The sequence below is a fragment of the Chenopodium quinoa genome, unplaced genomic scaffold, assembly GCF_001683475.1.
Source record: "Chenopodium quinoa cultivar QQ74 unplaced genomic scaffold, ASM168347v1, whole genome shotgun sequence".
NCBI classification, from domain to species: Eukaryota; Viridiplantae; Streptophyta; class Magnoliopsida; order Caryophyllales; family Amaranthaceae; genus Chenopodium; species Chenopodium quinoa.
Window position 1 is genome coordinate 597,185 of NW_018743812.1, and position 121,896 is coordinate 719,080.

The 121,896-nt window shown below is 36.2% G+C and overlaps 13 protein-coding genes and 2 long non-coding RNA genes across 61 annotated transcripts; 7 read left to right on the forward strand and 8 right to left on the reverse strand.

Annotated features, from left to right (window-relative positions):
* The first annotated feature begins 2,889 nt into the window (after positions 1–2,889).
* LOC110685400 lies at positions 2,890–5,523 on the forward strand. The gene has a single exon (XM_021861931.1). It carries the CDS (start codon positions 2,890–2,892, stop codon positions 5,521–5,523), a length of 2,634 nt encoding a protein of 877 aa, XP_021717623.1.
* Positions 5,524–13,186: 7,663 nt separating this feature from the next.
* Positions 13,187–16,218, forward strand: LOC110685347 (F-box/LRR-repeat protein At1g06630-like). The gene is made up of 4 exons (XM_021861859.1): positions 13,187–13,744; positions 14,238–15,234; positions 15,332–15,487; positions 15,586–16,218. Exons 1-4 carry the CDS (start codon positions 13,713–13,715, stop codon positions 15,925–15,927), a joined length of 1,527 nt encoding a protein of 508 aa, XP_021717551.1. The 5' UTR covers positions 13,187–13,712; the 3' UTR covers positions 15,928–16,218.
* Positions 16,219–17,997: 1,779 nt separating this feature from the next.
* On the reverse strand, positions 17,998–19,133 carry LOC110685401. Its single transcript, XM_021861932.1, has 3 exons — positions 18,690–19,133; positions 18,462–18,584; positions 17,998–18,375 (listed from the first exon to the last, which is right to left on the reverse strand). The coding sequence occupies exons 1-3, from the start codon at positions 19,131–19,133 to the stop codon at positions 17,998–18,000; spliced, it is 945 nt and encodes a 314-aa protein (XP_021717624.1).
* Positions 19,134–21,017: 1,884 nt separating this feature from the next.
* On the reverse strand, positions 21,018–25,786 carry LOC110685348 (probable 3-beta-hydroxysteroid-Delta(8),Delta(7)-isomerase). 9 transcript variants are annotated; one of them, XR_002503992.1, is made up of 6 exons: positions 25,497–25,786; positions 25,279–25,388; positions 23,539–24,117; positions 23,349–23,457; positions 22,429–22,491; positions 21,019–21,124 (listed from the first exon to the last, which is right to left on the reverse strand). XR_002503992.1 is itself a non-coding variant. In XM_021861861.1 (5 exons), the coding sequence occupies exons 3-5, from the start codon at positions 24,088–24,090 to the stop codon at positions 22,446–22,448; spliced, it is 294 nt and encodes a 97-aa protein (XP_021717553.1). In that variant the 5' UTR covers positions 24,091–24,117; positions 25,279–25,388; positions 25,497–25,785; the 3' UTR covers positions 21,225–22,445. The 9 variants fall into 9 exon arrangements, 3 of the variants coding, with proteins under 3 accessions (XP_021717552.1, XP_021717553.1, XP_021717554.1); XR_002503991.1 differs by having other exon boundaries at positions 21,102–21,115; XR_002503993.1 differs by lacking the exon at positions 21,019–21,124 and having other exon boundaries at positions 21,225–22,491; positions 23,539–23,621; positions 23,952–24,117; positions 25,497–25,785.
* An 11,035-nt stretch (positions 25,787–36,821) lies between these two features.
* LOC110685349 (F-box/LRR-repeat protein At1g06630-like) lies at positions 36,822–39,909 on the forward strand. 2 transcript variants are annotated; one of them, XM_021861865.1, is made up of 4 exons: positions 36,822–37,441; positions 37,935–38,925; positions 39,026–39,181; positions 39,280–39,909. In XM_021861865.1, the coding sequence occupies exons 1-4, from the start codon at positions 37,410–37,412 to the stop codon at positions 39,601–39,603; spliced, it is 1,503 nt and encodes a 500-aa protein (XP_021717557.1). In that variant the 5' UTR covers positions 36,822–37,409; the 3' UTR covers positions 39,604–39,909. The 2 variants fall into 2 exon arrangements, with proteins under 2 accessions (XP_021717557.1, XP_021717556.1); XM_021861864.1 differs by having other exon boundaries at positions 36,824–37,441; positions 37,935–38,931.
* Positions 39,910–41,659: 1,750 nt separating this feature from the next.
* LOC110685402 lies at positions 41,660–42,795 on the reverse strand. The gene is made up of 3 exons (XM_021861934.1): positions 42,352–42,795; positions 42,128–42,271; positions 41,660–42,037 (listed from the first exon to the last, which is right to left on the reverse strand). The coding sequence occupies exons 1-3, from the start codon at positions 42,793–42,795 to the stop codon at positions 41,660–41,662; spliced, it is 966 nt and encodes a 321-aa protein (XP_021717626.1).
* Positions 42,796–44,680: 1,885 nt separating this feature from the next.
* Positions 44,681–49,477, reverse strand: LOC110685350. Of its 5 annotated transcripts, none has more exons than XR_002503996.1 (7): positions 49,188–49,477; positions 48,970–49,079; positions 48,809–48,839; positions 47,230–48,718; positions 47,040–47,148; positions 46,120–46,182; positions 44,681–44,806 (listed from the first exon to the last, which is right to left on the reverse strand). It is a non-coding gene; the product is annotated as an uncharacterized LOC110685350 (long non-coding RNA). The 5 variants fall into 5 exon arrangements; XR_002503998.1 differs by having other exon boundaries at positions 47,643–48,718; positions 49,188–49,476; XR_002503997.1 differs by having other exon boundaries at positions 47,040–47,312; positions 47,643–48,718; positions 49,188–49,476.
* Positions 49,478–52,806: 3,329 nt separating this feature from the next.
* On the forward strand, positions 52,807–55,832 carry LOC110685351 (F-box/LRR-repeat protein At1g06630-like). Of its 3 annotated transcripts, none has more exons than XM_021861869.1 (4): positions 52,807–53,376; positions 53,870–54,899; positions 54,985–55,116; positions 55,215–55,832. In XM_021861869.1, the coding sequence occupies exons 1-4, from the start codon at positions 53,345–53,347 to the stop codon at positions 55,536–55,538; spliced, it is 1,518 nt and encodes a 505-aa protein (XP_021717561.1). In that variant the 5' UTR covers positions 52,807–53,344; the 3' UTR covers positions 55,539–55,832. The 3 variants fall into 3 exon arrangements, with proteins under 3 accessions (XP_021717561.1, XP_021717559.1, XP_021717558.1); XM_021861867.1 differs by having other exon boundaries at positions 52,808–53,376; positions 53,870–54,860; positions 54,961–55,116; XM_021861866.1 differs by having other exon boundaries at positions 52,808–53,376; positions 53,870–54,866; positions 54,961–55,116; positions 55,215–55,831.
* A 1,784-nt stretch (positions 55,833–57,616) lies between these two features.
* LOC110685403 lies at positions 57,617–58,752 on the reverse strand. Its single transcript, XM_021861935.1, has 3 exons — positions 58,309–58,752; positions 58,085–58,228; positions 57,617–57,994 (listed from the first exon to the last, which is right to left on the reverse strand). The coding sequence occupies exons 1-3, from the start codon at positions 58,750–58,752 to the stop codon at positions 57,617–57,619; spliced, it is 966 nt and encodes a 321-aa protein (XP_021717627.1).
* A 5,990-nt stretch (positions 58,753–64,742) lies between these two features.
* Positions 64,743–67,883, forward strand: LOC110685352 (F-box/LRR-repeat protein At1g06630-like). Its single transcript, XM_021861870.1, has 4 exons — positions 64,743–65,388; positions 65,882–66,878; positions 66,976–67,131; positions 67,230–67,883. Exons 1-4 carry the CDS (start codon positions 65,357–65,359, stop codon positions 67,551–67,553), a joined length of 1,509 nt encoding a protein of 502 aa, XP_021717562.1. The 5' UTR covers positions 64,743–65,356; the 3' UTR covers positions 67,554–67,883.
* Positions 67,884–69,630: 1,747 nt separating this feature from the next.
* LOC110685404 lies at positions 69,631–70,766 on the reverse strand. Its single transcript, XM_021861936.1, has 3 exons — positions 70,323–70,766; positions 70,099–70,242; positions 69,631–70,008 (listed from the first exon to the last, which is right to left on the reverse strand). Exons 1-3 carry the CDS (start codon positions 70,764–70,766, stop codon positions 69,631–69,633), a joined length of 966 nt encoding a protein of 321 aa, XP_021717628.1.
* Positions 70,767–72,587: 1,821 nt separating this feature from the next.
* Positions 72,588–77,460, reverse strand: LOC110685353. 6 transcript variants are annotated; one of them, XR_002504003.1, is made up of 7 exons: positions 77,153–77,460; positions 76,935–77,044; positions 76,774–76,804; positions 75,608–76,683; positions 75,005–75,113; positions 74,085–74,147; positions 72,588–72,771 (listed from the first exon to the last, which is right to left on the reverse strand). It is a non-coding gene; the product is annotated as an uncharacterized LOC110685353 (long non-coding RNA). The 6 variants fall into 6 exon arrangements; XR_002504002.1 differs by having other exon boundaries at positions 75,005–75,277; XR_002504001.1 differs by having other exon boundaries at positions 75,195–76,683.
* Positions 77,461–78,834: 1,374 nt separating this feature from the next.
* Positions 78,835–82,784, reverse strand: LOC110685405. Its single transcript, XM_021861937.1, has 5 exons — positions 82,688–82,784; positions 80,437–82,384; positions 80,208–80,351; positions 79,172–80,062; positions 78,835–79,098 (listed from the first exon to the last, which is right to left on the reverse strand). Exons 2-5 carry the CDS (start codon positions 82,381–82,383, stop codon positions 78,835–78,837), a joined length of 3,246 nt encoding a protein of 1,081 aa, XP_021717629.1. The 5' UTR covers position 82,384; positions 82,688–82,784.
* A 10,563-nt stretch (positions 82,785–93,347) lies between these two features.
* On the forward strand, positions 93,348–99,378 carry LOC110685354 (probable translation initiation factor eIF-2B subunit gamma). 26 transcript variants are annotated; one of them, XR_002504019.1, is made up of 9 exons: positions 93,350–94,878; positions 94,991–95,033; positions 95,401–96,712; positions 96,969–97,042; positions 97,184–97,280; positions 97,375–97,470; positions 97,615–97,692; positions 98,245–98,933; positions 99,023–99,378. XR_002504019.1 is itself a non-coding variant. In XM_021861871.1 (7 exons), the coding sequence occupies exons 3-6, from the start codon at positions 97,215–97,217 to the stop codon at positions 98,014–98,016; spliced, it is 348 nt and encodes a 115-aa protein (XP_021717563.1). In that variant the 5' UTR covers positions 95,203–95,220; positions 96,969–97,042; positions 97,184–97,214; the 3' UTR covers positions 98,017–98,933; positions 99,023–99,378. The 26 variants fall into 26 exon arrangements, 2 of the variants coding, with proteins under 2 accessions (XP_021717563.1, XP_021717564.1); XR_002504015.1 differs by having other exon boundaries at positions 94,303–95,033; positions 95,401–95,464; positions 96,613–96,712; XR_002504018.1 differs by having other exon boundaries at positions 94,304–95,033; positions 95,401–95,464; positions 96,628–96,712.
* Positions 99,379–114,528: 15,150 nt separating this feature from the next.
* On the forward strand, positions 114,529–118,878 carry LOC110685355. 2 transcript variants are annotated; one of them, XM_021861875.1, is made up of 5 exons: positions 114,529–115,122; positions 115,310–116,143; positions 116,225–116,356; positions 116,438–116,491; positions 118,516–118,878. In XM_021861875.1, exons 2-5 carry the CDS (start codon positions 115,310–115,312, stop codon positions 118,648–118,650), a joined length of 1,155 nt encoding a protein of 384 aa, XP_021717567.1. In that variant the 5' UTR covers positions 114,529–115,122; the 3' UTR covers positions 118,651–118,878. The 2 variants fall into 2 exon arrangements, with proteins under 2 accessions (XP_021717567.1, XP_021717568.1); XM_021861876.1 differs by lacking the exon at positions 114,529–115,122 and having other exon boundaries at positions 115,129–116,143.
* The last annotated feature ends 3,018 nt before the right edge of the window (positions 118,879–121,896 follow it).

Below are 121,896 nucleotides of genomic sequence, written 5' to 3' on the forward strand. Positions count from 1 at the left end.
CGTGTTGTAGGTTTCACATACTCTTACATACTATTACTACTTACCTATAAACCGACTATATATATAACCCATGCTAGGATGGCTAAGTTACTAACCTTAAACAAGTAAATGACTAACCTACCCACCTATTTGCCCACCACCTAAGCCACCAGAACCATCTCATCGTTGAATCCACCACTGTCCAGCCACCATCACCACCGCCTACCCGTAACCGCCCTCTACACACCTTAAACCACCCCTTTTTGCCCTAACACCACCCCACCTACTCCAACTCACGAAAACTACCCTACACCCACCTCTCAAGCTACCCAACCATAAAGGTCTCCAGCCACACAAACCTACCCTAAATCCACCATACCAACCCATACTAAAGCCAATCCAACCCAACCTAAAGCCAAACCAACCACCACACAAACCCATCCTAAAACCACCACACAAATCCACTTTCAAACAAAACCAACCACCTCCTGCTGTCCCGACCACCCAACACCACCATAAATACCACCTTCTCAACCGCATCTTGCCGCTAATTTTGATGAGGTTCGAGGGAAGTGGGGCGGGTTAACGGGGAAGGGGAGGGGCTGCCCGGGAATAAGTGAGGGGAAAGGGCTGCTTTTGGGTATGAGTTAGGGCCTGTTCTGATTTATTGAACTGAGCTGAACTTAACTGAACTAAACTAAACTGAATTGTTTGGAGCTGAACAGAACTGAACTGAATAGAGCTGAAATGAATATTTTATGAGAGAAGGAAATTAGGAACTGAAGTGAACTAAACTGATTGGAGCTGAACTGAAATTAAGCTGAAGAGAACAGGCTCTTAGTAATATATTTGGGGATAGGTTAGTAATTTAGGGGATTAGAAGGGAGGGGAAGGATAGAGGAGAGAAAATAGAGAAGTGATGAATAAAGAGGAAAATGTGGCATACTTTCTTTACAAACGGAAAATGGTTTTCCTTCATTAAAAAGTAACTTTCCACCTATGGAAAAATTGTTTTCCACCCTTTAACAAAACAAACAAAGGAAAAGGAAAAATGAAGGAAAATCATATTCTAGCAAAAACAAACGAAGCCTAAATCACTCTCCTCTTTTTTCATCTTTAATTCTCAATACTCCCTTGCCCCCTTCAATTCTCTTTCCCCTCGATCTATGAACCAACCCCGTGCCCTCTTAAATCTTGAATACTCTTACATATCCCACTGATATGTCGTGTTTTGTGTATGTTATTTGGCTTATTTTTAGTTAGTTTTGTTAGTTTAGTTGAGTTTTTGAGTCCGTTTTGGCGTATTTTGGTTTAGTTTTGATAATTCGATGCTTTTATGGGTAGTTTTGTCGTTTTTGATGTTTTTCAGGAATAATGAAGCTAATTTGGATCCATTACGAAGCCATGAAGTTAAGCCAAGGCCCATGAAGCTTGATGATTGAAGAAAAGGCAAAATAGGGAATTTTAGAGCTAGGCACGGCCGTGCCTACTCTTAGGCACGTCCGTGCCTCCAAGCCATATGCAGCACCCTTTGTTTCGACCCTAGGCACGTCCATGCCTAGCAGGAGGGCACGTCCGTGCCCATCAGAGCAGCCAGGCACGTCCGTGCCCAGCATCAGGCACGTCCGTGCCTGGAAGACAGAAGCTGCAACAATTATGCTACGTACAGAGGCACGTCCGTGCCTATGGAGAGGCACGTCCGTGCCTCCTGGGATTCTTGTGCGCCAAGGCTTGGCCGATTTTCTTATCTTTTTAGGTTTATATAAATACTTTTTAGCCTTGTTTTCTGGGGGAATCATTAAGTTTATATTATTTTTCAATTCCTATTATTAAGAACGAGTTCCCCATTATTTTTCTAAATTTTTGTAATTCAAGATTCAAGATTCAAGCTTTCTACTTTCAATTCTATTCAAGATTTGGTATTTATTATTCATCCTTTGTTATTTAATTATGTTTTCATTATTTATTATTGTTTTTGTTTCTTTAATCATGTGTGAGTAGATTCTTTAATTCAAGGTCTAGTGCAGCCCTATTATTATTGATGCATGAAATAAATCTTTAAATTCTTTAATGACTTTAACAATTGAATTGCTAAATTGATTGTGATTATGCCAATGCTAGGTTAGACGTAACTATAGTATTGCGATTATTCCATTGTTTTTATCACAGCGAGAGTTGGGTATAAACGGATTTGAGTAAATTAATTTAGGGTTTGATTCATATCACGAGAGTAGTTATGTTTGATAATTGGGAAGTCAGAGTAATGTGTTTAATGTCTTTAATATGCAAGATACCATGAGAATAGGATTGAATTGTATGTTAGGGAAGCCATTGATACTCGAGAGAGATCCTTGGTATTAATTAGGGTTTACTTTTCCCCGTTCGATTGAAATCGTATGTTAAGGGTAGAATTACAATTGCATCGATAATAATTGTGGTGAAACTAGATCTTGGATGTTTTAAGTACTTGATTTAATCATCTCATTTAGTTTATTTTCGAATTCTTCTCATACTTAGTTCCTTAGATAATTGATTATAATTGATTCTTGCTTAGTAGAAATTCGAGTCTATTTAATTATTTTTGAACCTTAGTCTCTTGGGATCCGACCCTTACTTGCCAGTCTACATTAGTATTGGTCTGTTAGGTTATTTTTGATAGGTACGCGACACGCCTACCAATTTTGGCGCCGTTGCCGGGGACTAACGGTTTCATTAGAATTATTTGTGATTCATCTTTACTAAGTTTATTTCGTTGCTTCGGCTATTTTACCTTGTGTTTTTGATGCCTTTCTCTAGTTTTTCTTATGCATGCCCACACGTAGCTCAGGTTCAGAAGATCTTGAACCATTTGATTCTAAGATCGAGGCAACTATAAGAAGAAGGAGAACAAGGAACAGACGCAGGAGAAACATGGTAGACCAACCAACGAAATCCCTCTTGGAGTACGGTATTCTTGATACGACTACCGGAGTCCTTTCAAGCATCATAAGACCACCAGTCACGGCTCAGCACTTCGAGCTCAAGCCACAGTTCATACAGTTCATCTCCAATGATTCATTCGCAGGGCTACCACATGATTGCCCCGTAAGTCATATAGATAGCTTTTTGGAGAAATGTGATACTATGAAGTTGAACGGTGTTACAGATGATGCAATCAGACTACGCCTTTTCCCCTTCTCACTTCGAGACAGGGCAAAGGAGTGGTTAAGAGATGAAGGCACTGGCTCGTTCGATACATGGGACAAGTTAGTGAAAGCCTTCCTAGTGAAGTTTTTAGGGAATGAGAAGACTGCAAGATTGAGGAATGAGCTACAAACTTTTAGGCAGTCAGATGATGAGTCTCTCTATGAGGCTTGGAGGAGATTTAAAAGATTGCAGAGACAATGCCCTCACCATGGCATTCCAGATTGGATTTTGATGCAGACCTTTTACAATGGCATGACTCACGAGTTCCGTATTTACATAAATGCTGCGTCAGGAGGTTCTCTCTTGACAAAGAACCCCACTGAAACTAGGGAGCTCATAGAGAAGATGGCTGCCAATGATAACTATCATCCTGGAGGCCGAAACACTGTGAAAAAGGGAGGTAAACTTGATGTTGATGCTTTAACTATGCTAACTAGTTCTGTGCAGGCACTAACAAGCAGGTTTGATAAGTTCCAAGCAGGAACTTCTAACACCCCACAGGAGTTATGTCAGTTATGTCATGTGCAGGGTCATGTTGCTCCAGATTGCCCACAGATTTCGCAGAATGCGGAAGAGATGTCAATCGAGCAAGCCAATGCTTTCTACTCCTCTAACCCAAAGAGGCCTTATGACCCTTATTCCAACACCTACAATGAAGGATGGAAACACCATCCCAACTTTTCCTACAAAAACTCCCAAGCGCAACAAAACCCTCCACCACCACCTCAACCCAATACCTACAACCAACCACCACCAGGCTTCCAACAGAAACCACCCAATGCCCAACAACCTATGCAACCACAACCTCAGAAATCAAGCCTAGAGGTGACCTTAGAGAGCTTCATAACCGCAACAAACAGTGCCATCCAACATCAAAATAGCTCTATCCAACAGTTACAGGCCCAGAGTAAACTTATGGAGAATCAAATAAGCCAATTGGCCAACCAATTTAACCAAGCTTTAAAGACTCCAGGAACCTTCCCGGGCCAGACAGAACAACCTCAAAGAGCCCAAATGAATTTTGTAGCCCTGAGGAGTGGAAGGCAGTTGGACGATCTTCCTACCATGGAGCCATCAAGGGAGGTTAATGAAGAAGCAGAGGCAAGTGAGAAGGAAGTAGAAGATGCTAGGGTTGAGGAGGCATCAAAGGAAACACCACTAAAGCCACTTGCTCCATATGTGCCCAAGATTCCTTTTCCTCAAAGGTTAGCACAAGCTAAACTTGAGAAAAAGTTCAGTAAGTTCCTCGATACTCTTAAAAAGCTTCATATTAATATTCCATTCCTAGATGCCATATCTGAGATACCTTCTTATGCAAAATTTCTAAAAGATATGTTATCTAACAAGAGGAAATTAGAAGAGAATACTACTGTTGCTTTGAATGCAGAGTGTAGTGCTATTTTGCAGAACACTCTCCCTAAGAAATTAGGAGATCCAGGTAGCTATTCAATTCCAGTGAAGCTCGGAGATATTGAGATCAATAGGGCACTATGTGATCTAGGTGCAAGTGTGAGTCTTATGCCGCTGTCCATATGCAAGAAGCTACAGCTGGGTGAGCTTAAACCCACACGAATATCTCTACAACTTGCAGACAGGTCAGTGAAGTTTCCTTTGGGTGTACTTGAGGATGTACCCCTCAGAGTAGGTAAGTTTTTCATTCCATGTGATTTTGTTGTGATGGAGATGGAAGAAGATGTGAATGCTCCGATCATACTTGGTAGACCTTTCCTAGCTACTGCAGGTGCAATCATAGACATGAAGAAAGGTAAGATCACTTTTGAAGTAGGTGATGAAAAGTTGGAATACTCACTTTTGAATGTCAAGGGTGCTCCCTCTACGGGAGACACTATTTATCAGATAAGCCAACTTTCGCAACAGGTGAACCGTCTATCGACTCTTCAAGATCAAGCGAAGGTTCAGAAAGAACAATGCAATGCTATCTTCCTGAGAAGAGATGAACTATTCCCGAAGCAAATTGTTGAGAAGGTGTGCATCAAGGAGCCTAGAAAGGACGTAAAGAGCAAGGATGTTCAAGGCTCCAAATATGTAGCTCCACCGGCCAATGATGAACCGATGCCCTCCTCGCAACGGTTATCAAAAGCCGTGCTTGATGGGCATAACTCTATGTTCGATTGTGGTACCTGTTTGAGAATCGATGCTACTAACCCCCCGTTTGATAGGTGTGTGTTTGACAGGAATTTCGTGAAAGGGAAGGATAAAGTTCCACCCGATGGCATGTTTGGCTATGTGAAGGTGAATTCGGTTATAAGGCAAGTGAATAAGCCGATGAAGGAGTCGCTTGGAGGAATTCATGAACAACATCGCGGTCCTCCTTCTCCGTGTAATGATCCCGGTTGAGCCAACAAGGGAGGTCGAGCTAAAGACCTTTTAAACAAGCGCTAAATGGGAGGCAACCCATTCTCGAGTTTTTACTCTTATTTCGTTAATTTTTCTTCATTATTTTCATTATTTTTTTTCTTGATTTTTTTTTTTTTTTTTTTTTTTTGATTTGATTCTTGTGTCTAGTTTTTGATTTGTTTGTGGTCCTTTTTATATAGGTGAAAAGTAAGCAAAAAGAAGAAGAAACAAGGAGGAAAAGCGCCAAAAGGAAGGAAAAAGGAGAAAAATCAATTTCTGCAGAGGCATCTGAGGCAAAAAGTTTGGGAGTTAAATTTTTAGAGAGGCACGTCCGTGCCTTAGGTTTTCCGTATTTTTTTTATTTATTTTCAAAAAAAAAAAAAATAATAATAATAATAATAATAATAATAATAATAATAAATAATAATAATAATAATAATAATAATAATAATAATAATAATAATAATAATAATAATAATAATAATAATAATAATAATAATAATAATAAAATCTGCAGAGGCACGTCCGTGCCTCTGAGGCAGAGAGTCAAGGAGTGCAATTTCGTGCCTCCCCAATAATAAGGCACGTCCATCATGTCGTGCTAAGCATGGGTGACTTGAGGAGGGATGTTAGTGACACGCAGAGGGCGGTCACGAACCTATCGATGTCCCATGATAGCATGGCGACGACTTTTGGAGACCTGCGAGATCAGCTCGCCGCCTTCCAGGCCGAGTTCTATGACATCGGGGGCATGATGCGACAGCACTTTCAGGGCGGTCCTAGCACCGACCCGAGGTATGGCTTTCCCCCCACCCCTCTTGATCAGTAGGTTGTTTCCCCTTCCCCTTGTTCATTTAACACTGTTATATGCATACATTGAGGACAATGTATGATTTAGCTTGGGGGAGGATTTGCTTTTCACCTTGTATATATTAGATTTATTTCAGTTTTTGGGTAGTTTATTTCTTTCTAGTGTCGAATAATATGCCATTGCATGACTATGCTTCTATGATTATAATCACATATGTGTGCTTTTTGAACAAAAAAAAAAAAAAAAAAAAAAAAAAAAGAAAAAAAAAAAAGAAAAAAAAAAAAGAGTTTTTGAAAACCCATTCATTGATGTGCTTGGATTTGAGCTGGGTTGTGGCCAGGATGGTCTCCCCGCTCTACTTATGTGAATAGTTTGTGTACCCGGTGAGAGTCTTGAGCCTTATTTGACTGATTTCACTCTACCTCAGTCATGTTTCTTCTTGTGTGATTAGATTGTCCTTCATATAATCGAATTCTTGGTCTTGCTTTTTGACTATTTGAGACTTTATGATGCATGTCGCGAAAAGATGATTGAAATTTCCTTGTAGAAATTAGAGCCTCCACATTTTAGGCCTTCATGTTTTTTCTTTTTTTTTTATTTATTTTTATTTTACATTCACCCGTAGGTTGAACCAATTTGAGCCATATTAACCCCTTCTTGATACCCTACATTTAAAGCTTTAGAGCTATTTTTCTAGGTTTATTTTGAAGGTGTTTTACATTTGTTAAGCCCTATGAGTGTGAATGATGTTGGTTAAAAAAAAAACAAAAAAAAAAAAAGAAAACAAAGAGAAAAGAAGGGAGATTATGAGAAAAGAAAAAGGAAAAAAAAAAAGGAAGAAAAGAAATATGGTCTTAAAGGCCCTTTGAAAAAAATCGAGAAGTCTTCCATTTTATTTTTATTTAATCCCTTCCTCTTTGTGTGAAAAAAAAAAGGGGAAGGAAAGAATAAAGGGCTATGTTTATAATTGTATGGAGTTGGAGGAAATAAGGTTGGATTGAACCCGACATTTGAATGTGTAGTGGGATTAGGATTTATTTTATTTTGAGCACCACATTCCCAAAATACGTCGTCTAACCCTTATTTACCGAGCTTACCTAATATGGATTTCATGATTTTCGTGTTTGCATCAATCACTAAAAGTGGAGAAAGTCACATTGCAAGCCTAAAGAGGTCGGTTGTGTGAAGTTGATATGCATGCTATGCTTAGGTTGAGTGGCTTCATTTTTCACCCCGAAAACACATGAGCGTTATTATTTTTATTTTTCACAACTAAAGTGAGAACTATTCATGTTTGTGTGAGTAGGTATGGGGAGATGTGTGGTAAGATTGGTTGTCAAGTCCAAGTATATGAGATGAATGGTGGTTTTTATGCATGTTGACTCTTGATTTCGTTTTTTTTTATCGTGGTTTTGAACTTGATGGCACATTGTGATTGTTTGAGGAGTTGTCATTCTCCTCCCTTGTGATTCATGGTTAAATGCTTGAGGACAAGCATTAGTTTAGCTTGGGGGAGTTTGATATGTCGTGTTTTGTGTATTTTATTTGGCTTATTTTTAGTTAGTTTTGTTAGTTTAGTTGAGTTTTTGAGTCTGTTTTGGCGTATTTTGGTTTAGTTTTGATAATCCAATGCTTTTATGGGTAGTTTTGTCGTTTTTGATGTTTTTCAGGAATAATGAAGCTAATTTGGATCCATTACGAAGCCATGAAGTTAAGCCAAGGCCCATGAAGCTTGATGATTGAAGAAAAGGCAAAATAGGGAATTTTAGAGCTAGGCACGGCCGTGCCTACTCTGAGGCACGTCCGTGCCTCCAAGCCATATGCAGCACCCTTTATTTCGACCCTAGGCACGTCCGTGCCCAGCATCAGGCACGTCCGTGCCTGGAAGACAGAAGCTGCAACAATTATGCTACGTACAGAGGCACGTCCGTGCCTATGGAGAGGCACGTCCGTGCCTCCTGGGATTCTTGTGCGCCAAGGCTTGGCTGATTTTCTTATCTTTTTAGGTTTATATAAATACTTTTTAGCCTTGTTTTCTGGGGGAATCATTAAGTTTATATTATTTTTCAATTCCTATTATTAAGAACGAGTTCCCCATTATTTTTCTAAATTTTTGTAATTCAAGATTCAAGATTCAAGCTTTCTACTTTCAATTCTATTCAAGATTTGGTATTTATTATTCATCCTTTGTTATTTAATTATGTTTTCATTATTTATTATTGTTTTTGTTTCTTTAATCATGTGTGAGTAGATTCTTTAATTCAAGGTCTAGTGTAGCCCTATTATTATTGATGCATGAATTAAATCTTTAAATTCTTTAATGACTTTAACAATTGAATTGCTAAATTGATTGTGATTATGCCAATGCTAGGTTAGACGTAACTATAGTATTGCGATTATTCCATTGTTTTTATCACAGCGAGAGTTGGGTATAAACGGATTTGAGTAAATTAATTTAGGGTTTGATTCATATCACGAGAGTAGTTATGTTTGATAATTGGGAAGTCAGAGTAATGTGTTTAATGTCTTTAATATGCAAGATACCATGAGAATAGGATTGATTGTATGTTAGGGAAGCCATCACTAGTAGAATAAACTAAATTGGAAGCGGTTCAAACCCCCTAATTGGAAGCGGTTTTGAACCGCTTCGGTTTGGGGGGCTTCCCATAGCAACTTTAAATGGGAAGCGGTTCAAACCGCTTCCAATTTGAGGGAATGGGAAGTGGTTTGATGCCTGAACCGCTTCCCATTATAGCTCTAAAAAAAAAAAAAAATTTCACCAAAACCTTTCTTCAACCCAACGAACAGGGCGTCCAGGCTAATAGAACGAAGGAAAATTGATAAAAAAAAAAAATAAATATAAAACATAAGTATGAAAATATATACTACGTTACGTATTTCCATTAATTAGTTGTAATATTACATTTATAATTCGTCCAAAAAATTACATTTATAATTCAGAAAAAAAATTACATAAGTATGAAAATATATACTACGTATTTCCACCACCACGCATCTGCAATTCAGCCACCACCACGCATCTGAAGCCACCACCCATCTAATGCCACCTACGCATCTGACATAGAATTGAAACAAATCTCAACAAATTTACTCATTATGCAAAAAAATTGAAGCAGAATTGAAACAAATTCATTAACCCATCAACTAATTTACGAACCCTAACCAAATTTCAACTCAAAAATTGCAAATAAACCATAAATTGAACCGATTCAAGGCAATCAAACATAAAATTTGATCAAGATAAATTTTGAAAAAAGAATTAAACTAGATCTGAATTCTTACTGAAATTGCGTTGTGCGGTGTTGTTGTTGTTGGCGTGGCGTTGTTGCTCGGTGGGTTGCTCGGTGGGTTGCTCGGTGGGTTGCTCGGTGAGTTGCTCGCTGTTGCTCGGTGGTTGTTGCTCGCTGGTGCCCGGTGATGTTGCTCGGTGTTGCTGTGTTGATTGGGTGCAGTGGTTGTCGGTGGTTGTCGTGGCCAAAGGAGATGGAGAGAGGAGAAGGAGATGGAGAGAGAGGAGAGAGCAGAGAGCAGAGATAAGGGGATGGAGAGAGATGAAAGGCGTGAGAAATTAGGGGAATGAGGACACAGAAGATTAAGGCATGAATTTATTATTAGTAGCCCGATTTTATTTGGCAAATGGGGAGCGGTTCATGTTCAAATCGCTTCTAATTATAATATTTGGGAGCGGTTCACCCATAACCGCTTCCCATTTGTATTTTTTTTTTTAATTTTTTTAAAATTGGTTTTTGGAAGCGGAATTCAATAACCGCTTCCAATTTGTGGCTTCCAATTTAGTTTATTCTACTAATTGATACTCGAAAGAGATCCTTGGTATTAATTAGGGTTTACTTTTCCCCGTTCGATTGAAATCGTATGTTAAGGGTAGAATTACAATTGCATCGATAATAATTGTGGTGAAACTAGATCTTGGATGTTTTAAGTACTTGATTTAATCATCTCATTTAGTTTATTTTCGAATTCTTCTCATACTTAGTTCCTTAGATAATTGATTATAATTGATTCTTGCTTAGTAGAAATTCGAGTCTATTTAATTATTTTTGAACCTTAGTCTCTTGGGATCCGACCCTTACTTGCCAGTCTACATTAGTATTGGTCTGTTAGGTTATTTTTTATAGGTACGCGACACGCCTACCACCCACAAAACTCTTTTTTTTTTTTTTTTTTTTTTTTTTTGAAAAGGTAAGAAAAAAGAAAGAACATTAGGAGACCCTCCTCATGAGGGGAACTCCTAATGCGTCGGATACAAGAATAGGAAATAAACTAGAGTTATTGCAAGGTATAATGTCCATACTATCACTAACTAAAAGACCAATATTAGCTATTCAGTCAGTTGCTCGATTTGCTTCACGATATACGTGTCGAATGCTCCAACTGTCGAAGTTGTTGAGAATAAGACGCATGTCTGCAATGATATGATCAATCTGCCACAGGGCCGCCTATAAACCTTTAACTGAGTTAATAACCATGACATTGTCGCCTTCAATATATGGATGTTTTTTATGCCTTGTTCCATCGCAAGCAGGATGCCCCTGTGGAGAGAAAATGCTTCAGTTATGAAAGCTTTAGTGTTGCCGAGGTTGAACGTGCATGCGCATTGAAGATTGCCGATGCTGTCTCGAATGATGATACTCGCTGCTGCTGAATTATATTGAAACGAGCCGTCGAAGTTTAGTTTGGAATAATTGGTAGGTGGGGCCTATAAAACTCAATTGCCATTAACTATGTAGCAAACATCTTGCCACCGCTTTGTCGTGTATACTCGACTTATCATCTTTATTTGATATTCGAATTATCAACTACTCATTCCGTCCCATAATGTATTTTCCATTGTGAAATTTTCACAAGAATTAAGGAATTTGAAAAATGTATGATTTGCAATTTTTATTTTACATTTGTAATTGAATTTTTTTGGAAAGTACACAAATAAGAAAAATATTATGGGACGGGGGAGTATTAATTTATTAGTTGAACCTTGGTTATTATCTTCTCATAAAAAATTGAGTTTGGTATTTTGGTGAATGCAATATGATATTATGGGGTATGCTTACCCGACATTTGAGTAATATGATGGAGAGAACCAGAGAAATACAAGGTTGACATTGACAAAATACACGATATATTTCTGCTTATTTTCTTCTTTTTTTTTTTTTGCTCCATTGATGCATCAAATCGTTAGATTGTATTATATGGGTGAATTGTCATCAAATCGTCACTATTTAATGAATTCTACTTCAAATGTATTAGGAAGATTTGTAAACTTATTGTAGGAATGTAGGCAACCAAGATGGACAATCCAGGAACATAGCATGGGTGGTGCGTCCTCCAATCCAGTCCTTAGGTGTGACAACTTTACTTACTATATTTCTAATTTAAATTTATTTATTAGTTATGATCTGTGTATGTAGTAATTTGTTTATCAAAAAGATTATGTTATGGGTTTGTTTAATTTGATTGACTTTTGAATCTGGGTTTTCGAAGAATTTTGAGGTTATTTTTTGAATTCATGTACTCTATTATGTTTGGTTTATTGTTAATTTAGGACAGTTTTACGTACAACGGCTAAATAAAATGGTCGCCACTATACTAAATAAAATCACAGCCGTTAATTTGTATTTGGCAATCAGGCTGTTCGTTGAGATGACTTGGTAGTTTTATAAATAAAAAAAAAAAAAAAAAAAAAAAAACTTTGACCAAAAAAAAAAAAAAATCCCCCCAATTTTTTTCAGTTTCCTTCTCTTCTGATGTACCGTACTTCGTAGTCTGCTATTCTTTTCTCTCTCTCTTTCACCCCTTCTCCTTTGCAAATCCTTCTTCAATTGATTGTTATGTTCATCTAATTATATGAAATCGAGTTTTGATCCCTTCTTCTCTTCCTTAGGTTGAATTTAGGGTTTTCTTTTTTCCCAAAAAAAAAAAAATTAAAGGAGAAGGAACTGAAAACAAACGTGGGGGGATTTCTTAATTTTTCTTGGTTAATTTTTTTTTGTTGTTTTTTGTTTTTTTTTTTTTTTTTTTTTGGTAAAATTACAAAGTCATCTGATCGAAGGGCCATAATTAATCAGATACAAATGAACGGCTGAGATTTCATCAATTGCAGTGGCTACCATTTTGTTGTAGCCATTCAAAAGTCTTCCATCTAATTTAAGGCTTGCCTTGAATAATTAAAGTTTGGATTTTATGTTATGGGTTTGTTTGGTTTTGATTGAATTTTAAATCTGGGTTTTGGAAGAATTTCTCATATTAATAAAAATTAGAGTAACCATTAAAACCTAGGGTCTGTGTTCGTCATTCCCTTCCAATTCACAAAAAACAATTCGAATAACACCATACATACAAAACCAATATTTTCATGAACAACAAAAACAAATTATCAAAAAAGCGCAGTTGATAATCAATATCATCAAAACCCTAAACCCTAACTAAACCCGCCAAAAAAAAAAAAAAAAAAAATTACAATTTTCTCAAGAAAACAACTCGAATACATAAGAAACGAAAGCACCTTGCAATATTACTGAGAATCGGGTTGAAATTATGAAGAATTGCCTTCGTCTTCCTTAGCCAAACTGGAGAACGCTTCTAGAATAGGGAATCAAGTTCAATAAGAGAAAATAGCACCCTTTCCCATGCCATGTTAGCTAAGTAATAATGTGTTTATGTCAGTTAACCAAGGTCTAACTCACCTTGAGTTAATTGATGTTAATTATCACCGGAAAGTAAAAGTTAGGTCCTTAATTGTGAAAAAAAAAGTGAAAGGTCCTTAACGGTGAAAATGTGAAAAGTGAGGTTCTCCTTTTATGCTTAACTTATATTGTTTCATTTATTTTGATATTATTTGCAGATTTAAAATTTGTGTTTATGATATGTTCTGTCCATTTTAACCATTTATATTAGACATAAGTGATATAAGTGATTGAAACTACCCATTGAGAAACGTTGTAAACTTGTAACCCATATAAATCACATTATTAACAATTTAGCACGGTCACACGTTTTAATATTTTTAAAAATAAAAACTCAAGCATGATTTTACTGGAAAACAAAGCACTAAGTAAGGGGAAAAAAAAGAAAAAAAAATACACGGATTAACAAAAAAGAAAGAAAAAAAAAAAAAAATACGTAGTACATAATCCAGAAAAAAGATTCTTTCAAAAAAAAAAAAAATCCAGAAAAAAGAAGAAATTGATATGCAAGGAGGCAAGGACTGCGACTATAATTTTGATCCTGATGCAAACATCGTCCCTCTCTTAGTCTCTCCCTCCTTATCCTTCCTTATTTATTCCCTCCACAAAAACTGTATTTCAAATTCCAGAATTGCCAAGATCTCCAATCCAGGGACATGGGTGCTACCTCCTCCAATCCAGTCCGTAGGTTTGTTCTATATTTCTAATTTAATTCTATTTATTTATTAGTTATGATCTATGTATCAAAGAGATCATGTTATGGTTTTAATTTTGATCGAATTTTAAATCTGGGTTTTCTGGGTTTACTTTTTCTTCTGTGTTTGGTTTATTGTTAATTTAGGGCTTGCCTTGATTGAATTCTCTTGAATAAAAATTTAATGGTTGGTTTTTGGAAGTAAAGGCGAAAACTTGATCATCTGACTCTAAAGACTTGTTTTTTATTGCTAAAGTTTGGATTTTATGAAATAATTCAAACTGTTCCAATTGCGATTGTTATTTTGTTTCTACTTTGTTTGCAATTTGTTTTTCATTGTTTTGGTAATCCGTAATATAAAATTCCCCTATTTACCCAAAAAACAATATTGTTACTACATGAGATTCGGTTCTCTTGGTGAATTAGGTAACACTGGTTTCAATTTCAAACCCATTGATTATTTTCTGATATATTTTTCCTCCTTCAGGTGTAAGTTATTAGACTTGGAGGAGCGTAGGCCCATTAAACGACTCAAAAAAGGGGATTCTGCTCATGGTAATGGTATACTGTTAGAAGATAGAATCAGCAGTTTACCTGATGCTCTACTAGGAGACATACTCTCATTCCTTCCTACTAAGGATGCTGTTGTTACCAGTGTATTGTCTAGGCGATGGAGGCGTGTTTTCACCTGGGTAACACGACTCCATTTTGACGACTCACCTATATCTCTTTGTGTGGACCGTCCTTGTATGCCTGATTCTTTCCCCAATTTCAAGAGATTTGTTGATAACTTATTGCAACTGTGTCACTCTCACAACATTACCACTTTTAGACTTCACTTTGGCAGGGATGATCTAAGCCCTTACAAATTTGGAAGGTGTAAAAAAGGTTGTTTACCTCAGTTAAACCCTATGCATCTTAATACTTGGATGTGTTTTCCATTAACCCGTGGGGTTAAAGAACTTGACATTCGTGCTCGCGTTAGGGAACCCGGTAAGCTGCCTTCGGCCCTCTTTGGTTGTCCAACACTCGAGGTGTTAAAGATCAATGTGAATCTTCATCTTGAAGTTCCTCTGTCTTTCTGTTTGCCAAACTTGAAAGAGTTCAATCTCACTTTACCCGTCATTCCTGATGGTGACTTCGCGACTAGGCTAGTTTCAAGCTGTCCATCCCTTGAACACTTGACTCTGGATGGTTACTGGAATCCTTTGAAACCCATTATTATATCTTCACCATCACTTCGTAGATTATCTGTATGTACTCATAGTTTGGGTAGTAGTTACCTAAGGACCGAGGTTGTACTTGATGTTACTAATGTGGAGTATCTAATGTATGACGACGTTTCTGCATCTCACTACTGCATTGGAGATCTGAATGCTCTTGTTGAAGCTGAAATCAACCAAAGTGTTCCTGAGGATACGCTTAACCTTCTTTGGCGGTTGTCTAATGTTCGTCGTTTGTTTCTGATGGAATCATGTGTAGTGGTTTGTCCTTTGATCACCTTCAACCTTTTGTTTGTGCTTCAGAAATACTACTGTACTTTATCAATAGAGTTGACTGATTTGCTCTTTTTTGATCTAGGCTCTGCATCTTTGTGAATCAGAGCAGCTTAAGCTGCCTGTCTTTCGTAATCTGAGTCATTTGAAGCTTGGTTGTTCTGCCTTTATTAGTTGGTATACATTGTTGATGGAGCTGCTTAATTGTGCGCCTTTTCTAGAAACACTTAGTTTACCGGAGGTTAGTGTGATGTCTTCTATTCCAGATAATTTAAAGTGACTTTTTAACTATTCCTGTGAATGTTGTTGATATACGACTTTATCCTCTTATATTTTCAGGGAATCGTATTTGATGATGGTGAGGACGATGAACAGTATATGGAGATGTCTGGGCAAGAGTGTAAGTCTTGGAGTTGTACTCCCATAATCCCGTCTTGTTTGGCGAGTAATCTCAAAAGAATCTCAGTACACGATTACAAGCTGACAGAATGGGAACTGGAAGTGGTTAAATATTTTCTGAGAAGCTCATTAGTTTTGGAGGAATTGGATGTAGCTTTGGAATGTTGGAAGTCAGAGACTGAAAGGATATCACTCAACGAGACATTACAGAAGCTACCAAGAGCCTCAAAGACTTGTTCAATAAAAGTCCGTAGAGGGGACTATTGTATGGGCACTCTGTAGTAGGTTGAATAACCAATTTGGCAGTGCCTCGTACGTTTCTCCGTGTGTTCTGTACTAAGTTATAAAGACATGACTGATAGTAGAGGTGGGCAACGTGCCGTGCTGGGCCGCCGCGGGCCGTGCCTCGCCGTGCCTGGTGGTGGCCCGTGTCGTGCCGTGCCGGGCCACCATTTAGCACACCCCAGCCCACGGCACGGCACGGCCAACATGCCTGGCGTGCCGTGCCGGGCACCGGGCCGCCTGTAATTTGTTTAATTTTTTTTGAACAACTTTTAAAATGGATATACTATTTAAATAATTTTATTAATTTATATTTATGTTTTTTATATTATTATTGTTCTTTTTATTATTATTATTATTATTATTATTATTAGGAAAAATTGCAAGGAAGGTCCTTTAAAAAAAAAAAAGTGGCACAGAAGGCCCTTTTATGGTGTTTTAGTTGTGAGGAGGGTCCTTTGATCAAACTCCGGCGTTGACCTTTATATTCCGGCCATAAAATGCCACATGCCGGTCACGTGACCTCTTAAATGATTTTGTTTTTTCTTTTTTTCCCTTTCCCTCTTCTTCCTCGATTTCCCCTTTCCCCTACAATTTCCCTCCCTTATTAACCCTAATTTGAGAAGAAAACTTCAATTCTTAACCCAGAAACTACAATTGAAGGCCAATTGAAGGCATTTAACGCGAGTCGAACAAGGGTAAGGTGGCAATCCCACATCAATTTCAAGTTTACTTTTGGAAATTGAAATTTTTCTTTGTTTGTTGTTCATTGTAGTTGCGCAATTAATAAAGAGGTGTAACTGACATGGTTAATTGGCAGAAGGATGTGATAAATGTGTTGTTGGCTGAGAAACACAGGATGGCCACCGACCAAAATGTCCTAAAGGCAAGAGTGACATGTTTGGAGCATGAGAACAGAAGACTGATTGAGCAAGTTCAGCAAATGCCTAGACATCCAATTGCAAACAGGGTCGGTGATGGTGTGATTAGTAATGATCAGTTGTTCATCTTGCTAGTGTTGTGTGCAATTGTATCAGTGTTGGCTAGTACATTAGTTGTGAAACTGTTTGGTTAAAGGTTGTATTAGTTGTTTAGGCATGTTGTTCTTAGTTGGAAATTTGTAATGAACCAATTTGGTTGTTCTTAGTTGGAAATTTGTAATGAACCATATTATTATCAATGAGAAATGAAATGAACACATATTTGGAACTAAAATGCTTCAATATTCTTGTTTAATTCATTCCAGAGCATTCAAAATACAACACATAAGTTCCAAAAGGCTACCCAAGTTCCAAAATGCTGTTAACATGTCCATACATAAACATAAAAGTCACATACACATAAGTGACATACAAAACATGAAAGCTAATTTAAGCTAGCACAACTAAGACTTAGAAGTTGATCCCTGCAGTATCCTACTCATTGAGGTGGTCTTCTGCTTCCTGGGCTTAGCAACAGGGACCTTTTCTTTGCCCTTTGCTTGACTTGATGCAGCTGGAGTACCTGTTGGCTGGGAAGGCTGTGTTGATGCCTGAGACAGAGGTGGACCTTGAGACAGTGACTGTAATTGTGGCTGCTGTGAGGGGTCGGTTGCTGCAGTAGATGTTTGTGCTGTTGAGGTTGCTACCCCTTTTTGCTTCCTAGGCCTACCACCTTTGTTTTCAGCAGGTGGTGGTTTTAGAGGCCTAAAACTTTTCCTGGCATTGTGCTCTTTACCACCACATCTGGCACATGTGTTTGGCTTCCTTGCTCTCTTCATATTCTTACCTGTTCCCTCTCCCTGTGCTTTCTTCCTTTTCTTTTTAGAGGGTCTACCTGGCATGGCTCTGTAAACAGGGGCTGAGGCTGAGGCCTATCAGAATCACCCCATTGGTTATGTCCTGGCATTGCATGAAATGCTGGAGCATATGTAGCAGCATAAGTGGCAATGTGATAGGCTGGGTGTATAAAATCTTCATAGTTGAGTCTTCTTTTGGCTATGCAAGCTAAGGCATGCCAACATGGGATACCCATCAAAGTCCACCTATAGCAGCCACAAGTCTTGTTTTCAAGATTAACAACAAATGTCTCTTATTCATCATCCACCTCAAATTCATGCAAATCTGCTTGAATTATTCTCATGTTCCAAATCTGTTTCTGCCCTCTCTCAATCACCTTCACAACTGATGGCATGATTAAACCTTCAAAATCTTTCAAGCCTTCTCTCTTAGCACAACTTCTCTTCATGACATATCTTCTGATCCACTCCATTAAAGACAAGATTGGCTTTGTCCTAGCTTCCCGAAGGACATTGTTGAAACTTTCACAGCAGTTGTTTAGCAGCATCCCTAACTTTGCCCTATGACTAAAGCCATGTCTAGACCAGTGACAAACTGGTATCTCAGAAAGATATTGAAAAGCATCCTCACTCAACTTCCTAATCTCTTGCATAGGTTTGTCAAATTGATGCTGAATGGAAAAAAAACTGATCATAAGTACATGTATAAAGTTTGAGCTTTAAATTCAAGTGGAGGAAACAAACTAGTAAGACATACACACCTTAGTAGAACTCCTTGCAACCTTCCGGAAGCTCTCTTTGTATATCTGGCCTGGGAATTCGAGCTTAAAGTTTGCCCAAATATGTCAGCAACAAAACCTTGTTTTTGCATTTCGGATAACTGTGTTGAAAGCATCAAGCAGGCCCTGCAATTATTGGCACAGTGCAATGTTAATAATTGGCACAGAACAATCCTCACTCAATTTCATGAAAGCATTGAAGTTACCTTTTGTCTGTCACTCATGAAGGTAACTGGATCTTCATGCTCATGCACCCAAGTCACTGATGCAGCAACAGAGCGTATGTCATTGACCAGCAACTCAAGAAACCAAGTCCAGGTTTCTGAGCTCTCTGTTTCTACAACAGCCGAAGCAACTGGGAAAATATTGTTGTTACCATGTTTAGCAATAGCAGTAAGCAAAATCCCAGGCCAAGGTCCATTTAGATGACAGTCATCCACACCTAAAATGGGCCTGCAACTAGCCATGAATCCCTCTTTACATGGTTGCAAGCAAATGTACATCCTCTGGAAAATTGGTGGAGGGTTGTCTATGTTTTGTAGCTTCACAACTGCAGTGCTACCTGGATTGTACCTCCTGATTGCTTCAACATAATCCCATACTCTCTTGTACTCCTCTGCTGCATTCCCATGAATCATTTGCAATGCCATTTTTTTTGCATAATAACACTTGTAATACCCAAGTTCTACACCTAATTTTCTTCTCACTCTCTTCATGAAAGCACTCATTTTATATGTGGGGTCATCCCTCCAATCCTCCAAATACCTCTCAGGCCAGATACTCACTAGTAACATGTGTATTTACATGCTAATGCCCACATTTATGTTCCAGCATAAGACTTTTAATTTGAAAAGTCTCCTCATCTTTCAATTTCTTAGCATGTATCCTAAACAAACACTTCCTTCTAGTTGGACAATGACATGCAAAAATTTTTCCAAAGACAAAATTACATGCACACCTTTTAGCACAGTACACAGTTATCCTCTTACTCTTGTTGTGCAAAAGCATGTAACTGTATCCATTCTCTATTGCATGGTGTCTTAATGCCTTTCTAAACACCTTATGTGAAGCAAATTTCAACCCAGCAGTAAGGTTAATCTTACTCTTGAAGTCAACATCAGGGTTAAAAACAGGGTACCTAACTTCTTCATCATCTGAACCAGCTTGACTATCCAACTCATCCTGACTATCATTCAAGTCATCATCATCTTCAACTTGTACTTCACCTTGGTCATCACCTCTATGACTGTTCTGCTGCCTAGTATGAATACTCACCAAACTTCTATTCACATCTTCAGTTATCTCCTCATCAACATTGGCAGCAAACAGGTCATCATCACTTTCATCTTCAAAATAAAGATCACTCAAAACCACATCATCATCCTCATCCCCATCACAGTGAATAGCAGGATTCTCTTCACCTACTTCTGGAATGGAGTCAAGAGAAACAACTGGTTGTTGAGTGTATTTCAGGACCAGCTTCCTTTTTTTTTTGTTCTGGGTTGAAGAAGGGCTGGGTTGAGAGGCAGCAGTTGCATTTATGTTCAAGACAGGGATGGAGGAAGAAATGGGAATGGGTGGGCTTATATTTCCAGATCTAGGGTTCCTGCATTCATTAGCATGTGCTCCCTCCTTTAATCCACTCTTTTTCTGTCCTATGTCATCACTTTGAGCTGACTGTGACTCACCCCCAACAGATACCCTTTCCTTATCCGATGATGTGGCAACTGAGTCAGCAGACATATAACTACCTAATGATGTGGTCCCCCCTCAGATTCTGTATCAGTATAGAATCCCACACCTGGACCATACATAACCCTCCTGGTTAGAAATTTAGGCACATGTATCAAAAAAAGATGATACCACCCATCTTTCTCAGGTGTGATATCATTATCATCTTTCAACCTCTCCCTCCATGTGAGTGAATAACACTAGGCGAAAATACATAAAACGCACTGGTTCAAACCCCCCCCCCCCTATAGCACCGGTTTTGAACCGGTCTGGATTTGGGGGGTGCTAAAACCCCAAACATTTCGCACCGGTTTAAAATCGGTGCGAAATCTGCCTTTTTGCAGAACCGGTGCAAAAAAACCTAACTTTAGGCACCGATTTTTGACCAGAACCGGTGCCTAAAGTACTGCGCGCCTTAAACATTAAACACTTTAGGCACCTATTCTTACTGTGAACCGGTGCAAAAAACCTTTTTTTTTTTTTGGCTATTAATTAATTATATTAATACTAATAATAACCTGCACATCCTGCATTAATTCTACCATCAATGTATATTATAGTAACAATAATAATAATAATAATAATAATAATTATTATTATTATTATTATTATTATTATTATTATTATTATAATATTATTAATAATACTAATAATAATAATAAAAATTTCTAAATTGAAATAATAACAATACATAGATATTAATTAATAATCACAAATGCAATACAATAAAGTGCCATATATTTACAACTCCTTGTAAAAAAAAAAAAAGTGTCTCATGTACAAACAATACTAATTATTAATGTAGTTAACAATTTTAAATTAAAGTAAATGTGAAGAAAGACGCCAACATGTTTCGAACTTCATTAAGTTCTTTGCTCGTCAATGGACCTCCTTTCTGTACCTTGCAAAACTTGGATAAACAAACATTAGGTTAGAATTGTTAAAAATGGAACATATTAAAATATTTGGCTCAATAAAGAACAAGTCTGGGCTTGAATTGTTAAAAAATGACCCAAGATGAAGCCAACTATCGCAAGCCAAATCGAAGCAATGTTCCTGCCAAACTGTTTTCTAGACATCTAAACAGTATCATATAATTATCAACGTTTTTCATTTTCAGATAGCTTGGAAGCATGACAGACCAACTAAGATAGCAAGATGAGTAATTCTGGAGTTGAAGAACCAAATAAGGCCAGAATGTCAAATAAACCTAAATATACAAGGATGGTGATATGACAAAAATTATTGCCAGGACTAATATTTCAATAGGGCAGTGTAGCTAATGTGATATAGTGAAATTCATAAGTGTAGTAAAGCAAAGAAATGGATATACAGAATAAACGAATAAGCAGAGACTTTAGGAAAGTTTTAAAAATTGATCGGAATCGGATAAGATTAAAAAATCATATCGCACCTACAATCCCAGACCTCCAAATGGCTAGACTTCCTAACTACAGGCTAAAAACAAAGTAAAATCCACTCAGCAATTTTCTGATTCTTTTCAATCTCCTTGATCACTACTATATATGTATAATCTGCTTTCTTTCCTTCTCTACTATAATTTATTCTCAAATTACTCCCCAAGCTACCTCATAACAGAATTCTATTGTCATTTTCTATAATGCTCCACCCCTGGGTTAGTCTATTACATTATGTTAAATAATACCTTAATCAATTTCTGTTTTTAAACGAAGAAATTCTAATATTCATCTCCTGGAGCTAACTACTCACCCAAACAAAAATCACAAAATACTTCTATCACAAATAAACGCAGCTTTATAGAAGTTAGCTAACAAATGGGAGCCAAAGGAGGGAGGGATTTAAAAATAATAACCAATTAATAGAAAGAAACAAAAAATTAAAGAGGAAAAATGAATTGAAGGATTAAAGCTAAGGGAAGACAACTACAAAGCAGTGAAATTTAAACACTGTCACAAGCACTAAACTAATTGCAGTTTCAACAAGTCACACAACTACAGTGTCTTCCAATCAGAATGGCAACAAAAAAATCAGAAATTGAAGGATACAATTGAAAAAAGATTAAAGTGCAAGAAAAAAAGAAAAAAAATCTCGTAATAGAAAATTATACAACAATAAAATCACTGAAAGTTAAAGCAATACATGTTACATTAATAAAATGACTGTAAGAGACTCTCTGCACTTATGAAGTAATGTATGCTTAAAGGGTGTGTATCACAACTGATAGAATAGTACCTTGTCTGCAGATCCGGCTATAACTGAACTTTCATCCTGTGGAACAATCTTAATGCTGGTAACCTGCAAAAAAATGCAATGAAGTGTAAATAGTTTAACATTTACTAGTCCATATGGCTTTTGCATTGCAAAACCACGCATAAGAAAGACCTTTGAATGACCACTTAGTGTAGATACAATCTGTCCAGAAGGTCGATCAAAGACAACAGCATTTGTATCAGTCCCTCCGGACGCAATGATATCCTATAAAAGCATGGATATATAAAAGCATGGTTTGAACAACGGCACTTCGTGCCCTGCTCCTCTTACAGTCGCAAATGTTAGCCCCTCGACCTAGGTTTCTGGTCAAATTAACACCTCTAACTACCATACGACTATACCATTAAGAATTACTCAGTAGCAAAGCTCAGTCTAGTTGGTTCATTGCATTATTCGAATCAAGTTCATCGCGACTAGGAATCTATCAAAGTTAAAATTACTAAGAATGCATGTGTTCATATTTCCCTATCCTTTCCTCTGCCTTGAGCTCCTCAAAGAAGGATCCAACCTACAAAGTTGGACTAGAATGGGTTTTGTTTTTTTTTAGGGAGCCACAATAACGGGTAATATTAAATTGAATTTTTGTCCATTTGTCCCATCATACCATCAAGAAAATACGACATATATCGTGCTAAGACTAACTTCATCCATTTGATACGCTCATTTTAAATTAGCCTACATTATATAATATTTAACTAATTGATGAAACTAGCATGTGCCCGTGCTAATGCATGAGTTTTTAAGTTAGTTATAGTGAAAGTCTGTTTAAAAACACGGCATTAATAATAGACAATAATAAAACTATCCGCTCCATACGACCACACCCACAGAAGTATACTACGTAGCAGATAGAAGATAAATGTTGCTTAATTGTTACTTACGCAGCTAATAGGTTGGTTGGACCAAATACGAAGATTGAAATTGCTTCAAGAGCTATTGTTGTTGAATCAAGAGACAAATATCTGGAATCACCCTTGCTGTACTCTTTCCCTATAAAATCAAAAATATTAGCAAATCGAAAAGAAAAAAAAAGGTAATGTAGTCGAATTATAGTGAAGTGAGAATAATCACCCTTTAAACTAACTGAAGGAGTTGAATTAATTGATATGAGCAAGAGAATTACATAATTCGGCGAAAATGGATCCAGTCTTGTCCTTGTAGAATTACAGACATGTTGTTACTTGTTAGATCAATCAACAATAACAACTACTATATCCATTCGTTTATGTTACGGAGTTTTTACTATGTTTCACATTCGATTGTTTCCTTTTTACACTTGTTCCCCTTATTAGATAACAAAACAAATAACCCATCAACAAAGATTAAATCATTTGAAGTAATTACTATATATTGAAGGAGTAAATCAATAACAAGAAGTAGAACCTTAATCCCAATGATAGTCGGCTATATGAACCAAAATTTTATCTAAGGAGGCGTGATGCTAGAATATAAACAGAGTAAATCGAGTAGAAAAAAAATAATACCTGAGAGAATCCATGTGAAGCAGAAAACAGCAATTGAAGCAGCAGCAAAAATACCCAAAATGGTTTTTGCAGAGTAAAGATTAGGGATAAAATCTGACGCATTAAAATCTTTTGGAAAATTAGGAAGATGAACCTCCATTCTTCTTTCTGTTCTTCCCCAAATGATCTTAAATAATTAAAAGAAAGAGAAGTTTGACTTGAGATTTGTATGACAGTACATACAAGTTTTAGATTAATATATATACAATCATGAATCATGGACAAGTAATGTAAGAATTAAAAGCAAGATTATATACAGTAATATAGTTACAAAATAAATGCATGTAGTTAATTGGTCGCTGTCACACTCTAAGTTCAGGGCCGCCTTAAACTTATCAGGGACCCTGAGCTAATGGAGTTGTATAACCTCGCCAGTCACCAGTCTCACCACCCTGGTTTTAACCGGGAGAAATTTTGAAGTCGAGCTAATCCTTAGCTTCCTACTAGTAGATTTTAAACATGCTCCTCATCAGCCTCATATATGTGGGAATTCTCTGTATGCAAGCGAAGGAAAAGATGTACTCCGTATGACAGTAACTACAGGAGGATTACTTGATACACAAAATTAACTGTCAACTCTCCATGAGGCAAGAAAGTAATAGAAGAAATCGAAAACTTGCTGTAATGCACAGAAACAGATCATGTCGCATTTTCTTAAGATTAAAAATTAGTTTAGGGCCAAGGAGAACACATTATCAATACAGATCAAACTCCGTTAAAACAACAATGCTTTGCAGAACATCCGAACATATATAGTCTAAACCTAGTCCGCCTATCTATAACATTCTCCGCTCTCTACTAAGTCCAAACCTTCTCATCAAAAAACAGATAATGTAATATTACCATCAACTTCATTTGAATTTTCTCCTGATTATACCATCAGATTAACACAACTTTCTCCTGCAGGCAGTCCACTTATACGGAATTTTAGTGGTATTAGCGTGGAGAGCCTTCCCATTCTGCACGTCTGGCCTATTGTAGTATTTTTCAGCATACTTTTCGGTACATGGATCATACCCGGATAACTTTCTCAAAATCTGACAGGAATCAAAGAAAAAATTCATTGATGAAACACAATTTTCAGACATATTCTGGTATAAGTATAACAGTGTAAGACTCAAACTTACATGATGTGGACGGCGAGGCAACTTCATGCTCCTGTGGATTGAAACAGCAGCAGAGCCATCAGAGTTATTACACGGTGGTGCATAGATGTTGTATTGATCGATATTTCCAAATTCTTTATCATGGTTCATCAGGCAAACTAAAGGTAAAACCATCATCTTACCTCGAAGCTGGTTCAATGGAGGTGAGAAAGCTCAGAATCGGTGGAGGTGTAGCCGTGACAAGGAGGCCGTTAGGGTAAAGATGTAGCCGTGCGCGCTTCAATGACAAACCCTATATTACCACAACCCTAAAATTACTAAATTGAACAGAAAATCAACGACAAACCCTAGATTGCGAAAGAAAATCAATGAATTCGCACAACCACAAGAAAAATCTTACCTCGAAGTGAGTTCAATGGAGGCCAGAGCTGGTTCAATGGAGGTGCTGCTTCAATGGAGTGAGAAAGCGCGTAAACCAATTCAATGGAGAAAGAGCGAGCTGCTTCAATAGAGTGCAGAAGGAGATGCGAAAACACAGGGAGATGCGAAAACGGAGAGGGAAAGCTGGGAGGAAGAGCAGGAGATGCGAAAATGGGAGGGAAAGAGAAGAGCAGAACGAAGAGGGAAAGCAGGGGGAAAAAGAAAAAAGAAGAAAGAAAGCCTTAAACCGTTTTTATTTTTTTTAACATTTCGCACCGGTTTCGGTTAGAACCGGTGCCAAATCGCTCTTCTCCCTTTTTTTCGTTTGTAATTCGCACCGGTGCGAAAAGTCATTTAGCTTATCCCGCCCATTTCTTTTGCCACCGGTTTTCAAGAACCGGTGCAAAAGGTGCGGTGCCTAATTCATTTTTTCTACTAGTGTATAAGTTGTACCCGTGCTTCCTAAACCATAACTCACCCATTTCAGTGTACCCTAATTCCTTCTTAACCCAGTCCACAAATTCAAAGTAACACACTTCCTCGACATTAGGGTGCAAAGACGGACCATAAAACTCACTATCACCATACTCATCAGTTGTTTTCCCCTTTCTAGTCACAAAACTACCACCATAATATAGTCTTATGTTAATTGGCTTCGACATTTTCAACACTTCAATTGGGCAATTAAACCTGAACAACCAATCACATAAATTAGCATCTAAGTACCAAATTAAACACAATCAACAAAGCAAATCTAGGGTTGCGCATTTTATGCAAAAAACACAACAGAAGGAAACAAATTCAACACAGTAACAACATCCAACCACTAAGTACACATATTTAATTAGGTAATTAACCCTAATTGTTTGTCTTTTTCCCAACATTGAGTATTTTAATACGCAATTTGTAAAAACAAAATTAAAATTTTGGGAAGAACGTACCTGAGCCTAGTTACGCGCTTGAATGAAAAGATGTTGGATTTGCTTTTCCCTTTTGACTTGCTTTTCCGTTATGGGTTGCTCTTCACCATTTTTACAGAAAAAATTAGCAATTTTGGAAAAAAAAATAAATAAAATTCACTACTTTGAAAGAGACAGAACACCAACAGAATTAAGACTTATCAAAGAGAAAGAACACCTAGTTAATCTCCTGCCAGATTGCAATTCACCATTAATTCGCCATTAATGGTGGTAGCTACTAGTCATGTCAAGATGTTTAATGGAAATAAGGGAGGGAAATTGTAGGGGAAAGGGGAAATCGAGGAAGAAGAGGGAAAAGGAAAAAAAGAAAAAAAAATAAAAATTCATTTAAGAGGTCACGTGACCGGCACGTGACATTTTATGGCCGGAATATCAAGGTCAACGCCGGAATTTGGTCAAAGGACCCTCTTCACAACCAAAACGCCATAAGGACCTTTTGTGCCACCTTTTTTTTTAAAAGGACCTTTCTCACAAGGTCGACCACTTAAAAGGACCTTCCATGCAATTTTTGCTTATTATTATATTTATTTTATTTTATGGCCGTGCCTGGCGTGCCATGCTAACGGGCCAAACTACCGTGCTGCCCGCGGGTTCGTGCCGTGCTCGTGCCGGATTCTTGAAATTGTGTTCACGGCACGGCCCACGGCCTACTTATCGGTCATCGTGTTGTGCTGTGCCGCTGGAAGGCTCGTGTCGGGCTGGGCCAATCTCTTGCTGGGCCCGTGCCGCCCGTGGGCCGGCACGGCCCATTCCCACCTCTAACTGATAGTATGGCCGTATGAATAAGCTAATACTTGTATTTATTAGTGCTCTTTTCATTGTGTTCTGTACTAAGTTATAAAGACGGTGACCTTATATTTGGGCACTCTAATGGTTTGAACAAGCAGATTATTGGCAGTGCTTTCTGTAGACAGTGTATGACTTTGTTATGTTATGGAAGGCCAATCTCCTCAAGGTGTTACAGCAAATGTTGTGCTTTTTTCTTTGCTTTACTGTCCACCAAACTACCATCTTCTTTATATCGCAACCCATTCACTATCGTATGTATCTATATATACAATCTTATGATATACGAGTAGGACTATAGGTGGAATTCGATCTTACTAAGTTAGTTGACATCTACATTGAAATAGATATCATGATTGGGCTTTAGGTACAGGCCAAGACGCTATATCTTTTGACTTTAGCCCCAACTATATTTTACTTTCTGCTTAATATGTCATACAAATGTCAAGAAATCGAAAAGGTAAGGGGGTTGGCGATCAGGTACTTGTTTTACATTTTTTTTTTTTAACTTCACTCGTTCCAGACAAACACCTGAAATTTTAGAATGTTCCATGGAAGGAACACCTGAAATTTTAGAATCTCCTCCGAAACATTCTAAAATTTCAGGCGTTTCCCCCCATAACATTCTAACATTTCAGGCGTTTCCCCCCTTGAACGCCTAAAATTTTAGAATGTTCCAAGGGTGAATCTAAATTTAAGGCGCCTTCTATGATTACGAAATTAAAAAAAAAAAAAAAAAAACCGACAAAAATTCAGAGCATTCACCGACTCCGTATGCTCCGACGACCTTTCCAGTGGCCTCGTAGCTTCTTAAACTCGTCCATTTACCGTTTGCGCTAATTGGTGAAGAGTAAAGCAATTTTTTTTAAAAAAAAGATATGACGTGGTGGTTGTTCGTAGGTGATGGTTGTTTGGTGGTTGGTGGGGTAACAAGTTAGATAGTGGTTAAAGAAAATGAAAGTGAAGGTGAAATAGGGTAAATTTTATAAGGGGGCATGTTTGTAAAGTCATGTTAAAATACGGGCGTTACCCGGTAAAAACCGGACGTGGTTTAGCAATTCACGTATTCAGTTATTAGCATGTAAGGCTAGTTGATTGTATTAATTTGTTTGACTAATCAATTATATTAGTTGCTTGTTTAAAAGTGTTTGGTAAATAACTAATAATAAAAAGATGTTTATTTTATAACATTAATACTAAGGACATCTATAATAATATTATTAAAACACAAAGGGACAACGTGGTAATGCCATGTGTCACCGTTGCATCAATATGATTTGGCGACATGTCATTGCTATGTGTCACCCTTACATGTCACTCTATGTATCATCACTCTAAAAAAAATTCATATGTGTAACCTTCGTATTTAATTTTCTCTAGAATGTAACTTCTAAGTAATTACACAATAAATTACAATTTAATTTGTAATGGTTGTTGATTCCATAAATGATACGAGTAATTTGCTAGATGAAAAACCAGTTAACCAGTTAAGCAATTACACAGATTAATATTTACATGTATACTACTACATCTCTCTTTCAATTCCCATATATTTTTTCCCATTTTTTGAATTTATTTTAAATTTAAGATATTGTTTTCAAAATATTATTTTAAATTTAAAGTAATTTTTTAATTTTGTATTTAAACAAAACTCGGGGCATCGCCCGAGCCACAAACTAGTTTAATCTAATATATAAACGGAGAAGTCAGTTTTAAGGAGAAAACTCCAAAAGCCTAATCTTGCACTTACATTCATTCCCTCCCCAATCCATTCAAAACACTCAACCCCTCCCCAAGAACATCTAATCTATAACATTCATTCCGCATGATTTGTATCTTTCTCTATACAATGATTTTATTGGAAAACAAAAATCCAACTTCCTACAAAATTCACTGCTACATCACAAGAAAACAAAAATAAAAAAGCTATGTTAGAATTCGTGATTCTGAGGGAAGGAGGAAGAAAGAAAGTAGGAGAAATGATGAAGAAGATTGGCATAGTTGAAGAGCTTTAGAGCTCGTGAGAGATGAGAGGATAAGATGAGACTACATTTTATTATTGTTGTTGTCTTATGAAAATAGTACAAGCTTGGAGTATTTATATATACAAGCTAATTGTTAGAATGATGTCTACTACAAGAGGGGGGTGAATTGTAGTCTTTAAAAATTTATGAACTTTATGCGGAAATTAAACTAAGTATAAAGAGAGAGAACACACGAGATGGCTTTTCTAATTATTTCACTATGCAAAAACTCATTTACAACTGTGAATATTCAGCCTGCACTTAAGTTCCTCTAGGAACTCAAGTATCCCAACTACGGTCCCTCAACCGTAGCTTCTCACTCTCTGTGATTCGACTCTGAATCACTTATACTTTGTGATAGACTCACTCAAGCCTCACAAATACAACTCTCACAAACCCCAATCCCAATTACAAATGTAATTACAAGATTTTCTAATACACTTGAGAAGATTAAGGCAGGAAGGAACTCATCACTCTTTTATATTAAAACGTGAAAGCTCTGAAACTCTATGAACTGAATGTTTTCGTTGTTGCTCCACACCAAAATCAGAGTACGTTGCAAGTCTTTTATAGTGAGATGGAAAGTCTCAACCTTGTTCCCCACTCTTCCCATGTTCCACATTCACTTCAACTTGGAAGTTGTTGAACGTTGATCAGAGAGTGGGAAGTAAGGTTTCCCTGACTTTTCTCTCAAGGCTTTCAACGTGATTCCTTAATATTAGGCAACCAATTTTACTTGGTCAAAAATCAGTTAAAGATATTTATTAAAAAGATAATTATTATTAAAAAGATATTTAAAAAGATAAAACTTTTAAATAATAATTTAATTTAAAAAATAATAAACTTATCTTTTAAATTAAAGATTTATTTATCTTTTATTTATTTGCAAAATATATCTTTTCAAAACTGGTTTTATTCTATCCTTATTTCAAGGACTTTAAAACTGATTTGAAAACTTACGTTGAAATCATTTTCTGATTAAAACATTAAGTTCCTTCTGGAACACTAAGTTCATTATAAGTTCCTTCACACACTTAAATTCTTTTGTGCTTACATAGAATCCTAAGTACTGGAGTTTGCTTGTTTTTCTTGAAAGCTTGCATATCAACGTCAAGACTTCCAATCCCTTTGTTCCTACTCCGGAACATGTAGCTTGTACCTGAATCTTTTGTTCTACCAAGACTTAACACACATCATTAGTCAAAGTTTGTTTTGTTATGTCAATCATCAAAATACTAAGGGAGTCAACTCAACACTAATGCTAATAACAAACTTCCTAAATTTAAAGAAACAAACATAAACTAACTAAATCAATGTGACTAAACCATAAACTCCAACAAGCTATGTGCAGCACTCTGCATGTAGAAACTAAAAAAGGAAATGTAAGAAATTAAGCATTAATTACACCAATTTACTCGTACTTTTGTCAAAAATTCTCAAACTTGTATGATTTTAGGAAGTGCATTTAATGTTTATACCCAAAAAATCTACTTCCTCCATTTCTTTATAGTTGCAACACACAATTTGTCACGTTATTTATGAAAAGTGGACCTCACATAATATAATACACTTAATATGGGGTTAATATGTTTTTAGGAGTATAATCAAGTGGGCCATGTGTTTTAATTAAAGGTAATAGTACAATTTTCACCATAAAAACCTTCCTTTTATGGTGTGTTGCAGCTATTGTGACATTTCCATTTTAAGAAAGTGTTGCAATTATAAAGAAGGAGGAAGTATATAATTAAGAAAATATAGGATGAATGAGGGTTAAGCAAACCCCCAATACTCTCCTCTCACATATGCCATGTCAAATGTCATGTCATCTCAACTCAAAAGACAATCATTAGTCACGCAAAATCAAGCAACAACAATGAGTAAATAATCTAATCTTCAATCAATATAGAAAACATAATTAAAGTACTAGTAGTAAATTTCAATCAACATAAACGTCGATTAATATCGCTGTAAATTAAAGTTGACAAAATTAACTTAATATATATTCACACATTATATTTATTAAAAAAAATGCAAAATGTGAGTTAAGTATAAAGATGGGGACTAATTTTTAGATTTTTCACCTTTTGGGACCTCAATGTTTTTTTTTTTCACCGTATGGGACCTAGAGTTAACAATCCGGTCAACTAACTACACTTTAACCCACCAGAGTAAAAACATAGGTCCTTTCCATTAATTACTTGCCAAATTTCCAAAAAAAAACATAGGTCCTTATAAATCTGAAACGGATAAAAATAAATGAAGGGACTAAGTTTCTAATTAAGGGACTATGTTTTTTATATGGCACGATACTCTCTACTCGTGACATGCTCAATTCTTTATTTATATCATTAGGCCTGCGTGTTGTAGGTTTCACATACTCTTACATACTATTACTACTTACCTATAAACCGACTATATATATAACCCATGCTAGGATGGCTAAGTTACTAACCTTAAACAAGTAAATGACTAACCTACCCACCTATTTGCCCACCACCTAAGCCACCAGAACCATCTCATCGTTGAATCCACCACTGTCCAGCCACCATCACCACCGCCTACCCGTAACCGCCCTCTACACACCTTAAACCACCCCTTTTTGCCCTAACACCACCCCACCTACTCCAACTCACAAAAACCACCCTACACCCACCTCTCAAGCTACCCAACCATAAAGGTCTCCAGCCACACAAACCTACCCTAAATCCACCATACCAACCCATACTAAAGCCAATCCAACCCAACCTAAAGCCAAACCAACCACCACACAAACCCATCCTAAAACCACCACACAAATCCACTTTCAAACAAACCAACCACCTCCTGCTGTCCCGACCACCCAACACCACCATAAATACCACCTTCTCAACCGCATCTTGCCGCTAATTTTGATGAGGTTCGAGGGAAGTGGGGCGGGTTAACGGGGAAGGGGAGGGGCTGCCCGGGAATAAGTGAGGGGAAAGGGCTGCTTTTGGGTATGAGTTAGGGCCTGTTCTGATTTATTGAACTGAGCTGAACTTAACTGAACTAAACTAAACTGAATTGTTTGGAGCTGAACAGAACTGAACTGAATAGAGCTGAAATGAATATTTTATGAGAGAAGGAAATTAGGAACTGAAGTGAACTAAACTGATTGGAGCTGAACTGAAATTAAGCTTAAGAGAACAGGCCCTTAGTAATATATTTGGGGATAGGTTAGTAATTTAGGGGATTAGAAGGGAGGGGAAGGATAGAGGAGAGAAAATAGAGAAGTGATGAATAAAGAGGAAAATGTGGCATACTTTCTTTACAAAAGGAAAATGGTTTTCCTTCATTAAAAAGTAACTTTCCACCCATGGAAAAATTGTTTTCCACCCTTTAACAAAACAAACAAAGGAAAAGGAAAAATGAAGGAAAATCATATTCTAGCAAAAACAAACGAAGCCTAAATCACTCTCCTCTTTTTTCATCTTTAATTCTCAATACTCCCTTGCCCTCTTCAATTCTCTTTCCCCTCGATCTATGAACCAACCCCGTGCCCTCTTAAATCTTGAATACTCTTACATATCCCACTGATATGTCGTGTTTTGTGTATGTTATTTGGCTTATTTTTAGTTAGTTTTGTTAGTTTAGTTGAGTTTTTGAGTCCGTTTTGGCGTATTTTGGTTTAGTTTTGATAATCCGATGCTTTTATGGGTAGTTTTGTCGTTTTTGATGTTTTTCAAGAATAATGAAGCTAATTTGGATCCATTACGAAGCCATGAAGTTAAGCCAAGGCCCATGAAGCTTGATGATTGAAGAAAAGGCAAAATAGGGAATTTTAGAGCTAGGCACGGCCGTGCCTACTCTGAGGCACGTCCGTGCCTCCAAGCCATATGCAGCACCCTTTGTTTCGACCCTAGGCACGTCCGTGCCTAGCAGGAGGGCACGTCCGTGCCCATCAGAGCAGCCAGGCACGTCCGTGCCTCTTGGGATTCTTGTGCGCCAAGGCTTGGCCGATTTTCTTATCTTTTTAGGTTTATATAAATACTTTTTAGCCTTGTTTTCTGGGGGAATCATTAAGTTTATATTATTTTTCAATTCCTATTATTAAGAACGAGTTCCCCATTATTTTTCTAAATTTTTGTAATTCAAGATTCAAGATTCAAACTTTCTACTTTCAATTCTATTCAAGATTTGGTATTTATTATTCATCCTTTGTTATTTAATTATGTTTTCATTATTTATTATTGTTTTTGTTTCTTTAATCATGTGTGAGTAGATTCTTTAATTCAAGGTCTAGTGTAGCCCTATTATTATTGATGCATGAATTAAATCTTTAAATTCTTTAATGACTTTAACAATTGAATTGCTAAATTGATTGTGATTATGCCAATGCTAGGTTAGACGTAACTATAGTATTGCGATTATTCCATTGTTTTTATCACAGCGAGAGTTGGGTATAAACGGATTTGAGTAAATTAATTTAGGGTTTGATTCATATCACGAGAGTAGTTATGTTTGATAATTGAGAAGTCAGAGTAATGTGTTTAATGTCTTTAATATGCAAGATACCATGAGAATAGGATTGATTGTATGTTAGGGAAGCCATTGATACTCGAGAGAGATCCTTGGTATTAATTAGGGTTTACTTTTCCCCGTTCGATTGAAATCGTATGTTAAGGGTAGAATTACAATTGCATCGATAATAATTGTGGCGAAACTAGATCTTGGATGTTTTAAGTACTTGATTTAATCATCTCATTTAGTTTATTTTCGAATTCTTCTCATACTTAGTTCCTTAGATAATTGATTATAATTGATTCTTGCTTAGTAGAAATTCGAGTCTATTTAATTATTTTTGAACTTTAGTCTCTTGGGATCCGACCCTTACTTGCCAGTCTACATTAGTATTGGTCTGTTAGGTTATTTTTTATAGGTACGCGACACGCCTACCACCCACAAAACTCTTTTTTTTTTTTTTTGAAAAGGTAAGAAAAAAGAAAGAACATTAGGAGACCCTCCTCATGAGGGGAACTCCTAATGCGTCGGATACAAGAATAGGAAATAAACTAGAGTTATTGCAAGGTATAATGTCCATACTATCACTAACTAAAAGACCAACATTAGCTATTCAGTCAGTTGCTCGATTTGCTTCACGATATACGTGTCGAATGCTCCAACTGTTGAAGTTGTTGAGAATAAGACGCATGTCTGCAATGATATGATCAATCTGCCGCAGGGCCGCCTATAAACCTTTAACTGAGTTAATAACCATGACATTGTCGCCTTCAATATATGGATGTTTTTGATGCCTTGTTCCATCGCAAGCAGGATGCCCTTGTGGAGAGCAAATGCTTCAGTTATGAAAGCTTTAGTGTTGCCGAGGTTGAACGTGCATGCGCATTGAAGATTGCCGATGCTATCTCGAATGATGATACTCGCTGCTGCTGAATTATGTTGAAACGAGCCGTCGAAGTTTAGTTTGGAATAATTGGTAGGTGGGGCCTATAAAACTCAATTGCCATTAACTATGTAGCAAACATCTTGCCACCGCTTTGTCGTGTATACTCGACTTATCATCTTTATTTGATATTCGAATTATCAACTACTCATTCCGTCCCATAATGTATTTTCCATTGTGAAATTTTCACAAGAATTAAAGAATTTGAAAAATGTATGATTTGCAATTATTATTTTACATTTGTAATTGAATTTTTTTGGAAAGTACACAAATAAGAAAAATATTATGGGACGGGGGAGTATTAATTTATTAGTTGAACCTTGGTTATTATCTTCTCATAAAAAATTGAGTTTGGTATTTTGGTGAATGCAAATATGATATTATGGGGTATGCTTACCCGACATTTGAGTAATATGATGGAGAGAACCAGAGAAATACAAGGTTGACATTGACAAAATACACGATATATTTCTGCTTATTTTCTTCTTTTTTTTTTTTGCTCCATTGATGCATCAAATCGTTAGATTGTATTATATGGGTGAATTGTCATCAAATCGTCACTATTTAATGAATTCTACTTCAAATATATTAGGAAGATTTGTAAACTTATTGTAGGAATGTAGGCAACCAAGATGGACAATCCAGGAACATAGCATGGGTGGTGCGTCCTCCAATCCAGTCCTTAGGTGTGACAACTTTACTTACTATATTTCTAATTTAAATTTATTTATTAGTTATGATCTGTGTATGCAGTAATTTGTTTATCAAAAAGATTATGTTATGGGTTTGTTTAATTTGATCGACTTTTGAATCTGGGTTTTCGAAGAATTTTGAGGTTATTTTTTGAATTCATGTACTCTATTATGTTTGATTTATTGTTAATTTAGGACAGTTTTACGTACAATGGCTACAATAAAATGGTAGCCACTATACTAAATAAAATCACAACAGTTAATTTGTATTTGGCAATCAGGCTGTTCGTTGAGATGACTTGGTAGTTTTATAAAAAAAAAAATAAAAAAAAAAAAACAACTTTGACCAAAAAAAAAAAAAAATCCCCCCAATTTTCTTCAGTTTCCTTCTCTTCTGATGTACCGTACTTCGTAGTCTGCTATTCTTTTCTCTCTCTCTTTCACCCCTTCTCCTTTGCAAATCCTTCTTCAATTGATTGTTATGTTCATCTAATTATATGAAATCGAGTTTTGATCCCTTCTTCTCTTTCTTAGGTTAAATTTAGGGTTTTCTTTTTTCCCAAAAAAAAAAAATTAAAGGAGAAGGAACTGAAAACAAACGTGGGGGGATTTCTTAATTTTTCTTGGTTAATTTTTTTTTGTTGTTTTTTGTTTTTTTTTTTTTTTTTTGGTAAAATTACAAAGTCATCTGATCGAAGGGCCATAATTAATCAGATACAAATGAACGGCTGAGATTTCATCAATTGGAGTGGCTACCATTTTGTTGTCGCCATTCAAAAGTCTTCCATCTAATTTAAGGCTTGCCTTGAATAATTAAAGTTTGGATTTTATGTTATGGGTTTGTTTGGTTTTGATTGAATTTTAAATCTGGGTTTTGGAAGAATTTCTCATATTAATAAAAATTAGAGTAACCATTAAAACCTAGGGTCTGTGTTCGTCATTCCCTTCCAATTCACAAAAAACAATTCGAATAACACCATACATACAAAACCAATATTTTCATGAACAACAAAAACAAATTATCAAAAAAGCGCAGTTGATAATCAATATCATCAAAACCCTAAACCCTAACTAAACCCGCCAAAAAAAAAAAATTACAATTTTCTCAAGAAAACAACTCGAATACATAAGAAACGAAAGCACCTTGCAAAATTACTGAGAATCGGGTTGAAATTATGAAGAATTGCCTTCGCTTCCTTAGCCAAACTGGAGGAACGCTTCTAGAATAGGGAATCAAGTTCAATAAGAGAAAATAGCACCCTTTCCCATGCCATGTTAGCTAAGTAATAATGTGTTTATGTCAGTTAACCAAGGTCTAACTCACCTTGAGTTAATTGATGTTAATTATCACCGGAAAGTAAATGTTAGGTCCTTAATTGTGAAAAAAAAAGTGAAAGGTCCTTAACGGTGAAAATGTTAAAAGTGAGGTTCTTCTTTTATGCTTAACTTATATTGTTTCATTTATTTTGATATTATTTGCAGATTTAAAATTTGTGTTTATGATATGTTCTGTCCATTTTAACCATTTATATTAGACATAAGTGATATAAGTGATTGAAACTACCCATTGAGAAACGTTGTAAACTTGTAACCCATATAAATCACATTATTAACAATTTAGCACGGTCACACGTTTTAATATTTTTAAAAATAAAAACTCAAGCATGATTTTACTGGAAAACAAAGCACTAAGTAAGGGGAAAAAAAAGAAAAAAAAATACACGGATTAACAAAAAAGAAAGAAAAAAATAAAAAAATAAAAAAATACGTAGTACATAATCCAGAAAAAAGATTCTTTCAAAAAAAAAAAAAAATCCAGAAAAAAGAAGAAATTGATATGCAAGGAGGCAAGGACTGCGACTATAATTTTGATCCTGATGCAAACATCGTCCCTCTCTTAGTCTCTCCCTCCTTATCCTTCCTTATTTATTCCCTCCACAAAAACTGTATTTCAAATTCCAGAATTGCCAAGATCTCCAATCCAGGGACATGGGTGCTACCTCCTCCAATCCAGTCCGTAGGTTTGTTCTATATTTCTAATTTAATTCTATTTATTTATTAGTTATGATCTATGTATCAAAGAGATCATGTTATGGTTTTAATTTTGATCGAATTTTAAATCTGGGTTTTCTGGGTTTACTTTTTCTTCTGTGTTTGGTTTATTGTTAATTTAGGGCTTGCCTTGATTGAATTCTCTTGAATAAAAATTTAATGGTTGGTTTTTGGAAGTAAAGGCGAAAACTTGATCATCTGACTCTAAAGACTTGTTTTTTATTGCTAAAGTTTGGATTTTATGAAATAATTCAAACTGTTCCAATTGCGATTGTTATTTTGTTTCTACTTTGTTTGCAATTTGTTTTTCATTGTTTTGGTAATCCGTAATATAAAATTCCCCTATTTACCCAAAAAACAATATTGTTACTACATGAGATTCGGTTCTCTTGGTGAATTAGGTAACACTGGTTTCAATTTCAAACCCATTGATTATTTTCTGATATATTTTTCCTCCTTCAGGTGTAAGTTATTAGACTTGGAGGAGCGTAGGCCCATTAAACGACTCAAAAAAGGGGATTCTGCTCATGGTAATGGTATACTGTTAGAAGATAGAATCAGCAGTTTACCTGATGCTCTACTAGGAGACATACTCTCATTCCTTCCTACTAAGGATGCTGTTGTTACCAGTGTATTGTCTAGGCGATGGAGGCGTGTTTTCACCTGGGTAACACGACTCCATTTTGACGACTCACCTATATCTCTTTGTGTGGACCGTCCTTGTATGCCTGATTCTTTCCCCAATTTCAAGAGATTTGTTGATAACTTATTGCAACTGTGTCACTCTCACAACATTACCACTTTTAGACTTCACTTTGGCAGGGATGATCTAAGCCCTTACAAATTTAGAAGGTGTAAACAAGGTTGTTTACCTCAGTTAAACCCTATGCATCTTAATACTTGGATGTGTTTTCCATTAACCCGTGGGGTTAAAGAACTTGACATTCGTGCTCGCGTTAGGGAACCCGGTAAGCTGCCTTCGGCCCTCTTTGGTTGTCCAACACTCGAGGTGTTAAAGATCGATGTGAATCTTCATCTTGAAGTTCCTCTGTCTTTCTGTTTGCCAAACTTGAAAGAGTTCAATCTCACTTTACCCGTCATTCCTGATGGTGACTTCGCGACTAGGCTAGTTTCAAGCTGTCCATCCCTTGAACACTTGACTCTGGATGGTTACTGGAATCCTTTGAAACCCATTATTATATCTTCACCATCACTTCGTAGATTATCTGTAATGACTAATTGTTTTGGTAGTAGTTACCTAAGGACCGAGGTTGTACTTGATGTTACTAATGTGGAGTATCTAATGTATGACGACGTTTCTGCATCTCACTACTGCATTGGAGATCTGAATGCTCTTGTTGAAGCTGAAATCAACCAAAGTGTTCCTGAGGATACGCTTAACCTTCTTTGGCGGTTGTCTAATGTTCGTCGTTTGATTCTGATGAGAGAATGTGTAATGGTTTGTCCTTTGATCACCTTCAACCTTTTGTTTGTGCTTCAGAAATACTACTGTACTTTATCAAAAGAGTTGACTGATTTGCTCTTTGATCTAGGCTCTGCATTGTTGTGAATCAGAGCAGCTTAAGCTGCCTGTCTTTCGTAATCTGAATCATTTGAAGCTTGGTTGTCCTTTCTTTATTAGTTGGTATACATTGTTGATGGAGCTGCTTAATTGTGCGCCTTTTCTAGAAACACTTAGTTTACTGGAGGTTAGTGTGATGTCTTCTATTCCAGATAATTTAAAGTGACTTTTTAACTATTCTTGTGAATGTTGTTGATATACGACTTTATCCTCTTATATTTTCAGGGAATCGTATTTGATGATGGTGAGGACGATGAACAATATATGGAGATGTCTGGGCAAGAGTGTAAGTCTTGGAGTTGTACTCCCATAATCCCGTCTTGTTTGGCGAGTAATCTCAAAAGAATCTCAGTACACGATTACAAGCTGACAGAATGGGAACTGGAAGTGGTTAAATATTTTCTGAGAAGCTCATTAGTTTTGGAGGAATTGGATGTAGCTTTGGAATGTTGGAAGTCAGAGACTGAAAGGATATCACTCAACGAGACATTACAGAAGCTACCAAGAGCCTCAAAGACTTGTTCAATAAAAGTCCGTAGAGGGGACTGATTGTATGGGCACTCTGTAGTAGGTTGAATAACCAATTTGGCAGTGCCTCGTACGTTTCTCCGTGTGTTCTGTACTAAGTTATAAAGACATGACTGATAGTAGAGGTGGGCAACGTGCCGTGCTGGGCTGCCGCGGGCCGTGCCTCGCCGTGCCTGGTGGTGGCCCGTGTCGTGCCATGCCGGGCCACCATTTAGCACACCCCAGCCCACGGCACGGCACGGCCCCGGGCACCGGGCCGCCTGTAATTTGTTTAATTCTTTTTGAACAACTTTTAAAATGGATATACTATTTAAATAATTTTATTAATTTATATTTATGTTTTTTATATTATTATTGTTCTTTTTATTATTATTATTAGGAAAAATTGCAAGGAAGGTCCTTTAAAAAAAAAAAAAGTGGCACAGAAGGTCCTTTTATGGTGTTTTGGTTGTGAGGAGGGTCCTTTGATCAAACTCCGGCGTTGACCTTTATATTCCGGCCATAAAATGCCACATGCCGGTCACGTGACCTCTTAAATGATTTTGTTTTTTCTTTTTTTCCCTTTCCCTCTTCTTCCTCGATTTCCCCTTTCCCCTACAATTTCCCTCCCTTATTAACCCTAATTTGAGAAGAAAACTTCAATTCTTAACCTAGAAACTACAATTGAAGGCCAATTGAAGGCATTTAACGCGAGTCGAACAAGGGTAAGGTGGCAATCCCACATCAATTTCAAGTTTACTTTTGCAAATAGAAATTTTTCTTTGTTTGTTGTTCATTGTAGTTGCGCAATTAATGAAGGGGTGTAACTGACATGGTTAATTGGCAGAAGGATGTGATAAATGTGTTGTTGGCTGAGAAACACAGGATGGCCACTGACCAAAATGTCCTAAAGGCAAGAGTGACATGTTTGGAGCATGAGAACAGAAGACTGATTGAGCAAGTTCAGCAAATGCCTAGACATCCAATTGCAAACAAGGTCGGTGATGGTGTGATTAGTAATGATCAGTTGTTCATCTTGCTAGTGTTGTGTGCAATTGTATCAGTGTTGGCTAGTACATTAGTTGTGAAACTGTTTGGTTAAAGGTTGTATTAGTTGTTTAGGCATGTTGTTCTTAGTTGGAAATTTGTAATGAACCAATTTGGTTGTTCTTAGTTGGAAATTTGTAATGAACCATATTATTATCAATGAGAAATGAAATGAACACATATTTGGAACTAAAATGCTTCAATATTCTTGTTTAATTCATTCCAGAGCATTCAAAATACAACACATAAGTTCCAAAAGGCTACCCAAGTTCCAAAATGCTGTTAAACATGTCCATACATAAACATAAAAGTCACATACACATAAGTGACATACAAAACATGAAAGCTAATTTAAGCTAGCACAACTAAGACTTAGAAGCTGATCCCTGCAGTATCCTACTCATTGAGGTGGTCTTCTGCTTCCTGGGCTTAGCAACAGGGACCTTTTCTTTGCCCTTTGCTTGACTTGATGCAGCTGGAGTAACTGTTGGCTGGGAAGGCTGTGTTGATGCCTGAGACAGAGGTGGACCTTGAGACAGTGACTGTAATTGTGGCTGCTGTGAGGGGTCGGTTGCTGCAGTAGATGTTTGTGCTGTTGAGGTTGCTACCCCTTTTTGCTTCCTAGGCCTACCACCTTTGTTTTCAGCAGGTGGTGGTTTTAGAGGCCTAAAACTTTTCCTGGCATTGTGCTCTTTACCACCACATCTGGCACATGTGTTTGGCTTCCTTGCTCTCTTCATATTCTTACCTGTTCCCTCTCCCTGTGCTTTCTTCCTTTTCTCTTTAGAGGGTCTACCTGGCATGGCTCTGTAAACAGGGGCTGAGGCTGAGGCCTATCAGAATCACCCCATTGGTTATGTCCTGGCATTACATGAAATGCTGGAGCATATGTAGCAGCATAAGTGGCAATATGATAGGCTGGGTGTACAAAATCTTCATAGTTGAGTCTTCTTTTGGCTATGCAAGCTAAGGCATGCCAACATGGGATACCCATCAAAGTCCACCTATAGCAGCCACAAGTCTTGTTTTCAAGATTAACAACAAATGTCTCTTATTCATCATCCACCTCAAATTCATGCAAATCTGCTTGAATTATTCTCATGTTCCAAATCTGTTTCTGCCCTCTCTCAATCACCTTCACAACTGATGGCATGATTAAACCTTCAAAATCTTTCAAGCCTTCTCTCTTAGCACAACTTCTCTTCATGACATATCTTCTGATCCACTCCATTAAAGACAAGATTGGCTTTGTCCTAGCTTCCCGAAGGACATTGTTGAAACTTTCACAGCAGTTGTTTAGCAGCATCCCTAACTTTGCCCTATGACTAAAGCCATGTCTAGACCAGTGACAAACTGGTATCTCAGAAAGATATTGAAAAGCATCCCCACTCAACTTCCTAATCTCTTGCATAGGTTTGTCAAATTGATGCTGAATGGAAAAAAAACTGATCATAAGTACATGTATAAAGTTTGAGCTTTAAATTCAAGTGGAGGAAACAAACTAGTAAGACATACACACCTTAGTAGAACTCCTTGCAACCTTCCGGAAGCTCTCTTTGTATATCTGGCCTGGGAATTCGAGCTTAAAGTTTGCCCAAATATGTCTGCAACAAAACCTTGTTTTTGCACTTGGGATAACTGTGTTGAAAGCATCAAGCAGGCCCTGCAATTATTGGCACAGTGCAATGTTAATAATTGGCACAGAACAATCCTCACTCAATTTCATGAAAGCATTGAAGTTACCTTTTGTCTGTCACTCATGAAGGTAACTGGATCTTCATGCTCATGCACCCAAGTCACTGATGCAGCAACAGAGCGTATGTCATTGACCAGCAACTCAAGAAACCAAGTCCAGGTTTCTGAGCTCTCTGTTTCTACAACAGCCGAAGCAACTGGGAAAATATTGTTGTTACCATGTTTAGCAATAGCAGTAAGCAAAATCCCAGGCCAAGGTCCATTTAGATGACAGTCATCCACACCTAAAATGGGCCTGCAACTAGCCATGAATCCCTCTTTACATGGTTGCAAGCAAATGTACATCCTCTGGAAAATTGGTGGAGGGTTGTCTATGTTTTGTAGCTTCACAACTGCAGTGCTACCTGGATTGTACCTCCTGATTGCTTCAACATAATCCCATACTCTCTTGTACTCCTCTGCTGCATTCCCATGAATCATTTGCAATGCCATTTTTTTTGCATAATAACACTTGTAATACCCAGGTTCTACACCTAATTTTCTTCTCACTCTCTTCATGAAAGCACTCATTTTATATGTGGGGTCATCCCTCCAATCCTCCAAATACCTCTCAGGCCAGATACTCACTAGTAACATGTGTATTTACATGCTAATGCCCACATTTATGTTCCAGCATAAGACTTTTAATTTGAAAAGTCTCCTCATCTTTCAATTTCTTAGCATGTATCCTAAACAAACACTTCCTTCTAGTTGGACAATGACATGCAAAAAATTTTCCAAAGACAAAATTACATGCACACCTTTTAGCACAGTACACAGTTATCCTCTTACTCTTATTGTGCAAAAGCATGTAACTGTATCCATTCTCTATTGCATGGTGTCTTAATGCCTTTCTAAACACCTTATGTGAAGCAAATTTCAACCCAGCAGTAAGGTTAATCTTACTCTTGAAGTCAACATCAGGGTTAAAAACAGGGTACCTAACTTCTTCATCATCTGAACCAGCTTGACTATCCAACTCATCCTGACTATCATTCAAGTCATCATCATCTTCAACTTGTACTTCTCCCTGGTCATCACCTCTATGACTGTTCTGCTGCCTAGTATGAATACTCACCAAACTTCTATTCACATCTTCAGTTATCTCCTCATCAACATTGGCAGCAAACAGGTCATCATCACTTTCATCTTCAAAATCAAGATCACTCAAAACCACATCATCATCCTCATCCCCATCACAGTGAATAGCAGGATTCTCTTCACCTACTTCTGGAATGGAGTCAAGAGAAACAACTGGTTGTTGAGTGTATTTCAGGACCAGCTTCCTTTTTTTTTTGTTCTGGGTTGAAGAAGGGCTGGGTTGAGAGGCAGCAGTTTCATTTATGTTCAAGACAGGGATGGAGGAAGAAATGGGAATGGGTGGGCTTATATTTCCAGATCTACGGTTCCTGCATTCATTAGCATGTGCTCCCTCCTTTAATCCACTCTTTTTCTGTCCTATGTCATCACTTTGAGCTGACTGTGACTCACCCCCAACAGATACCCTTTCCTTATCCGATGATGTGGCAACTGAGTCAGCAGACATATAACTACCTAATGATGTGGACCCCCCCTCAGATTCTGTATCAGTATAGAATCCCACACCTGGACCATACATAACCCTCCGGGTTAGAAATTTAGGCACATGTATCAAAAAAAGATGATACCACCCATCTTTCTCAGGTGTGATATCATTATCATCTTTCAACCTCTCCCTCCATGTGAGTGAATAACACTAGGCGAAAATACATAAAACGCACCGGTTCAAACCCCCCTATAGCACCGGTTTTGAACCGGTCTGGATTTGGGGGGTGCTAAAACCCCAAACATTTCGCACCGGTTTAAAATCGGTGCGAAATCTGCCTTTTTGCACCGGTTCTGGGGGAGAACCGATGCAAAAAAACCTAACTTTAGGCACCGATTTTTGACCAGAACCGGTGCCTAAAGTACTGCGCGCCTTAAACATTAAACACTTTAGGCACCTATTCTTACTGTGAACCGGTGCAAAAAACCTTTTTTTTTTTTTTTTTGGCTATTAATTAATTATATTAATACCAATAATAACCTGCACATCCTGCATTAATTCTACCATCAATGTATATAATAATAATAATAATAATAATAATAATAATAATAATAATAATTATTATTATTATTATTATTATTATTATTATTATAATATTATTAATAATACTAATAATAATAATAAAAATTTCTAAATTGAAATAATAACAATTTCTAAATTGAAATAATAACAATACATAGATATTAATTAATAATCACAAATGCAATACAATGAAGTGCCATATATTTACAACTCCTTGTAAAAAAAAAAAAAGTGTCATATGTACAAACAATACTAATTATTAATGTAGTTAACAAGTTTAAATTAAAGTAAATGTGAAGAAAGACGCCAACATGTTTCGAACTTCATTAAGTTCTTTGCTCGTCCTCCTTTCTGTACCTTGCAAAACATGGATAAACAAACATTAGGTTAGAATTGTTAAAAATGGAACATATTAAAATATTTGGCTCAATAAAGAATAAGTCTGGGCTTGAGTTGTTAAAAAATGACCCAAGATGAAGCCAACTATCGCAAGCCAAATCGAAGCAATGTTCCTGCCAAACTGTTTTCTAGACATCTAAACAGTATCATATAATTATCAACGTTTTTCATTTTCAGATAGCTTGGAAGCATGACAGACCAACTAAGATAGCAAGATGAGTAATTCCGGAGTTGAAGAACCAAATAAGGCCAGAATGTCAAATAAACCTAAATATACAAGGATGGTGATATGACAAAAATTATTGCCAGGACTAATATTTCAATAGGGCAGTGTAGCTAATGTGATATAGTGAAATTCATAAGTGTAGTAAAGCAAAGAAATGGATATACAGAATAAACGAATAAGCAGAGACTTTAGGAAAGTTTTAAAAATTGATCGGAATCGGATAAGATTAAAAAATCATATCGCACCTACAATCCCAGACCTCCAAATGGCTAGACTTCCTAACTACAGGCTAAAAACAAAGTAAAATCCACTCAGCAATTTTCTGATTCTTTTCAATCTCCTTGATCACTACTATATATGTATAATCTGCTTTCTTTCCTTCTCTACTATAATTTATTCTCAAATTACTCCCCAAGCTACCTCATAACAGAATTCTATTGTCATTTTCTATAATGCTCCACCCCTGGGTTAGTCTATTACATTATGTTAAATAATACCTTAATCAATTTCTGTTTTTAAACGAAGAAATTCTAATATTCATCTCCTGGAGCTAACTACTCACCCAAACAAAAATCACAAAATACTTCTATCACAAATAAACGCAGCTTTATAGAAGTTAGCTAACAAATGGGAGCCAAAGGAGGGAGGGATTTAAAAATAATAACCAATTAATAGAAAGAAACAAAAAATTAAAGAGGAAAAATGAATTGAAGGATTAAAGCTAAGGGAAGACAACTACAAAGCAGTGAAATTTAAACACTGTCACAAGCACTAAACTAATTGCAGTTTCAACAAGTCACACAACTACAGTGTCTTCCAATCAGAATGGCAACAAAAAAATCAGAAATTGAAGGATACAATTGAAAAAAGATTAAAGTGCAAGAAAAAAAGAAAAAAAATCTCGTAATAGAAAATTATACAACAATAAAATCACTGAAAGTTAAAGCAATACATGTTACATTAATAAAATGACTGTAAGAGACTCTCTGCACTTATGAAGTAATGTATGCTTAAAGGGTGTGTATCACAACTGATAGAATAGTACCTTGTCTGCAGATCCGGCTATAACTGAACTTTCATCCTGTGGAACAATCTTAATGCTGGTAACCTGCAAAAAAATGCAATGAAGTGTAAATAGTTTAACATTTACTAGTCCATATGGCTTTTGCATTGCAAAACCACGCATAAGAAAGACCTTTGAATGACCACTTAGTGTAGATACAATCTGTCCAGAAGGTCGATCAAAGACAACAGCATTTGTATCAGTCCCTCCGGACGCAATGATATCCTATAAAAGCATGGATATATAAAAGCATGGTTTGAACAACGGCACTTCGTGCCCTGCTCCTCTTACAGTCGCAAATGTTAGCCCCTCGACCTAGGTTTCTGGTCAAATTAACACCTCTAACTACCATACGACTATACCATTAAGAATTACTCAGTAGCAAAGCTCAGTCTAGTTGGTTCATTGCATTATTCGAATCAAGTTCATCGCGACTAGGAATCTATCAAAGTTAAAATTACTAAGAATGCATGTGTTCATATTTCCCTATCCTTTCCTCTGCCTTGAGCTCCTCAAAGAAGGATCCAACCTACAAAGTTGGACTAGAATGGGTTTTGTTTTTTTTTAGGGAGCCACAATAACGGGTAATATTAAATTGAATTTTTGTCCATTTGTCCCATCATACCATCAAGAAAATACGACATATATCGTGCTAAGACTAACTTCATCCATTTGATACGCTCATTTTAAATTAGCCTACATTATATAATATTTAACTAATTGATGAAACTAGCATGTGCCCGTGCTAATGCATGAGTTTTTAAGTTAGTTATAGTGAAAGTCTGTTTAAAAACACGGCATTAATAATAGACAATAATAAAACTATCCGCTCCATACGACCACACCCACAGAAGTATACTACGTAGCAGATAGAAGATAAATGTTGCTTAATTGTTACTTACGCAGCTAATAGGTTGGTTGGACCAAATACGAAGATTGAAATTGCTTCAAGAGCTATTGTTGTTGAATCAAGAGACAAATATCTGGAATCACCCTTGCTGTACTCTTTCCCTATAAAATCAAAAATATTAGCAAATCGAAAAGAAAAAAAAAGGTAATGTCGTCGAATTATAGTGAAGTGAGAATAATCACCCTTTAAACTAACTGAAGGAGTTGAATTAATTGATATGAGCAAGAGAATTACATAATTCGGCGAAAATGGATCCAGTCTTGTCCTTGTAGAATTACAGACATGTTGTTACTTGTTAGATCAATCAACAATAACAACTACTATATCCATTCGTTTATGTTACGGAGTTTTTACTATGTTTCACATTCGATTGTTTCCTTTTTACACTTGTTCCCCTTATTAGATAACAAAACAAATAACCCATCAACAAAGATTAAATCATTTGAAGTAATTACTATATATTGAAGGAGTAAATCAATAACAAGAAGTAGAACCTTAATCCCAATGATAGTCGGCTATATGAACCAAAATTTTATCTAAGGAGGCGTGATGCTAGAATATAAACAGAGTAAATCGAGTAGAAAAAAAATAATACCTGAGAGAATCCATGTGAAGCAGAAAACAGCAATTGAAGCAGCAGCAAAAATACCCAAAATGGTTTTTGCAGAGTAAAGATTAGGGATAAAATCTGACGCATTAAAATCTTTTGGAAAATTAGGAAGATGAACCTCCATTCTTCTTTCTGTTCTTCCCCAAATGATCTTAAATAATTAAAAGAAAGAGAAGTTTGACTTGAGATTTGTATGACAGTACATACAAGTTTTAGATTAATATATATACAATCATGAATCATGGACAAGTAATGTAAGAATTAAAAGCAAGATTATATACAGTAATATAGTTACAAAATAAATGCATGTAGTTAATTGGTCGCTGTCACACTCTAAGTTCAGGGCCGCCTTAAACTTATCAGGGACCCTGAGCTAATGGAGTTGTATAACCTCGCCAGTCACCAGTCTCACCACCCTGGTTTTAACCGGGAGAAATTTTGAAGTCGAGCTAATCCTTAGCTTCCTACTAGTAGATTTTAACCATGCTCCTCATCAGCCTCATATATGTGGGAATTCTCTGTATGCAAGCGAAGGAAAAGATGTACTCCGTATGACAGTAACTACAGGAGGATTACTTGATACACAAAATTAACTGTCAACTCTCCATGAGGCAAGAAAGTAATAGAAGAAATCGAAAACTTGCTGTAATGCACAGAAACAGATCATGTCGCATTTTCTTAAGATTAAAAATTAGTTTAGGGCCAAGGAGAACACATTATCAATACAGATCAAACTCCGTTAAAACAACAATGCTTTGCAGAACATCCGAACATATATAGTCTAAACCTAGTCCGCCTATCTATAACATTCTCCGCTCTCTACTAAGTCCAAACCTTCTCATCAAAAAACAGATAATGTAATATTACCATCAACTTCATTTGAATTTTCTCCTGATTATACCATCAGATTAACACAACTTTCTCCTGCAGGCAGTCCACTTATACGGAATTTTAGTGGTATTAGCGTGGAGAGCCTTCCCATTCTGCACGTCTGGCCTATTGTAGTATTTTTCAGCATACTTTTCGGTACATGGATCATACCCGGATAACTTTCTCAAAATCTGACAGGAATCAAAGAAAAAATTCATTGATGAAACACAATTTTCAGACATATTCTGGTATAAGTATAACAGTGTAAGACTCAAACTTACATGATGTGGACGGCGAGGCAACTTCATGCTCCTGTGGATTGAAACAGCAGCAGAGCCATCAGAGTTATTACACGGTGGTGCATAGATGTTGTATTGATCGATATTTCCAAATTCTTTATCATGGTTCATCAGGCAAACTAAAGGTAAAACCATCATCTTACCTCGAAGCTGGTTCAATGGAGGTGAGAAAGCTCAGAATCGGTGGAGGTGTAGCCGTGACAAGGAGGCCGTTAGGGTAAAGATGTAGCCGTGCGCGCTTCAATGACAAACCCTATATTACCACAACCCTAAAATTACTAAATTGAACAGAAAATCAACGACAAACCCTAGATTGCGAAAGAAAATCAATGAATTCGCACAACCACAAGAAAAATCTTACCTCGAAGTGAGTTCAATGGAGGCCAGAGCTGGTTCAATGGAGGTGCTGCTTCAATGGAGTGAGAAAGCGCGTAAACCAATTCAATGGAGAAAGAGCGAGCTGCTTCAATAGAGTGCAGAAGGAGATGCGAAAACACAGGGAGATGCGAAAACGGAGAGGGAAAGCTGGGAGGAAGAGCAGGAGATGCGAAAATGGGAGGGAAAGAGAAGAGCAGAACGAAGAGGGAAAGCAGGGGGAAAAAGAAAAAAGAAGAAAGAAAGCCTTAAACCGTTTTTATTTTTTTTAACATTTCGCACCGGTTTCGGTTAGAACCGGTGCCAAATCGCTCTTCTCCCTTTTTTTCGTTTGTAATTCGCACCGGTGCGAAAAGTCATTTAGCTTATCCCGCCCATTTCTTTTGCCACCGGTTTTCAAGAACCGGTGCAAAAGGTGCGGTGCCTAATTCATTTTTTCTACTAGTGTATAAGTTGTACCCGTGCTTCCTAAACCATAACTCACCCATTTCAGTGTACCCTAATTCCTTCTTAACCCAGTCCACAAATTCAAAGTAACACACTTCCTCGACATTAGGGTGCAAAGACGGACCATAAAACTCACTATCACCATACTCATCAGTTGTTTTCCCCTTTCTAGTCACAAAACTACCACCATAATATAGTCTTATGTTAATTGGCTTCGACATTTTCAACACTTCAATTGGGCAATTAAACCTGAACAACCAATCACATAAATTAGCATCTAAGTACCAAATTAAACACAATCAACAAAGCAAATCTAGGGTTGCGCATTTTATGCAAAAAACACAACAGAAGGAAACAAATTCAACACAGTAACAACATCCAACCACTAAGTACACATATTTAATTAGGTAATTAACCCTAATTGTTTGTCTTTTTCCCAACATTGAGTATTTTAATACGCAATTTGCAAAAACAAAATTAAAATTTTGGGAAGAACGTACCTGAGCCTAGTTACGCGCTTGAATGAAAAGATGTTGGATTTGCTTTTCCCTTTTGACTTGCTTTTCCGTTATGGGTTGCTCTTCACCATTTTTACAGAAAAAATTAGCAATTTTGGAAAAAAAATAAATAAAATAAGAGACAGAACACCAACAGAATTAAGACTTATCAAAGAGAAAGAACACCTAGTTAATCTCCTGCCAGATTGCAATTCACCATTAATTCGCCATTAATGGTGGTAGCTACTAGTCATGTCAAGATGTTTAATGGAAATAAGGGAGGGAAATTGTAGGGGAAAGGGGAAATCGAGGAAGAAGAGGGAAAAGGAAAAAAAGAAAAAAAAATAAAAATTCATTTAAGAGGTCACGTGACCGGCACGTGACATTTTATGGCCGGAATATCAAGGTCAACGCCGGAATTTGGTCAAAGGACCCTCTTCACAACCAAAACGCCATAAGGACCTTTTGTGCCACCTTTTTTTTTAAAAGGACCTTTCTCACAAGGTCGACCACTTAAAAGGACCTTCCATGCAATTTTTGCTTATTATTATATTTATTTTATTTTATGGCCGTGCCTGGCGTGCCATGCTAACGGGCCAAACTACCGTGCTGCCCGCGGGTTCGTGCCGTGCTCGTGCCGGATTCTTGAAATTGTGTTCACGGCACGGCCCACGGCCTACTTATCGGTCATCGTGTTGTGCTGTGCCGCTGGAAGGCTCGTGTCGGGCTGGGCCAATCTCTTGCTGGGCCCGTGCCGCCCGTGGGCCGGCACGGCCCATTCCCACCTCTAACTGATAGTATGGCCGTATGAATAAGCTAATACTTGTATTTATTAGTGCTCTTTTCATTGTGTTCTGTACTAAGTTATAAAGACGGTGACCTTATATTTGGGCACTCTAATGGTTTGAACAAGCAGATTATTGGCAGTGCTTTCTGTAGACAGTGTATGACTTTGTTATGTTATGGAAGGCCAATCTCCTCAAGGTGTTACAGCAAATGTTGTGCTTTTTTCTTTGCTTTACTGTCCACCAAACTACCATCTTCTTTATATCGCAACCCATTCACTATCGTATGTATCTATATATACAATCTTATGATATACGAGTAGGACTATAGGTGGAATTCGATCTTACTAAGTTAGTTGACATCTACATTGAAATAGATATCATGATTGGGCTTTAGGTACAGGCCAAGACGCTATATCTTTTGACTTTAGCCCCAACTATATTTTACTTTCTGCTTAATATGTCATACAAATGTCAAGAAATCGAAAAGGTAAGGGGGTTGGCGATCAGGTACTTGTTTTACATTTTTTTTTTTTAACTTCACTCGTTCCAGACAAACACCTGAAATTTTAGAATGTTCCATGGAAGGAACACCTGAAATTTTAGAATCTCCTCCGAAACATTCTAAAATTTCAGGCGTTTCCCCCCATAACATTCTAACATTTCAGGCGTTTCCCCCCTTGAACGCCTAAAATTTTAGAATGTTCCAAGGGTGAATCTAAATTTAAGGCGCCTTCTATGATTACGAAAAACAACTTTGACCAAAAAAAAAAAAAAATCCCCCCAATTTTTTTCAGTTTCCTTCTCTTCTGATGTACCGTACTTCGTAGTCTGCTATTCTTTTCTCTCTCTTTTTCACCCCTTCTCCTTTGCAAATCCTTCTTCAATTGATTGTTATGTTCATCTAATTATATGAAATCGAGTTTTGATCCCTTCTTCTCTTCCTTAGGTTGAATTTAGGGTTTTCTTTTTTCCCAAAAAAAAAAAAAAATTAAAGGAGAAGTAACTGAAAACAAACGTGGGGGGATTTCTTAATTTTTCTTGGTTAATTTTTTTTTGTTGTTTTTTTTTTTTTTTTTTTTTTTTTTGGTAAAATTACAAAGTCATCTGATCGAAGGGCCATAATTAATCAGATACAAATGAACGGCTGAGATTTCATCAATTGCAGTGGCTACCATTTTGTTGTAGCCATTCAAAAGTCTTCCATCTAATTTAAGGCTTGCCTTGAATAATTAAAGTTTGGATTTTATGTTATGGGTTTGTTTGGTTTTGATTGAATTTTAAATCTGGGTTTTGGAAGAATTTCTCATATTAATAAAAATTAGAGTAACCATTAAAACCTAGGGTCTGTGTTCGTCATTCCCTTCCAATTCACAAAAGACAATTCGAATAACACCATACATACAAAACCAATATTTTCATGAACAACAAAAACAAATTATCAAAAAAGCGCAGTTGATAATCAATATCATCAAAACCCTAAACCCTAACTAAACCCGCCAAAAAAAAAAAAAAAAATTACAATTTTCTCAAGAAAACAACTCGAATACATAAGAAATGAAAGCACCTTGCAAAATTACTGAGAATCGGGTTGAAATTATGAAGAATTGCCTTCGCTTCCTTAGCCAAACTGGAGGAACGCTTCTAGAATAGGGAATCAAGTTCAATAAGAGAAAATAGCACCCTTTCCCATGCCATGTTAGCTAAGTAATAATGTGTTTATGTCAGTTAACCAAGGTCTAACTCACCTTGAGTTAATTGATGTTAATAATCACCGGAAAGTAAATGTTAGGTCCTTAATTGTGAAAAAAAAAGTGAAAGGTCCTTAACGGTGAAAATGTGAAAAGTGAGGTTCTTCTTTTATGCTTAACTTATATTGTTTCATTTATTTTGATATTATTTGCAGATTTAAAATTTGTGTTTATGATATGTTCTGTCCATTTTAACCATTTATATTAGACATAAGTGATATAAGTGATTGAAACTACCCATTGAGAAACGTTGTAAACTTGTAACCCATATAAATCACATTATTAACAATTTAGCACGGTCACACATTTTAATATTTTTAAAAATAAAAACTCAAGCATGATTTTACTGGAAAACAAAGCACTAAGTAAGGGGAAAAAAAAGAAAAAAAAATACACGGATTAACAAAAAAGAAAAAAAAAAAAAAAAAACCAAACAAATACGTAGTACATAATCCAGAAAAAAGATTCTTTCAAAAAAAAAAAAAAAATCCAGAAAAAAGAAGAAATTGATATGCAAGGAGGCAAGGACTGCGACTATAATTTTGATCCTGATGCAAACATCGTCCCTCTCTTAGTCTCTCCCTCCTTATCCTTCCTTATTTATTCCCTCCACAAAAACTGTATTTCAAATTCCAGAATTGCCAAGATCTCCAATCCAGGGACATGGGTGCTACCTCCTCCAATCCAGTCCGTAGGTTTGTTCTATATTTCTAATTTAATTCTATTTATTTATTAGTTATGATCTATGTATCAAAGAGATCATGTTATGGTTTTAATTTTGATCGAATTTTAAATCTGGGTTTTCTGGGTTTACTTTTTCTTCTGTGTTTGGTTTATTGTTAATTTAGGGCTTGCCTTGATTGAATTCTCTTGAATAAAAATTTAATGGTTGGTTTTTGGAAGTAAAGGCGAAAACTTGATCATCTGACTCTAAAGACTTGTTTTTTATTGCTAAAGTTTGGATTTTATGAAATAATTCAAACTGTTCCAATTGCGATTGTTATTTTGTTTCTACTTTGTTTGCAATTTGTTTTTCATTGTTTTGGTAATCCGTAATATAAAATTCCCCTATTTACCCAAAAAACAATATTGTTACTACATGAGATTCGGTTCTCTTGGTGAATTAGGTAACACTGGTTTCAATTTCAAACCCATTGATTATTTTCTGATATATTTTTCCTCCTTCAGGTGTAAGTTATTAGACTTGGAGGAGCGTAGGCCCATTAAACGACTCAAAAAAGGGGATTCTGCTCATGGTAATGGTATACTGTTAGAAGATAGAATCAGCAGTTTACCTGATGCTCTACTAGGAGACATACTCTCATTCCTTCCTACTAAGGATGCTGTTGTTACCAGTGTATTGTCTAGGCGATGGAGGCGTGTTTTCACCTGGGTAACACGACTCCATTTTGACGACTCACCTATATCTCTTTGTGTGGACCGTCCTTGTATGCCTGATTCTTTCCCCAATTTCAAGAGATTTGTTGATAACTTATTGCAACTGTGTCACTCTCACAACATTACCACTTTTAGACTTCACTTTGGCAGGGATGATCTAAGCCCTTACAAATTTGGAAGGTGTAAAAAAGGTTGTTTACCTCAGTTAAACCCTATGCATCTTAATACTTGGATGTGTTTTCCATTAACCCGTGGGGTTAAAGAACTTGACATTCGTGCTCGCGTTAGGGAACCCGGTAAGCTGCCTTCGGCCCTCTTTGGTTGTCCAACACTCGAGGTGTTAAAGATCGATGTGAATCTTCATCTTGAAGTTCCTCTGTCTTTCTGTTTGCCAAACTTGAAAGAGTTCAATCTCACTTTACCCGTCATTCCTGATGGTGACTTCGCGACTAGGCTAGTTTCAAGCTGTCCATCCCTTGAACACTTGACTCTGGATGGTTACTGGAATCCTTTGAAACCCATTATTATATCTTCACCATCACTTCGTAGATTATCTGTAATGACTAATTGTTTTGGTAGTAGTTACCTAAGGACCGAGGTTGTACTTGATGTTACTAATGTGGAGTATCTAATGTATGACGACGTTTCTGCATCTCACTACTGCATTGGAGATCTGAATGCTCTTGTTGAAGCTGAAATCAACCAAAGTGTTCCTGAGGATACGCTTAACCTTCTTTGGCGGTTGTCTAATGTTCGTCGTTTGATTCTGATGAGAGAATGTGTAATGGTTTGTCCTTTGATCACCTTCAACCTTTTGTTTGTGCTTCAGAAATACTACTGTACTTTATCAAAAGAGTTGACTGATTTGCTCTTTGATCTAGGCTCTGCATTGTTGTGAATCAGAGCAGCTTAAGCTGCCTGTCTTTCGTAATCTGAATCATTTGAAGCTTGGTTGTCCTTTCTTTATTAGTTGGTATACATTGTTGATGGAGCTGCTTAATTGTGCGCCTTTTCTAGAAACACTTAGTTTACTGGAGGTTAGTGTGATGTCTTCTATTCCAGATAATTTAAAGTGACTTTTTAACTATTCTTGTGAATGTTGTTGATATACGACTTTATCCTCTTATATTTTCAGGGAATCGTATTTGATGATGGTGAGGACGATGAACAATATATGGAGATGTCTGGGCAAGAGTGTAAGTCTTGGAGTTGTACTCCCATAATCCCGTCTTGTTTGGCGAGTAATCTCAAAAGAATCTCAGTACACGATTACAAGCTGACAGAATGGGAACTGGAAGTGGTTAAATATTTTCTGAGAAGCTCATTAGTTTTGGAGGAATTGGATGTAGCTTTGGAATGTTGGAAGTCAGAGACTGAAAGGATATCACTCAACGAGACATTACAGAAGCTACCAAGAGCCTCAAAGACTTGTTCAATAAAAGTCCGTAGAGGGGACTGATTGTATGGGCACTCTGTAGTAGGTTGAATAACCAATTTGGCAGTGCCTCGTACGTTTCTCCGTGTGTTCTGTACTAAGTTATAAAGACATGACTGATAGTAGAGGTGGGCAACGTGCCGTGCTGGGCTGCCTGCGGCGGCCTGGTGGTGGCCCGTGTCGTGCCGTGCCGGGCCACCATTTAGCACACCCCAGCCCACGGCACGGCACGGCCAACATGCCTGGCGTGCCGTGTTGGGCACCGAGCCGCCTGTAATTTGTTTAATTTTTTTTGAACAACTTTTAAAATGGATATACTATTTAAATAATTTTATTAATTTATATTTATGTTTTTTATATTATTATTGTTCTTTTTATTATTATTATTATTATTATTATTATTATTAGGAAAAATTGCAAGGAAGGTCCTTTAAAAAAAAAAAGTGGCACAGAAGGCCCTTTTATGGTGTTTTAGTTGTGAGGAGGGTCCTTTGATCAAACTCCGGCGTTGACCTTTATATTCCGGCCATAAAATGCCACATGCCGGTCACGTGACCTCTTAAATGATTTTGTTTTTTCTTTTTTTCCCTTTCCCTCTTCTTCCTCGATTTCCCCTTTCCCCTACAATTTCCCTCCCTTATTAACCCTAATTGAGAAGAAAACTTCAATTCTTAACCCAGAAACTTCAATTGAAGGCCAATTGAAGGCATTTAACGCGAGTCGAACAAGGGTAAGGTGGCAATCCCACATCAATTTCAAGTTTACTTTTGCAAATTGAAATTTTTCTTTGTTTGTTGTTCATTGTAGTTGCGCAATTAATAAAGAGGTGTAACTGACATGGTTAATTGGCAGAAGGATGTGATAAATGTGTTGTTGGCTGAGAAACACAGGATGGCCACCGACCAAAATGTCCTAAAGGCAAGAGTGACATGTTTGGAGCATGAGAACAGAAGACTGATTGAGCAAGTTCAGCAAATGCCTAGACATCCAATTGCAAACAGGGTCGGTGATGGTGTGATTAGTAATGATCAGTTGTTCATCTTGCTAGTGTTGTGTGCAATTGTATCAGTGTTGGCTAGTACATTAGTTGTGAAACTGTTTGGTTAAAGGTTGTATTAGTTGTTTAGGCATGTTGTTCTTAGTTGGAAATTTGTAATGAACCAATTTGGTTGTTCTTAGTTGGAAATTTGTAATGAACCATATTATTATCAATGAGAAATGAAATGAACACATATTTGGAACTAAAATGCTTCAATATTCTTGTTTAATTCATTCCAGAGCATTCAAAATACAACACATAAGTTCCAAAAGGCTACCCAAGTTCCAAAATGCTGTTAAACATGTCCATACATAAACATAAAAGTCACATACACATAAGTGACATACAAAACATGAAAGCTAATTTAAGCTAGCACAACTAAGACTTAGAAGTTGATCCCTGCAGTATCCTACTCATTGAGGTGGTCTTCTGCTTCCTGGGCTTAGCAACAGGGACCTTTTCTTTGCCCTTTGCTTGACTTGATGCAGCTGGAGTACCTGTTGGCTGGGAAGGCTGTGTTGATGCCTGAGACAGAGGTGGACCTTGAGACAGTGACTGTAATTGTGGCTGCTGTGAGGGGTCGGTTGCTGCAGTAGATGTTTGTGCTGTTGAGGTTGCTACCCCTTTTTGCTTCCTAGGCCTACCACCTTTGTTTTCAGCAGGTGGTGGTTTTAGAGGCCTAAAACTTTTCCTGGCATTGTGCTCTTTACCACCACATCTGGCACATGTGTTTGGCTTCCTTGCTCTCTTTATATTCTTACCTGTTCCCTCCCCTGTGCTTTCTTCCTTTTCTCTTTAGAGGGTCTACCTGGCATGGCTCTGTAAACAGGGGCTGAGGCTGAGGCCTATCAGAATCACCCCATTGGTTATGTCCTGGCATTACATGAAATGCTGGAGCATATGTAGCAGCATAAGTGGCAATATGATAGGCTGGGTGTACAAAATCTTCATAGTTGAGTCTTCTTTTGGCTATGCAAGCTAAGGCATGCCAACATGGGATACCCATCAAAGTCCACCTATAGCAGCCACAAGTCTTGTTTTCAAGATTAACAACAAATGTCTCTTATTCATCATCCACCTCAAATTCATGCAAATCTGCTTGAATTATTCTCATGTTCCAAATCTGTTTCTGCCCTCTCTCAATCACCTTCACAACTGATGGCATGATTAAACCTTCAAAATCTTTCAAGCCTTCTCTCTTAGCACAACTTCTCTTCATGACATATCTTCTGATCCACTCCATTAAAGACAAGATTGGCTTTGTCCTAGCTTCCCGAAGGACATTGTTGAAACTTTCACAGCAGTTGTTTAGCAGCATCCCTAACTTTGCCCTATGACTAAAGCCATGTCTAGACCAGTGACAAACTGGTATCTCAGAAAGATATTGAAAAGCATCCCCACTCAACTTCCTAATCTCTTGCATAGGTTTGTCAAATTGATGCTGAATGGAAAAAAAACTGATCATAAGTACATGTATAAAGTTTGAGCTTTAAATTCAAGTGGAGGAAACAAACTAGTAAGACATACACACCTTAGTAGAACTCCTTGCAACCTTCCGGAAGCTCTCTTTGTATATCTGGCCTGGGAATTCGAGCTTAAAGTTTGCCCAAATATGTCTGCAACAAAACCTTGTTTTTGCACTTGGGATAACTGTGTTGAAAGCATCAAGCAGGCCCTGCAATTATTGGCACAGTGCAATGTTAATAATTGGCACAGAACAATCCTCACTCAATTTCATGAAAGCATTGAAGTTACCTTTTGTCTGTCACTCATGAAGGTAACTGGATCTTCATGCTCATGCACCCAAGTCACTGATGCAGCAACAGAGCGTATGTCATTGACCAGCAACTCAAGAAACCAAGTCCAGGTTTCTGAGCTCTCTGTTTCTACAACAGCCGAAGCAACTGGGAAAATATTGTTGTTACCATGTTTAGCAATAGCAGTAAGCAAAATCCCAGGCCAAGGTCCATTTAGATGACAGTCATCCACACCTAAAATGGGCCTGCAACTAGCCATGAATCCCTCTTTACATGGTTGCAAGCAAATGTACATCCTCTGGAAAATTGGTGGAGGGTTGTCTATGTTTTGTAGCTTCACAACTGCAGTGCTACCTGGATTGTACCTCCTGATTGCTTCAACATAATCCCATACTCTCTTGTACTCCTCTGCTGCATTCCCATGAATCATTTGCAATGCCATTTTTTTTGCATAATAACACTTGTAATACCCAGGTTCTACACCTAATTTTCTTCTCACTCTCTTCATGAAAGCACTCATTTTATATGTGGGGTCATCCCTCCAATCCTCCAAATACCTCTCAGGCCAGATACTCACTAGTAACATGTGTATTTACATGCTAATGCCCACATTTATGTTCCAGCATAAGACTTTTAATTTGAAAAGTCTCCTCATCTTTCAATTTCTTAGCATGTATCCTAAACAAACACTTCCTTCTAGTTGGACAATGACATGCAAAAAATTTTCCAAAGACAAAATTACATGCACACCTTTTAGCACAGTACACAGTTATCCTCTTACTCTTATTGTGCAAAAGCATGTAACTGTATCCATTCTCTATTGCATGGTGTCTTAATGCCTTTCTAAACACCTTATGTGAAGCAAATTTCAACCCAGCAGTAAGGTTAATCTTACTCTTGAAGTCAACATCAGGGTTAAAAACAGGGTACCTAACTTCTTCATCATCTGAACCAGCTTGACTATCCAACTCATCCTGACTATCATTCAAGTCATCATCATCTTCAACTTGTACTTCTCCCTGGTCATCACCTCTATGACTGTTCTGCTGCCTAGTATGAATACTCACCAAACTTCTATTCACATCTTCAGTTATCTCCTCATCAACATTGGCAGCAAACAGGTCATCATCACTTTCATCTTCAAAATCAAGATCACTCAAAACCACATCATCATCCTCATCCCCATCACAGTGAATAGCAGGATTCTCTTCACCTACTTCTGGAATGGAGTCAAGAGAAACAACTGGTTGTTGAGTGTATTTCAGGACCAGCTTCCTTTTTTTTTTGTTCTGGGTTGAAGAAGGGCTGGGTTGAGAGGCAGCAGTTGCATTTATGTTCAAGACAGGGATGGAGGAAGAAATGGGAATGGGTGGGCTTATATTTCCAGATCTAGGGTTCCTGCATTCATTAGCATGTGCTCCCTCCTTTAATCCACTCTTTTTCTGTCCTATGTCATCACTTTGAGCTGACTGTGACTCACCCCCAACAGATACCCTTTCCTTATCCGATGATGTGGCAACTGAGTCAGCAGACATATAACTACCTAATGATGTGGTCCCCCCCTCAGATTCTGTATCAGTATAGAATCCCACACCTGGACCATACATAACCCTCCTGGTTAGAAATTTAGGCACATGTATCAAAAAAAGATGATACCACCCATCTTTCTCAGGTGTGATATCATTATCATCTTTCAACCTCTCCCTCCATGTGAGTGAATAACACTAGGCGAAAATACATAAAACGCACTGGTTCAAACCCCCCCCCCTATAGCACCGGTTTTGAACCGGTCTGGATTTGGGGGGTGCTAAAACCCCAAACATTTCGCACCGGTTTAAAATCGGTGCGAAATCTGCCTTTTTGCAGAACCGGTGCAAAAAAACCTAACTTTAGGCACCGATTTTTGACCAGAACCGGTGCCTAAAGTACTGCGCGCCTTAAACATTAAACACTTTAGGCACCTATTCTTACTGTGAACCGGTGCAAAAAACCTTTTTTTTTTTTTTGGCTATTAATTAATTATATTAATACTAATAATAACCTGCACATCCTGCATTAATTCTACCATCAATGTATATTATAGTAACAATAATAATAATAATAATAATAATAATAATAATAATAATAATAATAATAATTGTTTTCCACCATTAAAAAGTAACTTTCCACCCATGGAAAAATTGTTTTCCACCCTTTAACAAAACAAACAAAGGAAAAGGAAAAATGAAGGAAAATCATATTCTAGCAAAAACAAACGAAGCCTAAATCACTCTCCTCTTTTTTCATCTTTAATTCTCAATACTCCCTTGCCCTCTTCAATTCTCTTTCCCCTCGATCTATGAACCAACCCCGTGCCCTCTTAAATCTTGAATACTCTTACATATCCCACTGATATGTCGTGTTTTGTGTATGTTATTTGGCTTATTTTTAGTTAGTTTTGTTAGTTTAGTTGAGTTTTTGAGTCCGTTTTGGCGTATTTTGGTTTAGTTTTGATAATCCGATGCTTTTATGGGTAGTTTTGTCGTTTTTGATGTTTTTTAGGAATAATGAAGCTAATTTGGATCCATTACGAAGCCATGAAGTTAAGCCAAGGCCCATGAAGCTTGATGATTGAAGAAAAGGCAAAATAGGGAATTTTAGAGCTAGGCACGGCCGTGCCTACTCCGAGGCACGTCCGTGCCTCCAAGCCATATGCAGCACCCTTTGTTTCGACCCTAGGCACGTCCGTGCCTAGCAGGAGGGCACGTCCGTGCCCATCAGAGCAGCCAGGCACGTCCGTGCCCAGCATCAGGCACGTCCGTGCCTGGATGACAGAAGCTGCAACAATTATGCTACGTACAGAGGCACGTCCGTGCCTGTGGAGAGGCACGTCCGTGCCTCCTGGGATTCTTGTGCGCCAAGGCTTGGCCGATTTTCTTATCTTTTTAGGTTTATATAAATACTTTTTAGCCTTGTTTTCTGGGGGAATCATTAAGTTTATATTATTTTTCAATTCCTATTATTAAGAACGAGTTCCCCATTATTTTTCTAAATTTTTGTAATTCAAGATTCAAGATTCAAGCTTTCTACTTTCAATTCTATTCAAGATTTGGTATTTATTATTCATCCTTTGTTATTTAATTATGTTTTCATTATTTATTATTGTTTTTGTTTCTTTAATCATGTGTGAGTAGATTCTTTAATTCAAGGTCTAGTGTAGCCCTATTATTATTGATGCATGAATTAAATCTTTAAATTCTTTAATGACTTTAACAATTGAATTGCTAAATTGATTGTGATTATGCCAATGCTAGGTTAGACGTAACTATAGTATTGCGATTATTCCATTGTTTTTATCACAGCGAGAGTTGGGTATAAACGGATTTGAGTAAATTAATTTAGGGTTTGATTCATATCACGAGAGTAGTTATGTTTGATAATTGGGAAGTCAAAGTAATGTGTTTAATGTCTTTAATATGCAAGATACCATGAGAATAGGATTGATTGTATGTTAGGGAAGCCATTGATACTCGAGAGAGATCCTTGGTATTAATTAGGGTTTACTTTTCCCCGTTCGATTGAAATCGTATGTTAAGGGTAGAATTACAATTGCATCGATAATAATTGTGGTGAAACTAGATCTTGGATGTTTTAAGTACTTGATTTAATCATCTCATTTAGTTTATTTTCGAATTCTTCTCATGCTTAGTTCCTTAGATAATTGATTATAATTGATTCTTGCTTAGTAGAAATTCGAGTCTATTTAATTATTTTTGAACCTTAGTCTCTTGGGATCCGACCCTTACTTGCCAGTCTACATTAGTATTGGTCTGTTAGGTTATTTTTTATAGGTACGCGACACGCCTACCACCCACAAAACTCTTTTTTTTTTTTTTTTTTTTTTTTTTTTTTTTTGAAAAGGTAAGAAAAAAGAAAGAACATTAGGAGACCCTCCTCATGAGGGGAACTCCTAATGCGTCGGATACAAGAATAGGAAATAAACTAGAGTTATTGCAAGGTATAATGTCCATACTATCACTAACTAAAAGACCAACATTAGCTATTCAGTCAGTTGCTCGATTTGCTTCACGATATACGTGTCGAATGCTCCAACTGTCGAAGTTGTTGAGAATAAGACGCATGTCTGCAATGATATGATCAATCTGCCGCAGGGCCGCCTATAAACCTTTAACTGAGTTAATAACCATGACATTGTCGCCTTCAATATATGGATGTTTTTGATGCCTTGTTCCATCGCAAGCAGGATGCCCTTGTGGAGAGCAAATGCTTCAGTTATGAAAGCTTTAGTGTTGCCGAGGTTGAACGTGCATGCGCATTGAAGATTGCCGATGCTATCTCGAATGATGATACTCGCTGCTGCTGAATTATGTTGAAACGAGCCGTCGAAGTTTAGTTTGGAATAATTGGTAGGTGGGGCCTATAAAACTCAATTGCCATTAACTATGTAGCAAACATCTTGCCACCGCTTTGTCGTGTATACTCGACTTATCATCTTTATTTGATATTCGAATTATCAACTACTCATTCCGTCCCATAATGTATTTTCCATTGTGAAATTTTCACAAGAATTAAAGAATTTGAAAAATGTATGATTTGCAATTATTATTTTACATTTGTAATTGAATTTTTTTGGAAAGTACACAAATAAGAAAAATATTATGGGACGGGGGAGTATTAATTTATTAGTTGAACCTTGGTTATTATCTTCTCATAAAAAATTGAGTTTGGTATTTTGGTGAATGCAAATATGATATTATGGGGTATGCTTACCCGACATTTGAGTAATATGATGGAGAGAACCAGAGAAATACAAGGTTGACATTGACAAAATACACGATATATTTCTGCTTATTTTCTTCTTTTTTTTTTTTTGCTCCATTGATGCATCAAATCGTTAGATTGTATTATATGGGTGAATTGTCATCAAATCGTCACTATTTAATGAATTCTACTTCAAATATATTAGGAAGATTTGTAAACTTATTGTAGGAATGTAGGCAACCAAGATGGACAATCCAGGAACATAGCATGGGTGGTGCGTCCTCCAATCCAGTCCTTAGGTGTGACAACTTTACTTACTATATTTCTAATTTAAATTTATTTATTAGTTATGATCTGTGTATGTAGTAATTTGTTTATCAAAAAGATTATGTTATGGGTTTGTTTAATTTGATCGACTTTTGAATCTGGGTTTTCGAAGAATTTTGAGGTTATTTTTTGAATTCATGTACTCTATTATGTTTGGTTTATTGTTAATTTAGGACAGTTTTACGTACAATGGCTACAATAAAATGGTAGCCACTATACTAAATAAAATCACAGCCGTTAATTTGTATTTGGCAATCAGGCTGTTCGTTGAGATGACTTGGTAGTTTTATAAAAAAAAAAAGAAAAACAACTTTGACAAAAAAAAAAAAAAATCCCCCCAATTTTTTTCAGTTTCCTTCTCTTCTGATGTACCGTACTTCGTAGTCTGCTATTCTTTTCTCTCTCTCTTTCACCCCTTCTCCTTTGCAAATCCTTCTTCAATTGATTGTTATGTTCATCTAATTATATGAAATCGAGTTTTGATCCCTTCTTCTCTTCCTTAGGTTGAATTTAGGGTTTTCTTTTTTCCCAAAAAAAAAAAAATTAAAGGAGAAGTAACTGAAAACAAACGTGGGGGGATTTCTTAATTTTTCTTGGTTAATTTTTTTTTGTTGTTTTTTTTTTTTTTTTTTTGGTAAAATTACAAAGTCATCTGATCGAAGGGCCATAATTAATCAGATACAAATGAACGGCTGAGATTTCATCAATTGCAGTGGCTACCATTTTGTTGTAGCCATTCAAAAGTCTTCCATCTAATTTAAGGCTTGCCTTGAATAATTAAAGTTTGGATTTTATGTGATGGGTTTGTTTGGTTTTGATTGAATTTTAAATCTGGGTTTTGGAAGAATTTCTCATATTAATAAAAATTAGAGTAACCATTAAAACCTAGGGTCTGTGTTCGTCATTCCCTTCCAATTCACAAAAAACAATTCGAATAACACCATACATACAAAACCAATATTTTCATGAACAACAAAAACAAATTATCAAAAAAGCGCAGTTGATAATCAATATCATCAAAACCCTAAACCCTAACTAAACCCGCCAAAAAAAAAAAAAAAATTACAATTTTCTCAAGAAAACAACTCGAATACATAAGAAACGAAAGCACCTTGCAAAATTACTGAGAATCGGGTTGAAATTATGAAGAATTGCCTTCGCTTCCTTAGCCAAACTGGAGGAACGCTTCTAGAATAGGGAATCAAGTTCAATAAGAGAAAATAGCACCCTTTCCCATGCCATGTTAGCTAAGTAATAATGTGTTTATGTCAGTTAACCAAGGTCTAACTCACCTTGAGTTAATTGATGTTAATTATCACCGGAAAGTAAATGTTAGGTCCTTAATTGTGAAAAAAAAAGTGAAAGGTCCTTAACGGTGAAAATGTTAAAAGTGAGGTTCTTCTTTTATGCTTAACTTATATTGTTTCATTTATTTTGATATTATTTGCAGATTTAAAATTTGTGTTTATGATATGTTCTGTCCATTTTAACCATTTATATTAGACATAAGTGATATAAGTGATTGAAACTACCCATTGAGAAACGTTGTAAACTTGTAACCCATATAAATCACATTATTAACAATTTAGCACGGTCACACGTTTTAATATTTTTAAAAATAAAAACTCAAGCATGATTTTACTGGAAAACAAAGCACTAAGTAAGGGGAAAAAAAAGAAAAAAAAATACACGGATTAACAAAAAAGAAAGAAAAAAATAAAAAAATAAAAAAATACGTAGTACATAATCCAGAAAAAAGATTCTTTCAAAAAAAAAAAAAAAATCCAGAAAAAAGAAGAAATTGATATGCAAGGAGGCAAGGACTGCGACTATAATTTTGATCCTGATGCAAACATCGTCCCTCTCTTAGTCTCTCCCTCCTTATCCTTCCTTATTTATTCCCTCCACAAAAACTGTATTTCAAATTCCAGAATTGCCAAGATCTCCAATCCAGGGACATGGGTGCTACCTCCTCCAATCCAGTCCGTAGGTTTGTTCTATATTTCTAATTTAATTCTATTTATTTATTAGTTATGATCTATGTATCAAAGAGATCATGTTATGGTTTTAATTTTGATCGAATTTTAAATCTGGGTTTTCTGGGTTTACTTTTTCTTCTGTGTTTGGTTTATTGTTAATTTAGGGCTTGCCTTGATTGAATTCTCTTGAATAAAAATTTAATGGTTGGTTTTTGGAAGTAAAGGCGAAAACTTGATCATCTGACTCTAAAGACTTGTTTTTTATTGCTAAAGTTTGGATTTTATGAAATAATTCAAACTGTTCCAATTGCGATTGTTATTTTGTTTCTACTTTGTTTGCAATTTGTTTTTCATTGTTTTGGTAATCCGTAATATAAAATTCCCCTATTTACCCAAAAAACAATATTGTTACTACATGAGATTCGGTTCTCTTGGTGAATTAGGTAACACTGGTTTCAATTTCAAACCCATTGATTATTTTCTGATATATTTTTCCTCCTTCAGGTGTAAGTTATTAGACTTGGAGGAGCGTAGGCCCATTAAACGACTCAAAAAAGGGGATTCTGCTCATGGTAATGGTATACTGTTAGAAGATAGAATCAGCAGTTTACCTGATGCTCTACTAGGAGACATACTCTCATTCCTTCCTACTAAGGATGCTGTTGTTACCAGTGTATTGTCTAGGCGATGGAGGCGTGTTTTCACCTGGGTAACACGACTCCATTTTGACGACTCACCTATATCTCTTTGTGTGGACCGTCCTTGTATGCCTGATTCTTTCCCCAATTTCAAGAGATTTGTTGATAACTTATTGCAACTGTGTCACTCTCACAACATTACCACTTTTAGACTTCACTTTGGCAGGGATGATCTAAGCCCTTACAAATTTAGAAGGTGTAAACAAGGTTGTTTACCTCAGTTAAACCCTATGCATCTTAATACTTGGATGTGTTTTCCATTAACCCGTGGGGTTAAAGAACTTGACATTCGTGCTCGCGTTAGGGAACCCGGTAAGCTGCCTTCGGCCCTCTTTGGTTGTCCAACACTCGAGGTGTTAAAGATCGATGTGAATCTTCATCTTGAAGTTCCTCTGTCTTTCTGTTTGCCAAACTTGAAAGAGTTCAATCTCACTTTACCCGTCATTCCTGATGGTGACTTCGCGACTAGGCTAGTTTCAAGCTGTCCATCCCTTGAACACTTGACTCTGGATGGTTACTGGAATCCTTTGAAACCCATTATTATATCTTCACCATCACTTCGTAGATTATCTGTAATGACTAATTGTTTTGGTAGTAGTTACCTAAGGACCGAGGTTGTACTTGATGTTACTAATGTGGAGTATCTAATGTATGACGACGTTTCTGCATCTCACTACTGCATTGGAGATCTGAATGCTCTTGTTGAAGCTGAAATCAACCAAACTGTTCCTGAGGATACGCTTAACCTTCTTTGGCGGCTGTCTAATGTTCGTCGTTTGTTTCTGATGGAATCATGTGTAGTGGTTTGTCCTTTGATCACCTTCAACCTTTTGTTTGTGCTTCAGAAATACTACTGTACTTTATCAATAGAGTTGACTGATTTGCTCTTTTTTGATCTAGGCTCTGCATCTTTGTGAATCAGAGCAGCTTAAGCTGCCTGTCTTTCGTAATCTGAATCATTTGAAGCTTGGTTGTTCTGCCTTTATTAGTTGGTATACATTGTTGATGGAGCTGCTTAATTGTGCGCCTTTTCTAGAAACACTTAGTTTACCGAAGGTTAGTGTGATGTCTTCTATTCCAGATAATTTAAATTGACTTTTTAACTATTCCTGTGAATGTTGTTGATATACGACTTTATTCTCTTATATTTTCAGGGAATCGTATTTGATGATGATGAGGAGGATGAACATTATATGGAGATGTCTGGGCAAGAGTGTAAGTCTTGGAGTTGTACTCCCATAATCCCGTCTTGTTTGGCGAGTAATCTCAAAAGAATCTCAGTACAAGATTACAAGCTGACAGAATGGGAACTGGAAGTGGTTAAATATTTTCTGAGAAGCTCATTAGTTTTGGAGGACTTGGATGTAGCTTTGGATTGTTGGAAGTCAGAGACTGAAAGGATATCACTCAACGAGACATTACAGAAGCTACCAAGAGCCTCAAAGACTTGTTCAATAAAAGTCCGTAGAGGGGACTGATTGTATGGGCACTCTGTAGTAGGTTGAATAACCAATTTGGCAGTGCCTCGTACGTTTCTCCGTGTGTTCTGTACTAAGTTATAAAGACATGACTGATAGTAGAGGTGGGCAACGTGCCGTGCTGGGCCGCCGCGGGCCGTGCCTCGCCGTGCCTGGTGGTGGCCCGTGTCGTGCCGTGCCGGGCCACCATTTAGCACACCCCAGCCCACGGCACGGCACGGCCAACATGCCTGGCGTGCCGTGCCGGGCACCGGGCCGCCTGTAATTTGTTTAATTCTTTTTGAACAACTTTTAAAATGGATATACTATTTAAATAATTTTATTAATTTATATTTATGTTTTTTATATTATTATTGTTCTTTTTATTATTTATTATTAGGAAAAATTGCAAGGAAGGTCCTTTAAAAAAAAAAAAAGTGGCACAGAAGGTCCTTTTATGGTGTTTTGGTTGTGAGGAGGGTCCTTTGATCAAACTCCGGCGTTGACCTTTATATTCCGGCCATAAAATGCCACATGCCGGTCACGTGACCTCTTAAATGATTTTGTTTTTTCTTTTTTTCCCTTTCCCTCTTCTTCCTCGATTTCCCCTTTCCCCTACAATTTCCCTCCCTTATTAACCCTAATTTGAGAAGAAAACTTCAATTCTTAACCTAGAAACTACAATTGAAGGCCAATTGAAGGCATTTAACGCGAGTCGAACAAGGGTAAGGTGGCAATCCCACATCAATTTCAAGTTTACTTTTGCAAATAGAAATTTTTCTTTGTTTGTTGTTCATTGTAGTTGCGCAATTAATGAAGGGGTGTAACTGACATGGTTAATTGGCAGAAGGATGTGATAAATGTGTTGTTGGCTGAGAAACACAGGATGGCCACTGACCAAAATGTCCTAAAGGCAAGAGTGACATGTTTGGAGCATGAGAACAGAAGACTGATTGAGCAAGTTCAGCAAATGCCTAGACATCCAATTGCAAACAGGGTCGGTGATGGTGTGATTAGTAATGATCAGTTGTTCATCTTGCTAGTGTTGTGTGCAATTGTATCAGTGTTGGCTAGTACATTAGTTGTGAAACTGTTTGGTTAAAGGTTGTATTAGTTGTTTAGGCATGTTGTTCTTAGTTGGAAATTTGTAATGAACCAATTTGGTTGTTCTTAGTTGGAAATTTGTAATGAACCATATTATTATCAATGAGAAATGAAATGAACACATATTTGGAACTAAAATGCTTCAATATTCTTGTTTAATTCATTCCAGAGCATTCAAAATACAACACATAAGTTCCAAAAGGCTACCCAAGTTCCAAAATGCTGTTAAACATGTCCATACATAAACATAAAAGTCACATACACATAAGTGACATACAAAACATGAAAGCTAATTTAAGCTAGCACAACTAAGACTTAGAAGCTGATCCCTGCAGTATCCTACTCATTGAGGTGGTCTTCTGCTTCCTGGGCTTAGCAACAGGGACCTTTTCTTTGCCCTTTGCTTGACTTGATGCAGCTGGAGTACCTGTTGGCTGGGAAGGCTGTGTTGATGCCTGAGACAGAGGTGGACCTTGAGACAGTGACTGTAATTGTGGCTGCTGTGAGGGGTCGGTTGCTGCAGTAGATGTTTGTGCTGTTGAGGTTGCTACCCCTTTTTGCTTCCTAGGCCTACCACCTTTGTTTTCAGCAGGTGGTGGTTTTAGAGGCCTAAAACTTTTCCTGGCATTGTGCTCTTTACCACCACATCTGGCACATGTGTTTGGCTTCCTTGCTCTCTTCATATTCTTACCTGTTCCCTCTCCCTGTGCTTTCTTCCTTTTCTCTTTAGAGGGTCTACCTGGCATGGCTCTGTAAACAGGGGCTGAGGCTGAGGCCTATCAGAATCACCCCATTGGTTATGTCCTGGCATTACATGAAATGCTGGAGCATATGTAGCAGCATAAGTGGCAATATGATAGGCTGGGTGTACAAAATCTTCATAGTTGAGTCTTCTTTTGGCTATGCAAGCTAAGGCATGCCAACATGGGATACCCATCAAAGTCCACCTATAGCAGCCACAAGTCTTGTTTTCAAGATTAACAACAAATGTCTCTTATTCATCATCCACCTCAAATTCATGCAAATCTGCTTGAATTATTCTCATGTTCCAAATCTGTTTCTGCCCTCTCTCAATCACCTTCACAACTGATGGCATGATTAAACCTTCAAAATCTTTCAAGCCTTCTCTCTTAGCACAACTTCTCTTCATGACATATCTTCTGATCCACTCCATTAAAGACAAGATTGGCTTTGTCCTAGCTTCCCGAAGGACATTGTTGAAACTTTCACAGCAGTTGTTTAGCAGCATCCCTAACTTTGCCCTATGACTAAAGCCATGTCTAGACCAGTGACAAACTGGTATCTCAGAAAGATATTGAAAAGCATCCCCACTCAACTTCCTAATCTCTTGCATAGGTTTGTCAAATTGATGCTGAATGGAAAAAAAACTGATCATAAGTACATGTATAAAGTTTGAGCTTTAAATTCAAGTGGAGGAAACAAACTAGTAAGACATACACACCTTAGTAGAACTCCTTGCAACCTTCCGGAAGCTCTCTTTGTATATCTGGCCTGGGAATTCGAGCTTAAAGTTTGCCCAAATATGTCTGCAACAAAACCTTGTTTTTGCACTTGGGATAACTGTGTTGAAAGCATCAAGCAGGCCCTGCAATTATTGGCACAGTGCAATGTTAATAATTGGCACAGAACAATCCTCACTCAATTTCATGAAAGCATTGAAGTTACCTTTTGTCTGTCACTCATGAAGGTAACTGGATCTTCATGCTCATGCACCCAAGTCACTGATGCAGCAACAGAGCGTATGTCATTGACCAGCAACTCAAGAAACCAAGTCCAGGTTTCTGAGCTCTCTGTTTCTACAACAGCCGAAGCAACTGGGAAAATATTGTTGTTACCATGTTTAGCAATAGCAGTAAGCAAAATCCCAGGCCAAGGTCCATTTAGATGACAGTCATCCACACCTAAAATGGGCCTGCAACTAGCCATGAATCCCTCTTTACATGGTTGCAAGCAAATGTACATCCTCTGGAAAATTGGTGGAGGGTTGTCTATGTTTTGTAGCTTCACAACTGCAGTGCTACCTGGATTGTACCTCCTGATTGCTTCAACATAATCCCATACTCTCTTGTACTCCTCTGCTGCATTCCCATGAATCATTTGCAATGCCATTTTTTTTGCATAATAACACTTGTAATACCCAGGTTCTACACCTAATTTTCTTCTCACTCTCTTCATGAAAGCACTCATTTTATATGTGGGGTCATCCCTCCAATCCTCCAAATACCTCTCAGGCCAGATACTCACTAGTAACATGTGTATTTACATGCTAATGCCCACATTTATGTTCCAGCATAAGACTTTTAATTTGAAAAGTCTCCTCATCTTTCAATTTCTTAGCATGTATCCTAAACAAACACTTCCTTCTAGTTGGACAATGACATGCAAAAAATTTTCCAAAGACAAAATTACATGCACACCTTTTAGCACAGTACACAGTTATCCTCTTACTCTTATTGTGCAAAAGCATGTAACTGTATCCATTCTCTATTGCATGGTGTCTTAATGCCTTTCTAAACACCTTATGTGAAGCAAATTTCAACCCAGCAGTAAGGTTAATCTTACTCTTGAAGTCAACATCAGGGTTAAAAACAGGGTACCTAACTTCTTCATCATCTGAACCAGCTTGACTATCCAACTCATCCTGACTATCATTCAAGTCATCATCATCTTCAACTTGTACTTCTCCCTGGTCATCACCTCTATGACTGTTCTGCTGCCTAGTATGAATACTCACCAAACTTCTATTCACATCTTCAGTTATCTCCTCATCAACATTGGCAGCAAACAGGTCATCATCACTTTCATCTTCAAAATCAAGATCACTCAAAACCACATCATCATCCTCATCCCCATCACAGTGAATAGCAGGATTCTCTTCACCTACTTCTGGAATGGAGTCAAGAGAAACAACTGGTTGTTGAGTGTATTTCAGGACCAGCTTCCTTTTTTTTTTGTTCTGGGTTGAAGAAGGGCTGGGTTGAGAGGCAGCAGTTTCATTTATGTTCAAGACAGGGATGGAGGAAGAAATGGGAATGGGTGGGCTTATATTTCCAGATCTACGGTTCCTGCATTCATTAGCATGTGCTCCCTCCTTTAATCCACTCTTTTTCTGTCCTATGTCATCACTTTGAGCTGACTGTGACTCACCCCCAACAGATACCCTTTCCTTATCCGATGATGTGGCAACTGAGTCAGCAGACATATAACTACCTAATGATGTGGACCCCCCCTCAGATTCTGTATCAGTATAGAATCCCACACCTGGACCATACATAACCCTCCGGGTTAGAAATTTAGGCACATGTATCAAAAAAAGATGATACCACCCATCTTTCTCAGGTGTGATATCATTATCATCTTTCAACCTCTCCCTCCATGTGAGTGAATAACACTAGGCGAAAATACATAAAACGCACCGGTTCAAACCCCCCCTATAGCACCGGTTTTGAACCGGTCTGGATTTGGGGGGTGCTAAAACCCCAAACATTTCGCACCGGTTTAAAATCGGTGCGAAATCTGCCTTTTTGCACCGGTTCTGGGGGAGAACCGATGCAAAAAAACCTAACTTTAGGCACCGATTTTTGACCAGAACCGGTGCCTAAAGTACTGCGCGCCTTAAACATTAAACACTTTAGGCACCTATTCTTACTGTGAACCGGTGCAAAAAACCTTTTTTTTTTTTTTTTTGGCTATTAATTAATTATATTAATACCAATAATAACCTGCACATCCTGCATTAATTCTACCATCAATGTATATAATAATAATAATAATAATAATAATAATAATAATAATAATAATTATTATTATTATTATTATTATTATTATAATATTATTAATAATACTAATAATAATAATAAAAATTTCTAAATTGAAATAATAACAATTTCTAAATTGAAATAATAACAATACATAGATATTAATTAATAATCACAAATGCAATACAATGAAGTGCCATATATTTACAACTCCTTGTAAAAAAAAAAAAGTGTCATATGTACAAACAATACTAATTATTAATGTAGTTAACAAGTTTAAATTAAAGTAAATGTGAAGAAAGACGCCAACATGTTTCGAACTTCATTAAGTTCTTTGCTCGTCCTCCTTTCTGTACCTTGCAAAACATGGATAAACAAACATTAGGTTAGAATTGTTAAAAATGGAACATATTAAAATATTTGGCTCAATAAAGAATAAGTCTGGGCTTGAGTTGTTAAAAAATGACCCAAGATGAAGCCAACTATCGCAAGCCAAATCGAAGCAATGTTCCTGCCAAACTGTTTTCTAGACATCTAAACAGTATCATATAATTATCAACGTTTTTCATTTTCAGATAGCTTGGAAGCATGACAGACCAACTAAGATAGCAAGATGAGTAATTCCGGAGTTGAAGAACCAAATAAGGCCAGAATGTCAAATAAACCTAAATATACAAGGATGGTGATATGACAAAAATTATTGCCAGGACTAATATTTCAATAGGGCAGTGTAGCTAATGTGATATAGTGAAATTCATAAGTGTAGTAAAGCAAAGAAATGGATATACAGAATAAACGAATAAGCAGAGACTTTAGGAAAGTTTTAAAAATTGATCGGAATCGGATAAGATTAAAAAATCATATCGCACCTACAATCCCAGACCTCCAAATGGCTAGACTTCCTAACTACAGGCTAAAAACAAAGTAAAATCCACTCAGCAATTTTCTGATTCTTTTCAATCTCCTTGATCACTACTATATATGTATAATCTGCTTTCTTTCCTTCTCTACTATAATTTATTCTCAAATTACTCCCCAAGCTACCTCATAACAGAATTCTATTGTCATTTTCTATAATGCTCCACCCCTGGGTTAGTCTATTACATTATGTTAAATAATACCTTAATCAATTTCTGTTTTTAAACGAAGAAATTCTAATATTCATCTCCTGGAGCTAACTACTCACCCAAACAAAAATCACAAAATACTTCTATCACAAATAAACGCAGCTTTATAGAAGTTAGCTAACAAATGGGAGCCAAAGGAGGGAGGGATTTAAAAATAATAACCAATTAATAGAAAGAAACAAAAAATTAAAGAGGAAAAATGAATTGAAGGATTAAAGCTAAGGGAAGACAACTACAAAGCAGTGAAATTTAAACACTGTCACAAGCACTAAACTAATTGCAGTTTCAACAAGTCACACAACTACAGTGTCTTCCAATCAGAATGGCAACAAAAAAATCAGAAATTGAAGGATACAATTGAAAAAAGATTAAAGTGCAAGAAAAAAAGAAAAAAAATCTCGTAATAGAAAATTATACAACAATAAAATCACTGAAAGTTAAAGCAATACATGTTACATTAATAAAATGACTGTAAGAGACTCTCTGCACTTATGAAGTAATGTATGCTTAAAGGGTGTGTATCACAACTGATAGAATAGTACCTTGTCTGCAGATCCGGCTATAACTGAACTTTCATCCTGTGGAACAATCTTAATGCTGGTAACCTGCAAAAAAATGCAATGAAGTGTAAATAGTTTAACATTTACTAGTCCATATGGCTTTTGCATTGCAAAACCACGCATAAGAAAGACCTTTGAATGACCACTTAGTGTAGATACAATCTGTCCAGAAGGTCGATCAAAGACAACAGCATTTGTATCAGTCCCTCCGGACGCAATGATATCCTATAAAAGCATGGATATATAAAAGCATGGTTTGAACAACGGCACTTCGTGCCCTGCTCCTCTTACAGTCGCAAATGTTAGCCCCTCGACCTAGGTTTCTGGTCAAATTAACACCTCTAACTACCATACGACTATACCATTAAGAATTACTCAGTAGCAAAGCTCAGTCTAGTTGGTTCATTGCATTATTCGAATCAAGTTCATCGCGACTAGGAATCTATCAAAGTTAAAATTACTAAGAATGCATGTGTTCATATTTCCCTATCCTTTCCTCTGCCTTGAGCTCCTCAAAGAAGGATCCAACCTACAAAGTTGGACTAGAATGGGTTTTGTTTTTTTTTAGGGAGCCACAATAACGGGTAATATTAAATTGAATTTTTGTCCATTTGTCCCATCATACCATCAAGAAAATACGACATATATCGTGCTAAGACTAACTTCATCCATTTGATACGCTCATTTTAAATTAGCCTACATTATATAATATTTAACTAATTGATGAAACTAGCATGTGCCCGTGCTAATGCATGAGTTTTTAAGTTAGTTATAGTGAAAGTCTGTTTAAAAACACGGCATTAATAATAGACAATAATAAAACTATCCGCTCCATACGACCACACCCACAGAAGTATACTACGTAGCAGATAGAAGATAAATGTTGCTTAATTGTTACTTACGCAGCTAATAGGTTGGTTGGACCAAATACGAAGATTGAAATTGCTTCAAGAGCTATTGTTGTTGAATCAAGAGACAAATATCTGGAATCACCCTTGCTGTACTCTTTCCCTATAAAATCAAAAATATTAGCAAATCGAAAAGAAAAAAAAAGGTAATGTCGTCGAATTATAGTGAAGTGAGAATAATCACCCTTTAAACTAACTGAAGGAGTTGAATTAATTGATATGAGCAAGAGAATTACATAATTCGGCGAAAATGGATCCAGTCTTGTCCTTGTAGAATTACAGACATGTTGTTACTTGTTAGATCAATCAACAATAACAACTACTATATCCATTCGTTTATGTTACGGAGTTTTTACTATGTTTCACATTCGATTGTTTCCTTTTTACACTTGTTCCCCTTATTAGATAACAAAACAAATAACCCATCAACAAAGATTAAATCATTTGAAGTAATTACTATATATTGAAGGAGTAAATCAATAACAAGAAGTAGAACCTTAATCCCAATGATAGTCGGCTATATGAACCAAAATTTTATCTAAGGAGGCGTGATGCTAGAATATAAACAGAGTAAATCGAGTAGAAAAAAAATAATACCTGAGAGAATCCATGTGAAGCAGAAAACAGCAATTGAAGCAGCAGCAAAAATACCCAAAATGGTTTTTGCAGAGTAAAGATTAGGGATAAAATCTGACGCATTAAAATCTTTTGGAAAATTAGGAAGATGAACCTCCATTCTTCTTTCTGTTCTTCCCCAAATGATCTTAAATAATTAAAAGAAAGAGAAGTTTGACTTGAGATTTGTATGACAGTACATACAAGTTTTAGATTAATATATATACAATCATGAATCATGGACAAGTAATGTAAGAATTAAAAGCAAGATTATATACAGTAATATAGTTACAAAATAAATGCATGTAGTTAATTGGTCGCTGTCACACTCTAAGTTCAGGGCCGCCTTAAACTTATCAGGGACCCTGAGCTAATGGAGTTGTATAACCTCGCCAGTCACCAGTCTCACCACCCTGGTTTTAACCGGGAGAAATTTTGAAGTCGAGCTAATCCTTAGCTTCCTACTAGTAGATTTTAACCATGCTCCTCATCAGCCTCATATATGTGGGAATTCTCTGTATGCAAGCGAAGGAAAAGATGTACTCCGTATGACAGTAACTACAGGAGGATTACTTGATACACAAAATTAACTGTCAACTCTCCATGAGGCAAGAAAGTAATAGAAGAAATCGAAAACTTGCTGTAATGCACAGAAACAGATCATGTCGCATTTTCTTAAGATTAAAAATTAGTTTAGGGCCAAGGAGAACACATTATCAATACAGATCAAACTCCGTTAAAACAACAATGCTTTGCAGAACATCCGAACATATATAGTCTAAACCTAGTCCGCCTATCTATAACATTCTCCGCTCTCTACTAAGTCCAAACCTTCTCATCAAAAAACAGATAATGTAATATTACCATCAACTTCATTTGAATTTTCTCCTGATTATACCATCAGATTAACACAACTTTCTCCTGCAGGCAGTCCACTTATACGGAATTTTAGTGGTATTAGCGTGGAGAGCCTTCCCATTCTGCACGTCTGGCCTATTGTAGTATTTTTCAGCATACTTTTCGGTACATGGATCATACCCGGATAACTTTCTCAAAATCTGACAGGAATCAAAGAAAAAATTCATTGATGAAACACAATTTTCAGACATATTCTGGTATAAGTATAACAGTGTAAGACTCAAACTTACATGATGTGGACGGCGAGGCAACTTCATGCTCCTGTGGATTGAAACAGCAGCAGAGCCATCAGAGTTATTACACGGTGGTGCATAGATGTTGTATTGATCGATATTTCCAAATTCTTTATCATGGTTCATCAGGCAAACTAAAGGTAAAACCATCATCTTACCTCGAAGCTGGTTCAATGGAGGTGAGAAAGCTCAGAATCGGTGGAGGTGTAGCCGTGACAAGGAGGCCGTTAGGGTAAAGATGTAGCCGTGCGCGCTTCAATGACAAACCCTATATTACCACAACCCTAAAATTACTAAATTGAACAGAAAATCAACGACAAACCCTAGATTGCGAAAGAAAATCAATGAATTCGCACAACCACAAGAAAAATCTTACCTCGAAGTGAGTTCAATGGAGGCCAGAGCTGGTTCAATGGAGGTGCTGCTTCAATGGAGTGAGAAAGCGCGTAACCAATTCAATGGAGAAAGAGCGAGCTGCTTCAATAGAGTGCAGAAGGAGATGCGAAAACACAGGGAGATGCGAAAACGGAGAGGGAAAGCTGGGAGGAAGAGCAGGAGATGCGAAAATGGGAGGGAAAGAGAAGAGCAGAACGAAGAGGGAAAGCAGGGGGAAAAAGAAAAAGGAAATTTTCATTTTTACCACCTTCAAATAATGACTTTGTCGAATTTACCACCTCCAAAAAAAAAACATTTACTTTACCACCTCATAAAAAAATTAAACATCAGTTTTACCACCTCATCTGAGCTCAGGTGACGGAAAACGCTTGTGGGGCCCAGCATAACGGCTAGTTTTTGATTTTTTCCCAAATTTCTCTCGATTTCCCTTTTATTTAAACCTAGTTCTTCATTTGTACACCAAATTCTTGCAGATTGGAGATTAATTTTTGCGATTTTCTTCACAAATCAGTATTTTTGGGCAACCTTAACAATCCCAAACCCTCTAATTATCAAACAATCAATTGAACTCCTCGACAACAAGCATCAAAAAGGTAAGCCATTGTCGTTAATTCTCTAGCAATTTTCGTGATTTCTGTTGTAATTTTTTGGCAATTCGTTGCGTGATTATGTTGCATTTGCTAAGAGTAATTGAAATTGGGCGTTTTGTGAGGTCAATTAAACCCCAATTTCAATTAAAATACTTAGGGTTCATGTAAGATTAAATTAGATTGGGGGTTTTTGTTATGTGAATTGGCTACTGAAATTAGGGTTATATTATGGTGATTGTGTTCAAATACAATTAATTTCATTCTTGTTCTTACTGAATTTCAGAAGGGAATGTCTTCAGTTAGCATGTCACCCTCAAAGGAGAAAAAATGCCAATGTGGAGTTCCAATGTCTAGGCTGACTGCTTGGACTAGGGAGAACCCAGGACGCAAGTTTAGGACCTGCAAATTCTATGATCCTGTGACTGAGTCAAGGGGGTGTAAAGCTTTTGAGTGGGTGGATCAACCAGATGGAACACCTTGGCAAACAGAGGTGATTAACAACTTGCTGCTGGACAAGAAACTAATGAAGGGAGAGCTGAATGACATGAAGAGGGAAGTTGATGATGTTAGTGGACAAAGGAGGTGCTTGCTCAATGAGATTGACAGCTTGAAGATGAAATGCAAAGCTCTTAGCTCAGACAGGAAGAAGATGATCAAGGAAGTGCATGGCAGCAATGCAACAACAAAGAAAATGCTCACAGTACATGCTATTGTTGTGTTTTGTTGTTTTGGTTTGGTACTGGCTATGTATTTTAGATCTTAGGTTCATTTAGGAATGCTTAGAAACAAAAAAAATCCCCAACTTATGTTGTGTTTTGTTGAATTATTATGTGTGGATGTTGGGATGACATTTCTTGTACTACTTTTAACAAAATCAATGAGAAATGGAACTTTTTGGTAGAAACATATCACATTTCGTATTAGTACTTGCAACACAATGTTTTTAATTGTTTTACATTGGCTGAGACAAAAGTTAAGGCACCTTTGTGCAAAATCATTGTTCAACTATCATTGTTCAACTACCAAATAAACTTGGCTGTCTATTACAAAATACTAATGAGTAGACCTAGGGTCACAGTTGATTGAGATCCTTGTCCTTCTTGCTTGTCATTACATGAAGCTTGGACCTGGTCTGTATTTTGACTTTGGGAGGAGTAGTTGTTGGCACTCTTGTGGGCTGACTCAGGCTCCTGTTGCTCCTCCTGGTAACAGGCTGAGTTGGCAAAGGCTCTGTTCTTGTTGCAGGCTGGCTTGACACAGCAGTTGCAGGTGCAGCATTACTTGACTCAGCCTGTGCTGTTGTTGGAGGCTGATATTGTGGCAACTTCAGTGCAGCCTGCAATCACAGTATGACAAGACTCAGAAACAAAGCCACTAAATACACTCAAGTCACAAAATTGATAAATTACCTGTCTTGCTGCTTTCTCTTCACTTTTCTTTCTCTGTTCCTTAAGCCAAGGAGTATGCATCTGTGGCCTCCCACCCTTTGGATTTGTTGTAGGTGGGTTAGGCTGTTCTGGTGCTGCTTCAGCCTTGCATGTTTTGGCAAAGTGGCCAAACCCACCACAGTTCTTGCATTGTTTTTTCACCTTTGGCTTCTTGCCCTCAGGTGCTGCAGAAGTGCCCTCCCCTGGTTCAAGCTTTCTCTTTTTTGCCTTAGGTCTTCCTGGCTGCACTTTCAGCATAGGTGGCAAAGGCTGTCTGAGCTTGACCTTTTCCCAATTCTTAGGGCCAGGCATTGGCTGTATTGGGTTCTCATATGCAGCCAAGTATGTCACCCTATAGTAATGTGGGTGCACATACAACTCAGGATCATCCCTTTTGTCCATTATGCAAGCAAATGCATGGACACAAGGTATTCCTGTCAACTCCCATCTATAACAAGTGCATTTTCTCTCTTGCAGATCCACAATGCACTGATCATCCTTGTATTTCACCTCATAAATTTCATCCCTTGAAGCTGTAACCTCACATGTCATGGCATACTTCTCCAACCCATCAAAGACTTTGTTGACAAATGGGGTTAGTAAACCTTCCCAAGACTTTGCTGCCTCCCATTTGTCATTACTCCTCTTCATCATATATCTTCTAAGCCATTCCATTTGAGTTAGAATAGGCTTGTCTCTGGCATCTCTAATCACTGCATTAAATGTCTCACACATGTTGTTTAACAACATGTTAGACTTGCAGTTTGTAGAGAAAGCATGCCTTGACCAGTGCTGGGGGTCAATGTTTGACAGCCACTGGTATGCTTCTTCATCCAAAAAATTGATACTTTCCATAGCAACTTCAAACTCAAACTGATACAACCACACACATGACAACCATTCAACACAACCATTCACAAAATAGAAAGACATGCAAATATGTGCAAAACTAAATGTTCCTAGCATACATTATAGTTCACCATAAAACTGACATAAAAGAACCTAAATAGAAGCTTACCAGAGTGCTTGCCCTAGCAGCAGCCCAGAACAATTCCTTGAAAGTTGCACCATGAAATTTCAGTTTGAAATTTGACCAAATATGCCTCACACAAAATCTGAGCTCAGCTTTGGGGGCCACATCTGCAAATGCTTCTATGAGACCCTACACACAAGGCAAAACTAACAAGTTAGTGTACAGGAAATTCAAATAAAGCAAAGTAATTTAAACACAAACACAACCCACTTACTTTCTGTCTGTCAGACATAAAAGTCAAGCCATCTCCTTGGTCATACACACAAAGTGCCTTGAGCAAGCTCTCCAGAAACCAGCACCAGCTGTCCTTGTTCTCAATCTCTGCAGTTGCCCAAGCAATTGGGAAGATGGAATTATTGCCATCTTTTCCAACTGCAACCAATATCTGCCCAGGGTATGCCCCTTTTAGATGGCACCCATCCACCCCAATTACTGGTCTGCAACCAGAAATGAATCCATCCCTAAGTGCAGCTAAGCACACAAACATCCTCATAAAAATTGGTCTTTCAATTTGATTAATATCATCCACCATCACATTACACTCACTCCCTGGGTTCCATTTCAGCAGTGCCTTCCCATAGTCCCAAACCTTTGAGTATTGCTCTGATGAAGAGCCATATATTATAAGCTTTGCCCTGCTTCTAGCCAACCAAGCCTTGGAGTATGTAATTTTGATCCCCAAGTCATTCAAGGCCCTGTCCTGAATCTGTTTAATCTTCCATCTGGGGTTGCCCCTGAACTCCTCCAAGTACCTGGCAGCAAGGAACTCTGCTGTCACCTTGTTGTTCATTTTACTCCTAACACACCTATGCTTCAGCCTTAGTGTCTTAATTTGCCAAGCCTCTGATTTCACAAGCCTTGTTGCATAAAACTTGAACCTACACCTAACACCCTTACTACATGTACACTTCACTATCCTACAACTGTTCTTGTTATACACACACTTGCATTTCCTTTTGCAATATGCTGTTAGCCTCTTTGAATCATTGTGAAGAAGGTAATACTCATACCTATTTTCAATTGCATGTTGTCTCAAAGCTTTTCTCAGTGTTTGCACATCACTGAACCTTTGACCAACTACAAATTTGATAGCCCTTTCAAAGTCTGTCTCAGGGTTAAACCAAGTAACACTACCCTGATCATCATCTGAATCACCTTCCACACTCTTTAGCTCATCAGAATCACAAGCTGCCTCCTCTTCAACCCTCACTTCAATTTTCTGTAGATTTCTTTCTATGTCAAACCCTGTGTCCTCATCATCACTTTGATCCCCTCCTTCAGTAACTCCCCTCAAACTGCCTTTCACCTCACTGTTAATATGGTCTAAATTTTTCTTCAACCACTGTTCATCATCATCAGAGTATAAGTCCTCCTCTCCCTCATCAACTTCTAACTCAAAATCACTCAACTCAGAATCAGAAGACTCTGTATCACCATCCTCATCACTAAACACATCACTGTCATCCCTTAAGCTCCTCACTCTTTCTTTTATTTTTCTCACTAAATTAGCAAAATTTCCAGTCTCATCCCCAACCTTAGCCTTACCCTTATCTGCAGCAGTGAGTTTACCCTTCCCTTTATGTGTATTAGCATTCACTTTCTCTGCCCTAGGAAGCCTCTCCTCAGCCTCTCTGTCATGTATAACAATTCCTTTTAACCTAGGGCTTCTCCTAAATGGCTCTTCTTCAGTGGGCTTACTAAGTTCTGGGCTGGGTTTATATACTTTAGGCCCACCAAACCTCTTTTTCAGTTCCTTCCTTTGTGCAGGGGTTAGCTTATTCCCAGCTATACATTTGAAGGGTGTTTTGTTAGTCCCTTCAATTGGCTCATGACTGGTAACATACATCTCACATGCCCCCTCTTTGTTCACAGACTCTAGGAAACCATTCACCTCACCATCAACAAGCTCCCTTTTACCATTCACCCAAGACTTGCCCTTTTGTTTATACCAGCAACTAAACCCCCTAGGAACCTTCACATTCGCATACACAAACCCATGTATAGCTGCTTGCCTCAAAAAGTGTACATCTATCTTATTTTTTTCCACTTTTCTCATCCAATAAACCCACCCACCATCCCAAGTTAACACCCTTCTATTTTTACCAGCTAAAGAAGGTATAAAGGCACCCCCTACTGTAATTTTTAAGTCCACTGTGTCCATTCTGTAACAACACCAACAAAAGCACACACAACAATAACCAATTTCAGTAATTACAGTAAACAACAACAACCAATTCACCAATTACAGCAAGTAAAAGCAATTCACATTGACTGTGCACTAAATTAACAGTAAACAAGTAAATCTAATTAACTAATTATTTAACAAATGCACACTCTAATTCAGTCAAAGATTCGCATAATTAGGGTTTATAATACTTTAATTCACAGATTCCCAAAAAGGCATACTTTACCCCAATTGACAACCATAAATCCAACGAAATGTACTAATAAAGGGTTTAAAGTACCTCTTGTAGTCAGGAATCTCGATTTCTGTCAGCAATTTACCAAGCTTTTGGTCCCCTCACCCTGTGGAAGATGACAAGAGAAGCTGATGTGTTGCAATTTTGTTGTTCCAGCTCGATTTCAACCACCCAAATTGATCTAGGGTTTCAATTTTTACAGAGACAAAGAGAAAAATCAAAGGAGAGAGAAGCAGTTACAGTGAGAATCAAGAAAAATCAAAGGAGAGAGAGACGAAAATTGATGAGGAAGTGAGAAATTTGGTGAGACATTGATTATGGAAGGTGAAAGGTGAGAAAAGGAGGAAACAGAGGGAAATCGATTTTAAAAGAATTAAATTGGAGGGAAGTGACAGTTAACTGGGCCCCACAAGCGTTTTCCGTCACCTGAGCTCAGATGAGGTGGTAAAACTGATGTTTAATTTTTTTATGAGGTGGTAAAGTAAATGTTTTTTTTTTTGGAGGTGGTAAATTCGATTTTGTCATTATTTGAAGGTGGTAAAAATGAAAATTTCCAAAGAAAAAAGAAGAAAGAAAGCCTTAAACCGTTTTTATTTTTTTTAACATTTCGCACCGGTTTCGGTTAGAACCGGTGCCAAATCGCTCTTCTCCCTTTTTTTCGTTTGTAATTCGCACCGGTGCGAAAAGTCATTTAGCTTATCCCGCCCATTTCTTTTGCCACCGGTTTTCAAGAACCGGTGCAAAAGGTGCGGTGCCTAATTCATTTTTTCTACTAGTGTATAAGTTGTACCCGTGCTTCCTAAACCATAACTCACCCATTTCAGTGTACCCTAATTCCTTCTTAACCCAGTCCACAAATTCAAAGTAACACACTTCCTCGACATTAGGGTGCAAAGACGGACCATAAAACTCACTATCACCATACTCATCAGTTGTTTTCCCCTTTCTAGTCACAAAACTACCACCATAATATAGTCTTATGTTAATTGGCTTCGACATTTTCAACACTTCAATTGGGCAATTAAACCTGAACAACCAATCACATAAATTAGCATCTAAGTACCAAATTAAACACAATCAACAAAGCAAATCTAGGGTTGCGCATTTTATGCAAAAAACACAACAGAAGGAAACAAATTCAACACAGTAACAACATCCAACCACTAAGTACACATATTTAATTAGGTAATTAACCCTAATTGTTTGTCTTTTTCCCAACATTGAGTATTTTAATACGCAATTTGCAAAAACAAAATTAAAATTTTGGGAAGAACGTACCTGAGCCTAGTTACGCGCTTGAATGAAAAGATGTTGGATTTGCTTTTCCCTTTTGACTTGCTTTTCCGTTATGGGTTGCTCTTCACCATTTTTACAGAAAAAATTAGCAATTTTGGAAAAAAAAATAAATAAAATAAGAGACAGAACACCAACAGAATTAAGACTTATCAAAGAGAAAGAACACCTAGTTAATCTCCTGCCAGATTGCAATTCACCATTAATTCGCCATTAATGGTGGTAGCTACTAGTCATGTCAAGATGTTTAATGGAAATAAGGGAGGGAAATTGTAGGGGAAAGGGGAAATCGAGGAAGAAGAGGGAAAAGGAAAAAAAGAAAAAAAAAATAAAAATTCATTTAAGAGGTCACGTGACCGGCACGTGACATTTTATGGCCGGAATATCAAGGTCAACGCCGGAATTTGGTCAAAGGACCCTCTTCACAACCAAAACGCCATAAGGACCTTTTGTGCCACCTTTTTTTTAAAAGGACCTTTCTCACAAGGTCGACCACTTAAAAGGACCTTCCATGCAATTTTTGCTTATTATTATATTTATTTTATTTTATGGCCGTGCCTGGCGTGCCATGCTAACGGGCCAAACTACCGTGCTGCCCGCGGGTTCGTGCCGTGCTCGTGCCGGATTCTTGAAATTGTGTTCACGGCACGGCCCACGGCCTACTTATCGGTCATCGTGTTGTGCTGTGCCGCTGGAAGGCTCGTGTCGGGCTGGGCCAATCTCTTGCTGGGCCCGTGCCGCCCGTGGGCCGGCACGGCCCATTCCCACCTCTAACTGATAGTATGGCCGTATGAATAAGCTAATACTTGTATTTATTAGTGCTCTTTTCATTGTGTTCTGTACTAAGTTATAAAGACGGTGACCTTATATTTGGGCACTCTAATGGTTTGAACAAGCAGATTATTGGCAGTGCTTTCTGTAGACAGTGTATGACTTTGTTATGTTATGGAAGGCCAATCTCCTCAAGGTGTTACAGCAAATGTTGTGCTTTTTTCTTTGCTTTACTGTCCACCAAACTACCATCTTCTTTATATCGCAACCCATTCACTATCGTATGTATCTATATATACAATCTTATGATATACGAGTAGGACTATAGGTGGAATTCGATCTTACTAAGTTAGTTGACATCTACATTGAAATAGATATCATGATTGGGCTTTAGGTACAGGCCAAGACGCTATATCTTTTGACTTTAGCCCCAACTATATTTTACTTTCTGCTTAATATGTCATACAAATGTCAAGAAATCGAAAAGGTAAGGGGGTTGGCGATCAGGTACTTGTTTTACATTTTTTTTTTTTAACTTCACTCGTTCCAGACAAACACCTGAAATTTTAGAATGTTCCATGGAAGGAACACCTGAAATTTTAGAATCTCCTCCGAAACATTCTAAAATTTCAGGCGTTTCCCCCCATAACATTCTAACATTTCAGGCGTTTCCCCCCTTGAACGCCTAAAATTTTAGAATGTTCCAAGGGTGAATCTAAATTTAAGGCGCCTTCTATGATTACGAAATTAAAAAAAAAAAAAAAAAAACCGACAAAAATTCAGAGCATTCACCGACTCCGTATGCTCCGACGACCTTTCCAGTGGCCTCGTAGCTTCTTAAACTCGTCCATTTACCGTTTGCGCTAATTGGTGAAGAGTAAAGCAATTTTTTTAAAAAAAAAGATATGACGTGGTGGTTGTTCGTAGGTGATGGTTGTTTGGTGGTTGGTGGGGTAACAAGTTAGATAGTGGTTAAAGAAAATGAAAGTGAAGGTGAAATAGGGTAAATTTTATAAGGGGGCATGTTTGTAAAGTCATGTTAAAATACGGGCGTTACCCGGTAAAAACCGGACGTGGTTTAGCAATTCACGTATTCAGTTATTAGCATGTAAGGCTAGTTGATTGTATTAATTTGTTTGACTAATCAATTATATTAGTTGCTTGTTTAAAAGTGTTTGGTAAATAACTAATAATAAAAAGATGTTTATTTTATAACATTAATACTAAGGACATCTATAATAATATTATTAAAACACAAAGGGACAACGTGGTAATGCCATGTGTCACCGTTGCATCAATATGATTTGGCGACATGTCATTGCTATGTGTCACCCTTACATGTCACTCTATGTATCATCACTCTAAAAAAAATTCATATGTGTAACCTTCGTATTTAATTTTCTCTAGAATGTAACTTCTAAGTAATTACACAATAAATTACAATTTAATTTGTAATGGTTGTTGATTCCATAAATGATACGAGTAATTTGCTAGATGAAAAACCAGTTAACCAGTTAAGCAATTACACAGATTAATATTTACATGTATACTACTACATCTCTCTTTCAATTCCATATATTTTTTCCCATTTTTTGAATTTATTTTAAATTTAAGATATTGTTTTCAAAATATTATTTTAAATTTAAAGTAATTTTTTAATTTTGTATTTAAACAAAACTCAGGGCATCGCCCGAGCCACAAACTAGTTTAATCTAATATATAAACGGAGAAGTCAGTTTTAAGGAGAAAACTCCAAAAGCCTAATCTTGCACTTACATTCATTCCCTCCCCAATCCATTCAAAACACTCAACCCCTCCCCAAGAACATCTAATCTATAACATTCATTCCGCATGATTTGTATCTTTCTCTATACAATGATTTTATTGGAAAACAAAAATCCAACTTCCTACAAAATTCACTGCTACATCACAAGAAAACAAAAATAAAAAAGCTATGTTAGAATTCGTGATTCTGAGGGAAGGAGGAAGAAAGAAAGTAGGAGAAATGATGAAGAAGATTGGCATAGTTGAAGAGCTTTAGAGCTCGTGAGAGATGAGAGGATAAGATGAGACTACATTTTATTATTGTTGTTGTCTTATGAAAATAGTACAAGCTTGGAGTATTTATATATACAAGCTAATTGTTAGAATGATGTCTACTACAAGAGGGGGGGTGAATTGTAGTCTTTAAAAATTTATGAACTTTATGCGGAAATTAAACTAAGTATAAAGAGAGAGAACACACGAGATGGCTTTTCTAATTATTTCACTATGCAAAAACTCATTTACAACTGTGAATATTCAGCCTGCACTTAAGTTCCTCTAGGAACTCAAGTATCCCAACTACGGTCCCTCAACCGTAGCTTCTCACTCTCAGTGATTCGACTCTGAATCACTTATACTTTGTGATAGACTCACTCAAGCCTCACAAATACAACTCTCACAAACCCCAATCCCAATTACAAATGTAATTACAAGATTTTCTAATACACTTGAGAAGATTAAGGCAGGAAGGAACTCATCACTCTTTTATATTAAAACGTGAAAGCTCTGAAACTCTATGAACTGAATGTTTTCGTTGTTGCTCCACACCAAAATCAGAGTACGTTGCAAGTCTTTTATAGTGAGATGGAAAGTCTCAACCTTGTTCCCCACTCTTCCCATGTTCCACATTCACTTCAACTGGGAAGTTGTTGAACGTTGATCAGAGAGTGGGAAGTAAGGTTTCCCTGACTTTTCTCTCAAGGCTTTCAACGTGATTCCTTAATATTAGGCAACCAATTTTACTTGGTCAAAAATCAGTTAAAGATATTTATTAAAAAGATAATTATTATTAAAAAGATATTTAAAAAGATAAAACTTTTAAATAATAATTTAATTTAAAAAATAATAAACTTATCTTTTAAATTAAAGATTTATTTATCTTTTATTTATTTGCAAAATATATCTTTTCAAAACTGATTTTATTCTATCCTTATTTCAAGGACTTTAAAACTGATTTGAAAACTTACGTTGAAATCATTTTCTGATTAAAACATTAAGTTCCTTCTGGAACACTAAGTTCATTATAAGTTCCTTCACACACTTAAATTCTTTTGTGCTTACATAGAATCCTAAGTACTGGAGTTTGCTTGTTTTTCTTGAAAGCTTGCATATCAACGTCAAGACTTCCAATCCCTTTGTTCCTACTCCGGAACATGTAGCTTGTACCTGAATCTTTTGTTCTACCAAGACTTAACACACATCATTAGTCAAAGTTTGTTTTGTTATGTCAATCATCAAAATACTAAGGGAGTCAACTCAACACTAATGCTAATAACAAACTTCCTAAATTTAAAGAAACAAACATAAACTAACTAAATCAATGTGACTAAACCATAAACTCCAACAAGCTATGTGCAACACTCTGCATGTAGAAACTAAAAAAGGAAATGTAAGAAATTAAGCATTAATTACACCAATTTACTCGTACTTTTGTCAAAAATTCTCAAACTTGTATGATTTTAGGAAGTGCATTTAATGTTTATACCCAAAAAATCTACTTCCTCCATTTCTTTATAGTTGCAACACACAATTTGTCACGTTATTTATGAAAAGTGGACCTCACATAATATAATACACTTAATATGGGGTTAATATGTTGTTAGGAGTATAATCAAGTGGGCCATGTGTTTTAATTAAAGGTAATAGTACAATTTTCACCATAAAAACCTTCCTTTTATGGTGTGTTGCAGCTATTGTGACATTTCCATTTTAAGAAAGTGTTGCAATTATAAAGAAGGAGGAAGTATATAATTAAGAAAATATAGGATGAATGAGGGTTAAGCAAACCCCCAATACTCTCCTCTCACATATGCCATGTCAAATGTCATGTCATCTCAACTCAAAAGACAATCATTAGTCACGCAAAATCAAGCAACAACAATGAGTAAATAATCTAATCTTCAATCAATATAGAAAACATAATTAAAGTACTAGTAGTAAATTTCAATCAACATAAACGTCGATTAATATCGCTGTAAATTAAAGTTGACAAAATTAACTTAATATATATTCACACATTATATTTATTAAAATATGCAAAATGTGAGTTAAGTATAAAGATGGGGACTAATTTTTAGATTTTTCACCTTTTGGGACCTCAATGTTTTTTTTTTTTCACCGTATGGGACCTAGAGTTAACAATCCGGTCAACTAACTACACTTTAACCCACCAGAGTAAAAACATAGGTCCTTTCCATTAATTACTTGACAAATTTCCAAAAAAAAACATAGGTCCTTATAAATCTGAAACGGATAAAAATAAATGAAGGGACTAAGTTTCTAATTAAGGGACTATGTTTTTTATATGGCACGATACTCTCTACTCGTGACATGCTCAATTCTTTATTTATATCATTAGGCCTGCGTGTTGTAGGTTTCACATACTCTTACATACTATTACTACTTACCTATAAACCGACTATATATATAACCCATGCTAGGATGGCTAAGTTACTAACCTTAAACAAGTAAATGACTAACCTACCCACCTATTTGCCCACCACCTAAGCCACCAGAACCATCTCATCGTTGAATCCACCACTGTCCAGCCACCATCACCACCGCCTACCCGTAACCGCCCTCTACACACCTTAAACCACCCCTTTTTGCCCTAACACCACCCCACCTACTCCAACTCACGAAAACCACCCTACACCCACCTCTCAAGCTACCCAACCATAAAGGTCTCCAGCCACACAAACCTACCCTAAATCCACCATACCAACCCATACTAAAGCCAATCCAACCCAACCTAAAGCCAAACCAACCACCACACAAACCCATCCTAAAACCACCACACAAATCCACTTTCAAACAAACCAACCACCTCCTGCTGTCCCGACCACCCAACACCACCATAAATACCACCTTCTCAACCGCATCTTGCCGCTAATTTTGATGAGGTTCGAGGGAAGTGGGGCGGGTTAACGGGGAAGGGGAGGGGCTGCCCGGGAATAAGTGAGGGGAAAGGGCTGCTTTTGGGTGGGCCTGTTCTGATTTATTGAACTGAGCTGAACTTAACTGAACTAAACTAAACTGAATTGTTTGGAGCTGAACAGAACTGAACTGAATAGAGCTGAAATGAATATTTTATGAGAGAAGGAAATTAGGAACTGAAGTGAACTAAACTGATTGGAGCTGAACTGAAATTAAGCTTAAGAGAACAGGCCCTTAGTAATATATTTGGGGATAGGTTAGTAATTTAGGGGATTAGAAGGGAGGGGAAGGATAGAGGAGAGAAAATAGAGAAGTGATGAATAAAGAGGAAAATGTGGCATACTTTCTTTACAAAAGGAAAATGGTTTTCCTTCATTAAAAAGTAACTTTCCACCCATGGAAAAATTGTTTTCCACCCTTTAACAAAACAAACAAAGGAAAAGGAAAAATGAAGGAAAATCATATTCTAGCAAAAACAAACGAAGCCTAAATCACTCTCCTCTTTTTTCATCTTTAATTCTCAATACTCCCTTGCCCTCTTCAATTCTCTTTCCCCTCGATCTATGAACCAACCCCGTGCCCTCTTAAATCTTGAATACTCTTACATATCCCACTGATATGTCGTGTTTTGTGTATGTTATTTGGCTTATTTTTAGTTAGTTTTGTTAGTTTAGTTGAGTTTTTGAGTCCGTTTTGGCGTATTTTGGTTTAGTTTTGATAATCCGATGCTTTTATGGGTAGTTTTGTCGTTTTTGATGTTTTTTAGGAATAATGAAGCTAATTTGGATCCATTACGAAGCCATGAAGTTAAGCCAAGGCCCATGAAGCTTGATGATTGAAGAAAAGGCAAAATAGGGAATTTTAGAGCTAGGCACGGCCGTGCCTACTCCGAGGCACGTCCGTGCCTCCAAGCCATATGCAGCACCCTTTGTTTCGACCCTAGGCACGTCCGTGCCTAGCAGGAGGGCACGTCCGTGCCCATCAGAGCAGCCAGGCACGTCCGTGCCCAGCATCAGGCACGTCCGTGCCTGGATGACAGAAGCTGCAACAATTATGCTACGTACAGAGGCACGTCCGTGCCTGTGGAGAGGCACGTCCGTGCCTCCTGGGATTCTTGTGCGCCAAGGCTTGGCCGATTTTCTTATCTTTTTAGGTTTATATAAATACTTTTTAGCCTTGTTTTCTGGGGGAATCATTAAGTTTATATTATTTTTCAATTCCTATTATTAAGAACGAGTTCCCCATTATTTTTCTAAATTTTTGTAATTCAAGATTCAAGATTCAAGCTTTCTACTTTCAATTCTATTCAAGATTTGGTATTTATTATTCATCCTTTGTTATTTAATTATGTTTTCATTATTTATTATTGTTTTTGTTTCTTTAATCATGTGTGAGTAGATTCTTTAATTCAAGGTCTAGTGTAGCCCTATTATTATTGATGCATGAATTAAATCTTTAAATTCTTTAATGACTTTAACAATTGAATTGCTAAATTGATTGTGATTATGCCAATGCTAGGTTAGACGTAACTATAGTATTGCGATTATTCCATTGTTTTTATCACAGCGAGAGTTGGGTATAAACGGATTTGAGTAAATTAATTTAGGGTTTGATTCATATCACGAGAGTAGTTATGTTTGATAATTGGGAAGTCAAAGTAATGTGTTTAATGTCTTTAATATGCAAGATACCATGAGAATAGGATTGATTGTATGTTAGGGAAGCCATTGATACCCGAGAGAGATCCTTGGTATTTAATTAGGGTTTACTTTTCCCCGTTCGATTGAAATCGTATGTTAAGGGTAGAATTACAATTGCATCGATAATAATTGTGGTGAAACTAGATCTTGGATGTTTTAAGTACTTGATTTAATCATCTCATTTAGTTTATTTTCGAATTCTTCTCATACTTAGTTCCTTAGATAATTGATTATAATTGATTCTTGCTTAGTAGAAATTCGAGTTTATTTAATTATTTTTGAACCTTAGTCTCTTGGGATCCGACCCTTACTTACCAGTCTACATTAGTATTGGTCTGTTAGGTTATTTTTTATAGGTACGCGACACGCCTACCACCCACAAAACTCTCTTTTTTTTTTTTTTTTTTTTTGAAAAGGTAAGAAAAAAGAAAGAACATTAGGAGACCCTCCTCATGAGGGGAACTCCTAATGCGTCGGATACAAGAATAGGAAATAAACTAGAGTTATTGCAAGGTATAATGTCCATACTATCACTAACTAAAAGACCAACATTAGCTATTCAGTCAGTTGCTCGATTTGCTTCACGATATACGTGTCGAATGCTCCAACTGTCGAAGTTGTTGAGAATAAGACGCATGTCTGCAATGATATGATCAATCTGCCACAGGGCCGCCTATAAACCTTTAACTGAGTTAATAACCATGACATTGTCGCCTTCAATATATGGATGTTTTTGATGCCTTGTTCCATCGCAAGCAGGATGCCCTTGTGGAGAGCAAATGCTTCAGTTATGAAAGCTTTAGTGTTGCCGAGGTTGAACGTGCATGCGCATTGAAGATTGCCGATGCTATCTCGAATGATGATACTCGCTGCTGCTGAATTATGTTGAAACGAGCCGTCGAAGTTTAGTTTGGAATAATTGGTAGGTGGGGCCTATAAAACTCAATTGCCATTAACTATGTAGCAAACATCTTGCCACCGCTTTGTCGTGTATACTCGACTTATCATCTTTATTTGATATTCGAATTATCAACTACTCATTCCGTCCCATAATGTATTTTCCATTGTGAAATTTTCACAAGAATTAAAGAATTTGAAAAATGTATGATTTGCAATTATTATTTTACATTTGTAATTGAATTTTTTTGGAAAGTACACAAATAAGAAAAATATTATGGGACGGGGGAGTATTAATTTATTAGTTGAACCTTGGTTATTATCTTCTCATAAAAAATTGAGTTTGGTATTTTGGTGAATGCAAATATGATATTATGGGGTATGCTTACCCGACATTTGAGTAATATGATGGAGAGAACCAGAGAAATACAAGGTTGACATTGACAAAATACACGATATATTTCTGCTTATTTTCTTCTTTTTTTTTTTTCTCCATTGATGCATCAAATCGTTAGATTGTATTATATGGGTGAATTGTCATCAAATCGTCACTATTTAATGAATTCTACTTCAAATATATTAGGAAGATTTGTAAACTTATTGTAGGAATGTAGGCAACCAAGATGGACAATCCAGGAACATAGCATGGGTGGTGCGTCCTCCAATCCAGTCCTTAGGTGTGACAACTTTACTTACTATATTTCTAATTTAAATTTATTTATTAGTTATGATCTGTGTATGTAGTAATTTGTTTATCAAAAAGATTATGTTATGGGTTTGTTTAATTTGATCGACTTTTGAATCTGGGTTTTCGAAGAATTTTGAGGTTATTTTTTGAATTCATGTACTCTATTATGTTTGGTTTATTGTTAATTTAGGACAGTTTTACGTACAATGGCTACAATAAAATGGTAGCCACTATACTAAATAAAATCACAACAGTTAATTTGTATTTGGCAATCAGGCTGTTCGTTGAGATGACTTGGTAGTTTTATAAAAAAAAAAAAAAAAAAAAAAAAAAAAAAAAAAAAAAACTTTGACCAAAAAAAAAAAAAAATCCCCCCAATTTTCTTCAGTTTCCTTCTCTTCTGATGTACCGTACTTCGTAGTCTGCTATTCTTTTCTCTCTCTCTTTCACCCCTTCTCCTTTGCAAATCCTTCTTCAATTGATTGTTATGTTCATCTAATTATATGAAATCGAGTTTTGATCCCTTCTTCTCTTCCTTAGGTTGAATTTAGGGTTTTCTTTTTTCCCAAAAAAAAAAAATTAAAGGAGAAGGAACTGAAAACAAACGTGGGGGGATTTCTTAATTTTTCTTGGTTAATTTTTTTTTGTTGTTTTTTGTTTTTTTTTTTTTTTTTTGGTAAAATTACAAAGTCATCTGATCGAAGGGCCATAATTAATCAGATACAAATGAACGGCTGAGATTTCATCAATTGCAGTGGCTACCATTTTGTTGTCGCCATTCAAAAGTCTTCCATCTTGCCTTGAATAATTAAAGTTTGGATTTTATGTTATGGGTTTGTTTGGTTTTGATTGAATTTTAAATCTGGGTTTTGGAAGAATTTCTCATATTAATAAAAATTAGAGTAACCATTAAAACCTAAGGTCTGTGTTCGTCATTCCCTTCCAATTCACAAAAAACAATTCGAATAACACCATACATACAAAACCAATATTTTCATGAACAACAAAAACAAATTATCAAAAAAGCGCAGTTGATAATCAATATCATCAAAACCCTAAACCCTAACTAAACCCGCCAAAAAAAAAAAAAAATTACAATTTTCTCAAGAAAACAACTCGAATACATAAGAAACGAAAGCACCTTGCAAAATTACTGAGAATCGGGTTGAAATTATGAAGAATTGCCTTCGCTTCCTTAGCCAAACTGGAGGAACGCTTCTAGAATAGGGAATCAAGTTCAATAAGAGAAAATAGCACCCTTTCCCATGCCATGTTAGCTAAGTAATAATGTGTTTATGTCAGTTAACCAAGGTCTAACTCACCTTGAGTTAATTGATGTTAATTATCACCGGAAAGTAAATGTTAGGTCCTTAATTGTGAAAAAAAAAGTGAAAGGTCCTTAACGGTGAAAATGTTAAAAGTGAGGTTCTTCTTTTATGCTTAACTTATATTGTTTCATTTATTTTGATATTATTTGCAGATTTAAAATTTGTGTTTATGATATGTTCTGTCCATTTTAACCATTTATATTAGACATAAGTGATATAAGTGATTGAAACTACCCATTGAGAAACGTTGTAAACTTGTAACCCATATAAATCACATTATTAACAATTTAGCACGGTCACACGTTTTAATATTTTTAAAAATAAAAACTCAAGCATGATTTTACTGGAAAACAAAGCACTAAGTAAGGGGAAAAAAAAGAAAAAAAAATACACGGATTAACAAAAAAGAAAAAAAAAAAAAAACCAAACAAATACGTAGTACATAATCCAGAAAAAAGATTCTTTCAAAAAAAAAAAAAAAAAAAACAATTTCTCCAGAAAAAAGAAGAAATTGATATGCAAGGAGGCAAGGACTGCGACTATAATTTTGATCCTGATGCAAACATCGTCCCTCTCTTAGTCTCTCCCTAATTTGTCTCATCTCAATCCCTAATTTTGTCTCCATTTTCTAGGGTTTTGCTCTGATTTTCTGATTTCAATTTCTATTTCTTTTGATCTTCTTGTTTTGCAGGTTGATGAGCTTCGGAAACAGTTCGAGGCTACACAAAAATCTGGTATTTTTTTATCGAATCCTTTCGATATGAAATAGGTTTTTTTCAAATGTTAGTATCTTAAGTAGAAATTTTCTGGGTCGTTGTAAAATGTCAGATTTCACTCTAAATGAACTTTATTTTGCTCAAAGATTACTGGGTTTTGCATATGATTTTACTTTGTTGGAACATATAAAGGTTGGTTTTTGAGGTGAAAAGTATGATTTTGATTGTTTGATCTGTGTATCATTGGGTGAATTGTTTGATTTCCATAAATTGATTTGCTGAAATGTCTGAAATTTAGCCTAACTACATAATGCACTTGATTGAAATGCTTATTGCAGGCTGTTTTTTAAAGTGTAAAATTGATTGTGAATTGTTTTGTTATTAGTTATTGAAGAGAGTAAATATACGGAATTGAGGTTGATATTGTACAGAATGCTGAATTAGGGAAGGTAATTGCTTCTTATTTAATGCTTTGACTGTCCGTGAAACAAAACTCAAAGTGAGTACCCCTGATTGCTTGGTATCGTAAAATCAAGCTAATAGCTATTGACCTATTGCAGATACAAGTATATGATGGTGAGGATCTTGTTGGATCATCCTTGTCATTTTCTGTTGAAATTATTCATGATAAGATCGTTTGATTTTATGTCGTCTCAACTGCTATATACTATACTTTGCTCTGTTAAAATTGTGATGCATCTATATTTTTTCCTATCTCATGTCATAATATCCTTACAGTAAAGACCATTTAATTACGAAATTGGTTTCTATGTTACAAACTTAGAAGTGTAGTGTTTCATACTTTACTTTCTTACAATTAATGTTATTTGTTCATGCAGTTAATGTTTGGGGATAATTTTGACAGCATTATGCTTTTATTGAGTTTGTTGGATATTCTGCATTATTTGGTTATTGGGAAGCGTATGTTTACATTTTTGGTGGGTTATGTGATCATTTTCTGATAAATCTTAAGGGTGGGGATTTGTTAATTTAATTGAGTAGGCCATACTGCCATACACCTATTGTTGTTAACTCTCAAATGTACCTTGAAGATGTAATTAAAGCTTACAATTGCACACTTTTGCTGGAAGTGTTATTGTGTTAGCCTTTATAGATTGAGCTCTTTTGTCTATCATAGTGCACTTCTGTAGACGTCATTAACCTGAACTAGACTCTAGATAGTCTGGAACTTTCTGCTATTGTCCAAGCCTCCTGATAAATCAGAGCACTGGTTTCTGTCGCAATATATGAATTCCTATTTGATGTAGTGCCTTAGGAGATATGAGCAGAGAGACTTAGTGCTTTTAAGAGTCCATTTTGTTTCTCTTTTCTGCTTATCTAATCTTTACTTGATTTTATTAATACTTAGTCCTTTAATTTAACTTCAAAAAATATTTAGTAGATTCCAAAATCAATTGTGCTTTTATTTAATCACGAGCCATCCTATTCTAATCTGCATATTGGAAGGAATGCAAGAGTAAAGGTCGATTAGGTGCAGCATATTTTATAATCTTATTTTACTGTGCTTACTTCAAACAGTGAATGTGGATCATTTGATGCAGCCATTACCATAGGAAACACTAACATCCATATTTAGTTTATTTTAATGTAGTTCAAGAACCGTTGCAGACCAATCCAGATCTAAAGGAGGGTTTTTGCTGAGCTTTTGTTGGAACATATAAAGGTTGGTTTTTGAGGTGAGAAGTATGATTTTGATTGTTTGATCCGTGTATCATTGGGTGAATTGTTTGATTTCCATAAATTGATTTGCTGAAATGTCTGAAATTAGCCTAACTACATAATGCACTTGATTGAAATGCTTATTGCAGGCTGTTTTTTAAAGTGTAAAAATGATTGTGAATTTAGCCTAACTACATAGTCATCTTTCTGGTTTTCTCTCTCCTTACCTCCATTTTCTCTCTCATCCCTCCATTTTACATTTCCTGAGCATAGCACATCGCAAGAATGGAGCAGCAGTGAAATCAAGGGCGGCGGCTCAACTATCACAAGAATGGGGAGATATACAGGTTCGAGCTTGAGGAACTTGCTAATCAATCTGATTATTCATCAACATTCGCATCATCATCTTCGATAAAAATCGAAACTTTCAACTGAAAAATCGAAAAATCCTTGTTCATCTCTCTCATAAATTTCCTCCATTTTTGAAGAAACCTCAGAACAACAACAATAACAACTACCATGGATTTCCAGGTGGTTGTACTAGCTGGTGGCACTTCCAAAAACCTTGCCCCTCTTGTTTCCAAGGTTTTTTCAATAAACCCCTTTTCTTTTAATCCCAAATTTTGATTTTTAATTTGATTAATTTCTCTTTTTTTTTTATCTGTAAATTCAATTTCAGGAGGTACCCAAAGCATTGCTCCCAGTTGGGAATCGCCCAGTAGTTTCTTATGTATTGGACCTTTTGGAACAAAGCAATCTCAAGGATATTATTGTGGTTTGTTTTTGTAACTTTAATTGATTGATTGTTTGTTTTCAAAATTAATCGGGGAAATTGGCGAAATTGGGGTTTGCAAAATATTTGGTTTTGTATTTTGTCTTTAATTTGATTATAATGATTGGGTAATTTTGTATATTTCAGGTGGTTGGAGGCGCAGATGCTGCTGTTAAAGTTGATGGATGGATTTCGAGTGCGTATGTTGATCGTCTTCGTGTCGAGGTTAATTTCGAATCCTGCATTTCATAGGTGTAATGATTTCTGGGTTTTGTTCATGTTTGCCTGTGATTATGCTACTTTAGACAGTTTGTACTTTGTAGTATTGCAAACTGGTGGAAGCTTTATGTGAATGAATGAAGTAGTTTAATAGTTCTGTGTTAATTTCCGTTTAGTGAGGTTTTGAATTTTCAATATAGGGTTTGACATGATTTGTTTTAGGTAACTGAGAATTCAATTCTTTGTGGATGCTTGTGGATGAATGACATTATTGGATTTATGACACATATGTTGGTAGAGAGCGATTATGCTCATCACTTAATCTTATAAGATTAATGAGAGTGATAACAAGGTGCCTTTTGACGTACTCGGCCGGTTCTGATGTCGAACATGATTCTAGAATCTCTGTAGTGATGGAGATATGGAGGGTAAGAGGAGGGTAGAGCATCTGCTTTATGGGTTTGGATTATTGATTTGGTTTTTCTGCTTTTTTTGTTTTAATTAGATAGGATTTGGGAGATTGATGATTTTCAGGTTTTTTTTTTCTTCGTAATGCAGGTTCTGATGATGGTAAATTGGGCGTGAAAAATAGCTTCCTCAGCTTCAATGATGGTGGAGAGAGACTGTACTAACTACCAAGTGTTTTCACAATCGTCAAATCTAAGCTTCCTCAGTGCGACCTTCAAAATTTTGATTATAAAATTCTAAAACCCAAACTTTTCAATTATGAGATTTTCAATTTTTGAATGAATTCACCAATGACGATAAGTTCAGAATCAATACAAACAATGAAAATCAATTGCATCGATGAAAACCGAAAATTAGATCAAATTGATTAAGGTTTCCTCAATTTACCCCCTTTTCGATTAATGATATTATGGAAACAATTTATTTATTTGCAATTGGCAGGAGTTTGTTGTATATAGGTATTACATTTTGACTTACACATTAATGATTTTGTGAATTCTATGTTTTATTCTTTCTTCTTATGAAGTTAAATTGGTTAGATTTGGTTAAATGTAATTGCAATTGGGAAATGTTACAATAAGATAGTGAAAAGGTGTGATTTTTTGTGGATGTTTTGAGTTAAAGTATGTTTGAATCTTGTTTAATGTATAGTTCTCTCTATATAAATGGTTTCTGTATTAATGTTCCAGGGTTATTGAAATCTGAATCTGAGATAGTATGCTTTGCAAAATGAAGTTGGATTGATGTTTTTCAATAGTTGCAGATGAGGTGATATATTGGTGGGTATTTTAAAGTATTTTGAATCATTGATTATGCAGACCCTGAAAAACCCAGGAGATCACTGAATAATTTCTTTTTCCCAATGAAGGGTATGGATTCGGCCAAGAGTTGGTTTCATAAGTTGCAGCCACGTGATAAGTTGAGATCTGCATCCAAAAAAAAAAAGGATTCCGGGATTTTGGGTGGTAAGGAAGTGTCTGCCCCAACATCAGATGATGAAACGCCGTCAAATGTTACACAACAGAGGGTTGCGGCAGCAAAGCAATATATTAGAAACACTATAAGGAGCAAATGAAGAATTTGCAAGAAAGGAAGGATTTGGAGTTTTGATCTATATTCTTCATCTCTTTTATACTGTACTGTATTGAGCAAATTAACGAAATAAACGATTTAAAGAATATTTTTGAGTAAAAAGCTTTCATTTTGCTGGGCCAAAAATCCCAATTCATGTTTTGTTCTATCTCTTGTTTTGCAGAATTCCTTCACCTTCGTCATTTACAAATTTGTATGTGTTTCTTTATATACCAGAGCGGTTTCAAGTAAAAATTAATTGTTACTTTTTCCTATAATTTAGTGAAAAAATAATTAATTTAGATTTTAGGGGTTGTGGTTGAATTTGATACCCGTTTTTGGAATTGTGTTGTTTGTGTAAGATTTTGATAAATTAATTTGTCTCCCTTCGGGGAAATTATAGTACTGATGTGAAGTATGAGGAAAGCGCCTTGTGTTGTGCAGTCACATAGTGCAGTGTCTTCAAATTATGGTGTGTACTTGTTGAGTTTGAGGGTCTAAATTGCATCGAAATTTCGCCATAATATGCTTATAGTGTGTTATTTGTTGTTACATAGGGTGTCTATCCTAGAACGGGTGTAATTTTACACTCTTACATTTGCCTCCTAATGTGGTCAACTCATGAGTAAATGGGGAGGGTAATTTGAAAGCGTGCAAAAGTGTAAAACTACGCTCAGGTGTAGGATGGAAATTGCAGTTGTTACATGGGTGGGTAGTTGTGATGACAGAATGGGTTTTCCAACTCAAAAGTACTGTATTTACTTACAAGAAAAAAGAACTATTGATTTACTTAGTATACGATATACTTAATGTAGTTCCATGTCAAGAGTGTTTTAGTAAGTTTACTATGTTATGGATTGCACATTTTGAGGATTTCTGCTATATAATAGGTATAATCCAAGCAATCCATAGAGCATTGGGTTTGCTTGGCCTACCTGAACTCAAGTAGTACTTTGTCAAATTCAACTTAATGAACTGAGATATTGTCCGCTACTTGACTCTCTTCTGGCTTAAATGTTACCTCGTTCTTTATATCTGCATTTATAACTATGAAAAGTAGGATTCTTTTTAGTTTTAAACTTTTTACCAGGGCTATCATTGTTGATGTTTTCGATATAATGAAGTCATTTCTAATTTATAATCCATGATTTTGTCCTAATAAGCTTTATTTTACTTAGGCTTGCGTTTTTCCCGTGAGATGCTAGATAACTTTATTAAGATAATCCTAAATGTACACTTAGAGTGTTTATGGTTTATGGTTTATGCTACTGTTTTTTTTTTTTTTTTTTTTTTTTTTTTTGGTGAGTGTAGAAGAAAAGTAATTACAGTCAAGGAAAGCGGAGGCCAAATATTGAACTGGTGTGCCACAAACGGAGAAAAGTGATTGATTGAAATTATGGAGGTGCTGGTCTCCATTATATCATTGGGGTATATTTATTTATTTAATTTTGATGTTAGATTGTGGCATTGTTGCTTGAGAATGAAGCTTATATCAACTCTAGATATTATTGTGGGCAAGTGATAAATTTATTTCGATTAATTTGGTTTTAAAATATCAATTTATTGTTGATTTTGATGATTTGAATGTTTTAATGGATGATCACTAATTAAAGATGATTATAATCTTTCATTTTCCTCTCGTATATGTTTTCTCTTTGTTTTTTACTTGCAATGACGGTTGTGATCTCTGGAATGTACTCTATATAATGCTAGATTCCCCCTATTTTTGTAAATTAATTCTTGTTACCAACCTCTAGAAAAGAAGTTAAGGTGGAGAAAGAAAGCAAGCAGAATCTGATGAAAGAGTACATTGCCGCAGCAAAACAGCTTGATAATGGATCTGTGGTTAGTGTTTTGTATATGTAATTTTATCAAAGGGCCACATTCTCCACATTTCACTATGTCGTGTTTTGCAGAGCTTGAGTATTAGCATTTTTTCCCTCAACAGCTTTTTCTTAAATTATTTGAAGAAAATGCATTCATGAAACAGAAACACTGAATTTGTCTGCATATTCTACTTTAGCAAAAACAATGACGAGTGTAACACTACAAAATTTGGTTAGAGGGAATTGTTGGTGTTTAGCACCTAATTTCTATTTTGCCTTCAGCACCTTATCACACTAGAGTAAGGAAGCAATATCTTGTGCTTAACACTAATTAGCCAAGTTTTGAAATCACACTAGGTGTCTTTTAGCATTTACATTGTGCTTGCACATTAGAATTTAATCTAAAATCAAATTGACCTCACAGTTTGATCAAATTATGTCATGTTGTCATGTTCAAATACAAGGTAGGAAAGTATTCTTTGATTTATTTAGTTAACAAGAATTACATATTCAATTCATAGCATCCATATATGAAAAGAGGAACGTGTATAGTTGAATTCAGGCGGGTGTGGAGACTGCTTTGGAAGGTGTCCTGACTCATGTCCGGTAGAATGTGTTCATGGCATTGAGAGTCGTATGAAACCTAATCTTGGTTGAGTTAATTCATGCATCACCGGGTTAAATAGGCCAACAATTGAACATCACTGGTCTATGATTTTGGCACACATCACACTTTTGACTAGATTAGGTGGGGCTGGGGCAGCAAACCTTGGTTGCATATTATGAAAACCATCATTTCATGGATGATTTTGTATCTTACTTTTGTGTATGATTTCATTCAACTTATATGTGTGCGCATATGTGTTTGTTGATTTTTTTCTCTATGTTATGAGGATTGTATATAAAGATTTAAGTTTTTTAAAAATATTTAATTGCTTCTCTATTGGATCTAATTCAAAGCATTTCAATTTTCTTTTGGATTTTGTTTAATTTGGGGTGTAAATTATATTAACAAATTATACCCAACCTTTTAGACTTTTTGGCAGCATGGAAAGGAACTCATAATGTCTGAGCTTGTCTTGTGACTTCTTTATACGAAGTATATTAAATAAGGAAGAGTGACTTCCTATACTGGACCAAAGCTACAAGGTGGCTTCCTATATTGGATTAAAGCTCCAAGAAAAAGTGTTCTGTTTTGGATGGGCTCAATTCTGTTGTTTTTGATAGGTTATACCTCATTCTGTTTTGCTCACAAGCAAATTGATAATTTTGATATGTGGGATAAATGCTATATTTACTCTATTGTTTTGAAATGGGTTCGGTTCAAGCATATATGATCAAATAGTTTATAGGCTATGTTATCCCTGTTATGTATTTGTTTAATATAACAATAATTGTACTCAATTTTGTTGTTGGGAAATTCCCAGGTGATTCTCTCTAATATTCAAAGCTCTCCAATTTCTCTTTTGTGTTTTTTTTTTCCTTTTTTATTTTGGTATCGGGCTTTAGTTTGTTAGTATGAAGTATGGTGATCTTTCGAGAGTAACTAATTGAGTACTCTGCTTAATTATTAGATTAACTATCTCTTGGTTTAAATTTTCGAAAATCATTTTGAACACAACTTTGTGAATTTTTAAAACATTAAAACATATTCAATTAACATAAACCAAACTTGCTTGTATTTTAATAATCTTTAAGATAACACATTTATTTACATGAATAAATTTACATATCATAGCGTTGAGGGGGCGCGCGCATCGCGCGTGCACCAACAACTAGTTTTACTAAATATTAACACCTAGTAGGTTTGAGGGCATGGACATCTACGGAATACGTAACGCTTTTCCAAGAGGACAATCTATTTTCTTCTTCTTGGCCTTCTTCTTTGCATGTTTCGACATTGTTTGTCCTTTCCCTTGGTTTATCTCAACAGCTTGACTGCGCTTTAGTTGTTTTCCAGGAGCAGCAGCTGGAGAGGCATCCATCTTCCCCTCCTAATTCTTACTATCATCATCATTTCCTTCCTCTGCAGTAGCTGCCTCATAATCCTCTGGGGAAGTCGCGTCTTTTAGACGAATCAGCGAACTCAAAAAGTACTCAAATACTGGCTTTCCTGATAACAGCCTTCTTGCACTGTCTTCGACCAACATATTATCTTTCAGATGTCCACTGAAATAAAAATGCCTTCAAATGATTATATATACAGGAAAACATAAGAGCTGAAGTACGTTAAAAGCATAGTTACTAGTTAGTAACCTGAAAAATAAATACATAAATGGACAATGAAAAATTATAAAACCTTATATTCTGACGTATTTTTATTCCGTCGGAATATTCCGAAGAAATGTCCGAAGAAATGAAAATCCGTCGGAATTTCTGAGTTTTCCGACGGAATTACGTGTCCGTCGGAAACAATCTGTTGGAAATCGGCCTATTTCTTGTAGTGAGAGTTTATTATATTATGAAGGACAAGTATTAATAAACATTGAAACTTTTATAGTGTACATTTTTTTCCCTTACAGAGAAATCTATTACTCCCTCCGTCTCTTATTTATTGCCCGACCCACTTTTCTTTTTAGTTCGTCCCTTAAATATTGCCCTATTCTATTTTTTGACATAAGGACCACAATACCACATCTTTACTCTCACAAGTCACAACCACCTCATTAATCCCACCACTTTTCTCTCTTATTGTATTTTTCCAACCAAAAATTAATAAAATAGCATTGGTATATGGAGCAAAAAATAAGGGATGAAGTCCTGGAGGGAGTGTACATGTCGCATAGGGCCTACAATATGTCTAGACAATATTGACCAACAATTATACAGATTTGTTATTTGGAAAGACATTCCAATGACAGTACATCGACTTCACTAAGAAATTGTGCATTGTTCTTGGAAAAGTCTATAAATAGTTCGTCTTGTGTTTTAATTGGTGAATTCTCAAAATTGAAGCAAAATTGCTTCTAAGGTTACAACCCTTATTGGGGTTGGTGTTGCAAACATTTTGATAAGTCGTGTATTGTGCATGTTTTTAGGGTCTTTTTACGTAGTTTTTGAGTCTAGATTAGTTGTTTGTAGCTTATTTTGGCTTGATTTGGTGTGGTTGTGATCATATGATGCTTTTATGGGTAGATTCGTTGTTTTTGATGTATTTCAGGATTTAACGAGGCTATGTGAAGGTTTTACGAAGTTACGAATCTTGATCATAGCTTGCAATTCACTTTGAAGGCCAATGTGGGATGTTGAAGTGGAGTGTGACTTTCTATTTAGTTGCTGTAGGAGTTAAATTTGGCTACTTGGTTTGTTTCAGAATGATCTTGTTTTGAATTTCCTAATCAATTTGGTAAATGGATTAATTGCAATTTATAATTTGTAACCTTTTTCCTGCCAAAGCATTTTCTTATATTTTTTATTTTTAATTTCCCTTCTCCTTATAAATCACAATAATCTTAGATATCTCCATATAGATACTTGGTAGCGATTAATAATATGGCATGTTAAGACTTTTTTTCTCTTCTCATTCCTTCTATATTAGGGGCATGCTTGGATTGTGGATAATACATTAAGGGGTTGTAAAAGTCAAACAAAAAAAATTAAATGTAAATGAAGATAATGTTAAAGAGGATGAGGTGGTGATGAAGGATAGACGGTACATGCTAGTGGTGGCATGAGGAAGAATGGGAGATTGGAAGATTATTACCCTCATAGTGGGGTAAAAGTTACCCACCACCACACTAGGATAACAATTACCCCCAAAATGAGGAAAATAGTTCCCCTCTCTCCCTCATCATCACACCATCACTACCTCATTTTCCTAGTAATTACACATCACTATTTCATTTTTTCTTACGACTACCTCAATCTATCTTCATTTTTTTTTGTTTGACTTTTTTACCCCCTTAATACACTACCCCCATTCCAAGCATGCCCCCTAGATGTTATTTTGGTTTATTTTATGTACTTTGTATATCATCAAAATATTAACTTTTATATATATTTTTTTACTAATAAATAATCAAAGATATTGAAGATCAAAGTTAGGATAAAAGTCAAAGTGTATGAGGACGGTAGGAGTAATTGAATTTATGTCATGTTGGTTAAGTCATGTCACTCTAACTATACACATGGTGACATGGATGAATGGAATTGGGTATGCGATTATCTTTCATGGGATTGTAACTAGAGCTGTCAAAAGCTGACCCGATTCGAAATACCGACCCGAATCCGGTTATTAACCGACCCGTCTAAACCCGGAAAAATGATGACCCGAACCCAATATGACCCGACCTGAAACCAACCCTAGACCCGAATTAACCCGAGTATTTGAGACCCGAATCCGAACATGAACCGACCTGGAGATGACCCGACCCGAATATAACCCGTAAAATATTGACTTGAACCAAACCCGACCTGAACCAAAATTGACCCAAACCCATTTTAACCCGTCAAAACCCGAATTTAACCCGACTTGAATTCAACCCGACCTATTCTTAATCCGACCCGAATTTAACGCGACCCGAATTTAACCCGACCTATTACTAACCCGACCCGAAATTCAACCCGATCTGTCACTAACCCGACCCGAAATCAACCTGACTTGTTATTGACCCGAAATTAACTAGCAATCTAGGATTACGTCATATTTTTTTTTTCCCCTAATTCTATGAGTTATTTTCCTATTTAAGTTTATTCAAATATTTTCAATAAAATTCTCTATTATCAAATGTATTACAATTTATATGTCTCAAAAAAACCTATAAATATTTATGAATACCACTACTTTTTGGATGCATGTGCATTCTTTATTTAAATTTAGTAATTACGATTTACGAATACTACAACTTTTTAAAATGTATTACAATTTATATGTCTCAAAAAAACCTAAAAATATTTATGAATACCACTACTTTTTGGATGCATGTGCATTCTTTATCTAAATTTAGTAATTACGATTTACGAATACTACTACTTTTTAGGTGCAAGTTAATTCTATATTTCAATTAAGCAATTATGGTTTACGACTACTACTTTGTAGGTGCATGTGCATTAATGTAGTCAATTACGGTTTACAAATACTATTTGACCTTAGGCTTGTTTGTTTTATCTTATATTTTATAAAAAAAAAAAATTCAAATAAAAAAAAGTTGAAAAAAATAATAATTTCGGATAATGATTGAATTGAACGTGATAATGATTGAATGCGAGCATGAATATATGACAATGACCCGATGATAATCTGACCCAAATAATTTACCTGTACCCGATCATGACTTGACTTGTCTGGACTCGAGAAAGTGGTGACCCGAACTAGAGCTGTTAAAAGGCTTTTATTGGTCTTTTATTTTTCTAATTTTATTATTCATTTGCCTATTTAATCTTATTTAAATGTTTTGAATAATGCCATTTAAATGTTTAAAAAAAACGTGAACTTGGATATGAACTTATAAAAAATAAACAAGTTTAGATAATTTCAAATAAAATAAGTTTAGAAAAAAAAAATTATTGTATTTCAACTTATTAAAACTAAAATAAGTTTATCCGAATTTATGTGAACTTATTGTATTATCTAAACATGTCATCTCGAATATGAACTTATTTGAAATTGTTATCCTTGAAATGAGTGGAATCAATGTGAATAGATTAGAATAGAGTTTGAACTTATCTTCTAAAAATCTAAACTAAACCTATCTTATTGGAATTAATATGAACTTATTATGTAGATCTTATCTAAACTTATTAGAACTTATTACCTCGAATTTAAACTTATCTGAAATTATTTTTCTTACAATAAATGAAGTAATTGATAATGATTAAACGTGAATGTCATTACATGAACTGTTAACAAAACGACCCAAAAAATGTACCCGAACCTGATATGACCCGACCTGAAATCAACCTGATACCCAGATTAACCCAATATTTGAGACCCGAACCCGAACATGACCTTACTTGGAAATGATCTGACCTGATTATAACCTAGCAATTTTTTGACTTGAACCAAACCCGACTTGAACCCGAACATGACCCGACTTGTAAATGACCCGACCTGATTGTAACCCGCAAATAATTGACTTGAACCAAACTCGACTTAAACCTGAGAATGACCCGACTTGGAAATGACCCGACCTGATGATAACCCGCAAATTATTGACTTGAACCGAACCCCCTGACCTGATTATAACCCGCAAATTATTGACTTGAACCGAACTCGACTCGAACTCGAGATTGACCCTAACCCGTTTTAACCCGAATTAAACCCAACCTATTATTCACCCTACCCGAATGTTGTTAGGGTTTAACTACTATGATTCTACACAACAAGAATCAAATAAAATTGGTGGAACAAACCCTAGAATGTGTTAGGGTTTACAAAGATTCTACACAACAAGAATCAATTAAAAATTGGTGGAACAAACCCTAAAATGTGTATAAATTTTAATGAAACATACAACACCAAATACTTCAAGTAGTATTACAAACCAAGCACTAAATTAACAAAGTAATTCAGAAAATACAACAAAATAACACTAATGTGAAAGTTTCTTAAACTTGCCTCACTCCACGCCGAACACCACCAAGAACATGAGAAATTCAATGACCACGTGAGTCTTCTTTACCGGATACTTGTCTAAGGCGTGTATACACTTTCCTAAAGTGATAATTTCCCCCACCACGGTGCTTGGGTTGTGACCGGAAACTCACTTTGAGATACAATAGACAACACCACACACTTAGCACAAAGATGTGTGATAAGATGGTTAAATTCTCAATGAAATAACTTAATTGATAGAGTATTTCAAGAAGAGATTGCAAGTTTCTTGATGAAATTGTGAAGAAAAGTGAAAAGACTTAGAGAGGAAAACTAGAGAGAGCCAAAGAATTCTCTCCGTTTTCTTTTAATTTCGCAATTAAAAGAATAAACGAATCCGCAACTGCCAGGAGGAGCGGGCGCTCCACCAGAGGAGCGGGCGCTCCTAATGGCCCCGCGGGCGCGGCATTTCAGCCCGCGGGCGCGGACAGGGAAATCACAGATTTCACCAAACTTTCTGGAGATGCCTGGCCGCGCCCATGCCACGGGCGCGACTCATAAGGCCGCGGGCGCGGCTTTCCGTGGCTTCCAAACGCGGCCTCTCCACAAAAAGGAGAGGGCTCTCTTCTACCACACTCTAAATTTCCAACAGAATGTGTATAAATTTCAATGAAATATACAACACCAAATACTTCAAGTAGTATTACAAACCAAGCACTAAATTAACAAAGTAATTCAGAAATTACAACAAAATAATACTAATGTGAAAGTTTCTTAAACTTGCCTCACTCCAAGCCGAACACCACCAAGAACATGAGAAATACAATGACCACGCGAGTCTTCTTTACCGGATACTTGTCTAAGGCGTGTATACACTTTCCTAAAGTGATAATTTCCCCCACCACGGTGCTTGGGTTGTGACCGGAAACTCACTTTGAGATACAATAGACAACACCACACACTTAGCACAAAGATGTGTGATAAGATGGTTAAATTCTCAACCAAAAGACTTAAATGATGGAGAATTAAGGAAGAGATTGCAAGTTTCTTCAATAAAGGTGTAGAGAGGGAAGAATTTCAGAGAGGAAGGTAATTTTCTGTGTGTTGAAAACCAAAAGCCCCCCAACGATATAAAGGGAATAACCGCAAAAAAACCGAAGACGAGCGAGGAGGAGCGGGCGCGAGCGAGCAGGCGCGGGCGCGCCAACCCTGCGCGCGGGCGCGCCACTTGCTTGCGCGGGCGCTCCTCCTCGTTCTTCCAAAATTCCAACTTTTCCAGAAACCTGACGCGATTTTGTCGCGGTTTAGGGGCGGGCGCGCCATCCGGAGGCGCGGGCGCGCCTCCTAAACTTTACAGATTTTCCAGAAACTCAGCGCGATTTTGTCACGCTTTTGGAGCGGTCCGCGCTTGTCTTTCACAAGCGCGCTAACAAGTGGAGCGATCTCTCCACTACAACACTCTAAATTATCCAACAAATGTAACCCGGCCTGTTTCACAAGCGCGCTTGTCTTTTACAAATACTATTTGACCTTAGGCTTGTTTGTTTTATCTTATATTTTATAAAAACAAAAAAAAAAATTCAAATTAAAAAAAGTTAAAAAAAATAATAATTTCGGATAATGATTGAATTGAATGTGATAATGATTGAATGCGAGCATGAATATATGACAATGACCCGATGATAATTTGACCCAAATAATTTACATGTACCCGATCATGACTTGACTTGTCTGGACTCGAGAAAGTGGTGACCCGAACTAGAGCTGTTAAAAGGCTTTTGTTGGTCTTTTATTTTTCTAATTTTATTATTCATTTGCCTATTTAATCTTACTTAAATGTTTAAAAAAAAATGCCATTAAAAAAAACGTGAACTCGGATATGAACTAATAAAAAATAAACAAGTTTAGATAATTTCAAATAAAATAAGTTTAGAAAAAAAAATTATTGTATTTCAACTTATTTAAACTAAACCTATTTTATCTGAATTTATGTGAACTTATTGTATTATCTAAACATGTCATCTCGAATATGAACTTATCTGAAATTGTTATCCCTGAAATGAGTGGAATCAATGTGAATAGATTAGAATAGAGTTTGAACTTATCTTCTAAAAATCTAAACTAAACCTATCTTATTGGAATTAATATGAACTTATTATGTAGATCTTATCTAAACTTATTAGAACTTATTACCTCGAATTTAAACTTATCTGAAATTATTTTTCTTACAATAAATGAAGTAATTGATAATGATTAAACGTGAATGTAATTACATGAACTGTTAACAAAACGACCCAAAAAATGTACCCGAACCTGATATGACCCGACCTGAAATCAACCCGATACCCAGATTAACCCAATATTTGAGACCCGAACCCGAACATTAGGGGTGGCAAACAGATCAGGTCAGGTCGGGTTCGTGTTCGGGTTTTCGTGTTTCGGGTCAGGGAACCCCCAACCTGAACCTGATCCATTTAAGTTTTCGGGTTGAAAATCCCAACCCGAACCTGATATTTTCGGGTTCAGGTCAACCCGAAAACAACCTGATTTGACCTGACTTTTGTTGATTGTTTTAATTTTTTTTTTTTAGCTGAATAAACTGATTTTTAGCCAAATTTTGTGTTTTCAAACAGTTAACAAAACCTGAATTTTTTACCCAATGTTTTCAACAGTCTAAAATGCCTAATTAACTATTACACACTAAGTCACTAACACACCAAAATAGTCTTAACAAATTACAAACCATAATTAAAAAGAAAAAAATGTCTTTTAATAAACTTTAGTCCTTGTGACTCAAACAATGTTCGAAGAAGCATTCTCATCAAATTCTGATAGTTCCGGCGAGGTTTGTGGTGCGTCATCGTTGTCCCCCACCTTAAGCTTCATAACAGATCCACATAGCATTGCCATTTGAGGATCCATATTATCTACAAGAAAAGATAGCAAATTAAAATCAACACATGTACTAAAAAAAAAAGATAATTTACAAGTAATACAATAGTTCTAACTCATTTTTTACCTTCCCCAAAATCCCAATCCCTTAAGCAAATTATAGCCTCCACTGTTTCTGATTTTAAAGCACTTCTATAACAATCAAGCACTCGACTTCCAGTACTAAAAGCTGATTCGGAGGCCACAGTTGATACGGGGACAACAAGAACATCCCTAGCAATTTTAGCTAATATAGGATACCGGACCGAGCAAGTTCTCCAATAAGACAAAATATCAAGGTTGGTGCCTCGGGGGATAAGTGGCTCCTCATAATACATATCAACTTCAGATTTGATTGCCACATTTGATTGCTCCATAGAAAAACTATCAAAATCCTATATACCAAGATTAGATTACATGAGTAGCATGTCACAAAAAATCAGAAAATAAAAATCAGATTATCATACAATAAAATCATATTATAATATAATAAATCAGATTGTAAGAAAATCAGATTATAATACAATAAATCAGATTATAATAAAATCAGATTATAATACAATAAATCACAGATTATAATATAATAAATCAGATTATAATAAAATTATATTATAAAAAATCAGATTATAATAAAATCAGATTATAATAAAATCAAATTATTAAATCAGGATATGTTTTCACTTGCAATAAAGGTAAATGCATCAGAAAGACAGAAACTCAGAAAGTTGTTTACCATCATAAAATCATCAGAAGCTTCATTAGCATTGGAAGCATTAGCAGTGGGAATAACATTGCTTGATGAAGAATGACTGGATGCATAAGCCTCGTACAACCTCCGTAAAGCATCCTTAACCTTAGAAAACTCAAGCTCGTATTCAACACTATGCTGACCATATATCCTCATGTAACCCCAATTGACACATTGCAACTTATATCGTGGATCCAACACCACAGCAACAGCCATAAATGCACTAAATTCTGACCAATACTTTCCAAATTTCTCATACATTTTACAAGCCATTTTTTGCATAAAAAGATCTGAACTTTTCATTTCATTTTGTAACAACAACCTAACTTGTAAGACTCTATGAAAGTAGAGATTGGAAGTTGGATATTTGGTCCCAGAAAAGGCAAGTGTGACATCATGAAAAACTTTCAAAAACTTGCATATTTTTTCAACTCTACCCCATTCTTCAACAGAAGGACAATGTACATAATTGGCATCAACTTTTTGAAAGTGAATTAAAGCTTTTTTAAAATACAAAGCACAATCAAGCATCATGTAAGTTGAATTCCATCTAGTAGGAATATCTTGTTGTAAAATTCTAGTAGATTGAATTTCAACATGTGATACACAACTTAAAAACCTTTGTTTCCTAGCTTGTGAACTCTTACAATATTTGGCACTCTCTCTAATCTTATACACAGCCTCATCAATTTCTTTTAAACCATCTTGAACAATTAAATTAAGAATGTGAGCACAACACCTTACATGAAAAGATTCCCCACCACAAATCAACTCAAGTTCCCCTTTTAGATTTTCAGCAAAAACATCATTTGAAGAAGCATTATCTAATGTAATTGAAAAAATATTTTTTTGAATACCCCATTCTTTTAACAAACCATACACATGATCACATAAATGAATTCCTGTATGGGGAGGACCAATGTAAGAAAAGTTCAAGATCTTTTTTTGCAAACACCAAGACTTGTCAACATAATGAGCTGTCAATGAAATATAACCATCAGTGGTTATAGAAGTCCAACAATCAGAAGTCAATGCAATTCTACTACAAGTTGAGCCCAAAACAGCTTTTAATTTTTCTTTCCCTCTTTTATACATCTTAAGTACATCAGATTTGATAGTATTTCGAGTGACAGGTTTGAAATCAGGATGCAAATAATGAAAACATCTCCTAAAACCCCTGAACTCTACAAACTGAAATGGCATATCATGCTCCACAATAGCAAGAGATAATAATTCACGGAAATAATTAGCATCAAATTCACGCAATCTATTTCCTAAACCAGAGGATGTTTTCTCTAATATCATTTGACCAACATCCCTAAAAGACCTTTGTTTGCAATTTTTCAAATGACGATGAAGATTCCCAGTTCCATTCTTACTATCAGCATTAAAACGTATACCACACTTTTTACATTTGCAAATTAGACTACCATTTTCATCAGGCTCGTCTAAAAAATCAAAATTCACCCAAACACCAGAAGAAAGCCGACGTTGACGTTTCTTACCAGTAAGAATCACACGAGGTTTACCAGAAGAAGTTTTCTGGTTTTTACCCTTTCCTTTGTCTTGTGTTGTCGAGTCAATCTCCTCTTCCTCGGAAGAAAGTTGCTAAACATCGGCATCCATAATTACTGCAAAAAATATAACAAAATAAAACATTTATTTTAAAACAAAAGACAAAAACTGATCTATTCTTTCTAGAGATATAATCTAAACATCAACATCCATAATTACCGCAAAAAATCAGAAATTATTTGGACAAGAACAACAATATAAAATAAACAACAAGTCAACAACAACAAGCTAGAGATATAATCTAAATCAGACCTAAAATTAAAAAAAAATCACATGCATGTCAAAGATATATTCTTGCTGTAAATTAGACCAGGAATTGGATTATTGTGCTAGAAATTTACAAAGCAACCCATCATACGTTATATAAACTTAATACTATTATCATGCAAGAACAACAACAATAATCAAATACAAATCTGTATTGAAACAGAAACAAAAACAACAAAAATCAAGAACAAACCAAACGTAAACAACCAAAATGAAATGAAAACCACCAAACTCGAAACGAAAACAACCAAAAATGGAACGGAAACAAAAACAACAAAAATCAAGAACAAAACTAACGAAAACAACAAAACCAAAACGAAAACAACAAAACTCGAAACGAAAACAAAAAAATTGAAACGAAAAAAAAAAAAATCAAAAATCAAGAACAAAACCGAAACGAAAACAACAAAACAGGAACGAAAACAACAAAAATCGAAACAAAAACAACAAAAATTAAAAAAGAATTACCTTTGAGAGTTTGAGGTTTGACGGCTTGAAGGAGATGAAGATTTGAAGATTTGAAAAAAAAAAAAAAACAAGAATGGAAAATTCAGAATCAGAACTTGAAATTCAAAACAAAAACGAAACGAAATAAAAAACAATTAATAACCATTACCTTTCAGGCGTTGAGGAGTGAGAACGAGTGAGAAGAGGGAAAAGTTGAGAACTTGAGAACGAAAGAGTGAGAAAGAACTAGAAGGAAAGAGTGAGTGTGGAGTGTCTGTGAACTTGAGATTGTTGAGAAAATGAGAACCAGAGAAGTTTAGAGAGAGAGAGAGAGAGAGAGAGAGAGAGAGAGAGAGGGCAAAATGAGAAAATAGGAGACAAAAACGGCTGGTGGGGGTTAGTCACATTTAGGGTTTTTTTAGGTTTAGAACTTTAAATTGGGCTTGGGCCATTAGCCATTAAAATGATTTTTTTTTTTAAGAATTTTTTTTTCGGGTTATAAGGTCGGGTTCGGATTGACCCGACCTGATTTTGACCCGAAAATTATTTTCGGGTTATGTGGGTCATTTTCGGGTTGAAATTTTCAACCTTAACCTAACCCATTTAATTTCGAGTCGGGTTCGTGTCAACCCATTTAAGTTTTCGTGTCGAAATTCTCAACCCTAACCCGCTATTTTCGGGTCGGGTTCGGGTCGGGTTTTCGGGTCGGGTCAGTTTTTGCCACCCCTACCGAACATGACCTTACTTGGAAATGATCCGACCTGATTATAACGTAGCAATTTTTTGACTTGAACCAAAGCCGACTTGAACCCGATCATGACCCGACTTGTAAATGACCCGACCTGATTGTAACCCGCAAATAATTGACTTGAACCGAACTCGACTTAAACCTGAGAATGACCCGACTTGGAAATGACCCGACCTGATGATAACCCGCAAATTATTGACTTGAACCGAACACGACTCAAACCCGAGAATGACCTGACCAGATTATAACCCGCAAATTGAACCGAACCCGACTCGAACCCGAGATTGACCCTAACCCGTTTTAATCCGAATTAAACTCGACCTATTATTCACCCGACCCGAATGTAACCCGGTCTGTTATTAACCCGACCCAAACCCGATAAGATGACCCGACGTTACCCGACTCAAGCATGACCCAACCCGAACCCAACCCATATAGGTTACGACATTAATCAGAAATGATCCGATCCGAGTTGATCCAAACCCGACCTATTTACCCGAATTAACAGCTTTTTTTTTAACACAAAAGGGAAAAGCATATACCACGTATTACATAAATACGGCAGCAGCCATATTAACAAAATACAATTCTTTCTTTCAAAAAAAAAAAAAAAATACAAGATCGCGCCAATACACAAAAGCTTGCAAGAATAGCGTTAGGTTGCCCAATTTTCCCTTCTTCGATCAAATAATCTCTCTCCTTTGAATCATTGACGTGTACGCTGATTTTCCCCAATTTTCCCTTTTTCGATCAATATCAAGTCAACGCTTTTTCCTCCATTGAAGCGTAATTTGAGCTCTCCTCCATTAAACAGCTTCTTGAGGTAAGATGTTTTGGCGATGGCGGGATAAATCTTGAATTTCATTGTTTGAATTTCTTATTAGGGTTTAGTAATCTTAGTTGAATATTGATTATTAGGGTTTTATAATTCTTTTATTATTTCATTTAGGGTTTAGTAATCTTAGTCATAAATTTTGTTTTCCTTGATTTTTTTTTTTTTCTTTTCGCAGATGGAGAATGCGCAATTCGAGTTAGTTTTTGAGAAATATCTTACTGCATCTGATGTCAATAAAAGTTTAAATCAGTTCATCATCTTAAAGGATGATTTTGTTAGGTTTAGAACAATGTTGCCTCCGGATTATGAACAAACTATATCGGGTGGAGATAAAATCATTTTCTTGGCACAAGATCAAAATGGCGGACTTTGGCGGTTTTCTTGCAAAGAAATTAAAGGAAATCAGGGTAAACTATTTGGAAAGTGGATCAAATTTGTTGAAGCTAATAACATCGTCGAGAATACCCACTTAAGATTTGAGTGGGCGGCAGCCGATAAAAGGGCTAGGCTTACGTTTCAATTGCCAATTGTATATGGCGGATTACAAGTGGAACCCAATCCGATTACAGATCTTATTGACTTCGAAAATCTGGAACCTGAAAATCTGGAACCTGAAAATCTGGAAATGTTACCCAATCCGACTCCAATTCAAGCAATGGGTCCGAACCCAAATGAAGGAATTGGTTCTGATTCTATCGACAGTTTGACAGCTCTTATTGACTTCGAAAATCTGGAACCTGAAAATCTGGAACCTGAAAATCTGGAAATGTTACCCAATCCGACTCCAATTCAAGCAATGGGTCCGAACCCAAATGAAGGAATTGGTTCTGATTCTACCGACAGTTTGACAGCTCTTATTGACTTCGGAAATCTGGAACCTGAAAATCTGGAACTCAATGCTCCACTCAATAATGAAGCTGGATCAGGATTCTTTGAAGGGGAATCTCTACCTCCTCAATCGGGAGCAGTCAACTCTCTCAATCAAGCTGTATCATTCAATACTCTAGGGGTTAGTTCTGAAAGTATAGCTTTTAATGAAACATTTCTTTTTTTTAAATAAAAGATTTATAATTGTGTTTTTTTTATGCAGGATGTTGATATGGTCAATATGAATGAAAGTAATGCTCCACTCAATAATGAAGCTGGATCAGGATCCTTTGTACCTACTCAATTGGGAGCAGTCAACTCTCTTAATCAAGCTGTATCATCCAATACTCAAGAGGTTAGTTCTGAAATTATAGCTTTTAATGAAACATATTTTTTTTTTAAATAAAAGATTTATAATTGTGTTTTTTTTATGCAGGGTGTTGATTTGGTCAATATGAATGAACGTTTGACCAAGAGAATAAAGACTATGGTTAGTGCTTTTAATTTGTAATTTTGACATAAAATGTATTCAAATCTTTGGTTTGTTTATGAATAAGCAAGTAATTGATTGTTTGGTACTAAACTGCATTGTCATTCTGCATATACTTGTTCTGATAGCGCGATTTGAGGTTGACTACTAAAATCTAATCTTTTGCCTCTTTTGTGAATTTTGGATTAGGGTTTTTTGAATTGATTTGTTTGGTGTTGTGGGTTGAATGAAAGTTTAATCTTTGGTTTGTTTATGAATAAGCAAGTGATTGATTGTTTGGTACTATACTGCATTGTAATTCTGCATATACTTGTTCTGATAGCGCGATTTGAGGTTGACTACTAAAATCTAATCTTTTGCCTCTTTTGTGAATTTTGGATTAGGGTTTTTTGAATTGATTTGTTTGGTGTTGTGGGTTGAATGAAAGTTTAATCTTTGGTTTGTTTATGAATAAGCAAGTGATTGATTGTTTGGTACTATACTGCATTGTCATTCTGCATATACTTGTTCTGATAGCGCGATTTGAGGTTGACTACTAAAATCTAATCTTTTGCCTCTTTTGTGAATTTTGGATTAGGGTTTTTTGAATTGATTTGTTTGGTGTTGTGGGTTGAATGAAAGTTTAATCTTTGGTTTGTTTATGAATAAGCAAGTGATTGATTGTTTGGTACTATACTGCATTGTAATTCTGCATATACTTGTTCTGATAGCGCGATTTGAGGTTGACTACTAAAATCTAATCTTTTGCCTCTTTTGTGAATTTTGGATTAGGGTTTTTTGAATTGATTTGTTTGGTGTTGTGGGTTGAATGAAAGTTTAATCTTTGGTTTGTTTATGAATAAGCAAGTGATTGATTGTTTGGTACTATACTGCATTGTCATTCTGCATATACTTGTTCTGATAGCGCGATTTGAGGTTGACTACTAAAATCTAATCTTTTGCCTCTTTTGTGAATTTTGGATTAGGGTTTTTTGAATTGATTTGTTTGGTGTTGTGGGTTGAATGAAAGTTTAATCTTTGGTTTGTTTATGAATAAGCAAGTGATTGATTGTTTGGTACTATACTGCATTGTAATTCTGCATATACTTGTTCTGATAGCGTGATTTGAGGTTGACTACTAGAATCTAATCTTTGGTATATGAATGAGCAAGTAATTGATTGACAGTAGATAGGATTCTGCCTACACTTGTTCCAATAGCGCGATTTGAGGTTGATTGCTAAGTTTTTTAGTTTTTAGTCTTACAATTGTATTTTGAGTGGTTTCGATGAAGCAATTTGAGGTTCAATACTTGTTTCTTTCAGTAGGATTCCTCGTATAATTGTTTGGGGATAATCGTTTGAGGTTCAATTTTATCATGAATTTTGCCTTTACTTCTTTAGATAGTGTGATTTGAGGTTTCATACTTGTTTTTACTGTAGGCTCCTCCTATACTTATATTTCGATAGGATTGACGTTCAAATTTTATCTTAAATTTTGCCAAGACTTGTTTAGGTAGTGTGGTTTAAGGTTTAATACTTGTTTTTACAATAGGTTTCCTCCTATACTTGTTCGAGTAGTGTCATTTGAGGTTCAATACTTAATTGTTGATAGGATTCTGCCTATATTTGTTCAGGTAGCATGATTTGAGGTTTGATGATTGTAGTTATGGTGATAATTTTGCAGTGTTCCCTAACTGAGAATAATTTCTTTAGTTGGTGATTTATGAACATAGATTGCCAGTGCTAGGCTCTATTAGAAGATTCTCTTTGAGCATTGCCTAACCAATCACTTAATTAACGGAAGCTTAAGGATGTGGTGATTCTTTTAGTTGTTGGTCATACCTATCAAGTTTTTATTAGCCAAGAGGATATTTGTGAAGGGTTAATCTTGGGGGTTTTTTTAGCTTGATTTGGGAGGTTGATAATATCTCTTCAAAGGATCTTCTTTTTTTTTTTTTTTTCCCAATTCTACAACTGATTATACCCTATTCTTGCTCACTAAGATCTAAGGATTAGTGCTAATAAAAGTATATTTTTTTTTTCAGCAAGGTACAATTCAAGAGTGTCTCGGTGTGATCGCTCCATGCATATCAAACATACAATCCGAGACCGGTAAGATGGCAGCAGCTCTACAAGAATTGGAGAAGCTGCTGGCTCCTTATGACCCCTCAACGGTCTAAATGAAAATATCTGTCTTTCGAACAAACTAGGATTCATGTTTCTGTGTACAGTATCAATTGTATATTTTTTTCCAGTTTGATTAATGTTACCGGTTGATGCACCAAATAGCAACCTGCCCCTATTGTTACATGAGAAATGTTGATGTCTCACTTGTAATTACACCTTGTTAACACTTATAAAAACATTAATTTTGTTATATGACAAATGCAACTTTCGATTTTTCTCCAGTGGAAGATTTCCTAATTTATGATCTGAATTCTTTGATTTCCTTCACTGAAAAGAAACCAAATACAGAGAGATTGAAGCAGGTTTTGCTCCACCTCTTTAAAATTGCTTATATGCTTCACACCGATGTCGGTTTTGTGCGTGTCTGTGATAGGATGTAATGTGGGTGTTTAGGGAATTGAGCAAGTGCTTTCAATAGTTGATGGTCTTCATAGACCATGGTTGAACGGTGTGGAGTTACATAAAGATGCTCAGAAAAGTAAACAAACATTCCTTGCTTATGAAGGGTAAGATTTGAGCCTGAACACTCCCTTGTTATTCAGTGTTGGAAGGATGTTAGCTCATTACACTCAATCAAATTCTATTGTATAGCCCAAAAAAGAGGTTAACAATTATTCTTTTTTCATGTTTTCTGTACTGCTCTCTTTCTAATGAGCTTCTTATGGTCCACTAGGGGTCCATTGGGCCCAATTTTGTTGGAATTTGGAACTCCTTTTGCTCGTACAACCCAATCCTCTTTTTAATTTGTTTGCCACCTTGAGAATTTTGAAAAGGCAATAATAATGAAATGTAAGAAATTACGTTATGAAATAAAGTGATGGAAATGATAGGTTTCTTTCACAAAGGAACTACTAACATGTCGTATCGAGCTCGTTTGATCATTTGTTTAATCAACACTCATTCTCATGCTACTCTGATCTCACAAAATAAAATATAGTAACTCTACCTCATTTGTCAAATTATTGTTAAATCAACTCTCGTTTTCATATACAACCAATTTTTAATAACCTAAAAACAATAGCTTGTTTGGGCTATACAACCAATTTTTAATAACCCAAAAGCTTGTCATGTTGTCAATTATTAGCTTGTTCATTATTAGTTTGTTAATTTTAGTCTTGTCAATTTTAAACTTGTTAGTTTTTAGTTAGTATTGTAATCTTGTCAATTTTCTATTTGGATGATCTTTGTAAATAATTTTTCTTGGGAATTTTGGTAAAAAATTTTTTATACATATTTGGTTATCGATTGTGACTCACCAGTCGGAAATTCCTGGGTCCGCCATATATCCCTAGCTTTAGTAGATTATATAAAGTGTAGATACTAACAAACTACAGCACTTTCTTTGTAGTTTGTACAACAGAAGGCAAAGTATCTTTTTCGTTTCTTTTTTCTGTTGTACATCCAGGATTACCGAATATTAATTAGAAATCTAACCTCTAATTTTAAGATGGCGTGTGTTAGTTGATACCCGGCCATTTGCTTAATTTGTCTAGTTTTCGAGATAATATCTCCATCTTCAAGTCGTATTTTCCATTGTAACTTTGTAAAATTTGAACTATAAAAGGGATTGAAACAATTGAGTTAGTAATATGCAATAATTGAAATGTATATTATATGCAATTCAAGATTACCAATTTACCATAGTGATCCCTTACTTGTCAACTAGATTAGAATAATGAGTCATTCACCAATACAAAAATTTATTTATAAACCTCAACAATTGTGTTAATTTATTTTGGAAAAATATAAAGAAGTAACTTTTTTTTTTTTTTTTTTTTTTGCCTGAAAAATATAAAATTTGACTTGCTAAATCAAGAAAGCGACCATATAATTTACTGGATACCTAAATTACAATTATAATATTGTCTTGTGATGGAGAGAAAATAATTTAATTACTAATTGATCGAAAAGGTTAATTTTATTGAGAGCAATTAACACCCTATATATTTACATTGCATACAGCATATATACTCAACCTTTTCTAATTATACTCAAGAACTTCTTTTTTTTCTTTTTTTTTTTTTGGACAATAAGCAACCTATCTTTTGGATGTAAAGGTAATGATGCTAAGATTGCTAGCTTGCTTATGAAGTAGTACGTTCTTCTACGGAGTCCTACCTATATTATATAAAAATTGATTGAGGACCACAACAATTAAATTTATTAATTATGGGACATATGCACATTCTACATTATATATGTACTCTTTCTCTTTAATTGATCAAGCCAAGTTCAAGTAAAAGTTTTGTATATTATGTTACTTCGTATAGTATGAGTTGACAGTAAAACATTTGAAAACATTTCATTCAAAAAGAAAAATAAAGGAATAATAATAAATACTATTGTATATATGGAGTTCACGTTTTCTTAATGTACTTAGTTCTTTAACGATTGATGATCTGAAAATTTATTATACATCTATCTAAGTCTAAATACATGATGTGTGTTACTTAAGCTTACAAATATATACATGTATAACACGTATGTGTCATATACCCCCGCGCCCCACCTTGACAAACTAAGGTAGTTAGATGTACTTTGTTATAATGAATTAGTGAATAATGTCCCCGGTAATCGAGCAATACATACACCATCATGTATGTATATGAATTAATTTTGACCACAAATACTATATATGTCCTCTTAGATCTATACATGAAGTTTAGAATGACAAGAAAACAAAAGGAAGTTGTATTGTAGTGAGTATAAATTTAATTGCCAACAAATGCAGTATTATTGTATTGAGCACTGCCTTATTTCTCGTGGCTAGTATTATTGTATATGATTTAATACCAATTAAATAAACCAACAATATGTTTTTTAATAATGAACAAAATGCTAATGTCTATCATTATTAATGCTAATGTTAATTGAACATCTTTTACAATAAAAACGAACATTTTATACAACTGAACAAACACAAAAATTTGTATTAAGTTAAAAAAGAAAATGAACATTTATTTTATAAGAATAAACATCATGCGGCATGAAAACGAACATTTATTTTATAAGAATGAACATCGTAGTGTATGAAAATGAACATTTGATTATTGAGAAATACAAAATTATTGTAAAATATGTTCAGTTAGAAAATGTTCATTTTTATTATAGTAAATGTTCATTTCAGTAGCAACCTCATAAATACCTAGCTGGGCTCGACCTCAGCTATTAACGATTGAGCCCAAAAGGATGTATGACATTCGATATCATCCATCAAGGTTTATAGCTAACCTTCAACT

Bases quoted from the DNA above. Each gene is read 5' to 3' on its own strand.
- LOC110685400 (XM_021861931.1), top strand. From the start codon at position 2,890: ATGGTAGACCAACCAACGAAATCCCTCTTGGAGTACGGTATTCTTGAT.
- LOC110685347 (XM_021861859.1), top strand. From the start codon at position 13,713: ATGGGTGCTACCTCCTCCAATCCAGTCCGTAG. The intron at 15,235-15,331 runs GTTTGTCCTTTG...TTTTTGATCTAG, and splicing joins TGATGGAATCATGTGTAGTG to GCTCTGCATCTTTGTGAATC. The intron at 15,488-15,585 runs GTTAGTGTGATG...TTATATTTTCAG, and splicing joins AAACACTTAGTTTACCGGAG to GGAATCGTATTTGATGATGG.
- LOC110685401 (XM_021861932.1), bottom strand. From the start codon at position 19,133: ATGGCATTGCAAATGATTCATGGGAATGCAGCAGAGGAGTACAAGAGA. The intron at 18,585-18,689 runs GTAACTTCAATG...CTTTCAACACAG, and splicing joins TCATGAGTGACAGACAAAAG to TTATCCGAAATGCAAAAACA. The intron at 18,376-18,461 runs GTATGTCTTACT...TTTTCCATTCAG, and splicing joins AAGGAGTTCTACTAAGGTGT to CATCAATTTGACAAACCTAT.
- LOC110685348 (XM_021861860.1), bottom strand. From the start codon at position 24,209: ATGATTCATGATTGTATATATATTAATCTAAAACTTGTATGTACTGTC. The intron at 22,492-23,951 runs GTATTATTTTTT...ATTTTTTTGCAG, and splicing joins CTTCACATGGATTCTCTCAG to GTTACCAGCATTAAGATTGT. The intron at 21,125-22,428 runs GTACTATTCTAT...TGTTTATCCAAG, and splicing joins TAGCCGGATCTGCAGACAAG to TTTTGCAAGGTACAGAAAGG.
- LOC110685349 (XM_021861864.1), top strand. From the start codon at position 37,410: ATGGGTGCTACCTCCTCCAATCCAGTCCGTAG. The intron at 37,442-37,934 runs GTTTGTTCTATA...TTCCTCCTTCAG, and splicing joins TCCTCCAATCCAGTCCGTAG to GTGTAAGTTATTAGACTTGG. The intron at 39,182-39,279 runs GTTAGTGTGATG...TTATATTTTCAG, and splicing joins AAACACTTAGTTTACTGGAG to GGAATCGTATTTGATGATGG.
- LOC110685402 (XM_021861934.1), bottom strand. From the start codon at position 42,795: ATGGCATTGCAAATGATTCATGGGAATGCAGCAGAGGAGTACAAGAGA. The intron at 42,272-42,351 runs GTAACTTCAATG...CAATAATTGCAG, and splicing joins TCATGAGTGACAGACAAAAG to GGCCTGCTTGATGCTTTCAA. The intron at 42,038-42,127 runs GTGTGTATGTCT...TTTTCCATTCAG, and splicing joins TTGCAAGGAGTTCTACTAAG to CATCAATTTGACAAACCTAT.
- LOC110685351 (XM_021861869.1), top strand. From the start codon at position 53,345: ATGGGTGCTACCTCCTCCAATCCAGTCCGTAG. The intron at 53,377-53,869 runs GTTTGTTCTATA...TTCCTCCTTCAG, and splicing joins TCCTCCAATCCAGTCCGTAG to GTGTAAGTTATTAGACTTGG. The intron at 55,117-55,214 runs GTTAGTGTGATG...TTATATTTTCAG, and splicing joins AAACACTTAGTTTACTGGAG to GGAATCGTATTTGATGATGG.
- LOC110685403 (XM_021861935.1), bottom strand. From the start codon at position 58,752: ATGGCATTGCAAATGATTCATGGGAATGCAGCAGAGGAGTACAAGAGA. The intron at 58,229-58,308 runs GTAACTTCAATG...CAATAATTGCAG, and splicing joins TCATGAGTGACAGACAAAAG to GGCCTGCTTGATGCTTTCAA. The intron at 57,995-58,084 runs GTGTGTATGTCT...TTTTCCATTCAG, and splicing joins TTGCAAGGAGTTCTACTAAG to CATCAATTTGACAAACCTAT.
- LOC110685352 (XM_021861870.1), top strand. From the start codon at position 65,357: ATGGGTGCTACCTCCTCCAATCCAGTCCGTAG. The intron at 66,879-66,975 runs GTTTGTCCTTTG...TTTTTGATCTAG, and splicing joins TGATGGAATCATGTGTAGTG to GCTCTGCATCTTTGTGAATC. The intron at 67,132-67,229 runs GTTAGTGTGATG...TTATATTTTCAG, and splicing joins AAACACTTAGTTTACCGAAG to GGAATCGTATTTGATGATGA.
- LOC110685404 (XM_021861936.1), bottom strand. From the start codon at position 70,766: ATGGCATTGCAAATGATTCATGGGAATGCAGCAGAGGAGTACAAGAGA. The intron at 70,243-70,322 runs GTAACTTCAATG...CAATAATTGCAG, and splicing joins TCATGAGTGACAGACAAAAG to GGCCTGCTTGATGCTTTCAA. The intron at 70,009-70,098 runs GTGTGTATGTCT...TTTTCCATTCAG, and splicing joins TTGCAAGGAGTTCTACTAAG to CATCAATTTGACAAACCTAT.
- LOC110685405 (XM_021861937.1), bottom strand. From the start codon at position 82,383: ATGGACACAGTGGACTTAAAAATTACAGTAGGGGGTGCCTTTATACCT. The intron at 80,352-80,436 runs GTAAGTGGGTTG...CCTTGTGTGTAG, and splicing joins TTATGTCTGACAGACAGAAA to GGTCTCATAGAAGCATTTGC. The intron at 79,099-79,171 runs GTAATTTATCAA...CTGTGATTGCAG, and splicing joins AAGAGAAAGCAGCAAGACAG to GCTGCACTGAAGTTGCCACA.
- LOC110685354 (XM_021861871.1), top strand. From the start codon at position 97,215: ATGGATTTCCAGGTGGTTGTACTAGCTGGTGGCACTTCCAAAAACCTT. The intron at 97,471-97,614 runs GTTTGTTTTTGT...TGTATATTTCAG, and splicing joins ATCTCAAGGATATTATTGTG to GTGGTTGGAGGCGCAGATGC. The intron at 97,693-97,908 runs GTTAATTTCGAA...GATTTGTTTTAG, and splicing joins TTGATCGTCTTCGTGTCGAG to GTAACTGAGAATTCAATTCT.
- LOC110685355 (XM_021861875.1), top strand. From the start codon at position 115,310: ATGGAGAATGCGCAATTCGAGTTAGTTTTTGAGAAATATCTTACTGCA. The intron at 116,144-116,224 runs GTTAGTTCTGAA...TTTTTTATGCAG, and splicing joins TATCATTCAATACTCTAGGG to GATGTTGATATGGTCAATAT. The intron at 116,492-118,515 runs GTTAGTGCTTTT...TTTTTTTTTCAG, and splicing joins CCAAGAGAATAAAGACTATG to CAAGGTACAATTCAAGAGTG.